This window comes from Schistocerca piceifrons, chromosome 3, assembly GCF_021461385.2.
Source record: "Schistocerca piceifrons isolate TAMUIC-IGC-003096 chromosome 3, iqSchPice1.1, whole genome shotgun sequence".
Classification (NCBI taxonomy): Eukaryota; Metazoa; Arthropoda; class Insecta; order Orthoptera; family Acrididae; genus Schistocerca; species Schistocerca piceifrons.
Genome location: NC_060140.1, coordinates 927,809,667 through 927,953,845, shown reverse-complemented (window position 1 = coordinate 927,953,845; position 144,179 = coordinate 927,809,667). Strand labels below are relative to the sequence as shown.

General features: G+C 43.0%; 1 protein-coding gene across 1 annotated transcript; it reads left to right on the top strand.

Moving 5' to 3' along the window:
* The first annotated feature begins 48,549 nt into the window (after nt 1-48,549).
* LOC124789234 (facilitated trehalose transporter Tret1-like) lies at nt 48,550-107,592 on the top strand. Its single transcript, XM_047256528.1, has 5 exons — nt 48,550-48,702; nt 64,099-64,368; nt 87,550-87,858; nt 101,424-101,532; nt 107,279-107,592. The coding sequence occupies exons 1-5, from the start codon at nt 48,550-48,552 to the stop codon at nt 107,590-107,592; spliced, it is 1,155 nt and encodes a 384-aa protein (XP_047112484.1).
* The last annotated feature ends 36,587 nt before the right edge of the window (nt 107,593-144,179 follow it).

The window sequence follows — 144,179 nt, the reverse complement described above, 5'->3', positions numbered from 1 at the left end:
AGTACCATAAAATGCTGAGCTCCAAACCTGTGTTCTCAGAAATTTCTTCCTTAAATTAAGGCCCATGTTTGATACCAGTAGACTGCTCTTGGCCTGGAACGCCCACTTTGTATGTGCTTATCCGCTTTTTATGTACTCCTTGCTCCGTCCGTTATGGATTACTTTGTTTCGAAGATAGCACAATTTCTTCAATTTGTCTACTTCGTGACAACCAATTTTGATGTTACGTTTCTCGCTATTCCGATTTCTTCTACTTCTCATTACTTTTCATTTTTTTCCCGGTTTTCTCTCAGTCCATCTTCTCTACTCATTAGTTGTACATTCCACTCAGTCGATCCTTAATTCTTCTTCACTTTCGCCGAGGGTACCAATGTCGTTAACCAATCTTTTCATTGATATTATTCCACTCTGAACTTTAATCTCACTGCCGCGCCGTCCGACGCTCCGCTCTCGGCGGTGTTTACTTCCGCGTCGCGGTGTTTGTGTCTATCGAGTCCAGTACTAACGTACTCCATGGCGCAATCGTACCGCCGTGCAACGATCAAAGTAACGAACATCCACGACCCAGAGCTTTCGAAGTCGAACAGTTCATACGAGAGGATCTACGTTCGAACTCCCAAGACGTAATCGGCATACATTTTACCATCACTGGAAGTGTTGTCTACATCAAGATGTGGACGGAGGAAACTTGCACTGACATAATTCACCGTCATGCCACCGGACTAAAATTTAAACACTCTGATGGACATATGGGTGCTGTGACAGTCGCCCATGCTGGATTCGGTCTGCGGAGATTGCGGGTGTTTGAACTCCCGTTCGAGGTGCCTCAGGATGTGGTCACTGCCGCTTTCCAACCATATGGCACCGTCTTGGGTCACGTAGCGGAGAAGTGGCAAACATTTACGACCTACCCCGTATTAAATGGCGTCCGGCAAATAAAAATTGAGCTGACGAAACATGTCCCATCGTACCTGCTGATTGGCGGTTTGAGGGCCATCGTCATGTACGATGGACAGCCACGAACGTGCGCAGGATGTGGCCAGGAGGGACATGTACGTTCCGAATGCTTGCACCGCCGTTTAATGCAGACGCCGTTACGTGAAGAGACTCAGGCTTCGACGGTCACGTCCTTACCCATCACCTACGCCAAGGTTTACAGGATCCCGTCGTGCCACTCCCGATAGCGCCAGCAGCATCGTCAGCGCCACCCGCCGCAGCCCAACGCGCCGACGATACAAGCACGGCGTCGCCTCCAGTGCTCGCTTCAGGACCGACCGGGTTGCAGACCGAAACCGATGTTCCTGTTGGAACCGTGGACGTCGCCCTCGGTGTCGTGCCGTCGTCTGCCTTTGTCCAGACAGGTTCGGCGTCAGATGACGGGCGACCACATTCTGATTCAGAAGGCCACATCGGAAAACAGCGGTCGCCTCGCAAACAAAGGAAACGACGACGAACGCCTTCCGATGACGCCCTTTCTCAGTCGGCCCCGCGAGTTGTCGACCTGATGTCTGACGGTGATCTCCCACATTGCGTCCAGTCACGCGATGCGGCAGCAACAGGCCCCCCTCCTGTGACGCCTCCTCTCCCAGCCTGGGACGTGTCCTCGCCGTTGTCAACGAATGATGACGGCGGTCCGCTTGCCACTCATGTTGCGGAATCCACAGCACCCGTTCCGGAAGTACGTGACCGTCACATGTCCACGTCGTCAGCTTCCTGGGCCGATGACGTTGAAGAAGAAGTGGAACAGACTGCCGGCGTGTCTGCACAGGTGTCCACCACGGCGACACTGGGGCTGGCGCCCCGCCAGTAATTATCACCACTGCAGCACCACCGGCGGGTCTCCACCTGTCGGCTACTTCTACCGCACGTTCTGCAAATACTGAGGATGGCCGTACACAGAAATATCGTATCGCCACGATGAATCTTGCCACCATTCGTGCCCCCCATAAATTGGCCATGTTCCGAGACACTATTTACTCTACGGATGTTAATATAGTACTCTTACAAGAGGTGTTTGTGGCTGACTTCCTAGTTCCCACCGGATACAACGCCCATGTTTCCCCCACATCCGACACCGGTGGCGGCGTCGCCATCCTGCTACGCGACGGACTCCCTGCAGAGGACATCTACCTCCCCACTGCGCGAGGTATGGCCCTCACACTGTTCGGCGTGCGTATTATTAATAACTACGCTCCGTCCGGCACTGGCCGCCGCCATGACCGACAAACTTTTTTTGCCGAAAGTGTCACACCCCTCTTCACAGGTTCGCAGGACGATTTGGTACTCGGTGGGGATTTTAACTCGACACAAGAGCCCACGGACCAACTCCGCGACATTCACCTTGTGCATCTCTCTCAGTGGTCATCGACCGTCTACGACTTGTTGGCACTTAGAAGTAGCTCCACGGAATTCAACCGGGCTATACATTCTACACCTCTCACTCGTCAAGCCGAAGCCGCATAGAACGCTTCTACGTTACCCGCTCCCTTGCTGATGGCACACGTCATGCGGAAGTCTGGCCCTTGGCCTTTTCAGACCATGATGCGTAACTCTGTGACGTCACTCTGGCCCGACAGCGAGTGTGGCATAGTCGTGGTCTGTGGAAACTCAATGTCGCTCACCTGACCTCCTCAGACTGTCGCCGTATGGTCGAAGAAGCGTGGGCACGCTGCCGCCATCGTCGAGAAGCCTATGACTCCACCTTATCATGGTGGCTCTTCTGTGCAAAGCCGACCCTCAGGAAGACTCTGATGAGTTATGGGAAGGAATTTAAGGCGTGGCAAACTAATACCCTGCACTTCTACTACACCATTCTACGTGACTGTACGACGATGCCTTTCTCGCCAGCCTGGCAGTCGGTGGTCCATCGCACGAAGGCGCAGATCTCCTTGATCATGCGGCGTCACTTGGAAGGAACTGTAGTCCGTTCTCGTGCTTCTAATTGTATCCCTCAAGAACGTCCATCGATGTACCACCTCCTTCAGGAACGACAACGACGACGACGAGCTCTTATCCAAGTCCTCACTGATGTGGAAGGGCGCAGGCACGACACCCAACAAAGGATCGGTCGTGCTCTCCATGCTCATTTTGCCGGGATATAGGCAGCCGTACCACATTCTGATCACAGAAGTCGCTCAGCTTACTACGAACACTCTTCCGGAGGATGCAGTGCATGACCTCCAAGACGACGTAACCACAGATGTTAGATGCTATCAAGGTGGGTTCCGATAACAGATCTTCTGGACCTGACGGTATACCCATCGAATTTTATAAAAGTTTTCTCTATTTGTTGGCTTCCACGTGGACGGCAATCGCACAAGAGCTGATGTCACCGATGACAGTGGTCCCGAGCGCCTTTCTAGAAGGAATTATTATCCCCGTACATAAACCGCGCGGGTTATCGAGGGTCCAGGACTATCGACCAGTTACTTTGCTCAACAGCGACATGAAAATATTCACACGGCTACCGGCGTCGCGACTCAAGAAGGTCGCACGTTACGTCACATCCTGCGACCAGACTTCCCTAGGAGGCGACAACAACATCCGTACCGCCCTTTGCCGTTACAGAGACATGATAGCTTCAGCGCATTACCAAAGTCTCCCTGGCACCTTGGCTTCACTGGACTTTAGCCAGGCTTTCGACCGTGTTGGCCACTTCTATTTACGGAAAGTTCTTCAGCATATGGGTTTTCCTGGTGGTACTGTCACAGTGGTTATACGCCTGTTGAGTAGTGCAACCTCTAAAATCATGTACAATGGTCGCCTCACACCACCCCTGGTCATCGCATGATCTGTACGACAAAGCTGCCCTCTTTCCACGATTTTGTATGCTTTCGCCTTGGAATCCCTGCTCCAGGGCATGCGCCAGCGTTTGGAAGGTATGGCTGTGCGCGGCCACCGTTTTTGTTGTACAGCCTACGCAGACGACAGTACTGTATCTGCGCAGTGAAGATGAAGTACGAGCAGCACTGACATGGGTGGCGACTTAGGGCGGAGCGTCGGGGAGCTGCCTCAACGTGTCAAAATCCAAGGTCCTGCTCATTGGTGAGGACTTGTCGGAGAGATGCGTTGCCCCCCTTAGTGTCGCCGTCAACATACGATGTCTTGAACTTGATTTCGCAGCAGATCTGCGCCGCCCAGCGACTATCAATGATAGACAATCAGAGCAAATCTCGCAGATCACCGGCTACGAGCTCTCGACGTTATCCAACGCGCGCAATACGTGAACACGTATCATGCTTCCCGCATACCACACGTGGCTCAAGTACTACCAGTCCCAAATCTCCTGGCCCGACGACTGTTGATGGCTTTCGGCTCCTTCGTCAGCTCGGGGATGTTATTCAAGGTGCAATATGAATCCTTTGCACTGCCACGAGATCGTGGCGGGGTGGGACTCATCCACGTGCCGACTCGTGTCAAGGCAATTTATATCAGCTCCCAACTAAAACTTTGGCATCGTTGCCCGCAGAGCCTTACTAGCCTCCTGCTTCACAACTTTGCGCCGGCCTCCTTATCCGTCCCAGTACTGGTATCGACCAATCCAACCCCCCTTTTATTATATCTAACGATTTTTCCTGGAGTTCAGTTATGTCTACCGGTCCTTACCACTTACACGTTTGTACCTCACGAAAACAGTCTCCGAATTGTTATAACAGTGCCGCCCGTCCAACCCCATCGAACGTAAGTATCCACAGCACGTGTGGCGACACATATGGAAGGCGATCCATGCGCGTTTTCCCGAATCACACGTTCACTCAGCATGATACATCACCGTGAATGGCAAACAAGTTAACCGAGATCGTCTACACCGCATCCATCTCGCCGATTCATCCCTCTGCACCCACTGTGTAGTGGATGACACGAATGTCCACCGGTTCCACTGTGGCACAGCGTTTGACGTCTGGACACTTGCGCGGCGAATTTTGGCGTTTCTTACTCGACAGACACCATCTCAGATCGACGTCCTCATGCTTTTGTACCCAGAAAAGACTTTCTACCCCTCCACCAAAACTCACTCTGTGAATTGGATCTGTGGCCACACGATCCGCTGTCTTTTTACTTCTGGCGACAAGTCTACGCTAGGATATTGGACTTATCTCAACGAACGACACTGCGTCCTGATGCGCAACCCACGCTATAAGCAATATTTTTCCAATTTCTTATGGAGCACCTTCGATGACCCACCTAGTAGCTGGAACGTCCAAGCTCTGAGAAGCTGAAAACTGTATTAACCGAACCGAACTGAATAGATCTGCTACCCAGAACCCATGCCTACGCAATGAGAAGACACGTTTGAACGAGCTGGCCTGCTGTAGGCAGAGACACTTCAGGAGCTCCTGTAAGAACTGATCTTTAACTACAAGTCGCACGACGACTTTATATATAAAACGGTTCCTTATTTATTCCTCCTAATTTGTTCTTAAAGGAAAAAGAAATTTGATTTTGGCTTTGAGAAACGTTTTTTGTTCCAAAAGATTGCTTCTTCGCCATCAAGACGAAGGAGACTAATTTTTGTTTACTGTAAGGAGAAACCAGTATAATTGGAGTATTTGTTTTCTTTTGCATACAGCTGAAGAAGCTCGCCTAAGAAGGCACAAAAAAAAGAAGGTGGCCGAGGGGTTTGAGATGCCATGTCACAGACTACGCGGCCCCTCCCGCCGGAGGTTCGAGTCTTCCCTCGGGCATGGGTCTGTGTGTTGTTCTTAGAATCAGTTAGTTAAAGTTAGTTTAAGTAGTGTGTAAGTCTAGGGACTGTTGACCTCAGTAGTTTGGTCCCTTAAGAATTCACACACATTTGAACATTTTTGAATCTCACTCTTGAATACTGCTTTTATTTCCGTCATTGCGTCATATATATATATATATATATATATATATATATATATATATATATATATATATATATGTGTGTGTGTGTGTGTGTGTATGTGTTGAACAGTAGCGGCGAGAGCTGCGTCCTTACATTACACCCTTTTTCATAGGAGCACTTCGTTCTTGGTCTTCCAGTCTTGTTGTTCCTTCTTGGTTCTTGTACATATTGTATATTTCCCGTCTTCCGCTGTAGCTTACTTCTATTCTTCTCAAAATTTGGAACATCGTGTCCCATTGTTATCGAACGCTTTTTCTAGCTTGACGAATCCTCTGAACGTGTCTTGATTTTTCTTCAGTCTTGCTTTCATTATCAAACGCAACTTCAGGTTTCTGTGATGCCTTTACCTTTCCTAAAGTCAAACTTATTTGATTCTTATTTTAACATTCATTTAACTTCTGTTCTCAACAGTTACTGCACTGCTCAAGTTCCCGCACCGGAATTGATTACGTTGCTTTAGACTTGAATTTTCTGCCCTAATACATGTTCCTGCTTACCTGTTCAATTTATACTTGACCGTCGCTCTTAGCTGTGTTTGTATTTATACTTAGCTCGCTTTTGACCATTGTAACTGTCAGAGTTGGCAGACAGGGTATAAAGGAACTACGTATACAAAATTTTAGGTTGTTTAGAGGAGATAAAACGGATCTTTTCTTATGTGGACAACATATCATAGGTGTATCGTTTCCCAGTTAGAAATCCATTACGGTATTGAGGCTAGTGATGTTCAGAGACAACGTCCGAGCTTCCGTGTGGTGAACATTGATTTACAGGTGTTGCTGGAAGTATCCTCTGTTCACATTAATACACAAGCCATATGTGTGCTTTCAGGAGCCGCAGTAACCGCGCCTTGGGATTGGAAAATTCTAAGGCGGGTCCTGTCTTCCATCGTCAATAGACAATTACTTTAACGTGTGGGATGGTACTGTTCACGACCATTTGGTTCGGCCGTATCATTTGTCTAACATGTTCGGTGGAGGAAATTATCTTACCTTTCTCCATGTAATATTATCGGAAATGCTGGAGAATGTCAGGGGAAGATTATGGTTCCAGTATGATGCAGCCCCACCACACTTTGCCGCTGACATCGGAGAACATTTACACTCTGGTTTTCCCGTTATTCTTGGATAGGGAGAGGTTGGCCAGTATCATGGACACCCTTTTTCTTCCGGCCTCTCTCCTACGGATTTGGCGGGGGGGGGGGGGGGGGGGCGATGAATCGCTTAGGGTACAAGACACCGTCCGACACTCCAGGATAGCTAGTTTCACGTTTGGCTGAAGTTGCAGCCACTGTTCGTGACTCACCTGGTTGGTCTGAGCGTGTGAGGGAAGTGCAACCCTCAACCACTTTAAGGCCTTCTAGCGGGGAGATGGTGCGCCTGTGATATGTGTGCACATAACGAAAGTGTTTATCTCCTCTAGTAACTCTACAAATTTGTATACGTAATTTTTTTACATCCTGTATAATTCATAGCTTTTACTGAATATCTTATTGTATTTTGTGTACCTTATTTTCTGAGTAAAGATTGAGGAACAGTCCGTCATTTCCCTCAAATAGCGTGGAAAAATGCCTAGAAATCACACTGAAGCTGGAAAATGTACTAGGCCAACACTTCACGTCTGGCTTACCTCCATATCTGGTAAGCTAGCACTTGCGGGTCTTGACATTTACTGTAACCGTTGGGATTATAATATCACCAACAGTGTAACTTCCCTGTGTAATGGTCTCGAGTTAAATAACATTCTGCGATTTCGAATAATCTCGAAGGAAATAGCTGTGCACGCTCGAAAAGGAAGAAAGTCGCGGCTGGAAGATGTCCTCTTTTCTTCAACCACGCGTCCGGCCCTGGTAGCTCAGTGGTCAGCGCGACGGAACGTTATGCCTACCGGCCCGGGTTCGATTCCCAGCTGGGTCGGAGATTTTCTCCGCTCAGCGACTGGGTGTTGTGTTGTAGCAATCATCATCATTTCATCCACATCGACATGCAAGTCGCCGCAGTCGCGTCTACTCGAAAGACTTGCACCAGGTGAACGGTCTACCAGACGGGATGCCCTAGCCGCACGGCATTTCCATTTCAACCATGCAGTCTCCATAAAAACTGCTGCGTCACTTTCGCGTAAGCCTTAAGTGTGTGGCATATTATCAACTGTCTTACAGCATAGAACAAACTCTTGCAGGAAAAACAGCCTCACAATGCACAAGTAGTCGCCATTATAACTGCTGCCCTATACTCTCCAAGAAACTGAGGACTCAGGCTTATACTCTTCGCAAAAGTTCCTACGTGCTATCAGAGAGTGCCTAGTTGGCTGTCAAGATAAGGCACATTAGGTAGCTGTGGGTTTTAATTTCAGCGTATTGTTTCCTCGACATAACTGATACGCGTTTCTGATCGGTGTGATAGCGTTGTTATGGAACAAATTAAAGTGTTTCTAAATGACCTTGTCTGCCTAACTGTGTTATTTCGTAATAAGCAGTTAGAAGACATGAAATTCAGATACTTGATACGTCATAGTCTAGTGGGGGTTTACTAAAAACAACGGAAATATGTTTTGTAGGTGAGCGCTAGTGGCTCTATAACAGTGTCTCACATTCACTATATTTTCAGGGGTCGTACGCTGTTACTAAGACGGAGTGATTTCTAATACGAAACAAGCGCAGTTACACCCAAACCATCTGGTATGACAATGTTATCATACGGTTAGCATTGTAGTCGCCACGGAATTATTGCTAAGTACCAACAAAACCTTCTTCAAAAACAAAAATAAGCTTCCGATATGCAATTGCATTAGGTAAAGCAGGTGTCAGACTTTGCGTTTTCGGTAGAATATCAGGGAAATGCAACCAGTCTACAAAGGAGATTGCTTACATGTCAGTCGTGCTACCCATCCCAGAATATTGCTCACGTGTGTGGGACCCATAGCAGATGGGACTAAAATGGGATATCGAACTTGCACAGAGACGAGAATCACGAATGGCGACAAAATTGTTTGTCCTGTCGGAGAGTGTCACGGAGATGCTGAAAGGACTGAACTGGCAGACTTTTGAAGATAACGCAAACTGTACCGAGTGAGCTTACTTTCAAAGTTTCAAGAATCGCATTTAAATTGTGAGTCTAGGAATATACTACTGTCCCTTACGTACCGCTCGCGCACAGATCTTGAGGACGAGATTAGAACAATTACAGCACGCAGAGGAATTTGAACAGTCGTTCTTCCCGCGCTCCATACATAAGTGGGGCGGGGAAAAGCCCTAATAACTGGTACACTGGGAAGTGCCCTCTGCCATGCACTTCACGGTGATTTGTGGATAGAGACAGAGTCTGTAGTTTCTTCAGAGAGTTTCAAATTGATGATGTCATGAAAAAAACACATTTCATATTCGTCATATCATTGGCATTGCATTGGTTCGATAGCATTGAGTATAATAACAGGATTTTGGGATTGATAGCATGGAAAAATAATGCCATGGTGATTAAGGAAAAAAAATTATGTCGTAAAACAAATTTCATAAGACCAGTACCGTCCTAGTGATGGCAGCCTATTTGTCTGTGAAAATATTTTTAATGGAAACGCTGCTCTATAAGGGAAAAATTCAGTTTGGTCCACTGCAGATTGACTCAAGGAAATAAATGATTTTATGAAATCATTTCACAATTAGTCAGCTGAATTTGCTTTTATGCGAAAACTATTTATTCAGTGACAGAATAACAGAAAATTTCGGGAGAGCTTACATGTTTCTGTCGTCATCGGCCATGTTCCGATAACACAGGGAAAGCAGCAGACTCGTGCACTGTCAGTGAGGTTCACTCAGTTTTTGTCATGGGGTATCTGAAGATTGCTGATGGCGTCCGAAATCGGCAATTTCTGTTGAAATACTGTGTGATTATGCCAGTTAACAAACGCTTTGAAAAAGTAATTTCCTCAATCACAGACTGATCCCACTGCTCCAGAAATGTCGTCCTTTCTATAGCTTTGACTGCAATTAACTTTCCCATCGTTGATCATGCTGAAACATCTGGAAGAAAATGAAAAGTCAGTAGTAGTGAACCCAAGACGATGCTCTGACCTCCTACATTCACTGATTCCTCAATATCACGGAATACACTCTAAGACAAAAACGACGCATCACGAAGGGGTTATCTGGCTCGGATGGAAATCAGTGAATATGACGTGCGTGATCAGACGAAAATGATTATTTCAGAAAAATTGGATAATTTAGTGAAGAGAAAAAGCTTCAAAAACTGAGAAAGTCAATAACGCGTTGGCCCACCTCTTGCCCTCATGCAAACAGTTATTTGGTTTGGCATTGACGGAATTGTTGGATGTCCTCATGAGGAATATCATGTCGGATTCTGTCCAGTTGACGAGTCAGATCTTCAAAATCCCGAGCTGGTTGGAGGGCTTTGCCCATGAAGCTCCAAACATTCTTAATTGTGGAGAGATCTGGTTATCTTGCCAACAAACGAGATGGCATCTGAGAGCATCACTGTTGGCTGTCGGACCGTTTGCCGGACGACACTCAGGTTTGTATTCCAGCACTGTCCAGGGCGTCTCCAGACACCTCTTCGGCTTGGAATCTCACTAAGCAGAACTGTCTTCAGTGAAGAGTCCCGATTAGAACGGAGCCCCGGTGACCTGCAAAGAGCTGTCTGGAGACCTCCCAGACAGCGGTGGGATATAAGCTTAAACGTCGCTCGCCGTACTGCCCGACACCCACATACAAGGGTATGGGGTGCCTTTTCTCTTCATAGCAGGATCCCTTTCATTGTCATCAGCGGCACCCTTGTAGTACAGTGGTACGTCGACGCTATTCTACGCTCCGTTTTACAGCCCTTAATGGCAAAGCATCCTGGGCCTACACTTCAGAGGATAATGGCCGCCCACACTCGGCGAGAGTTTCTACTGCTTGCCTTCGTGCCTGCCGAACTCTAAGCTGGCCTTCAGTGTTCCCGGACCTCTCCTCAGCTGAGTACGTTTGGAGCATTATGAGCAGTGCCCTCCAACGAGATGAGATTTTGACGATCTAAAGCGCAAACTGGAGAGAATTTGGCACGGTATCAGTCAGGTGTACACTCAACAAGTCTATCAATCAATGCCAAACCGATGACAGTTGAAACGCGTTGTTGATTTGCTCAATTTGTGAAGCTCTTCCTCTTGAATAAATCATCAAATTTTTTCTGAATTTGTAATCATTTGTGTGGTGTGCATACTGTAAGACCTTCGGTACACACACCATCAGATTATTTGACTTGTCGCTCTAACGAAGTAGGCGAGTGTCAGCAATATGTCTCGTGGTCTTATCGTGGCGTGTTTATCTTCTGCCATTAGGTCAGACGATAGAAATGCCACTTGCACGCTTAGAGTAGCAGATTGACGGTGACCAACTTTAAACAGAACTTGATTAATTTTCACACACATTTATTAAAATAATAACAAGCATAGATATTACGTAACTTGATTCTGGATGCTGTTTACAACTGACAACCCGAAGTTCCATTGGTCTTGGTACATTAATCTTATTCTCACATATCTCTGATACTTGAGAAAGTGTCTATACATTTCTCTTCATGGCTATGTACAGGAATATGGTAATCTTATTAGGCGCAGACTGAAACTTGACTACAGACTAATGCAGACTGGTACAGACTGGTGCAGACAAATGCAGACTGACTAATCGGAGGTCTGTACACTCGTTATAATACCTCGCGCATTCAGGTATCACTGCGCGAGTGTGATCCGCGAGGAGAAATGGTTCTACGTTAGTAGCAATCTCATTGGCTGCGTTACGTATTAATACGCGGATCGGCGGAAGCAGAATTTGGTCCGTCTCTAAGATAGCGCCATCTTGTAGTGCGGAGACGGACGAGCGCTGCGCCTGCGCTGTTGTGCTTAGCGGGGCGCGCTCTAGTGGGAAAGTTGTGTATGCGCTGACTACGCGGAACTATGTACACAACAATTTGTTTGTCTGTGCAGGTACATCGTATTTAACGGTCTCTGATCCATTCGGAAAATTTCTTTCGTGGTGCGTCGTGTTTTTTATCTTAGAGTCTATATATGTATTTTTTTCGGGAGAAGTGTACCGCGTGTATTGACACAATGTTCAGCTCCTCCGCTGTATTTTCGTCGTTTCTGACCACCACGAAGAGAAAAGCTGTGTTCGTTCACAAGACCGACAAGGCAGTAGTTATCGGCACCTTGATAGATGCCGTGTTCCTTGACTTCCGTGAGGCATGTTATGCAGTTCTGCGTTGCCGCCTTATGAACAAAATACGGGGTGTCCAAAAAGTCTGGAGTGCCGTGTAACTTTTAGCCCCGAGTGCCGTATGCCGCAGTGAATATACCGAAATGAAACTCACTGCAATATCGTTGTGCGTTTATTGTTTCGTTGAAAAATATGGGACCCACAATCCGACGTCTAGAAATTGCAATCCAGACTCCTATTTTCAAAGAATGAAGTGGTTCCTCATGAATACACAATGGATTTGCAGTCGCCACATACGAGAATTTTGCGAGCTCATGTACCCGCATAAATGAAACCACGCCTCATCAGTGAAAAACGTTTCATTAAGAATATCCCTTCCATTTTGTTGAACGAAATGTTTGAACCATTGACAATTATGCAGTCTCTTGCCATGATCAGTATTTTTCAGTTCTTGCACGACTGTCACTTTGTATGGGACTAGTTCTAATTTTTTCCTTAGAGCTGTGTGGGCCGTTCCCTCATGGACATTTTATCGGAAATATCGAGTAGTTTATCCTCAGACAAAACGCTAGGACGACCACTTCTCGGTGCATATGTCACTGAAGCCGTACTTCGAAATTTGTTAATCAATTGTCGCACAGTATCGCGATGTGGGAGTGTTGTCTCCGGAAAAACTGAATTAAATGTTTGACGAACTGAAACTGTGTACTTACCGCCAGTTTTCGACACTTTTTCGACTAAAAACACACATTCTGCAATGGTTAGCATTTTAACACTGACAAAAACGAAACAAACGAACAAAGGAAGATAACACACGTTCACGTCAACACGCAACGACACACACCAACGATACTACTGACTCTGGCTGAGATAACGAAACAGTGGAATGTTGGGGGAATCCACTTGAAGGGGAGTAACCCAGACAGGCGAACAATGATAAGGCACGCGCAGCTAACAATCATACGGCAGTGCGGAGAGACTTTTTGAACACCCCATACAAGCGCGCGCAATATAGACCAATCGTGTGATTGTAATGAAAGTTTCTAGCGAGTAGAATTCAACATGCGTTCTCAGTCGAGAGAAGTCTTCAAGTTTAAAAGTGACTTCCCTCGTACCCCAAGGGAGTGTTACAGTTCCATTAATTTTCAAAATATACACAAATGACACAGTAGAAAAGATCGGAAGTTCCACGAGGCATTTCAGTGATGATGCTGTTGTATACAGAGAGGTCGCAGCGCTAGAAAACTGTAGCGAAATGCAGGAAGACTGAAGAGGATCTACGAGTGGTGCAGAGTGGCAACTCTGCAACGTATTGTTTATAGATAGACTAAAGATGCTTTATTGTACGATTGCACGATTGCAGAACAATCACTGGAATCACCGCAATGTACAGAAACAGATGCCGATGTTGAATGTTGCGAAGCGTCCCCAGCCCGAAAATCAGAGATTCTGCACTGACGTTTCCACTGCCGTCCATGACATATCTTGGAGTATGCGTAAGGAGCGACTTAAAGTGGAACAACCACACAAAATAAATTACGGGTAAGGCAGATGCCAGACTGAGATTCATTGGGAGAATCCTCAGGAAACGTAGTCCATAAACAAAGGAGGTGGCTTACGAAATCCTTGTTCTCGTAACACGACATTAACAGACGAACACTTATCTCTGTACTACAAAATGGCCACTGTTAACAGTACCCTGCTGAGAATTCATATCATAATACCATTAACATGTAAGGATTGTAAATTTGAATGTATCCAGTGAAGTGGGAAATTTTGCAGAAATTCGTACAATTAACCGTACGGGAAATACTGTTAGTGGCACGTAGCAGACAAGCTCATGCCTTTTTTGAATACTTCAAATGTCCGAGCTTCCCTTAATTCTTCATGACATGTAACGTACGCTCTGGCATCTCCAGTTACTTTCAACTTAGCCACATGCAAAAGTGTTTCTGCACCCCAATTTCGCAATTTAGCGGCTGTGCTAAGGCTCTCAAAAAAAAAAAAAAAAAAAAAAAGCATAACATCCTCCACAGCTTTTCCCGAGAAAGGGGTGACCAAAGACGCAGCGTTAGTGTCAAGAATTACTGCATTAACAGGAACGGTCGTTCCTTGCCCTCTTCTTTAGACTGAGCAAGCTCTATCTCTAATTCCGACACTTGCTAAAGTAGCTGCTGAATAGCCACCTCGGCTGACACAGACTGCTCCATCACTACCAGCTATCGAATTAAGACTACAGTAAGCCCAGAAAGAAGAACAGGAAGGAAAGGCTACAGGTTCAGACAAACCACCAAACGAAAAATTGGCACATACTTGTCATGTTACAGGAGTTGCTGATCCATTGTTGCCCTTCTCAGGTGCCACATATCCTCGTCGATTACCAGTCACAATTTCCTCAAAATCCGGAGAGAAGACCACTACTGTCACCAATTGTAACAGGAGTGTGTGATGCACAGGTTGCCCGACTGACACCATTTGTAATAGGATGACCGGAGCGGGTGACATGATAGGGGTTGTAGGGTGTGGCTGGGTAGAAGAAGATGGCTGTTCTTAGCAATCTCCCTCTTTATTGTTGGTTCTTCCAATACATTTCCCGTTAGCTCAGCCCCACCGCTCGAGTCGTGGTGGAGAAGTGCTGATGCGCACAGCCTGGGGAACGTGACGCCGTGCTCGTTCAGCGGCTGTGCAGGCAGTAGGTTAGCAGTACGAGGGCCGGCCTAGCTCGCCTGCCTCCTGCAGACGCTGCGGCTCGTGACGATGCCGGGAGTCGCTGGTGCAGCACCGGGCAATGCCCTCCGCTGGCCGGTCCTCGCGGACAGCGTCATTGACGAAGACGCCGTGACAGCGACCGAACGCCCAATCGGTCGAACCGAATGCCGACGCCCAGTTCTGATGCCCTTAAATAGTGCAGACCACTTCTGAATCCGCCGGTTACGTGGCGGCGTGTTTATTAGAAGGTTCTCGATGAGTTGGCTAATGCGACCGCGCCACACGCGGCCCGCATTCTGCTAATGCTGCGTTCTGGCTGTTGACGGCTGCCACGCACGTACACACGTACCAACACTCGTTGCAAAACTGTCACCTGCATAGCCTGCCGAACAGCCTTCGTCTGCCGTCTGCCGTGAGGCTGGCGCATCGCACACTGAAAGATACTAAATCACAATTTCGCACCATATTTCCTAAAAATAACCCCTTGTCCTCTACAACTTGATTATTGCTGTTCAGTAGGGAATCTGTGCCAGATAGGATTGATAGAGAAAATAGAGAAGACCCAAAGAAGAGCAGCAGGTTTCGATATGGGATCATTTAGTAAGAATGAAAGCGTCACAGAGATGATCTGCCATCTCCAGTAGCGGACGCCCCAACACTGGCGTTCTGCGTCATGGTGTGGTTTACTGTTAAAATTCCGAGAGCGTACGTTCCTAAGAGAGTCAACAAATTCTTTCAGCTTGCCGAAAAGATGAAAATCGTATGGTGGAAGACCTGGACTTCAGGATAAGCATCACTCATGTGTGTGCGGCCTTGAGAAACTGTTTCACCAGTCCAACTGCGGCTGCACGCGACATTGCATTTGGTCTGTATACAGTCAGAATTTCACAGTGAATTTGTGTTGAATTTAGAATCGTACTGTCCTTCGAACTCCAGTTCTGGAGTACGTCTCCAGCTGTCACTCCCATTTACTCGCACACCTGATGCATCTGTTATACGTATCGCAACTATACCGTTCCTGCAGCAGAATCGCCACATGTACTCTCTTCTGACAATGGTCCATTCTTTTGGCACAATGATGTTAGCATGGGACAGCGTATGTAACTAACTTTCTAAAGTCTCTACGAACATATTACTGTTAGGTAGGACAAGTTTTCATTAATGGCGATGGTGTCCACATTCCTAGATAAACAATTACATTTTTATTGTTTATGTTCCGCAGTGGTTATATGAAAGTATCGAATGATGTATACAAATTCTTGGAGGTTAATTACATTCTAACCGAGTTAGTTGAACTATATCTTAATTATGGGCAGGCACGATGCAACAGTCGAGAAGCAAGTATCCTGCGTGTAGAATTATTTCCAGGGAAGAGGTTACAGACTCACATCACATTTCAAAAAAATCATGGGTATCTTCGTGAAACAGGGTACCTTAATGCAGAATGGCGGAAACTGGTAGACTTTGGAGTGTACGAACTGATCAGTTTGAGGAAGCTAAGTAACAGTGAATAGAGGACCCTGATCCGTACGAGAGGAACTAAAGGCAGTATTTCCAATGCCACTATGTGGAACGTCTTCCACGAGGCTGGCATGCATCCATTCAAGTGTCGGGTGGCACAAAACCTATAGACTAATTACTTTCTCCAGCGTGTAGAATTCTGTTAATGGTATTTACACCAAATTGTGAATACCCTTGACTTCCAAACTCGGTGTTGTCTACTGACGAGGCTGCCTTTACAAAGGAAGAACTACTGCACACAGCCACAATAGCCCTGTCGTTATTCTTCTTTTTTTCTGGGGGGGGGAGGGCGACGTCATTAGTCTTTTGACTGGTTTGATGCGGCCCGCCACGAAATTCTCTCCTGTGACAACCTTTTCATCTCAGGGTAGCACTTGCAACCTACGTCCTCAGTTATATCCTGGATGTGTTCCAATCTCTGTCTTCATCTACAGTTTTTACCATGTACAACTCTCTCTAGTACCACGGAGATTATTCGCTGATGTCTCAACACACGTCCTGTCGTTATATCCTTTCTTCTTGTCAGTGTTTTACACATAGTTTCTTTCTCGCCAATCCTGCGGAAAACCTCCTCATTCCTTACCTTATCAGTCCACCTAAGTTTCAACATTCTCCTGTAGCACCACATTAAAAAAGGATTCGATTCTTTTCTGTACCGGTTTTCTCACAGTCCATATTTCACTATCATAAAATGCTGTACTCCAAACATACATTCTCAGAAATTTCCACCTCAAATTAAGTCGTATGTTTGACATTATCAGACTTCTCTTCGCTTTTAGGCAGGAATGGCCCTTTCACCAATGTTTGTCTGCTTTTTATGTCCTCCTTGTTCCGTCCATCATGAATTATTTTGCTGCTGAGATAGCAGAATTCCTTAACTTCGTCTACTAAGTGACCCCAAGTCTGCTGTTAAGTTTCTCGCTGTTCTAATTTCTGCTACTTACCATTAATTTCGTCTTTCTGCGATTCGCTTTCGATCCATATTCTGTACTCTTTAAGCTGTTCATTCCATTCAACAGTTTCTGTAATTCATCATTTTCACTTAGGATAGCAATGTCATCAGCGGGACATATCATTGATATCTTTTCACACTGAATTTTAATTCCACTGTTGAAGCTTCCTTTTATTTCCGTCATTGCTCCTTTGATGTATAAATTGAACAGTAGCGGCAATAGACCACAACCCTGTCTTACACTCTTATCAATCCGATCACTTCGTTCTTGCTCTTCCAGCCTTACTATTCGCTACTGGTTCTTGTACGTGTTGTGTATTACTCGCTTTTCCCTGTAGCTTATCCCTGTTTTTCTCAGAATTTCTAACGTCTTGCAGCACTTGACATTGTCGAACTGTTTTTCCAGGTCGACAGATATTATGAAAGTGTCTTGATTTTTATTCCGTCTTTGCCGGCCAGGGTGACCGAGCAGTTCTAGGCGCTGCAGTCTGGAACCGCGCGACCGCTACAGTCGCAGGTTCGAATCCTGCTTCGGGCATGGATGTGTGTGATGTCCTTAGGTTAGTTAGGTTTAAGTAGTTCTAAGTTCTAGGGGACTGATGACCTCAGATGTTAAGTGCCATAGTGCTTAGAGCCATTTGAACCATTTCTTCCGTCTTTTTTCCATCGTCAACTGCAAGTTCAGAACATCTCTGGTGCCTTTATCTTTCCTAAAGCCAAACTGATCGTCATCTGATACTGAATTTTATTTTCCATTCTTCTGTCTACTAGTCTTATCAGCAACTTGGATGCAGGTGCTGTTAAGCCGATTGTGCGATAATTCTCGCACTTGTCGGCTCTTGTTATCTCAGGAATTGTGTGGATGATGTTTTTCCGAATGTTTGTTATTTCTCTCTATCTATATCTGCTTCATTACTCTGTTGTTGTTGTTGTTGTTGTGGTCATCAGTCCTGAGACTGGTTTGATGCAGCTCTCCATGCTACTCTATCCTGTGCAAGCTTCTTCATCTCCCAGTACCTACTGCAACTTACATCCTTCTGAATCTGCTTAGTGTATTCATCTCTTGGTCTCTCTCTACGATTTTTACCCTCCACGCTGCCCTCCAATGCTAAATTTGTGATCCCTTGATGCCTCAAAACATGTCCTACCAACCGATCCCTTCTTCTAGTCAAGTTGTGCCACAAACTTCTCTTCTCCCCAATCCTATTCAATACCTCCTCATTAGTTACGTGATCTACCCATCTTATCTTCAGCATTCTTCTGTAGCACTACATTTCGAAACCTTTTATTCTCTTCTTGTCCAAACTAGTTATCGTCCATGTTTCACTTCCATACATGGCTACACTCCATACAAATACTTTCAGAAATGACTTCCTGACACTTAAATCTATACTCGATGTTAACAAATTTCTCTTCTTCAGAAACGCTTTCCTTGCCATTGCCAGTCTACATTTTATATCCTCTCTACTTTGACCATCATCAGTTATTTTACTCCCTAAATAGCAAAACTCCTTTACTACTTTAAGTGTCTCATTTCCTAATCTAATTCCCTCAGCATCACCCGACTTAATTCGACTAAATTCCATTATCCTCGTTTTGCTTTTGTTGATGTTCATCTTATATCCTCCTTTCAAGAAACTGTACATTCCATTTAACTGCTCTCCCAAGTCCTTTGCTGTCTCTGACAGAATTACAATGTCATCGGCGAACCTCAAAGTTTTTACTTCTTCTCCATGAATTTTAATACCTACTCCGAATTTTTCTTTTGTTTCCTTTACTGCTTGCTCAATATACAGATTGAATAACATCAGGGAGAGGCTACAACCCTGTCTCACTCCTTTCCCAACCACTGCTTCCCTTTCATGCCCCTCGACTCTTATAACTGCCATCTGTTTTCTGTACAAATTGTAAATAGCCTTTCGCTCCCTGTATTTTACCCCTGCCACCTTCAGAATTTGAAAGAGAGTATTCCAGTTAACATTGTCAAAAGCTTTCTCTAAGTCTACAAATGCTAGAAACGTAGGTTTGCCTTTTCTTAATCTTTCTTCTAAGATAAGTCGTAAGGTCAGTATTGCCTCACGTGTTCCAACATTTCCACGGAATCCAAACTGATCTTCCACGAGGTCCGCTTCTACCAGTTTTTCCATTCGTCTGTAAAGAATTCTCGTTAGTATTTTGCAGCTGTGACTTATTAAACTGATAGTTCGGTAATTTTCACATCTGTCAACACCTGCTTTCTTTGGGAGTGCAATTATTATATTCTTCTTGAAGTCTGAGGGTATTTCGCCTGTCTCATACATCGTGCTCACCAGATGGTAGAGTTTTGTCATGACTGGCTCTCCCGAGGCCATCAGTAGTTCTAATGGAATGTTGTCTACTCCTGGGGCCTTGTTTCGACTCAGGTCTTTCAGTGCTCTGTCAAACTCTTCACGCAGTATCTTATCTCCCATTTCGTCTTCATCTACATCCTCTTCAATTTCCATAATATTGTCCTCAAGTACATCGCCCTTGTATAGACCCTCTATATTAGATTAGATTAGATTAGATTAGATTAGATTAATACTAGTTCCATGGATCATGAATACGATATTTCGTAATGATGTGGAACGAGTCGAATTTTCCAATACATGACATAATTAGGTTAATTTAACAACATACTTAAGTTAATATAACAACTTTATTTTTTTGTGTTTTTTTGATTTTCTTTATTTTTTATTTTTATTTTATTTTTTTTATTTTTTTTCAATATTTTTGTTTTTTTTCTTTTTTTCTTAATTTATATCTAAAAATTCCTCTATGGAGTAGGAGTTGTCATTCAGAAATTCTTTTAATTTCTTCTTAAATACTTGTTGGTTATCTGTCAGACTTTTGATACTATTTGGTAAGTGACCAAAGACTTTAGTGCCAGTATAATTCACCCCTTTCGGTGCCAAAGTTAGATTTAATCTTGAATAGTGAAGATCGTCCTTTCTCCTAGTATTGTAGTTATGCACACTGCTATTACTTTTGAATTGGGTTTGGTTGTTAATAACAAATTTCATAAGAGAGTATATATACTGAGAAGCTACTGTGAATATCCCTAGATCCTTAAATAAATGTCTGCAGGATGATCTTGGGTGGACTCCAGCTATTATTCTGATTACACGCTTTTGTGCAATAAATACTTTATTCCTCAGTGATGAATTACCCCAAAATATGATGCCATATGAAAGCAATGAGTGAAAATAGGCGTAGTAAGCTAATTTACTAAGATGTTTATCACCAAAATTTGCAATGACCCTTATTGCATAAGTAGCTGAACTCAAACGTTTCAGCAGATCATCAATGTGTTTCTTCCAATTTAATCTCTCATCAATGGACATACCTAAAAATTTGGAATATTCTACCTTAGCTATATGCTTCTGATTAAGGTCTATATTTATTAATGGCGTCATACCATTCACTGTACGGAACTGTATGTACTGTGTCTTATCAAAATTCAGTGAGAGTCCGTTTACAAGGAACCACTTAGTAATTTTCTGAAAGACAGTATTGACAATTTCATCAGTTAATTCTTGTTTCTCAGGTGTAATTAGTATACTTGTATCATCAGCAAAGAGAACTAACTTTGCCTCTTCATGAATATAGAATGGCAAGTCATTAATATATAATAAGACCATTCTCAACAGGCTGAGCATTTATCTGGTTAAACTTATCTTGGTCTATAAAGAAGTTATCTATCAGTGAGCTGTTATCCTTTACCACCCGAGTAGGAAAATCAATAACGGGTGTCAAATTGAAAGAACCGAGTAATACTTCAAGGTCATTTTTCCTATTACCCTCTTTCAGAGAATCTACATTGAAGTCCCCACAAATAATAATTTGCTTCCCCCTGTCTGACAGATAGCACAACAAGGAGTCCAAATTTTTCAGAAATAGATGAAAATTTCCTGATGGGGACCTATATACAGTTACAATTATAAATGTGCCTTTATTTAATTTAAGCTCACAGGCACATGCTTCTATATGTTTCTCTACACAAAACTTTTTTGTTTCTATACTTTTTGCACCTTTCTGCCTTCCCTTCTTTGCTTAGAACTGGGTTGCCATCTGAGCTCTTGATATTCATACAAGTGGTTCTCTTCTCTCCAAAGGTCACTTTAATTTTCCTGTAGGCAGTATTTATCTTACCCCTAGTGAGACAAGCCTCTACATCCTTACATTTGTTCTCTAGCCATCGCTGCTTAGCCATTTTGCACTTCCTGTCATTATCATTTTTGAGACGTTTGTATTCCTTTTTGCCTGCTTCATTTACTGCATTTTTATATTTTCTCCTTTCATCAATTAAATTAAATATTTCTTCTGTTACCCAAGGATTTCTATTAGCCCTCGTCTTTTTACCTACTTGATCGTCTGCTGCCCTCACTACTTCATCCCTCAGAGCTACCCATTCTTCTTCTACTGTATTTCTTTCCCCCATTCCTGTTAATTGTTCCCTTATGCTCTCCCTGAAACTCTCTACAACCTCTGGTTCTTTCAGTTTGTCCTGGTCCCATCTCCTTAAATTCCCACCTTTTTGCAGTTTCTTCAGCTTCAATCTGCAGTTCATAACCAATAGATTGTGGTCAGAATCCACATCTGCCCCTGGAAATGTCTTACAATTTAAAACCTGGTTCCTAAATCTCTGTCTTACCATTATATAATCTATCCGATACCTTTTAGTATCTCCAGGACTCTTCCATGTATACAACCTTCTTTTATGATTCTTGAACCAAGTGTTAGCTATGATTAAGTTATGCTCTGTGCAAAATTCTACAAGGCGGCTTCCTCTTTCATTCCTTCCCCCCAATCCATATTCACCTACTATGTTTCCATCTCTCCCTATTCCTACTGACGAATTCCAGTCACCCATGACTATTAAATTTTCGTCTCCCTTCACTACCTGAATAATTTCTTTTATCTCGTCATACATTTCATCTATTTCTTCATCATCTGCAGAGCTAGTTGGCATATAAACTTGTACTACTGTAGTAGGCATGGGTTTTGTGTCTATCTTGGCCACAATAATGCGTTCACTATGCTGTTTGTAGTGGCTAACCCGCGCTCCTGTTTTTTATTCATTATTAAACCTACTCCTGCATTACCCTTATTTGATTTTGTATTTATAACCCTGTAACCACCTGACCAAAAGTCTTGTTCCTCCTGCCACCGAACTTCACTAATTCCCAGTATATCTAACTTTAACCTATCCATTTCCCTTTTTAAATTTTCTAACCTACCTGCCCGATTAAGGGATCTGACATTCCACGCTCCGATCCGTAGAACGCCAGTTTTCTTTCTCCTGATAACGACGTCCTCTTGAGTAGTACCCGCCCGGAGATCCGAATGGGGGACTATTTTACCTCCGGAATATTTTACCCATATCATTGTACATGTTATATTTTTTAAGTGTTCTGCCAATACATCTCAGTATTAGGTTTGCTTTCTTCACTCAATAAAGCAACGAGTATGGCCAGCATTTGGTATAAAACTACTTTCAGAAACAGCCTACTGCCATCCACTCTTCCAACCACAACTTCTGGATAGAGGGATTTGTTGATAAGCTCTCTCCTCCAACGGTCCCATTCCAACATTATATACATCCAGTTGAAGACTGACGATCGTCATATCTTGCTTCATTCATTCTCTAAAGAACTACTAAACGGTGCTATTAAAACATTATGTGACGGGTTTCATGATATTGGTTCCATACATTATTCTACACTTGAGAATTTGCCCATGTAAGCGAGAGGTTTGCTATTGTTCATTTTTAGTCAATATTGCGTGAAACAACACCTATTGGGAACTTGGAAGACGTAGGTTATAATTCAAGTTCTGAAAAACAGAAAAGATCAAAATATCTGTTCCAACTATCGACCGATCGCGTTGTTGTCTTGTGTAGCAAAAGCGCTAGAATGAATGATTAAAATGAGACTGGAATTGTGACTCTAAAAGTGTAATTTAATACCTCGGAGTCAATAGCCATTTAGAAAAGGCAAAAGGATTATTGACAACCCGTGTTAGCTTGCTATGGACGTCATCTGAGCCTTTCATCCGAAAAAGACGGTCGTCGCCACTTTTCTTGACTTTAAGGGAGCTTACGATCTCGCGCAGATACCTATTCTCTGGAAAAAGCTGACGTATCTTGGTATTCCTTCCCGGATGATATGTGACATCTGCTGTCTGGTCACTCAAAGTACAATCTACATCAGATTTAAAGGAAACCTGCTCGGTGCGGTTCTTGTCTCTCTGGGTCTGCCCCAGGGTTCAATTTTACGCTCTGTACACTTATAATTTTGAGTGAATAATCACTCTCCCGACAAAACTTTTACAGTATGCTGACGATGTTAGTGTCTATGCAACTGCGGACTCATATATTCAGGCTAAAATGGAATTACTGACCGCTGTAGAACACAACGATGAATGGCTGTCTAACAATGGGCTGGATATCTTGGTTGAGAAATCGGTGATCGTACCTTTATATAAATCGAACACTGATCGCATTGTTGGTCACGCCGTTTGCGGAAAGTGTACTTTTCAGATAAATTCTCAGACTCGATTCCGCGGTATGATACGTAACCCTTGGTTCATTTGGGTGCCTCATATACGATCTATTGTTGATAAATGTGACGAAGAATAAATGTACTTCGCTCTCTCACTGGTGTATGGTGGGGACCGCATCAAAGTACTCTAATCACATTGTATCGACGGATTATTCGATCTAGACTGGAGTATGGTTGTATGCTGTCTGACAATGCGCCTTCAGAGTTGCCTCTCCAAAATAGTCTTCAGTTCAGAGCCATTCGTACCTGTCTTGGACCCATGCGTTACACGCCTCGAAAGGCCCTTTCTGTGGAGGCAGGAGAGACGTCCTTAAGCACTAGACGTCAAATGCTGTGTCAGATAAATTTTTCATTTAAGGAATGGCCTAAAGTACCGTCTGTAACCGTAGAGACTCCATTTACCAATTACGGAATGTCTCCAACAGAAGAACTAAAATTCCGGCCAGTTGCACAATCATTCACTCTTGGTGCCCTGACATACATTCAAAGCAATGTTCTTCACATTTGGATTTATTTGAATGATCTTGACATACTCAGCTGCCATATTCCGGTCTATTATTATAACATGATAAGCTCGCTGAGGGTGAACTGAAGCTCAGTGGTCTGGTTATATCTATAAATATACTGATGGATCTAAAATTCCACAAGGGAAATATACTGGATCTGCTTTTCTATGCCTTCAGATCCAAATGAATAGGGCCTACAAACTGCCTAGAAGTGATTTAGTTTTTACGACGGAGACTGTGATAATTGTAGAAGAAATAAAATTTGTATCTTCAACGTCCTTCTGAAAGATATTAATCGTGTCCAACTCCCAGAGTGTTCTTAAAAGTATTAAACGCCGAAGATGGAATAAAACTACCATCCGTTATATTTTGGATGTGGTACTGGAATATATTCGCTGTTAACAGAGAAGCAATCGTTCTGATCTGGGTGCAGTCCCATGCTGGCATCCGCTATAATGTGGAAATTTACATCTTTGAGAAGCAAGCTGTATCTGCAGGAAATGTTCTCGATGTGAATTTACCGTATACAGACTGCTTATGTGAAGTAAAGAGCCATGGAAAACAGCAATGGCAAGAGATGCGAAATATGTCCTAACACACGAAAGGTGAACATTATGCGCCAGTGCAACCTAAAATTATTTCAAGGCCGTGGTTTGCGAGAATGCAGTTGGGCCGGAATCAACATTTATGATTCTCCAGCATGTGACTATGATTTCGTATCAGAAGCTGACATTAGCCATGTCTTGTTTTCGCGTTCCAAATCTTACACTGAACGATCGAAATTTCTGAGGATTCTGATGAGTATGGGTTATATATATAAAGATGGTATTTGTTCTTTCGGACATGTCTGAAAGAACAGATACCATGTTCATACACTCCTGGAAATTGAAATAAGAACACCGTGAATTCATTGTCCCAGGAAGGGGAAACTTTATTGACACATTCCTGGGGTCAGATACATCACATGATCACACTGACAGAACCACAGGCACATAGACACAGGCAACAGAGCATGCACAATGTCGGCACTAGTACAGTGTATATCCACCTTTCGCAGCAATGCAGGCTGCTATTCTCCCATGGAGACGATCGTAGAGATGCTGGATGTAGTTCTGTGGAACGGCTTGCCATGCCATTTCCACCTGGCGCCTCAGTTGGACCAGCGTTCGTGCTGGACGTGCAGACCGCGTGAGACGACGCTTCATCCAGTCCCAAACATGCTCAATGGGGGACAGATCCGGAGATCTTGCTGGCCAGGGTAGTTGACTTACACCTTCTAGAGCACGTTGGGTGGCACGGGATACATGCGGACGTGCATTGTCCTGTTGGAACAGCAAGTTCCCTTGCCGGTCTAGGAATGGTAGAACGATGGGTTCGATGACGGTTTGGATGTACCGTGCACTATTCAGTGTCCCCTCGACGATCACCAGTGGTGTACGGCCAGTGTAGGAGATCGCTCCCCACACCATGATGCCGGGTGTTGGCCCTGTGTGCCTCGGTCGTATGCAGTCCTGATTGTGGCGCTCAGCTGCACGGCGCCAAACACGCATACGACCATCATTGGCACCAAGGAAGAAGCGACTCTCATCGCTGAAGACGACACGTCTCCATTCGTCCCTCCATTCACGCCTGTCGCGACACCACTGGAGGCGGGCTGCACGATGTTGGGGCGTGAGCGGAAGACGGCCTAACGGTGTGCGGGACCGTAGCCCAGCTTCATGGAGACGGTTGCGAATGGTCCTCGCCGATACCCCAGGAGCAACAGTGTCCCTAATTTGCTGGGAAGTGGCGGTGCGGTCCCCTACGGCACTGCGTAGGATCCTACGGTCTTGGCGTGCATCCGTGCGTCGCTGCGGTCCGGTCCCAGGTCGACGGGCACGTGCACCTTCCGTCGACCACTGGCGACAACATCGATGTACTGTGGAGACCTCACGCCCCACGTGTTGAGCAATTCGGCGGTACGTCCACCCGGCCCCCCGCATGCCCACTATACGCCCTCGCTCAAAGTCCGTCAACTGCACATACGGTTCACGTCCACGCTGTCGCGGCATGCTACCAGTGTTAAAGACTGCGATGGAGCTCCGTATGCCACGGAAAACTGGCTGACACTGACGGCGGCAGTGCACAAATGCTGCGCAGCTAGCGCCATTCGACGGCCAACACCGCGGTTCCTGGTGTGTCCGCTGTGCCGTGCGTGTGATCATTGCTTGTACAGCCCTCTCGCAGTGTCCGGAGCAAGTATGGTGGGTCTGACACACCGGTGTCAATGTGTTCTTTTTTCCATTTCCAGGAGTGTATATATATAGTTAAGGCTCAGCGGCCATTTGACCATCTTCTTCTGTGCCGATGCACAAACAGTCTCCTAACTCTTACGGGAATCGGCAAAAAGACGCGAGTAATGAGTATAATGGGCAGGGGCACTACGAATATAGTGCGGGACGATAAGTTGCGAATGTGGATCTCACGGGAGGCGTGCCAGAGATAAGTCCCTGCAGTCGCGCTATTCTCTGTGTCCTCGGTGGCTCAGATGGATTGCCGGCACGGTAGCTCAGCGTGTTCGGTTAGTGGATTAGCTACCCTCTGTAATAAAAAAAAAACTGAGTAAACGGATAAACGAACAACCTGTACGAGTGTCATCCGACGTCCACCCCGAACGAATTCAAGGAACAATATACAAGAAAATGAGAGAGAAAAAAAATGGAGAGAGCGTCTGCCATATAAGCAGGAGATCCCGGGTTCTAGTCCGGGCAGGGCACATATTATCGACTGTCCCCGTTGACGTATACTAACACCTGTATGCAGCTAAGCGTAGTGATTTCATTGTAATTTCCGAGTGTGGGTTACCTTTTCCCGCAATCAGCGTCTTCTCTTTTGGTTTCTAAAGCCATTTGCCTGCATAAAGTGACTGTCAGTTTTCTCAGGAGTATCGGGAAAAATCTCTATTTTCATTTATCTGTTATCAGTTATTAAATTTTAGAAGCAGTGTGAATTGCTTATATAAAAACACTAGTGGCCATTAAAATTGCTACACCAAGGAGAAATGCAATTGATAAACGAGTATTCATTGGACAAATATATTATACTAGAACTGACATGTAATTACATTTTCAAGCAATGTGGGTGCTTAGATCCTGAGAAATCAGTACCCAGAACAACCACCCCTGGCCGTAATAACGGCTTTGATACACTGGGCATTGAGTCAAACAGAGCTTGGATGGCGTGTACAGGTACAGCTGCCCATGCAACCTCAACACGATACCACAGTTCATCAAGAGTAGTGACTGGCGTATTGTGTCGAGCCACCACTGACCAGACGTTTTCAATTGGTGAGAGATCTGGAGAATGTGCTGGCCAGGGCAGCAGTCGAACATTTTCTGTATCTAGAAAGGCCCGTACAGGACCTGCAACATGCGGTCGTGCATTATCCTGCTGAAATGTAGGGCTTTGCAGGGATCGAATGAAGGGTAGAGTCCCGGTTCGTAACACATCTGAAATGTAACGTCCACTGTTCAAAGTGCCGTCAATGCGAACAAGAGGCGACCGAGACGTGTAACCAATGGCACCCCATACCATCACGCCGGGTGATACGCCAGTATGGCGATGACGAATACACGCTTCCAATGTGCGTTCACCGCGGTGTCACCAAATATGGGTGCGACCATTATAATGCTGTAATCAGAACCTGGATTCATCCGAAAAAATTACGTTTTGTCATTCGCGCACCCAGGTTCGTCGTTGAGTACACCATCGCAGGCGCTCCTGTCTGTGATGCAGCGTCAAGGGTAACCGCAGCCATGATCTCCGAGTTCATAGTCCATGCTGCTGCAAACGTCGTCGAACTGTTCGTGCAGATTATTGTTGTCTTGCAAACGTCCCCATCTGTTGACTCAGGGATCGAGACATGGCTGCACGTTCAATTACAGCCATGCGGATAAAATGTCTGTCATCTCGACTGCTTGTGATACGAGGCCGTTTGGATCCAGCACGGCGTTCCGTATTACCCTTCTAAACCCACAGATTCCATATTCTGCTAACAGTCATTGGATCTCGACCAATTCGAGCAGCAATGTCGCGATGCAATAAACCGCAATCGCGATAGGCTACAATACAACCTTTATAAAAGTCGGAAACTTGATGGTACGCATATCTCCTTACACGAGGCATCACAACAATGTTTCACCAGGCAACACCGGTCAACTGCTGTTTTTGTATGAGAAATCGGTTGGAAACTTTCCTCGTGTCAGCCACCGTCACCAACCTTGTGTGAATGCTCTGATAAGGTAATCATTTGCATATCACAGCATATTCTTCCTGTCGGTTAAATTTCGCGTCTGTAGCACGTCATCTTCGTGGTGTAGCAATTTTAATAGCCAGCAGTGTAGATAGATTAAATTTCTTTTAGTTTTATGAGCAAAACCAGTATAGTTTGAGAGCATTCCACGTGTTCAGATTATAAATTGTCGTGCACGAGGACATTACACTAATTTCAGATCATTCAATTATCAGTATCGAACGGCATCTATACAGTCATTTTTAAGTTCGACTGCAGCTTACAATTCACATTTATCTCTCTGACGCCCTGTCTCCGGCTATTTAGTGACATCCAGTGACATGAAAAAAACCTACAGCACTACTGATGATTACTGATGAGCAAACTGCAGAGATCGGAGCTCCATAGCGATACATCCGACAGATGTATTGACTAATCTCACATCTCCTTTACGTGTCTGCCCTGCATAAAATCTAAAAAACTTCCGCTGTCTTGCTGTGAAAACTACCAATCACTGCAGAAGGCCCTCGTTATTTCGAAACTTTCGTCATAGGAAAGAAAAAGTGAGAACTTTAAATTCTGAAGAAAAAACATGCAGTCTAACGAAACATGTGTGTTAACCGATGTCTTTCAGTGTGATGAACAAAATTTCGCGATTTGAGACGATCCCCGGCATTCAGATCAGAGTCTTTAAATAAACTGCCACGCACGTCGGTATTACAAACATTTCAGACACATGAAATGCCATTAGAGAATACACCCTTTCACACTATCTGTTCACATATCGGAGAAAACACCATCGTTTTACCTTCGACAAGAAGCAATAATTGAAGAAGACATTATTTGTAGACTATGGCAGACCCTGTTTTACGCCGGCCGGTGTAGCCGAGCGGTTCTAGGCGCTTCAGTTTGGAACCGCACGACCGCAACGGTCGCATGTTTGAGTCCTGCCCCGGGCATGGATGTGTGTAATGTCCTTAGGTTAGTTAGGTTTAAGTAGTTCTAAGTTCTAGGGGTCTGATGACCTCAGATGTTAAGTCCCATAGTGCACAGAGCCATTTGAACCATGTTTTACGAATGCAGTGGTATATCGATACGGTGTTTACAAAATGTAAAAACAAGCTGTCAGAGCATGTCTTGTAACAGAAGCTCCTAACATCACCCAGTACAAAATCCTATAAGATTTTGCCGATGCATCGGGAACCAATATCGCTTGCATGCTGGCACTGGATACGTTTGCTCCATTAATCGCCACTACAGACCTGGGTGTAAAGTTTCTGTCACCCGTACTTGAAGAAGAATGGAACATCATTCGCAATAGCAGTAGTTTCTTGTGTTGTAGTTTCGTAAGCAATTTAGTCATCGTAGAACAGGCTGTTTCATGCAATCTCCTCTCATGTTGGAAAAAACCCTATCACTTTTAGGTTCCCCAACAAGCTATAATTCAAGATGACGTTGTTTGTACACTGTGGCAGGTTCTATTTTAGCAGTGCAATGGTGTCCTGTGCTTGCGCTTATGAAACATAAAAAGACTGGTTGGAAGAATCGGCCGTTGCCATAGCTGAAGCAGACGTCCCAGCAACCCAGCAGCTCAAAGTCTGATCCCTCTCCAGGAGCATGTGGCATGCCAGTGGAACATGGAACAAAGCGAGACACCTGGTCACTCTACAGAACAAAGGAGAAAAAAGTGTTGTTTTTCCTAAAAGGTACACCTGTGAGCGCAGCATCGATTGTGGACGAAAGACGCCTCTGCTAGCGTTCGCTGTCCTGTGATAGAAAATGCATTGGAGCAATTGTATTTAACGTCAGCTTAGCTATTGTGAGCAACCGTCTATTAACAAAACACAAATGCGTCCGTTAGGACTGAACATAGTCCTACCAACGTCACTTTCCTAGCACATTTAGGAACACCAACCACAGTAACTTTCCAATTGAGCAGCATAACATTTCCGATTGTTATTTATAAGTGTATAGTGTCCGAAAAATTATGGTATGTCCATACTCAGAACAGCTGAGTATCTTTCCCACTGCCCAGTAGCAAAGCCTTCCCCCCACATCGTCGTAATCACATATTTGTCGAGGAATAAAGGATGTAATTACAATTAAAATACTCTTTATGTTATTCAAACAAATGAGTGTCGGTCCGGCACACAGTTTTAATCTGCCAGGAAGTTTCACATCAGCGCACAATCCGCTGCAGAGTGAAAATTTCATTCTGGAAATGAACTCCCAGCCCAATATTGCTGCAATAGATTGGCAAACAAAACAATAGAGTGAAACAACATTTAGCAACAATTTGGCTATTTCACATCGTCTCTTGTATGGCATAAAATACTCCCTGACATTTACTGTACCAGACCTAAAATGCATTTTACTTGACAAGTTCACTTAAGGTGTATTTAAGCACTGTCAATACACAATTTTCTCTATAGAAACCACAGTAAACCATAAAATGAATTAAGTTGTTTCTTTCTCCCTGGAGGTGAGAAATAAGCAGCTGCTCTAATTTTGTCACTGTCTGGCATGATTCTATGTTATGTGATTTTATGACCAAGGAAGCTTATTTCCCTTGCTGCAGATCTGCTCTCCTCTTAGTTCAAAGTCGTCTTTCCTTTTATCAGTGCTTCAACTACGTCTTGAAGCAATTCAAGATAAGCTATCCAGTTAACAATGGATACCAGAATGTCGTTTACAGATGTTGTTATTTTTTTATGCCAGATCTGCTGCTAACACAAAGTCAAGGGCTCTATGAACTCTGCAGTGGGGACGTTTGAGGCAAATGGTACCGCACCGTACTGGTAGCACTTGCCATTGTGTAAGAGGGCAGCTGAGACTACCTGATGAAAGCCTGACGCTAGGTCCATAGAGGATATAAGTATAGTATTTTGAAATGTATATAGCAGATCATCCCTTTTCTCTGGATGAGATTTTATTTAAGTACCAGAAATCAAATGCTAATGATACCCTTCACCTTTGTTTGTAACTACTGATCCCAAGGCATTCCATAGGTATCGTAATTGTTTATTCTACTGACTTACTGCTAGTTAAGCTAGAGTTCCATCAATCTATCCAACGAAATTTTGTATGTACTCTCTTGAATTGTATTAAACTCTCCGTGGTGCATTAACAAGAAACCTATCCGCTTTCCCGGCCGATTTAGTCCTTTTGTAAGTAGGCTGTTTATGTTTTTTTATTGGCAACGTTACGTAGCGCTCTGTATGAAAATCACTGGCTGTGCTGTGTGCAGTCTGTGGCTAGTTTGCATTGTTGTCTGCCATTGTAGCGTTGGGCAGTTGGCTGTTAACAGCGCATAGCGTTGAGCAGTTGGAGGTGAGCCGCCAGCAGTGGTGGATGTGGGGAGAGAAATGGCGGAGTTTTGAAATTTGTAAGACTGAATGTCATGACCTGCTATGTATATTATGATTTTTCAACACTATTAAGGTAAATACATTGTTTGTTCTCTATTAAAATCTTTCATTTGCTAACTATGCCTATCAGTAGTTAGTGCCTTCAGTAGTTTGAATCTTTTATTTAGCTGGCAGTAGCGGCGCTCGCTGTATTGCAGTAGTTCGAGTAACCAAGATTTTTGTGAGGTAAGTGATTTGTGAAACGTATAGGTTAATGTTAGTCAGGGCCATTCTTTTGTAGGGATTATTGAAAGTCAGATTGCGTTGCGCAAAAAATATTGTGTGTCACTAATTTTTCAAAGGGGGCGTTTCATACTTTGCTCTGAATACAGAAGTACACTAAGCCTCCTTTCACATCGCTACACCCATGCATCTTTTGCCTATGTTGTGACGTCCTTCAACTTCCTGGCTCACTGCCCCAGCTACACCTCTACGAGATAACGAAAATCAGGCAAACCACTCCCAGCGGCAATACGTCGCGCCCCCGACCACTGCTGTTATTAGATACGTAACATTTTACTGATGACCCAGTCACGTCTCACTTACGGCACTAACTCTGTGCGCAGTTGGCAGAACAGTAACGTCGAAGTCCTAATCTTAACTTCTGAGAAGAGGTCACACCCAAATTTATATACTAATGATTAAAATCACTAATAGCTTTTATGGAATTTGGTATCGAGTGAGACGGCGTAGTAATTAGCACACCGGACTCGCTTTCGGGAGGATGACGGTTCAAATCCCTGTCCCGCCATTCAGATATCAGTTTCCAGGATTTCCGTAAATCGCTCCAAACAAGTGCTAAAATGGTACGTTTGAAAAGAGTAGGGCCGACTGCCTTCTCCATCCTTTCGTAATTCAAAATTGTGCTGCGTCACTTATAACCTCGCTGTCGACGGCATATTGACTCTAGTCGTCCTTTCTTCCTTCCTAAGTTTGGTACTACAATTAATGCCGATAAAAAGGCTAATGAGAGTCAGTCAAGTTGACTACTGTTATAGGAACTTTAACTGTACACTTGGCTTCATCTTGAACATGCAGCTCTTGATACAAGGCTAACAGGCCGAACACTTGCCCTACCTGCTTTTGTCTTGTAGTCCACGCATATTGCAACGAGAAAGCATTAAAGCTTAGCGACTGGAATACTTTGGCTTCGGTGAAATAAAAGCCAGTAGTTCAACAAACCTATTCACAACACAAAATTCCCGTTAAATCAACAAAAACAAAACTGAACCATGGCGTTACATCGTTAATGGCAACTATTAAATGGTGTCGCAGCAAATCTGTGAAGTTATTGTCCTTTCCCTTACGAGGAAACTATGTGGCATTCAACTGGAGACAGCATACAGGTAGGACTCTTCCTTATACAGCGTAGACGTTATAAGCTGATGTCTCTCGTGTTTCTAATTGTAATGTCCCAACCAGACAGCTGAATTCTGGCTGACGATGTCAGCTGGCGATGGGGGTGCTGTGTCATATTGTCAGATGATGAGGTGTTTGTGGCAGCCCGCTGAAGATTCCTCCTCAGTACCAAATATCTCACGTCAAACTTTTACAGCCAACCTTTCACCTTCGACTCTTCCACACCTGTGTCGTTTGTAACGACTGTAGCGTCGCTTCCTACACTCTTACTCCCACCACAGAAAGCTCCCATTAGCTGATTTTTGGCCTCCTTGTTGCTTTAACACTGTTATCCATCTATGGTTAGTGACAACAATCTTCGATCAATATATACCATTCCACTGTTTCTAAGTATTAAATTTAATGTTATAACTACTCATGATTTAGTATAAAAGTCTATGGTTGAATTTCCCTCTCTGTCTATTCAGCAATGAGAGTCTTCTTGTTTGTTGCCAAGGATGCTCGCCTCTTCATGTCTTGGTTCATGACATACAAGCTACTAAGGGATCCATCTTTGGCTCCTTGACGCTATATCGCATAAAATTACTAAAATTCTCAAAAAATATCTTCTAGGCACTTATGTAAACGTTACAAACACTCCAACATCTTTCATGTTATGTATGTGGGGTAAGTAACTACTTTTGTCTCACAAAATTTTCCAACCAGACAATGCTCCTTTTCAAAGTTACTAAATTCCTCAATACTTATAATATTTAAACAATTACTTTACACCTTTTCTACATAAATTATTAAAACCAAGACGGCTGACCATTAACTAAACTCAGAAGAAGCAACTGGGTATTAATTAACCCAAAAGTGGAAATAAAATTGGGCATTAATTAATCACAGAAAAAACGACTGAGTGTTAATTAGACCTAAACATTGAAATTAATAAGGTACATTCATTAAATTCAGAAAAAAAACTATGGGACATGAATAAGATCAACAATTATTGACCACAAAAAGGTAAAAATATTCCTTTTCTTAATTTAGAGTGACCCATAATACAGGGTGATTCAAAAAGAATACCACAACTTTAAAAATGTGTATTTAATGAAAGAAACATAATATAACCTTCTGTTATACATCATTACAAAGAGTATTTAAAAAGGTTATTTTTCACTCAAAAAAAAGTTCAGAGATGTTCAATATGGCCCCCTCCAGACACACGAGCAATATCAACCCGATACTCCAACTCGTTCCACACTCTCTGTAGCATATCAGGCGTAACAGTTTGGATATCTGCTGTTATTTCTCGTTTCAAATCATCAATGGTGGCTGGGAGAGGTGGCCGAAACACCATATCCTTAACATACCCCCATAAGAAAAAATCACAGGGGGTAAGATCAGGGCTTCTTGGAGGCCAGTGATGAAGTGCTCTGTCACGGGCTGCCTGGCGGCCGATCCATCGCCTCGGGTGGTTGACGTTCAGGTAGTTACAGACGTTTAATACACCACCTATCAGGAGGTTTAACACCATACTTTGTTCGAAATGCACGCTGAACAACTGTCGTCGATTCACTTCTGCCGTACTCAATAACATAAAAAGCTTTCTGTTGAGCGGTCGCCATATTAGCATCAACTGACGCTGACGCCTAGTCAACAGCGCCTCAAGCGAACAAATGTACAACTAAATGAAACTTTATAGCTCCCTTAATTCGCCGACAGATAGTGCTTAGCTCTGCCTTTTGTCGTTGCAGAGTTTTAAATTCCTGAAGTTGTGGTAGTCTTTTTGAATCACCCTGTATAATTAATGTAAAACACTTTGGATTTCGCAATATTCGCAAATTAGTATTCTTACTCTCTATCACAGCACATACATGCTTCCACAGACATTGTCACTTCCTAGTCATTCACAGTGGAAAAATGTTGTTGTTGTGGTCTTCAGTCCTGAGACTCGTTTGATGCAGCTCTCCATGCTACTCTATCCTGTGCAAGCTTCTTCATCTCCCAGTACCTACTGCAACCTACATCCTTCTGAATCTGCTTAGTGTATTCATCTCTTGGTCTCCCTCTACGATTTTTACCCTCCATGCTGCCCTCCAATGCTAAATATGTGATACCTTGATCCTCAAAACATGTCCTACCAACCGATCCCTTCTTCTAGTCAAGTTGTGCCACAAACTTCTCTTCTCCCCACTCCTATTCAATACCTCCTCATTAGTTACGTGACCTTATCTTCAGCATTCTTCTGTAGCACCACATTTCGAAAGCTTCTATTCTCTTCTTGTCCAAAATAGTTATCATCCATGTTTCACTTCCATACATGGCTGCACTCCATACAAATACTTTCAGAAATAACTTCCCGACACTTAAGTCTATACTCGATGTTAACAAATTTCTCTTCTTCAGAAACGCTTTCCCTGCCATTGCCAGTCTACATTTTATATCCTCTCTACTTCGACCATCATCAGTTATTTTACTCCCTAAATAGCAAAACTCTCATTTGCTAATCTAATTCCCTCAGCATCACCCGACTTAATTTGACTACATTCCATTATCCTCGTTTTGCTTTTGTTGGTGTTCATCTTATATCCTCCTTTCAAGACACTGTCCATTCCGTTCAACTGCTCTCCCAAGTCCTTTGCTGTCTCTGACAGAATTACAATGTCATCGGCGAACCTCAAAGTTTTTACTTCTTCTCCATGAATTTTAATACCTACTCCGAATTTTTCTTTTGTTTCCTTCACTGCTTGCTCAATATACAGATTGAATAACATCGGGGAGAGGCTAAAACCCTGTCTCACTCCTTTCCCAGCCACTGCTTCCCTTTCATGCCCCTCGGCTCTTATAACTGCCATCTGGATTCTGTACAAATTGTAAATAGCCTTTCGCTCCCTGTATTTTACCCCTGCCACCTTCAGAATTTGAAAGAGAGTATTCCAGTTAACTTTGTCAAACGTTTTCTCTAAGCCTACTAATGCTAGAAACGTAGGTTTGCCTTTTCTTAATCTTTCTTCTAAGATAAGTCGTAAGGTTAGTATTGCCTCACGTGTTCCAACATTTCTACGGAATCCAAACTGATCTTCCCCGAGGTCCACTTCTACCAGTTTTTCCATTCATCTGTAAGGAATTCGCGTTAGTATTTTGCAGCTGTGACTTATTAAACTGATAGTTCGGTAATTTTCACATCTGTCAACACCTGCTTTCATTGGGATTGGAATTATTATATTCTTCTTGAAGTCTGAGGGTATTTCGCCTGTCTCATTTATCTTGCTCACCAGATGGTAGAGTTTTGTCATGACTGGCTCTCCCGAGGCCATCCATCAGTAGTTCTAATGGAATGTTGTCTACTCCTGGGGCCTTGTTTCGACTCAGGTCTTTCAGTGCTCTGTCAAACTCTTCACGCAGTATAATATCTCCCATTTCGTCTTCATCTACATCCTCTTCCATTTCCATAATATTGTCCTCAAGTACATCGCCCTTGTATAAACCCTCTATATACTCCTTCCACCTTTCTGCCTTCCCTTCTTTGCTTATAACTGGTTTGCCATCTGAGCTCTTGATATTCATACAAGTGGTTCTCTTCTCTCCAAAGGTCTCTTTAATTTTCCTGTAGGCAGTATCTATCTTACCCCTAGTGAGACAAGCCTCTACATCCTTACATTTGTCCTCTAGCCATCCCTGCTTAGCCATTTTGTACTTCCTGTCAATCTCATTTTTGAGACGTTTGTATTCCTTATGGGCTGCTTCATTTACTGCATTTTTATATTTTCTCCTTTCATCAATTAAATTCAATATTTCTTCTGTTACCCAAGGATTTCTATTAGCCCTCGTCGTTTTACCTACTTGATCGTCTGCTGCCTTCACTACTTCATCCCTCAGAGCTACCCATTCTTCTTCTACTGTATTTCTTTCACCCATTGCTGTTAATTGTTCCCTTATGCTCTCCCTGAAACTCTCTAGAACCTCTGGTGCTTTCAGTTTATCCAGGTCCCATCTCCTTAAATTCCCACCTTTTTGCAGTTTCTTCAGTTTCAATCTACAGTTCATAACCAATAGATTGTGGTCAGAATCCACATCTGCCCCTGGAAATGTCTTACAATTTAAAACCTGGTTCCTAAATCTCTGTCTTACCATTATATAATCTATCTGATACCTTTTAGTATCTCCAGGCTTCTTCCAGGTATACAACCTTCTTTTATGATTCTTGAACCAAGTGTTAGCTATGATTAAGTTATGCTCTGTGCAAAATTCTACAAGGCGACTTCCTCTTTCATTTCTTCCCCCCAATCCATATTCACCTACTATGTTTCCTTCTCTCCCTTTTCCTACTGACGAATTCCAGTCACCCATGACTATTAAATTTTCGTCTCCCTTCACTACCTGAATAATTTCTTTTATCTCGTCATACATTTCATCTATTTCTTCATCATCTGCAGAGCTAGTTGGCATGTAAACTTGTACTACTGTAGTAGGCATGGGCTTTGTGTCTATCTTGGCCACAATAATGCGTTCGCTATGATGTTTGTAGTAGCTAACCTGCACTCCTATTTTTTTATTCATTATTAAACCTACTCCTGCATTACCCCTACTTGATTTTGTATTTATAACCCTGTAATCACCTGACCAAAAGTCTTGTTCCTCCTGCCACCGAACTTCACTAATTCCCAGTATATCTAACTTTAACCTATCCATTTCCCTTTTTAAATTTTCTAACCTACCTGCCCGATTAAGGGATCTGACATTCCACTCTCCGATCCGTAGAACGCCAGTTTTCTTTCTCCTGATAACGACGTCCTCTTGAGTAGTCCCCGCCCGGAGATCTGAATGGGGGACTATTTGACCTCTGGAATATTTTACCCAAGAGGACGCCATCATCATTTAATCATACAGTAAAGCTGCATGTCCTCGGGAAAAATTATGGCTGTAGTTTCCTCTTGCTTTCAGCCGTTCGCAGTACCAGCACAGCAAGGCCGTTTTGGTTAATGTTACAAGGCCAGAACAGTCAATCATCCAGACTGTTGCCCCTGCAACTACTGAAAAGGCTGCTGCCCCTCTTCAGGAACCACACGTTTGTCTGTTCTCTCAACAGATACCCCTCTGTTGTGGTTGCACCTATGGTACGGCCATCTGTATCCTTGAGGCACGCAAGTCTCCCCACCAACCTCCTCACCAACCTCCCCACCAACAGCAAGGTGCATGGTTCATGGGGGGGAGTGGAAAAATAGCTTGCACAAATATTGAGCTATTTAACCGATACTTATTCCTTCATTAACCATAGTCTCCCATGCTGTTTTCTTTGATACTGGACCATCTACATTTATTTTTAGTCTCAGTTACAACTTACCCGAATCCTAACCATAAAATCAACAAACGTATGTATTATTCCTCTGGTCTTACCAAAGAATGTAATCTACTATTAAATATTAGTAATCTCTTGTAGACTGCAGTTAGGGACACTGGTTCAGAGTGGTGGTTTTTATACCTGAGTAATCAGTGGTCCGACTACCACAACAGCATTAAGGTTGTCATTCCTCATGGTTTGTTTGTACAGTATACTTTCTTGATTTGAAACTTTTCGTTATTTATGGGTTATGAAGTTTCTCTATTGAAGTTCACATTTTGCAAGCAATGCTGTGTTACTGTCTTTTCTTTTGTGTTCTGTTGTTTTGGGGATAGTACTAGCGGCAACATTCTGAATAATAATGTTTTCTAAGTCTGTAATTTTAAAAGTGTGTTGCCTAATCATAGTGTTTACAGTGCAAATGGAGATGCTTCAAAAATGTAAATGAGCTTTTCCATTTCCAGTACACTTAAGACAGAGAAACAAAAATACTTGTGGTGTTTACTTATTTTTAATATTTTAGTTGATGGTTGTGAGTATTATTAGCAGCTATGCCCTAGTCCTTAAACTTAATTGTAGAAATGGGAATAAATCTCACTGGATTATGCTTCTGGTATTCTGGACCTCAGTGGCTGTGTCATTTAGATGCAAGCTGCACCAGCACTCACTTCTGAGCCCCTTCAAGAAAAACATTGGCTTAGAAATGTATTCTTGCTGCTGGTAATATAATTGAAACTTCGTAACAACAGATAGATTTGGAAGCTGTGTGACCATCAAGTTACGTCCTGTCTGGCACAGAATTATTCTGTGAGATCAAGTTATCAGTTTATGGTTTTGAGTCAAGCTATGTCGTTCCACATGGAACGTACAACTAGTCTTGCTTTTACACTGTGATTTAGCTGTCACAGCCACCACTGGGGCAATGAGGGAGAGACAAATGCTGCAGGTCTTTGCTAGCTCTCAGTTAATGGGCACACATTGTAAAGTGGAGGTTACACTGATTCTCGGTTCCAGTCTCGTAGGAGGCTATCTTCTTACCTATTCGGTGACTGAGTCACAAGCAGTCAGATCAAAAATGAATAAGGAGATCTTAAGATTTCTCCATCATATTTTCTTGCTAGTGTCAGTATCCCATAGGTAAGGGCTAAATACGATACTTATGATACTGCATACTTAGTAGTGCCTTTTTCTCTTTACACTGACATGATATATGGTTTTTGTGATTATACAACTTTATTTATCAAATTTTTAGCACTGAATAATTTATTAACAATATCTCTTAATGCCTCTAATACAAATGCCACGTTTCCATAATACTTTAATATGGCAAAGGGCAGCATGTAAATACAGACCAAGCAAAATACCACACTAATTCGTGCTGATGTAGGCATGATGGTGCTACAGATGCTTCAAGTTTTATTAAAATAGACTTTCATTGCAAGCTAACTTGGTAAGCTGTAATTCATTAGTATTAATATAGTGCATGTTTTAATAGCGTTTTTCTACTGTTTTATTGAATACTACAGTAAACATAAAACATTTATCTTAAATAGTCTGACGATGCTCATGTAGTTTTTCGATTCCAGGACTATGAGTTAAATACGTCGTCAAGCCAGGTTTGAAGTGCCTTTTCGCGACGGTCCTTCTATAACAAGAGGGAAAGGTCAATATATGGGGATGTCTGATCAGAAGATTAAGTGTCTGAGGCGTGACTTCTCAAAAAAACTCCTGACTTGTTTGGTCTATGAAGTCAGCAGAGGTCATTGTCCTGTAATAGCAACACTTGATGCACTTTTGTTGGTCGTTTTTCTTACACTGCAGCCAGAAAGTGCCACAGTTGTTGACAACAAATACCATCTGCAGATGGACACACACCCAGGGAGAAGTTTACACTGCACAACACACTTTTTGGCCACCAAATTCAAAAAATTATCTGTTCACACTCAACTTTGCTAGAGCATATGCATTTTGTTAGGGTTCAGCCATTAATTTCTTCTTAAGTAGTTAACATAAAATCATCATCACTCATTACCAGTAAGAATACTACATCGGAGAGCTTAAGGAGTTCACTGATGCCATACAAGAAAAATGCAGTAATAGTCAGATATTTGATTTTTGTTGCTTTGAATTACAGCATGTAGTACTCCAATATCCGACTACTGAACCTTGCCTGTTGAATGCAAACTTTGAATGAAGGTAAATGGTCGCAGATGGCACTCTGGGGCACAGTGTGTATTGTAAGCCCACCCACACTGACTTACACCTAAGGCCAGTAGCCGCCATCACCCGGCACAGAAGAATGGAGTCTTGAAAACATTAGTTTCCAGGGCTCGGGCTCAGTCAGATATGGAAAGTCCGGCCACAGAGATAGAACATCTACAGCTGGTGTTCAGCAGAAATGGATACTCCTCCACAGACATCCAAAGGGCACTTCGTGCTACCAGCCAACCACAGGGTACAGAAGAGGAGCCAGAGGAGGTGAAGAAGGTGGCATACCTGCCATATGCTGGACCTCTTTCTGCAAAGATCAGCAGAATTCTCTCAAAATATGATATAAAGAGTATCTTCTGTCCACCCTCCAAAATTGGGACAATGCTAGGGAGTGTGAAGGACGACCTGGGGCTACGTAAGCCAGGCATTTACAACATCCCGTGCCAGTGTAGAAAATCATACATTGGCCAGACAACCAGGACAGTGGACGTCAGGTGCAAAGAACACCAGAGGCACACCAGACTCGGACAAGTAACCATACCTGCCATAATGGAGCAATGTCTGGAGCTCGGTCACTTAATGGACTACAACAACACCAAAATTGTGACACAGACTCCAAGATTTTGGTACAGTGTCATAAAGGAGGCCATCGAGATCAAGGTCACAGACAACCTAATAAACCGAGACAGCGGTTACCAGCTCAGCTCGGCTTGGAGTTCGGCTCTAGAGCTTATCAGGGCCCAACGAAGGGAACCAAGAAACTCCTCAAGAAGTAGTAACACCGGAGGAGCAGCGCCAGGGGGGGCGCGGACCGCGAACGCAACTCCCGACGCAGGACGGGCCTCTGGCAGCCGCCTTGACCGCAGATGGTGGACGAGCCGAGCGCGGACGACCGTCAGAGCACCAGGGAAGAGACAACACCTTACAAGCAGCGCCAGGCGGGTGCGGACCGCGAGCGGAGGGCCCAACGTGAGACGGGCCTCAGACAGCTGCCACTACTGCAGATGATGGACGAAGTGGGCGCGTACGTCCGTGGGAGCATCGAGGAAGTGCCAACACCTCAGGAGCAGCGCCAAGCGGGCGCCGATCGCTAACGGAACGCCCGACAAACGACGGGCCTCAGAGAGCTGCCATAGATGGAGACCAAGTCGGGCGCGGACGTCCGAGGGAGCACCAGGGAAGAGACAACACCTTACAAGCAGCGCCAGGCGGCGCGGACCGCGAACGTATCGCCCGACGCGAGACGGGCCTCAGACAGCTGCCACTACTGCAGATGATGGACGAGGTGGGCGCGTACGTCCGTGGGAGCACCAGGGAAGTACCAACACCTCAGGAGCAGCGCCAAGCGGGCGCGGACCAAGAATGGAACGCCAAACGCGGGTCCGGCCCCAGACAGCTGCCACGGCCACAGATGGTGGACGAGCCGGGCGCGGACGTCCGTGGGAGCACCAGGGCAGGGCCAAAACGTCAGGAGCAGCACCAGGCGGGTGCGAACTGGGAACGGAACGCACGATGCAGGACGGGCCTCAGACAGCTGCCACACATGGCGACCAAGTCGGGCGCGGACGTCCGAGGGAGCACTGGAGAAGAGATAACACATTACAGGCAGCGCCAGGCGGGCGCGGACGGCAGAGAGAGCAGCCAGCGCCCTCTGAGCGTAAATACTGGACAAGATCCTCCAATAGAGCGGTCTGAGCTGGCGAGGCGAGCGCATCGCTGCCATTGCGCGCTTCGCTTACTCGGCCGTTGAGAGCTCGTGAAGAGGTTTCTGTGCTGTGGGCGCTGCGGAGAGCAAATTGTCGTGCGTTGTTTTCACAACGCGTGCAGATTGTCGTGTTCCGCGCCTCGCAGCATGGGAAAGAAGGGTACGCAGAGGAAACCTGCCGCTACGAAGGGTCCTTCGGTTGTGCAACTCACTGAGTCTGCCGACCGTGCGAGGAACTCCCGAGAAGACGAGTCGCGGCCTGCTCCCCCTTTGTACGTCAAGTGCAAAGGCGGGTGGACAGCGCCGTTCGACACCATCACGAATTGCGCTCGTGCGTTCGAGCTGCAAACGTGGCCGACCACAGGGCGATCAAGGTCGCAGTGGCCGACCACGTCGCCGACGCGCCGCCGGCGCGTGATAAGGCACCTTCCGTAGGAGGGATGAAGATGACCAAGGCACTCCTCAGGGGGTTACCTTGGTGCTGTGATGAGGAAGCGGTCCGGGAAGGGCTGCTGCGAGCCGGGTTTGGTTGTGCAACCGCAAGGTTGCACAACGGGACCAACAGGAAGAGGGCGCCGCTCTATGCCGTGACCGTGCAAACGGTCGACGTCGGGAGTGACATCTTCGACTTGCGGAAGCTGCTGGGCTTCCCAGTTACGACGGAGGCTCTCCCGACCGCCATGGATCCTCAGCCCCAGTGCTTCAGGTGCCAGGGCGAGGGCCATGTTGCGAAGTACGGCCGCAACGCGGCGCGGTGCGTCAAGTGCTCAGGCGAGCACGACAGCCGCGCCTGCGACCGCGGCAGCAAGGCTCTGCCGACGTGTGTCCGGTGTGGAGGCCCGCACATCGCCAGTTGGCGCGGTTGTGCGGCTTTCTCTAGCCGTGCCGGGGGCGGCGAGGCGGTTGCGGCCGCACCGACGCAGCGGCAGAAGCGAAGACGACGTCGGAAACGGCGTAGGGCGCAGAACAGCCCGGCGCAGCTGAGGGACGGCGCAGTAGCAGATCCACCTACCAGGGGCAGGGACGACCGCTCGGAAACGGGCAGCCAGGACGCAGCTCGCTCTCCCGTGAAGAAGTGTGACCTCGAACTCGGCACCGCCGTGAAGGAGGCCACAGCAGCCCTCAAAGCCGTCATGGCGGCAGAGAGGGCTGCCTTCGCAGCCGCTGTGGCTGCAGAGAAGGAAGAGGCCTTGAGGCAACTGTGAGCAGTCTTCGCCCAAGGCCCCAGCGCAGTCGTACCTGCGAACCCTCCTGCGACCTCGCAGAAAGACGCTCGCGCGCCTGTCATAGCGGTTGCCCCAGCAGCACCGCAGGTGAAAGGTGCAAAGAAGAAAACCATCGCCCCAGCTGAACCGGTGGCAACGCCGACTGCTGCGGGAGCGGGCCCCGCAAGGGATCGAGAAGCCAAAAGGGCAGCCTTTATCGCACAAGCGCGAGCGAATGGTAATACTTCCTCCGACGCTGAACTGGCGCAGCTCTCCGAACAAGCGGAGCTCATGGAAGCTACATTACGGAAGGGCTGCGGCGTGCAGTAGAGGAGGATGCTGAACGGTAGCCGATCGCCGCCGTTCTGCACCAGCCTGATGAAGCTGCACCAAGTCACCGACGACAAGGCGCAGCAGAGGGCCTAACAGCAACGCATGCGTTGCCGCGCCGAACTCTTATGTTACAGGGAGGAAGCCACTGCGGCCGGCCCAGGAGACTACAAGCGAGCCCAGCTGCAGACCCGGACTGACCCAGCTAACGACCACGCAGCACATAGGCAACGATGCACGATACCTCGCGCTAACCTTCCCTCACCTTGCATGCTCTGTCGCAGCTAGCAAGCCGCTACTGCCCTTACTACCCGTCCTACTGTCGCAGAGGTTTTTTTCCCTTGGCGCTGGCCTTGGCACTTTTTTTCCTCTGCCCTTACAACCGCTACCCTTCAATCGTTTTCGACCACTTCTATCTCCTGATGGACCATGTTAATGAGTAATCTTACCCAGACGCATGGATAAAATCACAGCCTGCATCCTGTGACGCCTGATTCATGAACTAACATGTTTACGGAGGTGACAGTAGAACTTTTGGTTTGGTCACCACGTTGGTGCGGGCGTGGAGGGGCCCCATCCTTAATTAATTATTAATCCAATATGGCACTCTCAGGTAGTACCTGAAGAAGGCAACGAGTTGCGTGGTCGAAATATTGTGCCAGAGCGACACAAACATCTGGCAGTAGATCCGATTATTCCACATGTTCTGATCTCGATACATCAAATGGTTCAAATGGCTCTGAGCACTATGGGACTCAACTTCTGAGGTCATTAGTCCCCTAGAACTTAGAACTAGTTAAACCTAACTAACCTAAGGACATCACATACATCCATGCCCGAGGCAGGATTCGAACCTGCGACCGTGGCAGTCGCGCGGTTCCGGACTGAGCGCATAGAACCGCTAGACCACCTCGGCCAGCCTCGATACATCCACGAGGTCTTAGGCTAAATTGTTTCTAGAAGTTTTTGTTATTATTGTTGGGTTAGAAAACGAAGCAAATTATCACTGAGGTTCCATAAGACTAATACATTTAATGGAAAGCGAAAATGTGTTTTAAAAAATAAAGGAAGAAGTGGACTAGAAGTCACGTTTTGTGTTTAAATTGTGCGACATTCACCACTAGACCAATAGCAGGTACAGAACTGCAACTGCTCGAGTGGAAGACAACAATTCCTTCAGAAACTTCTGCATCCTACAGTGTTTCCAGACCACGCAGATGGCTGAACTTTGAATTCTCAGGGCAGATGGCTGAACTTTGAATTCTCAGGGGTGGTCCATTTTATTGGTGCCTTAAGTGGCAGCTGAATAGTGGCCAGGTTTAATGTTAAACTGTGTACATATGTTAAAACAATGCAAATAACAACATAAAATTTTAAATTAACTTAACAAGCATTATAAAATAAAACTAATACAATACAAGAGTGTTGAAGACTCAATTGACGAGGTGATACATGTGGAAGATGAGGCAGAAAGAGAGTAAAAGATAGAACTGACAACTGTAAAAGACAGTATATGAGGTAAATTATTTGTCAGTGGTATACGAATGTCCTTACTGTAAGAAAGATGTACATATAAAACCACAGATTATATATGGTACATAACAAGAACAATAAAAATAAACAAATACATGAAAAATGGAGAAATAGGATGGAACACAGTATGAGAAGCATTGGAAAAAAGTATTAAGTGAAGTTTTTGGAGGTTTAATCTTTAGCGTTTTTCTGTTTGTTCCCTTTATGTTTTTTATTGCTTAACCTTAGTATTTTAAATTTCTTTACTACTACAGTGTCGAGGAGGGATTTACTCTGTTCGTATCTCTCGCTCAATGTGTAAAATATTTTTCGATGTTGTTCATAGTACTGGACCCTCTTTGATGACGATAGTCAATTGAGACCCGGCGACAGCCCTGTAAGCCGAAAACTGCTGAACGAAATAAGTTTAATATCCTATAATTTGTGTTTTGTGGGCATTAGGCCGTGGTCCAAGGCATATTTCCGTTTTTCAATGCTAAAGACATCATCAGTTTTGGGATGTAAAATACACTCCTGGAAATGGAAAAAAGAACACATTGACACCGGTGTGTCAGACCCACCATACTTGCTCCGGACACTGCGAGAGGGCTGTACAAGCAATGATCACACGCACGGCACAGCGGACACACCAGGAACCGCGGTGTTGGCCGTCGAATGGCGCTAGCTGCGCGGCATTTGTGCACCGCCGCCGTCAGTGTCAGCCAGTTTGCCGTGGCATACGGAGCTCCATCGCAGTCTTTAACACTGGTAGCATGCCGCGACAGCGTGGACGTAAACCGTATGTGCAGTTGACGGACTTTGAGCGAGGGCGTATAGTGGGCATGCGGGAGGCCGGGTGGACGTACCGCCGAATTGCTCAACACGTGGGGCGTGAGGTCTCCACAGTACATCGATGTTGTCGCCAGTGGTCGGCGGAAGGTGCACGTGCCCGTCGACCTGGGACCGGACCGCAGCGACGCACGGATGCACGCCAAGACCGTAGGATCCTACGCAGTGCCGTAGGGGACCGCACCGCCACTTCCCAGCAAATTAGGGACACTGTTGCTCCTGGGGTATCGGCGAGGACCATTCGCAACCGTCTCCATGAAGCTGGGCTACGGTCCCGCACACCGTTAGGCCGTCTTCCGCTCACGCCCCAACATCGTGCAGCCCGCCTCCAGTGGTGTCGCGACAGGCGTGAATGGAGGGACGAATGGAGACGTGTCGTCTTCAGCGATGAGAGTCGCTTCTGCCTTGGTGCCAATGATGGTCGTATGCGTGTTTGGCGCCGTGCAGGTGAGCGCCACAATCAGGACTGCATACGACCGAGGCACACAGGGCCAACACCCGGCATCATGGTGTGGGGAGCGATCTCCTACACTGGCCGTACACCACTGGTGATCGTCGAGGGGACACTGAATAGTGCACGGTACATCCAAACCGTCATCGAACCCATCGTTCTACCATTCCTAGACCGGCAAGGGAACTTGCTGTTCCAACAGGACAATGCACGTCCGCATGTATCCCGTGCCACCCAACGTGCTCTAGAAGGTGTAAGTCAACTACCCTGGCCAGCAAGATCTCCGGATCTGTCCCCCATTGAGCGTCCAACTGAGGCGCCAGGTGGAAATGGCATGGCAAGCCGTTCCACAGGACTACATCCAGCATCTCTACGATCGTCTCCATGGGAGAATAGCAGCCTGCATTGCTGTGAAAGGTGGATATACACTGTACTAGTGCCGACATTGTGCATGCTCTGTTGCCTGTGTCTATGTGCCTGTGGTTCTGTCAGTGTGATCATGTGATGTATCTGACCCCAGGAATGTGTCAATAAAGTTTCCCCTTCCTGGGACAATGAATTCACGGTGTTCTTATTTCAATTTCCAGGAGTGTATTAGGGAGAGAAATATATCTTGGATCGTGGCCTCACGTCCATAAGACAAAAAATCATTCAGGACGCAAATACCAGCAGCGAAAATTAAAACTGTAGAACAACCACAATGCTGTCCTTTTCATTTGTAATTGTAGAGTTATTTTGCCGAGATCAGACGGAAGAAAACAGTTAATATAGACAAGAATTCTTCCTACTTAAGTACAATGACAAGCAATTCGTCTCCATGCTTAAGGTCTGTTGGTTGGTTGGTTGATTTTGGGGAGGGAACCAAACAGTGAGATCATCGGTCCCACAGAAGGAGGAGGAGGAGGAGATTAGTGTTTAACGTCCCGTCGACAACGAGGTCATTAGAGACGGAGCGCAAGCTCGGGTGAGGGAAGGATGGGGAAGGAAATCGGCGGTGCCCTTTCAAAGGAACCATCCCGGCATTTGCCTGAAGCGATTTAGGGAAATCACGGAAAACCTAAATCAGGATGGCCGGAGACGGGATTGAACCGTCGTCCTCCCACAGAATTAGGGAAGGATGGGGAAGGAAATCGGCCATGCCCTTTCAAAGGAACCATCCCAGCATTTGCGGTTAAGGGAAATCACGGAAAACCTAAATCAGCATGGCCGGCCGCGGGTTTGAACCGTCGTCTTTCCGAATGCGAGTCCAGTGTGCTACCCACTGCTCCATCTCTCTCGTTTTAAGGTCTGTAGTATATAGTTAGAGCAAGTCGACAGGGAGGCTTGGAGGAGAGATGCGACAGACGGCTGTGTAAGCTGCCTTAGGGATGACGGTGTTTCGCAGAGTTTTGATGGCTGCCGACAGGCGACCTGGCGATGCTGGCGGGCGGCATCGTAATGGCGTGGTCGTCGCCGGCGCTGCCCAAGATGAGCCTGAGCCCCTCGGAGGGGTCGTGGGCGGGGTCTCTGCCGTCGCTGGGCGCCGCCGTGGGCCCCTGGCTGGGCGGCTGGCTGTCCGACAAGCTGGGCCGCAAGGCCACCGTCATGCTGGGCGCCGCGCCCATCGTGCTCAGCTGGCTGGCGCTCATCTTCTGCGAGTACGAGCCCGTCTGGCTGTGCGTCGCGCGCTTCGTGTCCGGCCTCGGCGTCGGACTCGTCTACGGCGGCATGCCGACCTACGCGGGGGAGATCTCACAGGTACACGTCGCTCCTCTCCCGTTCTCGTGCTTGCACTCGGCTGCATCCGAGGTCTTCTAGAAACTGCAATATCACTATATGTTATGTCGTATGGACAAGGAACTGGCCTTACGCAGAAGGCTAGCATTAACATTGAAACTATCACCAGGTCTCCCTACTGGCTGAGGCAGAATTCCAGGAGGTTAACCAGACTCAATTCCGGGAGATTAACAAGACTCAATTCGCGACTCACATGCTACACTGTAGAATGGACACTGAGTTATCTCCAGTCACTCTTTAATACGTTCTCCTGAGGTTACGACTAATTAGCACTGTGCAGACAGCGATGAATTGGCGCTTACATATCTACGTATTCATCTACATATACAGGGTGAGTCACCTAACGTTACCGCTGCATATATTTCGTAAACCACATCAAATACTGACTAATCGATTCCACAGACCGAACGTGAGGAGAGGGGCTAGTGTAATTGGTTAATACAAACCATAAAAAAATGCACGGAAGTATATTTTTTAACACAAACCTACGTTTTTTTAAATGGAACCCCGTTAGTTTTGTTAGCACATCTGAACACATAAACAAATACGTAATCAGTGCCGTTTGTTGCATTGTAAATTGTTAATTACATCCGGAGATATTGTAACCTAAAGTTGACGCTTGAGTACCACTCCTCCGCTGTTCGATCGTGTCTATCGGAGAGCACCGAATTACGTAGGGATCCAAAGGGAACGGTGATGGACCTTCGGTGCAGAAGAGACTGGAACAGCACATTACGTCCACATGCTAACACCTTTTTATTGGTCTTTTTCACTGACGCACATGTACATTACCAGCCAATGACTTTATAAACGTGAATGAGTTCGTCCACAAGGTCCCTGTAGTTCTGGGCTCTTCTGCTTCCCAAGATGAGTGTTGTCTCTTTATGAAACAAAGCCATGCATACAGGTGATCAGAGGTTATTATGAACTCAAAGCGTACGTCCTCCAACAGCTGCCGTACGTGTGAACCATCGAATATCACTTTTGTCATTTGCTGTGTGCTCAGTTGTGGGAACTTCGTACACAAATTGTGAAATCCTGCTGCATCTATAGCTACGTCTACATGGTTACTCTGCAGTTCACACTTAAGTGCCTGGAAGAGGGTTCAGCGAACCATTTTCATACTACTTCTCTACCATTCCACTCTCGAATGGCGCGTGGGAAAAAGGAACACCTAAATCTTCCCGTTCGAGCTCTCATTTCTGTTATTTTATTATGATGATCATTTTTCCCTACGTGGGTGGGTGTCAAAAAAATATTTTCGTATTCGGCAGAGAAAGTTGGTTGAAATTTCGTAAATAGATCTCGCCGAAAAGAAAACCGCCTTTGTTTCAGTGACTGCCACCCCAACTCGTGTATCATATCAGTGACACTCTCACACCTATTGCGCGATAACACGAAACGAACTGCCCTTATTTGCACTTTTTCGATGTCCACCGTTTATCCTTACTGATAAGGATCCCACACCGCGCAGCAATATTCCAGCAGAGGACGGACAAGTGTAATGTAGGCTGTCTCTTTAGTGGATTTGTCGCATGTTCTGCATTCCTGTTCATTCCCTTAACAAATGCCGTCATGAGTCCAACATGTGCGACGGTGGGAGAACAATTTCGTTCGGAGTCACTAGTGTTTCTTCGGCAATATTTTCTGCCACAGGCACGAGAAATGCTCATGGAGGCCATTTCCTCTGTGTACGATACTTATTGTAACCACCCTTGCAAACCCAACAGCAGCGCCATGTATATGAGTTTTCCACATACCAACCATTCATATTTATTGTAATTAACACAGTTTACAACGTACACTGAACAGCTAGAACACTATGACCACCTACTTAATAGCTGGTATGTCCACCTGTAGCACAGATAACAGCGGCGACACGTCGTGGCGTGGAAGCAGTGAGACCTCGGTAGGTGGCTGGAGATAGTTGGCACCACAACTGTACACTCAAATCACATAATTCCTGTAAATTCCGGGATGAGGGGCTATGAGCTCTGACACCACGTTCAGTCACATCCCAGATACGTTCGATCAGGTTCAGATCTGGTGAGTTGAAAGACAGCGTATCAACTGGAACTCGCCACTGTGCTCCTGAAACCAATCCATCAAACTCCTGGCCTTGTGGTATGACACATTCTCATGTTGAAAAATGCCATTGGGAAACATGACTGTCATGAAGAGGTGTACATGGTCTGCAGCCAGTGCACAGTTCGACACCTATTGGCCATAGTGATGCATTGCATGAGCTCCATTGGGCCACAGATGCCCACGTGAATGTTTCCCAGAGCATAATAAGAAAGCACTCGCGTTATTTGTTCATGAGACCCAGAAAATATTAGATACAGGCTCCCAGGTAGATGCTATTTTTCTTGACTTCCGGAAGGCGTTCGATACAGTTCCGCACTGTCGCCTGATAAACAAAGTAAGAGCCTACGGAATATCAGACCAGCTGTGTGGCTGGATTGAAGAGTTTTTAGCAAACAGAACACAGCATGTTGTTATCAATGGAGAGACGTCTACAGACGTTAAAGGAACCTCTGGCGTGCCACAGGGGAGTGTTATGGGACCATTGCTTTTCACAATATATATAAATGACCTAGTAGATAGTGTCGGAAGTTCCATGCTGCTTTTCGTGGATGATGCTGTAGTATACAGAGAAGTTGCAGCATTAGAAAACTGTAGCGAAATGCAGGAAGATCTGCAGCGGATAGGCACTTGGTGCAGGGAGTGGCAACTGTCCCTTAACATAGACAAATGTAATGTATTGCGAATACATAGAAAGAAGGATGCTTTATTGTATGATTATATGATAGCGGAACAAACACTGGTAGCAGTTACTTCTGTAACATATCTGGGAGTATGCGTGCGGAAAGATTTGAAGTGGAATGATCATATAAAATTAATTGTTGGTAAGGCGGGTACCAGGTTGAGATTCATTGGGAGAGTGCTTAGAAAATGTAGTCCATCAACAAAGGAGGTGGCTTACAAAACACTCGTTCGACCTATACTTGAGTATTGCTCATCAGTGTGGGATCCGTACCAGATCGGTCTGACGGAGGAGATAGAGAAGATCCAAAGAAGAGCGGCGCGTTTCGTCACAGGGTTATTTGGTAACCGTGATAGCGTTACGGAGATGTTTAGCAAACCCAAGTGGCAGACTCTGCAAGAGAGGCGCTCTGCATCGCGGTGTAGCTTGCTCGCCAGGTTTCGAGAGGGTGCGTTTCTGGATGAGGTATCGAATATATTGCTTCCCCCTACTTATACCTCCCGAGGATATCACGAATGTAAAATTAGAGAGATTAGAGTGAGCACGCAGGCTTTCAGACAGTCGTTCTTCCCGCGAACCATACGCGACTGGAACAGGAAAGGGAGGTAATGACGGTGGCACGTAAAGTGCCCTCCGCCACACACCGTTGGGTGGCTTGCGGAGTATAAATGTAGATGTAGATGAAAGCACTCCGTCTTCAGGCCACAAGTGGCCCATCGGGACCATCCGACCGCCGTGTCATCCTCTGTTGAGGATGCGGATAGGAGGGGCGTGTGGTCAGCACACCGCTCTCCCGGTCGTTACGATGGTTTTCTTTGACCGGAGCCGCTACTATTCGGTCGAGTAGCTCCTCAGTTGGCATCACAAGGCCGAGTGAACCCCGAAAAATGGCAACAGCGCACCCATACAAGTGCCGGCCACGCCCGACAGCGCTTAACTTCGGTGATCTCACGGGAACCGGTGTGTCCACTGTGGCAAGGCCGTTGCCCCCAGAGCATAATGGAGCTGCCTAAAAGCTGGTCTGTGTCCCGCAGTACTGGTGGCAAGGCGCTTTTTCCCCTGGAAGATGATAGATTCAAGAAGCTGTTCCCCTGGAAGACGAATTCGCGCCCTCCCGTCGGCATGATGTCAACTTCCAGTGCCGATGGTGACATACCCATTACAGTCATAGTTTTCAATGTCATGGCATTAACACTGGCATATACATGGGTCGTCAGCTGCATAGGATTATTATTAGGAGTGTTGGGTGCACTGTGTGTTCAGACACACTTGTACTCCATCCAGCATTAAAGTCTGATGTTAATTCCACCACAGTTCGCTGCCTGTCCTGTTTTACCACTGCGCCCAGCCTACAACGTCCGACATCTGAAATGAGGGGTGGCTGCGCAACCCTAATACATCTGTATGTCCTTTCACCTTCGTTTCGCCATGTGCTGAATACACACATCACAGCGCTCCTCGACCGCCCGACAATTCGTGCAGTTCCCAAACTGCTTATGTTGAGCCTCCATGTCATCAGAATCTGCCTCCAGTCAAACTTTGACAGATTGTGCCCCTTCGCCATTCTACACACGGACAGCACACTCACTGATACTATATGCACCATGTGTATCTGAATAGCAGCCATTCCTCGCCAGGCGACGCTGCTATCGCCTGGATAGGTGAAATTAAATGAGCGTATGGCATAGTTGGCCGGGAGGCCCCTATTCGGGGAAGTTCGGCCGCCAAGTGCAAGCCTTATTTCATTCGACGCCACATTGGGCGACTTGCGCACCAGTGATGAGGATGAAATGACGATGAGGACAACACAACACCCACTCCCCGAGCGGAGAAGATCTCCAACCCGGCTGGGAATCGAACCCGGGCCCGCTTGCATTGGAGGCAAGCACGTTACCATCCAGCGAAGCAGGTGGACGCCTGGATAGGTTTATATTGATAATAGGTCGGTGGCAATAATGTTCTGCCTGATCAGTGTATTTCATCTTCGTATAACTTTCTTTGGTTGAGGCAGCATACAGAATCACATACTGTGTCAGTGAAGAGACGGCTGCAGTCGTGAAGGTAAGAGGTCGGATTTATGCTTTGTAAGATCTAAATCCCTAATCAGATCACTGAGTTCACACTCTGTGAGTTTACGGGGTTCTCCAAATGATGACATTGGGGTAAATTTGGGGTTAGTATCATTGGCAGATGACTGTACTTTTTCGGCTGTATGTGTTGGTTTGTAACCTCCCCCTCACTTATCGACCTTAATGACAGTGAAAAATTAAGCCGCGTGTACTTAATGGAAATTTGGGAAAAGCAATCGTCACCGAAGTTAATCTGTCGGTAAAGAGGGAGGAAACGGTTACATCTAAATGAAAGGAAAAATGCAAATGAAACTGGTGGAAATTAATTTTGAAAAGGGGTAAAGTTAATACAGAAAGTGAATGTGCGGCCGTTACGTCAACAATTAACTAGCGGTAATTAGATATTTGAGATTTGGGGGAAATTACGGTCGCCAGTCCTAAGGACAATTACTATAGTAACTGAAAAAGAAAGGTTATTACACATATAATTAGCACTAGAAGTGTGGCAACTGAAGGTTGACACGTGTAGTGTGAAAACTGAAAGTTTGTCAGAAGTAATAAATTTCGCTACCCTCTGACTTAATTTAGCAAAATAATTAATAAAACCGGAAAATTGAAAGTTAATTTAGTGACTGAGAGTAATAGTGAACTTTGTTTCTGAAGCATACCGAAATTCAGTAAAATACGGTTAGTCTTGGGCTACCTCAACGATCATTTCAAAAGCTACTTGAATCTACGCAATTTAGAAGCAAGAGATTTAACTTCGAACTTGAATTAAATGATTCTGAACAATTAACAACAGTAAAATTTAGTACGTACCAAGCTGAGCTGCAGTCACAGGTAAGCTAAAATATGCTAACGAAACTCGCACTCTTAATTTGTGCTCGTGTAATCTAAATATTGTAGCCAGCTATGAATACTTTAACTGAACTTTGAAATTAAAGCAGTGAAATCGAATTATATTATTTTAATGCTGGCGTTTGAATTTCAACGACACTCGGGTTCATTTCGGAAAAGGAAGGGACCCTGCTTGGCAATGCAATTGGGACAATGAGCAACAAAGGTTCATGCTAAGTTGCTGTAATTTTAATTTTAAAAGCTGAGGTCTGCCATACAGTTCTGAAACTTTACGTGCTTTTAGTCTTTCTTGTTGGGTGATTGAAGGTTTGAAGTCGTCGATCGAGGAGGTGGCGACAGTCATTCATTGTCGGCCGTCGCTGTTGCAGAAGCTGGATGTTGGCGCGCCTTCTTCTCGACACGGTCACCAGGCGAAACGAGCTCTTCATGTGCGCCAGCTAATGCTTCCCGTCCGTGACACCGTGTCAGAAACTATCATAGCAAGTCGAGCGCAATTACATGCTGCCAAACCCCGAAAGCGCGGCAACTCGCGGGAGCGTCACACAACACACCTGCTCCACTGCACTACTCCAGCCAGACTCTCTCTGCTCAGCCCGCGCTCCACGTGGCAGAGTTAACACTACCAAAGATCCTAAACACTTTGGTTCTCCACACGACCTATCGATGTAGTTTTCCCTAGGCCAGACCCACCGTATAAATACAAATAATATTCACAAAACAAACCAATTATACATCGACATAAATGCATATATATACAAATAGTAAAACAATTACAATATACAAAGACACAGAAATGTTATATCTTCAGGTAACAAAATAAGGAAAAAAATTTGCAGTGCAATAGATGGAAATAGGAGGATATGCATTTCCGGCGTTACAGGTTCAGCATTATCGCTATCACTGCTTGATGGTGGTACACGTGGGGAAACGGGAACTGGCAATCCTTCTCCATGAACACAGGACGAATGACAGATGGGATGCCAGTATATTGAATATTCCTCTTTTTCTAAGTGTTGACTCCTTTCCTTAAGGGAGGTAGGTACAAAAATAGCAATCTGATGCAAAATTTGTTGGTTCACGCCAAAAAGCATACATGGACATAGTAAACACAGTTCTTCAGTTTCAACACCTCACCTCTAACCGCCATGACACTCGTTCCCGTGACAAGTAAACTACCACACCACAAAAGCACAAAGCTATGACAAACGACAAATAAAATCGTTTCTGGTTTCTGCATTCGACAATACTCACGAGACTGGATGTTGCACACATGAATCATTGTGTAAAGTAGTGTTGCCAAATTGTTCTGGAAATGTCCACCACACTCATCTGCGGCAGAGTAACACTTTTCGCAATGATTTTGCATGTAGCTCTTATAATGTCCCATAAGTGTGACTGTGAAACGTACACATTATTTACTTGTAACCTCGAGCTAGGAGACAATTTTAAGCTTGATATGCGTGTTCAGTACACGTAAATCTATAAAATACGTTTAATTTCGTTTCTGTAAAAAATAAAAAGTGAAAATTTGTGGACCAGTATAATTCATTATGCAGGCGATTGCACGCCGTGGGAAGGAATGCTAGTTTTGAAGAACACAGCATCTGAGGTGCTTCCACAGCATGCTGACAGCGAAAACTAGGACTGGTAACAAATTATAATCGAGCTTGGACGGACTAATGAATTCCAGATAGACTACAGCGCTCGATAGCGTGAGGGGCCCCTGCAATCGCACAGTCTCAGTTTTTACAAGCAATGCAATCTGGCCAAAACACGTATCAAAGATACCTTGCTCTGTCCCGCCGAGTCGCCTTCTGAGAATGCCGGGCCAGGTAAAGTAATGACGGGTAAACATCTTGGCTTTCTGTCAGGGATTCTCTTCAGTTTGTAAAGCGATGAGCCGACTAATCTTTTCTAGCACTTACTTCGAGTGACTATCACTCATTACTCAATCAGCAATGATATTTGCATGTGTAATTTTTTAATTTTTCTGGCAGATTCAAGCAGTCACTGTGTGTCCACCATGGATTTGTCTTCCCATAATTGTGCGAAGGTCATGTCTGAAAGAGGCCATAAATCAGTATAAAAGATCTTCAAAACATTCTTTGTGGCATTTGGGTAAATTTACAAGACAACAGTTAGCTTTCAAAGTATGACAGCTATAGATATAGTCTGTTATATTACATTAATGCGAACATGGAAGAATCTGTTTGTCCATGGAGATTACTTTGGGAACAGAAAAGGGTTATAGTAAAGAGGCTGACCATCCTTAAATTAAAATTTTGCTTTCTGGCAAAGTTTACAAAGTTATTCAGTTTAAAGTCGTATCTGCATACTAACACTAACACTGTGCGGGAGCAGTAAGATGTAGAGGAAGGGAGGAGGTAACGTGTGGGGAGGAGGAAAACGTACAGTGGGAACGATAGAGGGGAAAGGAAGAACAGGAGAGATAAGGAGAAGCGACAGAGTTGAGAGGAATGGAAGGGAACGGTGAGGAAGGGAGAGGACAAGCGAGGTGGGGTGGAAAGGGAGGGGAGGGGAGACAGAAGAAGAGGAGAGGAGAGAAGAGAAGTAGTGGAAGCGGGAGGAGAGGGCTGAAGAAGGAGTGAGTGGAGTGTGTTGGCTGGGAAGGGAAGGTTGTAAGACTACCGCGTGCTATCAGATTAGTAATATATCGATAATGTTCCTCCTGTGAAAGAATTTTTATTTTTGTGATTGTGATTGTGCGCATTGGAAAGGTATTAGACTGTTTACCGACTCAGGAATGATTGCTGTTGAGAGGAAACAATAGAAAAAACAAATGGGAATCGAACTAAATTTCTATTAGTAATAAAGTAAACTGTAAGTACGTAAAAGGTAAAGGTCGCCATCCTAAATAGGCAAAGTTGTACCAAGTATTAACATGGTTCATAAAGAAAGTTACCTACTGTGATTGACTTTACTTGATACCGAACTTGTGTTTTCTGGTAAAGTGGAAGACAGTAGCACAATTTAGCAAGTAACACACCGGTGATTTGACTTCAACTACACAGGAGGAGTAATAATACGTTTAGGCATCAACTGGCTCTTAATAACACTTACTATCTGTGCATTACAATAGGGAGATAATGATATTTATAGGTAAATGCTGTAACCTCCGCACAATATTTTGAAAGACAATAATTAAATGTTAACGAGAATAGAACCTAGTATAACCTCCCAGCAAATAAAATAATTTATTGACAATGACAATTAAATGAGAAATAGCAATCTGAGCCATGTGTAAGCTACCCACAAAAAATGAAAGTCAATTCAATAAAAAAATGAAATCTCAGTGACAATGAAAACGCAATAGACCGAAATGTCGATCTTAGGCCCTGTTCACTAATTAAACTCAAATTCTTACCTCAGTAAAACTGCATCTGCTCTTATTTTTCCCCATAGCTTGGAGGAAATGCATCGCAAATATTCTTTGAATTTAAGTGAAATTTTTCTTTAAGGAAATGCATGGGAAATTTTCTTTCAATAAAATGTTTGTTTTGTTAAAATGCTTGGTTTGAAAACAAAATTATTATTGGGGCGATTCTTGAACAAATTAATTACACTTAAGATGCATTACATTATCAGATGAGCGCAATGCTGCTTCATTACCTTATTTAAAAAATATACCTCGTCCTGAATCTTGACCAGAGTCCCATGTCGACGCCCGCCAACTCCTCACACACAACTGCGACTGTCTCTCGCGCGCTACTAGCACTGACTCAGTGCCACAAGCAACTACCACTACTGACTCCCTACATGCAACTGAACTGTCGTGCGGTCAAGCGCAGACTAGCAACGATAAATAACTCTCTGGTCAGAGATTCTGTCATGGCTCGCCATCGCTGGTACTGAATACCCTGCATACATACGTGTTTCAATGCTTACTAATGGTGTAGCAGTACTAACTTGGACAAGAGGTTCTTTTGTCACTTTAACTAAAGGAAATTACTACTGTTGAAATATTTATGAAGTAATTGTATCTTTTGTACAGATCATTGTTTGCATTCTCAAGGAATATTCAGTAGTTAGCTTAAGTGGAACACCTGAAACCTTGATTCAGTATAGTTTGAATGTTTGTAGCCAATTGGTTATACTTGATTACTGTTGTTGTAATGCGACATTTAAAACTTAACTATCGGTGGAATCAGATCGAGGTTGAGCACTTTAGTCACAACACAATATAGAAAACACTGTTAACAACATAACACATGAAGTTGTACATGTTATTACTACAATAAAAAATCTTCGTATACTTTAATTTTCTCTTAGTAATTGTACTTTGATGAAACATTAAAAGTCCCTTTATGAAAACTTATGCTCACTAAATGATTATGTACTTTACAACTTCACAAATTTTATTAACTTTCGTCAAGGAAGATAATGGCTTTCCAGTTGAATAACATAGTATACTTGGATTTATCGTAGCACTTGGGATAGGACCCTCCACAGGAAAATGACTAGTGACAAAACACGGTGGTTCGAAACAAAGTTTACAGAACACTGAATTATTATTGAAAATGAAGCCATATAACTGTTCTATGCAATTATTGACATGAACCATGGACCTTGCCGCTGGTGGGGAGGCTTGAGTGCCTCAGTGATACAGATAGCTGTACCGTAGGTGCAACCACAACGGAGGGGTATCTGTTGAGAGGCCAGACAAACGTGTGGTTCCTGAAGAGGGGCAGCAGCCTTTTCAGTAGTTGCAGGGGCAACAGTCTGGATGATTGACTGATCTGGCCTTGTAACAATAACCAAAACGGCCTTGCTGTGCTGGTACTGCGAACGGCTGAAAGCAAGGGGAAACTACAGCCGTAATTTTTCCCGAGGGCATGCAGCTTTACTGTATGGTGAAATGATGATGGCGTCCTCTTAGGTAAAATATTCCGGAGGTAAAATAGTCCCCCATTCGGATCTCTGGGCGGGTACTACTCAAGAGGACGTCGTTATCAGGAGAAAGAAAACTGGCGTTGTACGGATCGGAGCGTGGAATGTCAGATCTCTTAATCGGGCCGGTAGGTTAGAAAATTTAAAATGGGATATGGATAGGTTAAAGTTAGATATAGTGGAACTTAGTGAAGTTCGGTGGCAGTAGGAACAAGACTTCTGGTCAGGTGAATACAGGGTTATAAATACAAAATCAAATAGCGGTAATGCAGGAGTAGGTTTAATAATGAATAGGAAAAGAGGAATGCGGGTAAGCTACTACAAACAGCATAGTGAACGCATTATTGTGACCAAGATAGATACGAAGCCCACGCCTACCACAGCAGTACAACTTTATATGCCAGCTAGCTCCGCAGATGACCAAGAAATTAATGAAATTTATGATGAAATAAAGGAAATTTTTCAGATAGTGAAGGGAGACGAAAATTTAATAGTCATGAGTGACTGGAGTTCGATAGTAGGAAAAGGGAGAAAAGGAAACGTAGTAGGTGAATATGGATTGGGGGTAAGAAATGAAAGAGGAAGCCCCCTGGTAGAATTTTGCACAGAGCATAACTTAATCATAGCTAACACTTGGTTCAAGAATCATAAAAGAAGGTTGTATACATGGAAGAAGCCTGGAGATACTGACAGGTTTCGGATTAATTATATAATGGTAAGACAGAGATTCAGGAACCAGGTTTGACGTTGTAAGACATTTCTACTGCAATCTATTGGTTATGAGCTGTAGATTAAAACTGAAGAAACTGCAAAAAGGTGGGAATTTGAGGAGATGGGACATGGATAAACTGAAAGAACCAGAGGTTGTAGAGAGATTCCGGGAGAGCATTAGGGAACGATTGACAAGAATCGGGGAAAAATACAGTAGAAGAAGAATTAAAGAGACCTTTGGAGAAAAGGGAACCATTTGTATGAATATCAACAGCACAGATGGAAACCCAATTCTAAGCAAAGAAGGGAAAGCAGAAAGGTGGAAGGAGTGTATAGAGGATCTATACAAAGGCGATGTTCTGCAGACAATATTATAGAAATGGAAGAGAATGTAGATGAAGACGAAATGGGAGATAAGATACTGCGCGAAGAGTTTGACAGAGCACTGAAAGACCTGAGTCAAAACAAGGCACCGGGAGTGGACAACATTCCATTGGAACTACTGACGGCCTTGGGAGAGCCAGGCATAACAAAACTTTACCATCTAGTGAGCAAGATATATGAGATAGGCGGAATACCATCAGACGTCAAGAAGAATATAATAATTCCAAGCCGGCCGAGCGGTTCTAGGCGCTACAGTCTGGAACCGCGCGACCGCTCCGGACGCAGGTTCGAATCCTGCCACGCGCATCGATGTGTGTGATGTCCTTAGATTAGTTAGGTTTAAGTAGTTTTAAGTTCTAGGGGGCTGATGACCTGAGAAGTTAAGTCCCATAGTGCTCAGAGCCAATTGAATAATTCCAATCCCAAAGAAAGCAGGTGTTGATAGATGTGAAAATTACTGAACTATCAATTTAATAAGCCACTGCTGCAAAATACTAACACAAATTCCTTACAGACGAATGGAAAGACTGGTAGAAGCGAGACCTCGGGGAAAATCAATTTGGATTCCGTAGAAATGTTGGAACACGTGAGGCAAAACTGACCCTACGACTTATCTTAGAAGAAAGATTAAGGAAAGGCAGACTTACTTTTCTAGCATTTGTAGACTTAGAGAAAGCTTTTGACAATTTTGACTGGAATACTCTGTTTAAAATTCTGAAGGTGGCAGGAGTAAAATACGGGGAGCGAAAGGCTATTTACAACTTGCACAGAAACCAGATGGCAGTTATTAGAGTCGAGGGGCATGAAAGGGAAGCAGTGGTTGGGAAGGGCGTGAGACAGAGTTGTAGCCTATCCCTGATGTTATTCAATCTGTATATTGAGCAAGTAGTAATGGAAACAAAAGAAAAATTTGGAGTTGGAATTAAAATCCATGGAGAAGAAATAAAAACTTTGAGGTTCGCCGATGACATTGTAATTCTGTCAGAGACAGCAAAGGACTTGGAAGAGCAGTTGAACGGAATGGACAGTGTCTTGAAAGGAGGCTATAAGATGAACATCAACAAAAGCAAAACGAGGATAATGGAATGTAGTGGAATTAAATCGGGTGATGCTGCGGGGATTAGATTAGGAAAGGAGACGCTTAAAGTAGTAAATGGGTATTGCTATTTGGGGAGCAAAATAACTGATGATGGTCGAAGTAGAGAGGATGTAAAATGTGGACTGGCAATGGCAAGGAAAGCATTTCTGAAGTAGAGAAATTTGTTAACATTGAGTATAGATTTAAGTGTCAGGAAGTCATTTCTGAAAGTATTTGTATGGAGCGTAGCCATGTATGGAAGTGAAACATGGACGATAAATAGTTTAGACAAGAAGAGAATAGAAGCTTTCGAAATGTGGTGCTACAGAAGAATGCTGAAGATTAGATGGGTAGATCACATAACTAATGAGGGGGTATTGAATAGAATTGGAGAGAAGAGAAATTTGTGGCACAACTTGACTAGAAGAAGGGATCGGTTGGTAGGGCATATTCTGAGGCATCAAGGGATCACCAATTTAGTATTGGAGGGCAGCGTGAAGGGTAAAAATCGCAGAGGGAGACCAAGAGATGAATACACTAAACAGATTCAGATGGATGTAGGTTGCAGTAGGTGCTGGGAGATGAAGAAGCTTGCACAGGATAGAGTAGCATGGAGAGCTGCATCAAACCAGTCTCTGGACTGAAGACCACAACAACAACAACATGCAATTACTCAGTTGATAATTCGAGATGAAGCTGGTGGTAGCGTCGATCTCCTGTGCTATACAAAAAACAAGGCGGAATATGTATCCGTGGCTGTTCCTGTGTAACAAGCTACGAAAATTCTCTTGGTAGCGTCGGATTTTCATAGTACACAGCTAACCGAAGTACGCCATGAAAAATAAGCCAAATTACTTTCGCATCTGAGTCTATATTATTTAATCTTGCAGTTCTTCTAGCGTCTTTCAGTGCACAAGATGCGCACCCTTGGCGTTCAAGCCACAGATTTACTTATGCCACAAAGGAGTTTCGCAGTTTGACCGCCAGATCCACTTTTTCTATTCCTGCCTAGCCACTTCCGTTGCAGAAGGACTTCCCACCGAGTTTTTCATGAATACAAACCTATTTTCCCTATCCGTAAAGCAAAATTACAATTAAAGTTTAACTTTTACATTCTTTTAAAACACATTACTTTTGACATTACATCCATAGAGTGATTACAATTACATAAATTATCGTAAATAGTGAATAAACATTTACCTGGATGTTACATCAAAGAGCATAGTTACACAGAAGTCCCTTTATGTAAAAATAGACAAAGAAGTTAGACAAGACGAATAAAGGTAATAACGTGACAGCTTTACAAGTTGCGGAGCAAGAGGAGGTTAGTGGGGGGGGGGGGGGGGGGTGCAAATTTATAATCTATAAATGTTCAAGCAATTTAATACATCAAACAAAAATACGAAGTTAAAAATTAAAGTTAACGAAGACACATAAGGAAATCTAGATTCTTCTTACCCAATACATAGGTACTGAGAATTTGTGATGAAGGTTGATCCATCAGGATGAAATCGTTGATCATCCTGTATTAATAAAGTATACAAATTCTGTTGTAAAGAACGGTAGAGTTGTTGAGTGTAGTATTATAAAGGATTATTGATTTTATTATTATTAAGACTGAGGTTAGACTGTTTGGGTACACAGGTTGTCCCAGGAGGAATGGTCAAAATTCGGGGCTGTGACAGGAAAGACCATTCGAAGTAAAAATTTCTAATAAACATGGGTTCTACAATGCATAACGTAAAAACTACGAGCACTTTTTCATTTGTAATACTGTGAAACAAATGTCTTCTACTGCTAACTCTGTGCTTTCGTAGTTTTGTAGGAGGTAGCATGGACAAAAAAAAATAGTCTAGTAGACTTGTGTCCAAAAATGCATATCTTACGAGATCAGCAGAAGATACTCATTCCTCAGTAGCGAGGATGAAGAAGTTCTCATAGTTCGTAAGATGGCCAGTTTAGAGGGTATGTTAACTGGTGATTTTTTTTTTGTTTTGGTCCACTCTGCCATCTGCAAGATATGGAAAGCAAAGGGCTTGCAACAGAAAAAAAAATTGCTTAATAGTACCAAAGACGAAGAAATGCTCTTAGCTCTTAAGGCCTGCTGTTCAGAACCGTGCTTATTAGACTTTTTTGCTTCCTGTCATATCCCCGATTACTGAACATTTCTCCTGGGACTCCCTTATTTTACTTGTTCAAAGACCTATTTTCATGTTGTTGTCTGCAGCAAGGAGTATCTGTTGTGTTTCACGCCGATGTCGTTTGTCGTTTACTATGTAACAATTTTCAGTGACATGGCTTGCTTCGATTTACCAAAAACTGTATGCAGTAAAGAAACCGTACATTCTTCGTAACTGCTTTTGTAGAAGGGGTGACGCACAGCTACCACATGCAAGTTTAAAAATGCACAGTTCGACATCAACACGGTTCTACATCACGTAGATGTTGAAGACCGTATTTGGAAACATTGTTGTGTGGGATTCGGTATTGTGATTAACCGTGATTTTTACTTTTTTAATTAGTTTCATTTCAAATGTGGATTCGAATGCTGTAGTGCTGTATTGCGTAATTTCCGTTGGCAGGCGGACGTCAGAGGCGCGCTCTCCTCGCTCATCCAGCTCTCGATGACGACCGGCTTCGTGATCGTCTCCTGCGTGGGCCCGTTCGTCTCGTACAAGACACTGGCGATCATTGGGCTGGCGTCGCCGCTGGTGGCCGTGGCGTGCTTCGCCTGGATGCCCGAGTCGCCCTACTACCTGCTGGCCGTGGGGAAGGACGCCGCCGCCGAGAAGGCGCTGCGATGGCTGCGGGACCCGGACCGCGACATCATGTGGGAACTGCGTCAGATGAAGGTCAGTCTATATTTGAGGGGGCAGCTCTGCAGAAAACTTCCAGTGAAGAGAACCGTAGACTGAGTGACCAAAAGGTATTGCAAGGCGCTGAATGTGATGTCGGTCGTCAGTTACTAAAGCCTTCGCATTTGTCTCCACAGAGACCTGGTAGAAATGGGTTTGTGATGACCCATAATCAAATGGACGACAACCTGACTCGCAGGGGACCGTCGACCTATCCCATACAGCTAATGACCATTCATCGAACATTTGTGATTTTCCTGTGCGGTGGTTCATCTACATGCAAGCGTGGTCTCTAAGTTAATGTAGGTCCCCCCTAGATACAATTGTCTCGGAAATTCGAAAAATGGAGTAATGTCAAATATACACTACTGGCCATTAAAATTGCTACACCACGAAGATGACGCGCTACAGACGCGAAATTTAACCGACAGGATGAAGATGCTGTAATATACAAATGATTAGCTTTTCAGAGCATTCACACAAGGATGGCGCCGCTGGCGACACCTACAACGTGCTGACATGAGGAAAGTTTCGAACCGATTTCTCATACACAAACAGCAGTTGACCGGCGTTGCCTGGTGAAACGTTGTTGTGATGCCGCGTGTAAGGAGGAGAAATGCGTACCATCACGTTTTCGACTGTCGGATTGTAGCCTACCGAGATTGCGCTTTATCGTATCGCTACATTGCTGCTCGCGTTCGTCGAGATCCAATGACTGTTAGCAGAATATGGAATCGGTGGGTTCAGGAGGGTAATACGGATCGCCGTGCTGAATCCCAACGGCCTCGTATCACTAGCAGTCGAGATGACAGGCATCTTATCCGCATGGCTGTAACGGATCGTGCAGGCACGTCTCGATCCCTGAGTCAACAGATGGGGGCGTTTGCAAGACAACAACCATCTGCACGAACAGGTCGACGACGTTTGCAGAAGCACGAACTATCAGCTCGGAGACCAAGGATGCGGTTACCCTTGACGCTGCATCACAGACAGGAGCGCCTGCGATGGTGTACTCAACGACGAACCTGGGTGCACGAATGGTGAAACGTCATTTTTTCGGATGAATCCAGGTTCTGTTTACAGCATCATGATGGTCGCATCCGTGTTTGGCGACATCGCGGTGAACGCACATTGGTAGCGTGTATTCGTCATCGCCATACTGGCGTATCAACCGGCGTGATGGTATGGGTTGCCATTGGTGACACGTATCGGTCACCTCTTGCTCGCATTGACGGCACTTTGATCAGTGGACGTTACATTTCAGATGTGTTACGACCAGTGGCTCTACCCTTCATTCCATCCCTGCGAAACCATACATTTCAGCAGGATAATGCACGACCGCATGGTGCAGGTCCTGTACAAGCCTTTCTGGATACAGAAAATGTTCGACTGCTGCCCTGGCCAGCACATTCTTGAGATCTCTCAAAACGTCTGGTTAATGGTGGCGGAGCAACTGGCTCGTCACAGTACGCCAGTCACTACTCTTGATGAACTGTGGTATCGTGTTGAAGCTGCATGGGCAGCTGTACGTGTACACGCCATCGAAGCTCTGTTTGACTCAATGCCCAGGCGTATCAAGGCCGTTATTACGGCCAGAGGTGGCTGTTCTGGGTACTGATTTCTCGGCCGGCCGAAGTGGCCGTGCGATTAAAGGCGCTGCAGTCTGGAACCGCAAGACCGCTACGGTCGCAGGTTCGAATCCTGCCTCGGGCATGGATGTTTGTGATGTCCTTAGCTTAGTTAGGTTTAACTAGTTCTAAGTTCTAGGGGACTAATGACCTCAGAAGTTGAGTCCCATAGTGCTCAGAGCCATTTGAACCATTTTTTAACTGATTTCTCAGGATCTATGCACCCAAATTGCGTGAAAATGTAATCACATGTCAGTTCTAGTATAATGTATTTGTCCAATGTATACCCGTTTATAATCTGCATTTCTTCTTGGTGTAGAAATTTTAATGGCCAGTAATATACTATAACCCAAGTGAGTACGTATGTCTGAATCAGATACGACCTCCAACAATCATTGACCTTGAAGCTTATCATGTGCACATCATGTAATCATTCTTGACATCATCATGTTAGCTAAAATACTAGGCAAACACAAAAACAAATAGTCATTCTGAATTAGTGGAAGACCGTAAATAATTACGCCTACTTTTGGTATTGGGTAGAATGCACCTTCAATTTAAATATGTCAACATCTACAAGTGCAACAACTATAAATATTTAAAGAATCTTGATATTTCAATGTGATGTTTTGTCATAGAACGTAGTGTCATCTCTAAAGGTTTTCAGTAATGTTTCGCCACCATTTTATGGGACCAAAAATAGCGCATCACTAGAAAACATAACAGATGCCTTATATTACATCTGAACCACACATAACAGAGGTTAAATACAAAACAAACAAGTGCAATATTTACCAATTGGAAGTATGGCTCTCTAAAATACTATTTCTTATACTCAACCACAAGATAACACTATATTCAAACAAACACCATTTTACGAAGGAATGAAGAAGGTGGTTGTATTATGATATATCACTTAAACAGCAATGTAAAAGGAGAATCTTTACTTCGTTTACACACAACATGACCAAAGATGAATGAAAAACAAAGATAATGACAAAGTCGATATTTCGAAAATTAAATTATTTATCAAAACACATGCACGTTGTACATAGGTGCAATTACAAAACTCGAAAAATTCTAACATTGCGGCAAAATATAAGACATACTTTGTAAGAACAATGTGCTTTAAAATGGAATATTTCTGCATCAGAATCATCTCAATAATTTATCAAAATGCACACAATCTTAATTAACACTGCCTAATTAAATTATAGGTTATTCGATGACCATAGCTCGGTCTTAGTACATCTAAAGGCATAAAAATTATCTGTAAAACGATGCTGTCTAGCTAACAGCCTGAAGTGCACCGTGAATTATCAAACCAACCAATGTTATTCGTATACCAAAAACTCATCTGATAATCAAGTCAGTCAAACGTTGAAATGACTCGACTAAAGGGTTTTGACGTTATCTTGCAGTTCAAACCGCTGTCATCTTCTGCTTTTACATAGAGGAGGACACTTCAGAGCGTGAATCACGTAAGACGTAACACCCCTTTCATTTCGTGAACGGTTACACATATCGAAATGTGGTTTTCGGCAAATGTTAGAATGTTTTTAGCTCAGGTACCAACGGAGACATACATTTTTAAATGAAACCGTATAATTTTCATCGCTGCGTTCGATAGCTTTTGAGAAGACGAGTAAGTGATGTATCGTTTGTTAATGTTCACGTTGAAACATTTCGTAAAAAAATTCGAGAAATATCCTAGAATGTGAGAGAATGGTGGCCATAATCGGCATTAACGGTGCAAAAAACACCTCCAAGCAAAGCTCCCGTGTTACCCTGTGTCCAAACTCAAAATGTCAACACATTTGCCTGTTTACTTGTCTGCACTGTACGCTGTTCATTACTGCTTCGATATTCGTTGCTTGCAGACAAAAACACCAATGAGGAGACGATGCATATGCTGCTTTTACATGGTGAATGTAAAAGAAATACCGAAAAAATAGTACAGCGGTGTGGGGCTACCTACCTGGATTGCCAGTGTCCGATGCTCCAGGCAATTGCTCGAGTTATTAAAACGCGGTGCGGATAGATTGCTTGAACTTCAAAAAGAGGACAAGAAAGAAGACTGCAACTGACAGAGAACACGAAGAAGCTGTTCTGGCTACGACACTAATGGATCCGCACAGTGGTACGAGACAGATTTCTAAGGAATGTGGAATCAGGCAGACGACTCTCATTCGCATCTTGCACCGACAGAATTTCCATCCCTATCATCTGCCACTACACTGGGCACTCGACAACGGTGATTTCGAACATCGTACAGAATTTTGTCGGTTCGCTCTTCAGCAGCTGAGAGACAGCGCTACGTTTTTCCAACGTTTGCTTTTTACAAACAACCCTAATGTAAATTTGCATAACATGCACTACTGGGCAGCCGAAAATCCACACTGGTTTCGTCAGCTGCAACATCAACGGCCGTGGAGCGTAAACGTATGGTGCAGCATCATAGGGGCCTTACACTGTCCCACGCTTTCTAAATGGGCATTCGTACTCACAATTTCTGACAAACCTTCTGTCTGTTCCTCCAGAAGAGGTACGGCTGGACATTCGAGAGTATATATGGCTGCACGCGACGATTGCCCAGCTCACTCGTCCCGTGTTGCAAAGAAAATACTGAATGACAACTTTCCTGGATGTTCGACAGGACGAAGTTCTGTTGCCAAATGGTCTGCGAGGTCTCCCGATGTGACTCCTCTTGATTTCTTTCTTTGGGGAGCACTCAAAGACGCAGTCTATGACGAAGACCCATCTACATCAGACTATTGTATTGTTCTGTGTGGTATGTTAACTGGGGACCTAGAAACGACGGAGAGGCTCCGTCCCCGCCGCAGCAGCAGCGGCCCACAGCGCCACGACGATTACCGCACTCCACTTCACCCTTCTGCCGCCCCACTCCGAACCACTCTTTCAGGGTTATTGTGCGGTTCGGCCTCCGGTGGACCCTCACAGGGAACGTCTCACACCAGACGAGTGTAACCCCTATGTTTGCCTGGTAGAGTAAAGCCGTCGGCACACGGACCGAGCATCCGAAAGTTGAGCGTTGAGCGTGCCGGGTTTCTGACGTCACAGCATGGAATATCACGCTCGCGAGTCTTTCCGAACGTGCAGAGCAATATCTGGCATGTCAGATATTCTGAGCGTGCGTCTGAGCGTTGACCAATGAGATGGCACAACGCCGCCTACGTCACAAGCACGCCGTCTCCCTTCAGTACAGATTTCTGAATCGCCATATTGGCATTCATTTGAAACCTATATGTATATATGCCGTTCCGAGCACCAGCAAATTGAGAAGCACTGTAAAACCCGTTGTTAACTGTGTGATTCTTTCCAATAAAATAATGAGAAACATCATATTCGTTGCAAAAGAATTATTGTAACTTGCGTATAATGAGAGTAGGCTATTTGAAGGCAGCTACACACTCAAGATCCACCCAAAACGCATTGTTCTTGGTACAATTTCTTATAATTAAATTTCAGTTAGCAACATATCTACGATTAAGGTTTTTAACAAGCGGTAAGATACTATGATTAGAAACGAAATGTGTCATGTTGATGTAGGGTAATGAAGAGTGTCCCTGTCCCATATGAGTTCTTTTGTAGGGGCGGTGGTTCGCGTCCTGACACAACCAATGTTTTTTTCCTAACATTCGCGTTTCTATTAGGTTCTGATGCTTTATTATTAGTTTAATATAAGTATAGACTATAATATTTGATGTAATGTAAATACAATTTCACCTTTTTTTTTGAGGGGTGACTTTCTTCGAGTGGCTTAATCTAAAGGACAGCTTGCGCTACTTGTATAAAGATATTTTGCTCCTTCTTCTTTTACGCTTCGTAATTCACATGTGGCAAAGATACTGCTACTGGGTAGGAACAGTGATCAAGTGAGACTGACCTTGGGGTTTTACTAAAATGTGGGAATGATGAAATTACGTTTATCTTATGCGGAGAAGTATTCCATATTTGTAACGCACTGTTTGTAATGGAACTTTCATTAGCCTGTGTCCTTATTGATTGGACATGGTACTTTCCTTTTCGTGGACGATGGAAGAAATGTGCGTTTTAATAGAGCTAACGTGGGAATTTTACGCTCGCCCGTTGAGTAAACAGTGTGATTTACGAACTAGAAACATCCCTCAACTGCCGCTGGAGTGCGTTGCGATTGCGTATACCACGTTGGCGCCCACGTACCGTATGCACGAGTCGCATCGTTCCTGAGCGTTCAGCAGCACGTTGAACTTGGCACGCTCAACGTTAATGTTCGACAGCACGGTCCGTGTGCCGACGGCTTTATGGTGGTGTACGCGTACGTGGAGAACTTGTTGGCGCAGCAATCGCCGACATAGTGTAGCTGAGGCGGAATTAGGGAAACCAGCCCACATTCGCCGAGGCAGATGGAAAACCGCCTAAAAACCATCCCCAGACTGGCTGGCTCACCGGACCTCAACACACGCCCGCCGGGCGGATTCGTGCCGGGGAACAGGCGCTCCTTCCCACTCAGGAAAACCGTGCGTTAGGCCCCACGGCTAACCGGGCGGCCTTACATCAGACTGTGTGTCGTCGAATCGATGGTGCATGCACTACTATATCATCGACTGTTATTACATCTGTTCCTCGTTCTTTCGAACGGCGATTGCAAACGTGCCTTGACTGATTTCGGTGGTTACCAAATCACTGTTACTAAATTGCTTATTTCACTTACGTATGTATGAAATTGCATTGCAGTCTCAAAAGGTCGACAGCGTGTATTGCACATAGCTGGTAACTCTGTCATTACGTGTTTACGTTCAACATGAAACGATATTTCGTTAAGAGGAATATTTATTTTGCGATTTACAAGTGATCACCAAAGTATTTTTAATAAAATCTATAGTTCAATGAATGTATCCCATTTGAAATAGTTTAAAGAAGAGCAGGTAGAGACAGTTGTCTGGCAGATTGTATTTTACCTCTAAGGAGCACGCAGCCACGTAGGAAGAGATAGGTCAAATCTTCCTTCTAACGTTTAGATATTTAGTAAAGCACTTGCTTTTTGCAGCGGATAAGACCTCTTTATTTTTAAAGAATGAGAAGTTCATTTCTCTGTTTCACCTCACCTCATGTAAATCTGGGAGGATACATAAATGTGAAATAGTTTTCCTAAGGCCTTTTTAATACTCTAGATTCTAGCTTATCTCATATTTCCATATACAACACTCGTAGGTGAACCTGCATCTCGGTCGTAAGTTGGTTCAAGGGGAAATAAAGCTTCATCCTCGTAGTGCAAGCCTACCTACCTCACGGTATACGACTACGCAGCCTGGTTCGAGACGCCTGCTCTCAAGTGTTTGCGCAGCAAATAATGTTTCTGGCCACTGCGCACTCACATTCTAAGACATTTCTCGAATTTTTTTAAGACAGGTTTCAACGTCAACATTAACAAACACTATGTCACAATAGTTGTCTTATCAAACGCTATCGAATGCAGTTATAAAATGTAAACTCTTCCATTTAAAAAAAATGCTCGTACTTGAGCATCTCAGTTGATTCCAGCGCTAAAAACATTAAAATATAAGTACCCCTCAACGCCCTAACTTTTGCCGAAAAAAGGGTTTCGATACGTGTAAAGAGCTGGGACTCACCGTATATTCCCCTCTCTGATTAATACACCACTGCAAATTTCCTCTATCTCTCTGTAATTCTTTTACTTTTGATTGTGTGAACCAGAACACATCATATGGAAAATACAGTATTCTAGAAAGGTAGTTGCACCAGGTTCAGAGCTGATAGCAATAAAACAGTAACTCAAGCAATGAAATACAAGAAAGGGTAGTAATTTTTGGACATTAAAGATGCATCACAACATTCACTGGAAAACCCACGCACTAAATTTAATGAGGCTTTCAGTTCAGCAGTATTTGCAGTACTGGTTATAGACACAGGTTTCTTAGAAAGAGAAGTAACCAATTTATTCCACACATTTCAATTCAATAATGAATTACAGAACCACTTTTCGGGAAACAAAGCATAAAGGATAATATATTTAGATTACAGAACCATCAACAAGAACCATATTATTTTGATATTAGTTCTGAATCATCCTGCAGACATCTTCAAGAAAATACAGTGGTTGGACAACTGTGTCAGAATACTTACGTTAATGTGCTACGCTATTGCCAATGTTGTTTATGTTGTGATCTTCAGTCCAGAGACGTGTATGATGCAGCTCTCTATGCTACTGTATCCTGTGCAAGGTTCTTCATCTGCCAGTACCTATTGCAACCTACATCCTTCTGAATCTGTTTAGTGTATTCATCTCTTTGTCTCCCTCTAAGATTTTTACCCTCCACGCTGCCCTCAAATACTAAACAGGTGATTCTTTGATGCCTCATAATACGTTCTACCAACCGATCCCTTCTTCTAGTCAAGTTGTGCCACAAATTTTTCTTCTCCCCAGTCCTGCTAAATACCTCCTCATTAATCATGTGATTTACCTATCTATACTTCAGCATTCATCTGTAGCACCACATTTCGAAAGCGTCTATTCTCGTCTTGTCCAAACTATTTATCGTCCACGTTTCACTTCCATACATGGCCACACTCCATACAAATACTTTCAGAAACGACTTCCTGACACTTAAATCAATACTCGATGTTAACAAATTTCTCATCTTCAGAAATGCTTTCCTTGCCATTGCCAGTCTACATTTTACATCCTCTCTACTTCGACCATCATCAGTTATTTTGCTCCCCAAATAACAATACTCATTTACTACTTTAAGCGTCTCCTTTCCTAATCTAATCCCCGCATCATCACCCGATTTAATTCCACTACATTCCATTATTCTCGTTTTGCTTTTGTTGATGTTCATCTTATATCCTCCTTTCAAGACTCTATCCATTCTGTTCAACTGCTCTTCCAAGTCCTTTGCTGTCTCTGACAGAATTACAATGTCATCGGCGAACCTCTAAGTTTTTATTTCTTCTACATGGGTTTCAGTTTCTACTCCGAATATTTCTTTTCTTTCCATTACTACTTGCTCAATATAAAGATTGAATAACATCGGGGAGAGGCTGCAACCCTGTCTCAAACCATCCCCAACCACTGCTTCCCTTTCATGCCCTCGAATCTTATAACAGCCATCTGGTTTCTGTACAAATTGTAAATAGCTTTTCGCTCCCTGTATTTTACCCCTGCCACCTTGAAAGAGAGTATTCCAGTCAACACCGTCAAAAGCTTTCTGTATGCCTAGAAATGCTAGAAACGTAGTTTTACCTTTCCTTAGTCTATCTTCTAAGATTGGTCGTTGGGTCAGTATTGCCTCACGTGTTCCAATATTTCTACGGAATCCAAACTGATCTTCCCCGGGGTGGGCTTCTACCAGTTTTTCCATTTATCTGTAAAGAATTCGTCTTAGTAGTTGGCAGCAGTGGCTTATTAAACTGATAGTTCGGTAAATTTCACATCTGTCAACACCTGCTTTCTTTGGGATCGGAATTATTATATTCTTCTTGAAGTCTGAGGGTATTTCGCCTGTCTCATTTATCTTGCTCACCAGATGGTAGAGTTTTGTCAGGACTGGCTCTCCCAAAGCCGTCGGTAGTTCCAATGGAATGTTGTCTACTCCCGGGGCCTTGTTTCAACTTAGATCTTTGAGTGCTCTGTCAAACTCTTCACGCAGTATCACATCTCCCATTTCATCTTCATTTACATCCTCTTCCATTTCCATAACATTGTCCTCAAGTACATTGCCTTTGTATAGGACCTGTATATACTCCTTCCACCTTCTATTTTCCCCCACTTTGTTTAGAACTGGGTTTCCATCTGAGCTCTTGATATTCATACAAAGGGTTCCCTTTTGTCCAAAGGTCTCTTTACTTTTCCTGTAGTCAGTATCTATATTACCCCTAGTGATATATGCCTCTACATCCTTACAGTTGTCCTCTAGCCATCCCTGCTTAGCCATTTGGCAGTTTCTGTCGATCTCACTTTTGAGACATTTGTATTCTTTTTTGCCTGCTTTATGCAGTGCATTTTTATATTTTTTACTTTCATCAATTAAATTCAATATATTTTCTGTTACCCAAGGATTTCTACTAGACTTCGTCTTTATACCTAATTGATCTCCTGCTGCTTTCACTATTTCATCTCTCAAAGCTACACATTCTTCTTCTACTGTATTTCTTTCCCCCGTTCTTTTCGATTGTTCCCTAATGGCCTCTCTGAAACTCTCTACAACCTCTGGTTCTTTCAGTTTATCCAGGTCCCATCTCCTCAAATTCCCAACTTTTTGCAGTTTCTTCAGTTTTAATCTACAGCTCATACCAAATAGATTACCCTGGAAATGTCTTGCAACTTAAAACCTGGTTCCTGAATCTCTGTCTTAAAATTTTATAATCTATTTGAAACTTGTCAGGATCTCCAGACTTCTTCCATGTATACAACCTTCTTTTATGATTCTTGAACCAAGGGTAAGCTATGATTAAGTTATGCTCCATGCAAAATTCTACCAGGTGGCTTCATCTTTCATTTCTTACCCCCAATCCATATTCACCTACTACGTTTCCTTTTCTCCCTTTTCCTATTATCGAATTCCAGTCACTCATGACCATTAAATTTTCGTCTCCCTTCACTATCTGAAAAATTTCCTTTATCTCATCATATATTTAATTAATTTCTTCGTAATCTGCGGAGCTAGCTGGCATATTAAGTTGTACTAATGTGGTAGGCGTGGGCTTCGTATCTATCTTGGTCACAATAATGCGTTCACTATGCTGTTTGTAGTAGCTTACCCGCATTCCTATTTTCCTGTTCATTATTAAACCTACTCCTGCATTACCCCTATTTGATTTTGTATTTATAACCCTGTATTCACCTGACCGGAAGTCTTGTTCCTACTGCCACCGAACTTCACTAAGTCCCACTATATCTAACTTTAACCTATCCATTTCCCTTTTTAAAGTTTCTAACCTACCTGCCCGATTAAGAGATCTGACATTCGACGCTCCAATGCGTAGAACGCCAGTTTTCTTTCTCATGCTAACGACGTCATCCTGTGTAGTTCCCGCGCAGAGATCCGAAGGGTGGACTATTTTACCTCCGGAATATTTTACCCAAGAGGACGCCATCATCATTTAACCATACAGTAAAGCTGCATGCCCTTGGGAAAATATACAGCTGTATTTTCCCCTTGCTTTCAGCTGTTCACAGTCCCAGCACAGCAAAGCCGTTTTGGTTAGTGTTACAAGGACAGATCAGTCAATCATCCAGACTGTTGCTTCTGCAACTACTGAAAAGGCTGCTGCCCTTCTTCAGGAACCACACGTTTGTCTGGCCTCTAAACAGCTACCCCTCCGTTGTGGTCGCACCTATGGTACGGCTATCTGTATTGCTGAGACACGCAAGCCTCCCCATCAATGGCAAGGTCCATGGTTCATTTTTGCTTGAGATGGATGAATTATTTTAACACAAGCTAGCTTTTAGCAAACCATCAAATTGATTGTTCTACAAGGAAACCAATATGTGTTATAATGTCTACCAAGGAAAACAGGTTCTTCAAGTTCAAGAATTACCATCAGCAAGAGTGATGATCCTTTGTGGTTTATGCTGATTTTGAATGTCACCTTGCTCCTGTGACACGCTGTGAAGGCGACCCACCCCCTCACATACAACCTTCACAGAAAAACATGTGCCATATGTGGCTGTGTACCAAGTTCAATGTTCATGTGATTCAAGTCTAAACCATCCAAAATTATATATCAGGGATGATCCTGCGATATGATTGCTCACTGAGATTGAGAAACGTTCATGGGAAGTTGATAAGCTTTTCAGCACCAAAATTCCTATAATAAAGTTTAAGGAGAATAATGATTTGTACAATGCGGCGGTTGGCTGTCATATCTGTGGGCAGCTGTTATAATGGAAAGCGGAAACTCCTTGTAGTAATCGTTGTCACACAACTGGGTTAGAATGGTTCTGCCCATAATATGCGCAACTTGAAGTATCAATTGCATGACACATACATGTCTTTTCCCATGATCTCAGTGAGTATAATGCTCACTTTATCATTGAGCATATGGCTAATTTCGGTGTTGAGAACGATCAGAAATGGGGTATTCCCGCAAGAGGATCTGTATTGTATGGGGCAAACTCAACAAAACGTCTACCCAACATTAGTGCATTCTTCAGTAATGTCATAGGCGATTACACATCAGATGCAGAATATTAACATGCTGTGAAATTTGGAGAAATATGCAAGACATTACAAGAACACTGACATGTGATTGTTTGCTGATGTATCTGAGAAATTCCAGAATGTGTGCATAACCATATATTCTCTGGATGCTGCCTTTTACTACATAGCGCCAGCGTTGTCTTGGGACACCATGCTCAAGAAAACAAAGTCAGCATCAAACTATTGACTCATTCTGACATGCTCCTTTTCTTTGAATGGTGCACCCGTGGGGAACTTTGCCAATGTGTCCATAGACATATCAAGGCAGATAACCCATCTATGGGTGAGAGGTTCAATGCATCTGATATTTTGAGCCACATTGTGTACTTAGATGTCAACAACGTATATGGGCACGCCATGCAGAAATTGATACTGATTGGCCAGTTTCGATCGCTGTCTGATGAGAAATCCTCGAATTTGTGAAACGACCCACAGTGGTGGTGGTGTGGAGGCCGATTCTGGTCTAACTCAGTCAGTATGGAATTGTTGGAGAAGAATACCTATTCGTCTCTTAGATATACTTAGGGGCATTTCAAAAAAGATGGAGAGTTCCAGCACAGGCAGCCATCTTATGAGCTCCAAAATGCATCTTCAACCCATCACATTGCATAACCCATCCACTGTCTATGCTTTCCAGTCCCCTTGTCGGGCCGGCCGGTGTCGCTGTGCGGTTCTAGGCGCTTCAGTCTGGAACCGCGTGACCGCTACTGTCGTGAGTTCGAATCCTGCCTCGGGCTTGTGTGTGCGTGATGTTCTCAGGCTAGTTAGGTTTAAGTAGTTCTAAGTTCTAGGGGACTGACGACCACAGATGTTAAGTCCCATAGTGCTCAGAGCCATTTTTGAACCCCTTGTCGGGAGACGCGGGTGCAGTCCTCAGCTGCATGCTTACATGTAGTACACTTATTAAAATACTTCGTGCTCGTTACCAGAATCTCCTCAATTGAACATGTTATAAGCGGCAAGTGTTTCGCCTTTTGCGTTTAGGAAGACCGATGGACTTTTCGTGAAAGATCGACAGTCCCAGCAGACGCATCTATCATCCTGAGTTACAAAATATAACTTCAACCGACGCTGATGCATGTATTCTTCTTCTTATGGTCATCCAATATCTGCAGTTTCCAAGCGTGATGCAGGGAGGTATGGACGCAGTCCTCAGCTGCATGATTATGGCTAATATAGCTGTTGAATTGCTCCTTGTCTGTCACCAACATTTCATCCACTGAACATATCACACAAATAATAAAGAAAAATGTGTGTGAAATCTTATGGGACGTAACTGCTAAGGTTATCAGTCCCTAAGCTTACACACTACTTAACCTAAATTATCCTAAGGACAAACACACACACCCATGCCCGAGGGAGGACTCGAACCTCTGCCGGGGCCAGCCGCACAATCCATGACGGAAGTGCCTTAGACCGCTTGGCTAATCCCACACGGCAATAAAGTAAAGACTTAACGTCCATCCTCTCTGGCAGCTGAGCACAGATGGAGACTTTTACCCACCCCATCTTTAACGACCTCGATGTCGATGGTATGTTAAACCCAATCTTACTTCCTTCCTTTCTTTTTTCCCACCGATTCACAAGTGGAGGAGAAGGAGTGGTGGGAGTGGAGAGGGGAGGTGGGAGAGGGGGGTGTCTGACAGTGGCCTCTGGTGGTGGTATTGTGAACCAGGAATCCAATTTGCAATTCCTAACAATTTTGAAATTCCTACCATTTTCGAATATCCTGGCATTGTTTACAATTCCCACCATTTTTCAATTTCCCTCTATTTTTGAATTTCATTAATTTTCATAACTAATGTAATTAAGTTACATGTCAATTTAATTAATTTGCATATCAATTTAACTGTCATGTTTCCACATATAATCCCATCGGGAGGGGGTGACTGCCTTTTTGGTTATACAAGATGTTGTTTAATAAGAATGCAGCCGGCCAGTGTGACCGAGTGGTTCTAGGCACTTCAGCCCGGAACCACGCTGCTGCTATGGTCGCAGGTTAGAATCCTACCTCGGGCATAGATGAGTGTGATGTCCTTAGGTTAGTTGGTTTAAGTAGTTCTAAGTCTAGGGGACTGATGACCTCAGATGTTAAGGCCCATAGTGCTTAGAGCCATTTGAACCATAACAATGCAGAGTGCACCAGGATGCAGTTTATTACTATACTCTTTATAATGGCTAACAAAAATCCTTTCGTACTATTTAGGCATTCTCTTGGAGTCTCACAGTATTTGATTGAAGCCTGTGCACGTTTTATTTTGAGTCTGAGCGCTAATACTAACAGAGTTATGTGTCTCGCATTGGACGCTTTTGTTACAGCTTGTGTGTTCGAGAAAATTTAGTGGCAAACTTGAGTTTAGCTTTTCACGTTTTTCTTTTATGGTCCTCTTGGGTGACATCATACCATATGCTACTTAATATTTGTATGTATAATGAAAAGGGTGTAAATAAAGGTAAGAATTATTCTGTCCAGTAAATTCTCAGTATGTACTGGGTTTATGCATTTCCTTCTTGGATATAATTTGTTCTGTGAAATTTCAGTTTTATGGGTGAAGGCAGTGTTTAGGATTTTAAGTTATTGTTTGAGTACATACATTTTTTCCTTTTGAAGATTTCGAGAAATTTGACCCCCAATTCAGAAGTGGATTATGAACTTTTGTAATATAAGTTGGTAAAATGATTTGATTCTAGTGTTATTTGAATTATGGGACTGGGTATTTCACTCACGAAAGATTTTGTACTACTGTTTTTGGAAATTACTAAATGACAACCAGTTAAGGTTTTTATGATTATTGTGTTAATTTTACTAACTTCTTTGGAGTTTCAATTAATATTGGGAATATTTTACAAAAGCTCGAAATTTAGCGCGGATTTCCATGCGAGATGCTTATACAGTTTCCACAACGAAACTTTTGTCTCGAAACTGGGCAGAAAATCCAAACAGATTCTGGTCATATGTAAAGTATGCTAGCGGCGAAACACAATCAATCCTTCTCTGCTCGATAGCAATGGAAATACTATGGATGAAAGTGGCGTTAAAGCAGAGTTACTAAACACAGCCTTCCGAAATTCCTTCACCAAGGAAGACGAAATAAATATTTCAGAATTTGAATCAAGAACAGTTGCAAGCATGAATAATTTAGAATTAGATATCTTCGGAGTAATGAAGCGACTTAAATCACTTAATAAAAGCAAGTATTACCATATAGAATCCTCTCAGAGTATGTTCATGCAATTGCTTCATACTTAACAATCATATACCACCGATCGCTCGACGAAAAATGCGTACCCAAAGAGTGGAAAGTTGCACAAGTCATAGAAATATTCAAGACAGACAGTAGGAGCAATTCGCTAAATTACAGGCCAACATCATTAAAGTCGACATGCAGGAGGATATTGGAACATATATTCTGCTCGAACATTATGAACTTCTTCGAAGAGAACTGACTGTTGCCACATTACTTGATGCGGATTTAGAAAACATCGCTCTTGTGCAAAACAAGTAGCTCTTTGCTCACATGAAGTTTTGAGTGGTATTGACGTGGGATTTCAAATCGATTCCGTCTTTCTAGATTTCCAGAAGGCTTTTGACACAATACCTCACAAGCGACCTGTAATCAAATTGCGTGCTTATGGGATATCATTTCAGATATACAACAACGTTCGTGATTTTCGTAGTAATTGACGGAAAGCCATCGAGTAAAACAGAAGTGATTTCTGGCATTCCCCAAAGTAGTGATATAGGCCCTCTGCTTTTCCTTATCTATATAAACGAGTTAGGAGACAATCTGAGCAGAAATCCGTTTGCCATACAACTCGACAGCTCAACATGCCCCCGATGTCCGGCTGGCGTGTGTTGCGTCCACATTATAACATTAAACTATACAAAATTCAGCTACTGCAAGCTCTTCGTGAAATTGACAAACAACAACATGTGGAGTTTGTAAGGGATCCGTGATTCCACAAACATAGATGCTAGTATCCGACACCCAGGTCGATAGCAGACAGGAGTCGATTGTCGAGCGCTTCAGGAGGCAGTGACACGAGTGTCGAGTGAGCTGTAATACTGGAGAGACGGGCAAGAATGGTGGTCGAGTGAGTTGTCAACGGTAAAATTCACCGGAGTATGACGAGGGAGCACGTCCCCCTGATCGTCGTGCGGTTGACCCTCACTAATACCGATTCGCGAGTGATATGAAACCAAAAGTGACAAGTGCCGAGTTAACGTGTTTCGCGTCAACCGCGTCGGCCAGAAACAATCATGGATTGCAGTTAGGATTGTTGTGAATGTTGACCATTATCATTGCGTGTGACGAAGTACTTAAAATCAGCAACTAATAAAAATATAGAACCGTAATTAAACATGTAAGGCGAAGGTAGCAACTGCCTCAGAATTTGTGTTAGTAGAAAATATATATCAGTTTGTACATTGCAACCTTTGTGGTCCTTAATAATAGACAAACTTTCAATCGTTCCACTACTCAGTCTCTGAACAGCCGCACTTGGTTGAAATAACCCCAAAACCACAGCAGAAAAACCGATGGCCTTTCATCCTTTAAGCACACGGTCATATAATTATAATAATTAACTGTCTGGCGGCTTTGGTAAATTACACAAAACCCAATGAAAGACAAAACGGGGGTGTTTCACCTTGGCTTCCGTGCCAAGGACAGTTGCAGTCTTCAGATCCAAACAATGGGTTATTAAGTACCATTTTTGGTTAAGTGGAAAGACATTGGCATTTATCGGATGATTTTAGTGCAAGAATAATCCGGTATTGTCGCTACTGTGACTAAAATTAGTTTGAACTAGGAACAGTGTAACATAACGTAGTTATGGGGAAATTAGAAACCGCAGGAACGAAGCGCATATATACAATGCAGGGCAAAAGTGACTGAGATACGGTAAACAATTTGTTTCTACGAGTTTAAGTGACAAGAGCAGTGTTAATAAACAATGTATTGAAGTATGGACACGAAATCCTGCGTGAATTACTGTAAAATTCATATTCTAAGAGAAGGTGCGTTTGTTCACAATCTCGAGTGAACCAGCCAAAATTCCGTTACGAATGTATGAAGAGCATGTTCTCAAGCGCCTTTGTATCTGAAATTATCTTTTGAATGGTGTAAATCGCTCAATTTGATGTGGACCCATAAACTGTTACCGCATTTGCAAGTGTTGAATGTGGCGTAATTGTTTGATGACGTCACCCAGACTGTGAGCGGCTAGCCATAGCATTTGAAGCAGTGAAGAAGGTCCACACGCCGCGACAACATTGAGTTTGATAGCGGAGATGTACCACACTGACCAGTGACTATAGCAGAGCCAAGTGGCTGAAATAGAAACAACGACGACGCGGAGTTCGACATCTAGTGGCAAACCCACGAAGTATACGACGCCTGCGCCACCTACCCGCTGATCAACGAAATACGTGACAGCAGCTCCATCCCGTCGCCAACCACTGAACTATGAGTCTGCGTCAGCGCCATTCGCCGCGGACTTCGTTCGGCACACGGCACTACACGCCACCTACAGCAACGCATCGCCTGACAGCCACCTTGATGGAGGAGCCTACGCCAACACTAGTAACGCGACTTCAAACGTCAAAACATCGCGACTTCGACGAGCGCCGAGGGGTGAGTGAGGACGATTTGCTGGCGCGAGACTAATTAGTATTGCACTATCTTCACAGCGCGGAAAGAACTTCAAAATCAATTTGACAATTGCAGAAATTATAAAAACAATACTTTTTTAACATTTCTTTGCGAATTTGCTCTGAAGCATGGTTTGCTAGTATGCGTGTGTTTTCATGCTGTACAGCACAGAATAGTGTATCATTTGCATTATTTATTGTAAACTACATGTTTAAGTTGTGTGTATGTTACTTCGAGATTTTATGTATAATTGCAGTCATTGATGTTTGATCTGGTTAGGTTTCTGTACTTTATGGTGTTCAATGGAGAGGTATATTTTGCCAGTCTGGGTTAACCTAATATAGTGAAGTATTATTTAAGTTTTAGCTAATTAGTGACTGTTTGGTTTACTAGGAGGTTATTTTTCATTTATTTATTTTTCTTGTCTGTGCATAGTGAATAGTTGAGAATGGATCATGCATTGAAAGAAAAGGTTGTGAAGGAGGTAGTTAGAAAAATGGAGATAGGGCAGGAGGACAAGGATGAGTCAGGAATTGGTAGTAGTGGAATGTCAATGGACAGCCCATTGGGTCATTCAACTGGTTACCTTGAAACACCCGTAAAACCAATTACAAAGCTTCTGAGTCTAGAGGATGGAGAATCATAGTCAAAAATTTCAAGATGCTCCAAGGAATCAACAAGAATATAAAAGAGATGTCCAAAGGAAATGATGAAATGAAGAAAGGATATGAAGAAATCAACAAGTGTATAGAAGATATGTCTAAGGGAAATGATGAAATCAAAAAAGGAAACGAAGAAATCAAAAAAGGAATTGAAGAAATCAAGAAAGAGAACAAAAAATCAAGAAAAGTATAGCAGAGATGTCCCAAGAAAACCAAGAAAGCTTAAGGAAAGGACTGCAGGAATTCCAGGAACAGATGGGAATAACTCATAAGGAGAGAGATGACGAATTGGAGGTGAAGGTAGATCAAATCTGGGGAGATATGAATGATATGAAGGCAGAGATAATTGGAAAAGCTGAGGGAGATGTTGAGGGTGTTAAAACTGAATTGGAAGAGAGAATGTAGAAAATTGAAACAACAACACCACCAGATTAAAGATGAGGTACAAATACAACAGCAGTGCCAAGTCAATATTGGTAAATTGGGAAATAGGCAAGTGAAATTGGAGGAGGCTGTGGAACATATAATCACAAATGAGATCAAACCACTGCAGGAGGGAGTCCAACAGTTAGAAACTAAAACCGAAGAGATTGATAGGAATATAAATAGTGCCACCTTAACAGTAGGGGAGGGCAAGGTCGTTACATTAGTGAACGCTGATAATAGGTATATCCAGATCCACATGGGGCAAAAATATGAACCCAAAGGGGCATTGCATCCAATGATATTACTAAGTGGTTACGAGGAGTTTTCCCAGCTTGCTTACAAGATGCAGATAAAATTCAGTTCGTAACAGACAGAATGGAAGGTGAAGCTTGCACCTGGGGAGTTAGGAAAAAGATTAAGAAAAAGAAGAAGTTACCAGCTACAGTCAATCTGAGGAAGAGTTTTTGAAGAAATACTGGTCCAAAAGTGACCAGTGTGCAACACTTGAAGATTACTGCATTGCAAGTCCCTTAATATCTGGAGAGGTACGTTGAGAGAATTTTCTGAGCATCTCTGGGAGTTGAATGAAACATTGCATCAGCCATTGAATGACGACATATTGATATCAGCAATTAAAAGGAGGTTAAGTCGTAGGATGCAAGAAAACTTATCTGGAAGCCTGATTAAAGATAAAGACACTTTAATGAATGTATTGGAGCAATCAGAAACTATTTGTGCACAGGAAAGCAACCAGATGTGTAATCAGAACCAAGGTGGAAATAATTACCATCAAAGTCAGTTTAATGGCCCACCGAATTACAGAGGTAGAGGTGGGGGTCAGGGACATAGGAACCATGGCGATGGTCGACAGTTTTACCACAATCATAGGAGAGATGATGATGACAGGAATTATGAGAGGGGAGAAGACAGACGAAGGGATCATGAGGTATGAATTGAAGAAATAAGAGACCCAGTAAACTAAGTAAGGTGGACCCAGCAACTCTTTTGCTGGTATACCAAGTGGCGACTGGTACACTCCCAGCTGGGTGAAACTTAATTTCTTATTTCAAGTTTCACTCCTCTACCATCTTTCTCTATCCCTAGATTAAGAAAGTTAGTGTATAGTAGCTAGAATAGGTAGTGGTTGTCCAAATAATTCAGTCAGAAACCATGTAACAAATTTATAGTTGACTTATAATAAGGACAAGTAGTTACTATTGATATAGAATGTGAGATGTCAAAGAATCAATAAGTAAAAAATCAGTTTAGTGTCAGTACATCACAAAATTAATAGTGCCAGAAGTAATAAAATGAGAACCAGATCCAAAAGCCAATGTTTATAAAATGTGATAGGAAACAAGAGTTTGTGTAATCTTATAGAGTTGTTTTAAGAGGCATGAAAAGGTCAAGCAATTGTGAGAGAATCGAAGTAATGTATCAGCTTGTAAATAGGAACGCATATGAAGAAACTAATACATGATGAGATACTTGTCGAATAAATGATGTGAAATACGATACGCAGAGAGGCCAAGGAGCCTGGAGTAGCATTTTTATGTAGCTATTGCAGAGAATATGGAGGGTTGATATATATATTTGCAGTTGAAGTTGCTGTTAAGTTGAAGGAGTTATGTGTAATGAGGTATATTGAACAAGAGATGTTTGAAGTACATCATTTAGCACACAAGCAACATCTGTTTGCAAGTTATCCATAGGTATACATGTTGATCTAATATATGCTGATAAAACAGAAAGTGTAACTCATGAGTAATTCATGTATCCAATTAGCAATCAGAGTCAATTATGGTTATACTTAGATCAAGCCTTAGAAGCATAATTCTGGCACTGTGTAATGAATAAATAATACCCGTACAGCAGATTTGGATTAATGTCAATATAATAGGAAATATTGTACCTCTCATCTGAGCATTAGTGATAACAATTCACATGTGGCAGTATATAAATGTTTGCCAAAACGAAATGACCAGTAATTTAAAAATTTTCAATGGGCGATCATATTAGTTATAGTGATGCAAATAGTTATGTAAGACATATTTAGTGGAATAATGGAGCTTTTAAGATTATTGAATCAGTCTGTAGAGGTATGAGGAATTGTAAAATAAGTGCATTAGTCAAGGTATAAATGGTATATTTTGTTCTCAATTTCAGTTTTACTTGTGTTAAAGACTCAAATGAATAGGATGTGAATTTCTTCCTTAACTTTCATGTGTGTTGGCCAAGTGAGTTATAAGTTAGAGTGATAGTAGTATGGACGGCAGGAACCCTGCTGAAAGGATGGCATACCAAAGGAGTAGCTGGCATTCAACTAGTTTTTTTTTCCTTGTCTTTGCTGGAGCAAGTTATAAAAGCTCAATCAGTAACAAATATATAGTTAACAGCCCATACAAACCTTTGAAAGCGAAGATTTTTGGTTATTGAATGTAAGATAAAGTTTGTAAAAATATTTACCATGCTATGTTAATTAAGATAGATTGATATTTTATGATGTTTCTGTAGAGGCAGTTTGCTACCGGAGTCAATAGGGTATAGTTTGTGATACTTTGTAACTTTCAGTATGTGAACCAGAATCTAATGTTCCTCATCTTTATTTATATGCTGTGTGCTAATTGTTTCCTATTATTGTTTTTCGCCTGCAGCTACAAAGAAGGTTTCTAGGGTGGGGATGTAAGGAATCCGTGATCCCACAAACATAGATGCTAGTATCCGACACCCAGGTCGATAGCAGACAGGAGTCGATTGTCGAGCGCTGCAGGAGGCAGTGAGACGAGTGTCGAGTGAGCAGTAGTACTGGAGAGACGGGCAAGAATGGCGGTCGAGTGAGTACTAAACGGTAAATTCACTGGAATATGACAAATGAGCGCGTCCCCCTGATCGTGGTGGGGTGGACCCTCATTGATACCGATTCGCGAGTGATATGAAACCAAAAGTGACAAGTGCCGAATTACGTGTTTCGCATCGGCCAGCAACAACCATGGGTTGCAGTGAGGATTGTTGTGAATGTTGCCCATGATCATTGCGTGTGACAAAGTACTTAAAATCAGCAACGATAAAAAGATAGAACCGTAACTAAACGTGTAAGGCGAAGGTAGCAACTGCCTCAGAATTTATGTGTTAGTAGAAAATACATATCAGTTTGTACATATCAGTGGTCCTTAATAATAGACAAACTTTCAATCATTCCACTACTCAGTCTCAGAACAGCCGAACTTGGTTGAAATACCGCCGAAACCACAGCAGAAAAACCGATGGCCTTTCATCCATTAAGCACACGGTCATATAATAATTAACTGTTTGGCGGCTTCGGTAAATTACACAAAACCCAATAAAAGACAAAACGGAGGTGTTTCAAGTTCTGTAATTTCGTTCTTGACAAGATGGAGGATGACAGTTTTCTTCCACACTTAGTGTTTAGTGATGAAGCAACAATCCATTTAAATGGAAATGGAAAGGTGAACTGCCATAATATGAGAATATGCCAGGTAGTTAAATGTGATTTGCAGAGTATCCATGTAAAACAACCACATGAAGTTGTACAATATGAGAGGGACTCTCCAGAATTTAATGAGTTTCGTGCAATTTCACAGTAAAAGGTGTGTGGTTTATTTTTCTTTGCTGAAAACACTGTTGTACGAAGCACATACCTCGATGTTCTTGAGAACTTTATTTTCCCACAGCTGGAGACTGATTCGAATGACTTCATTTGCCATCAGTATGGGGAACCGCCACACTGGCATCTGCGGGAATTTTTAAATCAAAGGATTACCGAATGATGTATCGGTCACGCTGGACCAAATCATTCAGTCTTACAATACTGATCTCCAAGGTCACCATACCTGACTGTATGTGATTATTTCTTGTGGGGGTGTCTAAAAAACTCTGTTTATGTGTCTTCGTTATCAACAACCATTAATGAACTGAGATAGTGCATAATAGTAGCTGTGGAAGCTGTAACTCAAGACATGCCTACATCAGTGTGGGCCCCATTCATCAAAAAACAAAATTCGTTATATAGACGTGCCAAATCGGATGATTCTTTTTCATAGACCCTGTATTTTGTTGACGTGGATCTACATAGGGAGAAATGAACATCAGAGCTCACACAGAAGGGTATAGATGTTCGTTTTTTCCTCACCCTGTTCGAGAGTGGAATAATAGAGAATTAGTGTGAAGGTGGTTCGATGAACCCTCGTCGAGGCACTTAAGTGTGATTTGCAGAGAACCCATGTAGATGTAGATGTAATCAGTGGAAGAGACGTTAAAAAATTGTCTACGAATGATTGAAATCCTGACTGAAATCCTGACAGTCATTGGCCACCACTACTCCACTGCCTGTGTTGTTGCAAATCCATTGTAACACCTCCATAAACTTTCGAAGGACTTACAGAATCCGATGCTGTATTGCATTCCAAAGGTGAACCGACAGACTATGAAGCAGATAGTCATTATGTTTTGCTCTTTGGTGTATGATTCTTTGTGTATTATTAACATTGATGGCTTATCGTTGTCATTCTGTTTGACCTCAGGGCTATTACTTTTAAAGTGACGAAATGCGGCTCCTTTGCAGAAAGCCGTTGAGGAGTCCAAGCTGATCGAGCTCTCCGTGCTGGACTTGTTCCGGTCGCGCCGCTGTCGCCGCGCGCTGGCCATCTCGCTGGGCGTGGTGTGCGCCGAGCAGATCCAGGGCATCAACGCGGTGCTCTTCTACACGCAGAGCATCTTCATCGCGGCAGGTGGTTCCGTCAGCGACATCGTAGCGCCCATGATCATCAACGGCACCATGTTCGTGGTGTCGTGCTTCGCTCCCTTCCTGGTAGACCGAATGGGTCGCAGGCGGTTGCTTCTCTTTTCTTCTACCGGCATGTGTCTGGCATTGGTGAGTGGCCTTACCGATCTACTGCACTCGCAGAATATTACCTCCTGTCCCTTTTACGGCCAGCAGTTATTCCTCTATCAGCCCATTGTCTCGTTTTAGCCAGACTTACCAAATAGTCGTTCGGTCGATTCCCGAGTGTTACTCTGGAAGCCATATGAGGCCGGATTAACCCCTTGCGTAAGTAGTTTTCGTGCACATTCCTCTTCCTCAGTGGATAATTTTCCCAGAGCTGACGGGCGCAAAAGTGCCAACTGCCCACTCACTCACTAAATTTTTGTTGTTGATTTTAACGTATAGGATAGATTAAAGAAGATACTGAAATTTTATTTTCACAGAATTACAGGTCGTTTTCTGTGTGAAATACTCTGTATACCCTTGTTGGTCTTCTCGTCGTAGTCCTTGGCAAAAATTCTAGAAAATACTTGGCTATAAGTCTAGTCATTTTTGGCGTTCGATGTATGTGTCCAATTCAAGACACCTTTTGCAGAGAGGATATGACCAATTGTTGCCCGAGACTTATTATGAATTCCAAACTGCTTTTTATGCCGCCATGTTTTCTGTGTAGAATGTATTCACCGAAGCATGCAATGTCGAATAAATACGGAAAATCTCTTGAAAATATTTTTAAGTCTATTTCTGGCAATTTGGTGGCTTTTCAACTGGAAATCGCTCTTATCCACGACTCCCATAGTTTCGTAATACATGACAACACTTGCACTTTTGCACGACGACATTCTTTCAGTTTACTTCTTGAAAAGTTTCGTCAAGGAATGTACTGACAGTCACAACGTCTCTCTTGTGCTCCAGTTTCATCACTATCTGCTTGTTCCCGTAGCCCGTTATGTATGTACCCTTCTTCCCAAGTTCATTTGCATGAAGTCCGGCGACTCCCTTCTGTTTCACTGCATTGTGCGGACAGCGGCGGTGTTCTCACTCGTTAGTGTGTCAACCAATTGTGGACTAGTGTACCGGTTGTCTAGGTAAATACAGAAGTGCTTCCAAAAGCAATTGCCGCGTTGGGTAGCCGTGCGGTCTAAGGCACCTAGCCATGGCTCATGCGGCTCCCCCCGTCGGAGGTTCGAGTCCTCCCTCGGGCATGGGTCTGTGTGTTGTCCTTAGCCTAAGTTAGTTTAAGTAGTGTGTAAGCCTAGGGACCGATCACTGCAGCAGTTTGGTCCCATAGGAACTTACCACAAATTTCAAAATTCACCACCAGAGCAAATCATGTACAAGATCCAAAGGCTATTTACTCTTTAGGATTTTGACTGTCACAGTAATGATATCATTACCAACATAAACAATGAAAACCATTATAACAGGCAATGAATACCGTATCTGGACTGACGAAAAGTACCATGTAGTAGACCAGGGCTTCACAACATACGTGCTCGCGGAGCAAGCTGTGAGCAGCAAGGCGCGAGCACGGAGCAGCGCGAGCACGCTACCCCCACTACCGGACCAGAGCGGAGAGTGGGGAGAGTCACGTGGGGCACACAACAGCTGCCGCCAGTCAATTTAAATCCGCGGCCACCTGCAGGGATATCACTCACGAATTATTACTGTGACAAATGAAACAAATAAAGGACAATGTACACGTGCCACATAATTTTATTAGCTTAGTGTATGCCTCTACATTCGTATTAATTTGTGAAGTGCTACACAATAAAAGGTGTCACTGAAGTGTGGGATTCTCTGTTATCTTGTACTTTTTGCCCTTTACAATTGCGTCTATATTCGGAGTAATAGTTCTTGTGCATCGTAGGCGCAGCGTGCAGTTTAAATTTCGATCAGACAATGCGTTTCTCAGGCGCGTCTTGTTACATTTCATTGCAGAGAACAGTTATTCACAAACATACGTGGAGCCGAACATTGATGTTATTGTAGCCGCCAGTTTGTGCAAATGAGGAAATCTATCCTGAGGGAAGTGTCTGTAAAATTCCAAAATGTTTTTCTTGTTCTGAAATTTGTCTCTGTATTCTCTGTCATACTGCAAGTCAATAATTTCTAGTTGCAGCTCAGGACGAATCTCTTCAATATTCGCTGAATATGGAGAGGATAACAGATCAGAATCACTGTCTAGTGCTGTCAGATCTTGAAAGCGTTGATCAAATTCTTCCTTAAGGGCAACTAAACTATGTGAATAACGTTCACAGTCTTTGTGAACATCTTGCATGAATGATAATTTAGGGAAACGAGCTAGATTTCCTGTTTCCAGCTGATTCAACCAAAGTGTCAATTTCATTTTAAAAGCTCGTATTCGATCTATGAAATGAGTAATTATCAGATCTTTACCTTGTAGTGAAATGTTCAAAGCATTCAGATGGCTAGTTAAATTTGCTAAGAACGCGAGATCACATTTCCATGAAGGCTCCTTCAATTCAGGAACACACATGTTATTTATTTCCATGAACATATTTATATCATCTAATAGGCAAAAATTCGATTTAATAATTCGCCACGACTAAGCCAGCGGACCTCGCTGTAATAAGGCAGGCTACCATACTGGCTTTCTACACCCTCAAGAAAGCTTTTAAATTGTCTGTGTTGTAGCCCATGCTTCCTTATATAATTGGTTGTACGAACAACAACACTCATCACATTTTTTAGAGTGATACTCTTTGCACATAAGTTTTCCTGGTGGATCACACAGTGAACGCCCCTTATTTCATTCGGCACGGTCAGTTTTTGCATATTCTCCTTCAAAAGCGCAACGAAACCTACTTTTTTCCCTGTCATCGCTGGTGCACCGTTTGTAGACACTGAAACGAAAGAATTCCACGACAATCCTATATTTTCAACACTTTCTTCAACACTATTTAAAATATCACCTCCAGCTGTAGTGTTCTTCACGGTTACTACATCGAGGAGCTCCTTCCTCACCTGAAGATCTCTATTAACACCTCTAATGAATATGGATAGCTGCGCTGTTCCAGTGGTATCAACACTTTCGTCCAGAGCTAGAGAATACGCCATAAAATCTTTATAGATATTTGCGAGCTGGCACTGGACGTCGTCTGCCATCTCCTATATGCAATGCATAATGGTCATGTCAGATAATGGCACAATCTGAAACTGTTCAACTTGAGATGGACACAAATGTTCCGCTGCAACTACCAAACATCTTTTATTAAATGGCAATCAGTGAAGGGGCGCAGGGATTTTGCTAAAAACAAAGCAATTTTGTAGCTCACTCTGAGAGCTGCCTCAGTTGATTTTTCTTCGTCATCCAGATCTTCTTCGGATAGCTTCCTTTTAAGTTTAATAACTTCCTGTGCACGATCTGGTCCATCACATTTTCCACTTCTGTAGTCTGTCGCGTGGTACGACATTTAATGTCGCTGCAAATTAAATTTCCTAAAAGAATTCAGCGTTTTGTGACATACTAAACATTTTGCAACACCATCTTTTTCTGTAAACAGATACAATTCCTCCCAATGGGGGTTGAACTGCGAAAGCATTGTTGGGGTTAAACAACGGCGATTTGACATGATTCTTAACCAGCGAAGTGACTGTTAGAGCTGATCGTAGTACTTTTAACGTTACCAGTCGGCGCGAACTCAATAGGCACGCTGCGGTCCTATTCATACGTGCGCGCGCATTTCCCCTCCCTCCCCTCCCTCCCTACTCCGCGACCTTGCAGCTGCTCGCGAGCACGTGCCTGAGCAGACGGGAGTACTCGCGCTCAAAACCGGCCAGTTGTTAAGCTCTGTAGTAGACGAAACATAATCAATGGCCTAATACTACCTGTGAGCCTGAAACTCGTCATTCCTGTCAGCTGCAGGCCACAGAACGCTAGAGACGGATGTGGAAAACACTGATAAGGAATATATCCGTAACTAATTGAGGACATTCGATTAAGAGCTGCGCGGAGATGAAGACACTGCAACAGGAGAGCAAGATGGAAGGTAAACGCATCCCCTCCCTGCCCAAACACACACACACAAACACACACACACACACACACACACACACACACACACACACAAAATGGGAGAAAGAGAAAAGAAAGATAAGCAGTGCATTGTATCAAGGTCTATTTCGTGAGATAAAGATTGTCTCAGTGTCGCTTGTCAAACTATGGATACAGTTGCTACAAGGTACTGTTCCTGAATCACGACGACATTTGCTTTAGGGTGTACATTTCCTTAGGAAACTTATTGCTTCCTCCCACATCAATCTATCTAAATGGCCAATACTACAAAATCAGAGAAATTCCAAATCATGCGAAGGCTTACGGACAGTTGCTCTTCCCACGTACCATTTATCAGTGGGACAGGGAGAGGGCATTAGGGTGGGGCTGGAGGTGGGGGGGGGGGGGGGGTTTCCGAGGCACACTGCACCACACACCTTAAGGTAACTTGGGAACTGTAGATGTGGTTGTAGATCTCGGTCTTTACAAAGGCAGGTAAGAAATTGTTTTCCACGTTCAAAAATACTGCCATTTTTGAAGTAGTTTTCTCTTTTCTAAACTTATTTTCAATGCGTAAATGACACGCCTCAACTGCGGTGCAGAAAGGGCAGTACATCTGTTTCCGAAAATCACAACATTTAAATTGGACTAAAATGTTTAGCAGCCAAAATTTGTTTCGATTTAGGTGTTCCAGAAAAGTTTCTTCTTATCACTCTTTTTACGCATTGTCAAAGAACTGCCGGAGACAAGGGCACAGTATATTGTTGTACTGCATGTGACTGCTGAAACACGACTGGTTTGGTTTAGCAATCATAGCCTCTTTTCGAGTATTTTCTTCATCCGTTTGATATAGAACACCTACATAATATTCGCCTGTCATGGATTTACACCTTTCCTACTAGCCAGTGGGAAAATCTTGCCATCCTTTCTGGTAAATGAAGGGAACTTACGCTTTTAGTTCACGACCACGAATTTTCTTCAATGCTTTGATTACTGTTTCATCTCTTGTGGTAAGTGGTGAAGACATGTCTCATCCCCAACTGCAAATCGGCACACAGAACACAACAGGATTCATTTCAAAACATTCCACCTATCGGTCAGAGCGTTTGAATTTGATCAGTATTCAACAAATGCGGCACACACGTTGCACGATGTTATCCCGTATTCAGTTCTTCATGTAGACTGTGCTGCGCTCTTGTTGTCTGATGCACTGATGGGTGCGAAAGCTGACTTTAGTAAGAGAGTGGAGGAGAGCCCTTAGCTGCATCTTAGTGAGGATTAAGGGAACCAACCAGTGTCGATCCAAATAGTAGTGTATAAACACCTGTTCAAGCGCAAGTTGCCTTGTGGTATCCTGACTTAATTCAGTAGTCAACCTAGAAAACCTGGCACCTATTTTTCATACGTTCACTAATGCTCGCAGGCAACACACAACACATCACTCCCCCCCACCCCAAATCCCATGATTTGTATTACCGCTGCTGCAAAACATTTTGCCACAAGGGCAATCCAGACGTCTAAAGAAGTCAAGTAGGTAGACCTGACAAACACAATATTGCAGTGCCTGTGTCGTTAAGAAGAACTATGCAATGTTCCTTCGGACTTGCATGCATGTTCGAAAGAACAGACAATGCGGCGACTACGGTCGTTATGAAATACATCAAGTGTACTCGCAGTTGTGAACAAGAAAAACTAACAGCTGTTTAAAGGAACGAAGACAATGAAAAATCTTTTCTGGACCAGGATTCGATCATTCATTTCCCGCTTTTCGCGAGCAGTCGCTTTAACCGCTTCGCCCATCCGTGCACCCGACAAGGCCAGAACCAAACTTCAATACGTCGTCGTTCCTGTGTCACTACCTGTTCCTTCGGACAAACGTGCACGTCTGGAAGAACACTGCATCGCTCTTCTTAACAACACAGAGACGCAATATTTTGTTTGCCCGCCGATACCAGGCAGCGACCTTCAATTAAGATGAAATTACAATTAAATCATTACAATTACCTGCTGACAGCCGTTGATATACATCAATGGGACAGTTTAAAATGTGTGCGCTGACCGGGACTCGAACCTGGGACCTCCTGCTTACATGGCAGACCCTATATCCATCTGAGCCACCGAAGGCGCATAAGGTAACGCGACTGCAGGAACTTATGACGCGCATGCTCCCTGTGAGACCCCCATTCTCAACTTATAGTCCACACACTACATTCTTAGTGCCCCGTAAGAGTTCAGGCAATTCGTGTGCATCTGCACTGAAGAAGGTCATCAGCCGGTTAGTCTTAACGATATGAAGATGGCATCTGTTCTTTCGCACATGTCTGAAAGAACAGATGCCATCTTTATATCTTCATATTCAATTAAGATGTCCTCTCCAGTACAGGAATTGCGTTATGTGTGTACGAGTACAGTTTGTGACGCATGAACGACGACATACGAATGTTTGGGTTTGCCCGGGAGTCGTGCACGGGGTTAACGCAACTGCTCACGTAAAGCGGGAAATCCGGCTTTGAGTCCCAGTCCGAGACAGATTTTCATTGTTGTCATCCCCTTACACAGCTGATGGTTGTTCGTATTCGCAACTGCGAATTCATTTCATGGCGTGACAGAACTGCAGTATTTTCGCTGCTAACGAACACGAGTTGCCGGACGATACCACACGTTATCAATGGCTTTAGTTATTTTGTTTGGCTCGTCTAGAGAAATGGTAAAGTACTGTGGCTAGGAGATTTCAGTGTATACCATAGCTGCCTACTTGTACTGTAGTGGACTGACCCGACAGCCAATCCACTAGGACGGGTAGCCGAATGGCACGCGTTAAGCTTACGCAGGATGGCGTGAGGTCTGGAACAATGACGGGAATTATAGTAGCCAAAAATAGTACATAGCTTCTGGAATACTTAACTTTAATTCATAATTGTAGAACATCGCTCTTGATGATACAGAAGTATAATAGCAATATAACAAAGGATAATGGCGCCTTGCTAGGTCGTAGCAAATGACGTAGCTGAAGGCTATGCTAACTATCGTCTCGGCAAATGAGAGCGTATATGTCAGAGTAGCATTGCTAGCAAAGTCGGCTGTACAACTGGGGATAGTGCCAGGACGTCTCTCTAGACCTGCCGTGTGGTGGCGCTCGGTCTGCAATTACTGACAGTGGCGACACGCGGGTCCGACGTATACTAATGGACCGCGGCCGATTTAAACGCTACCACCTAGCAAGTGTGGTGTCTGGCGGTGACACCACATTCCTCCCCCGCAAATCGGCGTACGGTGGTATTGTAAGGCTTCCGCCCGCCGTGGGGAGGACCCCATATTGACGTATGCGACGAGGAGGGGAACCTAACAACAGGCGAGGCTGTGCCACCCGCACCCGGCCATTCGGTCCGAAGGGAGCTAGGAAACGCCTGAAAACCTAGTCCAGGGTGCACGCCAACATGCGGTGTATGCGCCCGTAAAGAGACAGGAGGGGCCGTAGGGTCGACCTCCATCGCGTCGGGGTACCCGACGGGCGAAGACGACATCTGGTCCGGAGCGGGCAAGAGTTCCATGTCGGAGGACAGCTGGTCACGGGAAGCGATCGGCGGCGCGTGATCCAGGGAGGCGCTTGGCTGCAGCGAAGCGTCCACTGCGGGCGTCGCCGGCGGGAGAACAGGCGGTGGCGGCGGCGGCGCGTCGCCATGGGGCAAATTGGAAGGCAGCGTCGGTAACACCTGGGGATGAGGCGAGCCAGTAGATGGGTCCCCAGGGCGCTGACCGGACGGCACCGTCGCTGAAAGCAGACGGGGAGCGGCAGAACCCGTGCGACGACAGAGGCGCAACTGATTGAGATGCCGACGCACCTCACCAGAGGCCCCCAAAACCAGATACATAGCGCGGCCGAGGCAGCGAAGAATGCGCCATGCGAGCCAACGCCGTGAACCTCGATAGTTGCGATAGTATACAACGTCGCCTATAGCAAAGCAGGCGTCTGCCGCTGCACAGGAACCTGATGCGGCGGATGCAGCGAAGACATCAAGGTTCCATGAGTACGACCATGGAGCAACTCAGCCGGCGAGAGACCATCTCGGGGCTGAGAGCGATACGAAGACAAAAAGATCAATAACGCGTCCTCCCGAGAATGCGACTGTTTCAACTTCAACATCTGTGACTTGAAAGTCCGGACCAATCGTTCAGCGGCACCGTTTGACTGGGGCGAAAACGGCGTGGATGTCAGATGTTGAATACCATTGGCCTTGCAGAATGACTGAAATTCTGCGGACATGAATTGTGGGCCATTGTCGGAAACAATAGTCTGTGGAAGACCTTCAATGCTAAAGGTAGCGGATAACGCTTGGATGGTAGCAGACGACGTCGTGGAAGACATCCGGACAACAAAAGGAAAATTACTGAATGAATCTACCACTACCAACCATCGAGCATTCCAGAATGGACCAGCAAAATCGATGTGCAAGCGTTGCCGAGGGGAAGTGGCTTTCGGCAATGCAAAGAATTTCCGCGGTGGTGCGGATTGTTGTTCGGCACACGCCATGCAAGAAGAGATCATATTCGTAATCGCAGCATCGATTCCGAACCAAGTACAGTGCTGACGAGCAAGTTGTTTCGTTCGCACTATACCCCAGTGTCCTTGGTGGAGAAGCCGTAATACAGAGGACTGTAACGAACGTGGGACCACGACCCTGGACAGATCATTATCAGAACGCAACAGCAAAACACCACGTCGAACAAAAAGACTCCCCTTGTGAGCAAAAAATCGGCGAACCAACGGATCCTCGATCCGTGATTTCGACAAGAGCCATTGCGTAGCAACAAAACGCAGTACGGTAGCAAGGACAGGGTCAGCAGCTGTGGCTGTAGCTACACGACGAAAATCAATCGGAAACGATTCGACCACGTCATCGGTTTCCGAATAAATGAACATGCAAGCAAGTGCGGAAGAATCGAATGCTCTATCCACAGCAACAGGCAAACGGGACAACGCATCGGCGTTTCCGTGCTTAGCAGTGGACCGATACAAGATATCGTAGCGGTACTGCGAGAGGAAAATAGACCAGCGAATGAATTTCTGCGCTGTACGTGGAGGTACAAGCTTGTACGGATGAAATAGCGATGTCAAAGGTTTGTGGTCGGTGATGACGGTATAGTGACGACCATACAAGAAATCATGAAACTTCGTAACACCAAATACGAGAGCCAAAGCTTCTTTCTCAATCTGTGAATAATTTCTTTGCGCAGACGAGAGCAATTTGGACGCAAAGGCAATAGGGCGATCAAGCGATCCATCTTTGTGGGCAAGCACAGCTCCGATCCCGAAATCCGATGCATCTACCATCAACAGAAAGGGTTTCTGGGGATCGAATGGCGTAAGGCAAGTATTGGAAAGCAACGCCGATTTCAACTGGCGAAAGGCGCGTTCGCATTCCGTCGTCCAGACGAACGGAACACCTTTACAGCGTAAGCGATGAAGCGGAGCTGAAATGGAAGAGGCATGGGAAACATATCTATGGTAGTAATTAATTTTACCCAGCACACTCTGTAGCTGCTTCAAATTCTGCGGTGAAGGCAAGTCTTGTATGGCACGGAGGTGTTCTGGACTGGGATGTATGCCTTGGGCATTGATTACATGTCCCAAATATGGTAAGTCACGAGCAAAAAACACACATTTGTCCTTCCGCAAGCGAAGACCATTTTGTCGCAAGACCTGAAATAATGTTCTGAGATTGGATAAATGTTCTTCTTCTGTCTTTCCGGAGATCACAATATCGTCCAGATAGTTTGCTGCAGTAGGGACCGAGGCACAAACAGTTTGCAGATATTGCTGAAACAATGCAGGGGCGGATGCACACCCAAATGGCAGTCTCTTGAATCGGTACAAACCAAGATGCGTGTTAACCACCAAGACGCGCTGGGATTCGTCGTCCACTGGTATTTGCAAGTACGCATCTGCTAGGTCCAACTTCGAAAAATATTTACCCGGGCACAGTTTGTCAAAAAGATCTTCCGGGCGGGGTAAAGGATAAGTTGCAATCACTAGCTGTGGATTCACTGTTGCCTTGAAGTCCACACAAAGTCTCAATTTTCCGGAATGTTTTGGTAAAATTACTAAGGGTGATGCCCAGAGAGAAGCCTGCACACGTTCAATCACACCTTGTGATTCCAACTCGTGTAATATTCTTGCGACCTCATCACGCAATGCGTGGGGAACATTGCGCGCTCGGAAAAATTTCGGTTGCGCGTTTACTTTCAGTTCCAAATGTGCTTCATAGTTCTTAGCGCAACCTAGGCCCGGTGCAAAAATGTCTGCAAATTCTTCACATAGACGAGACACAGTCTGAAGGCACAGTCTGGTTCACTGATAGGACCTGATTGACGATAGACAAGTTAAACAACTGAAATAAATCTAAACCAAACAAGTTCACTGCAGCAGAAGAACGAAGGACGTAAAAAGACACAAGTTTTGTTTGTCCCTTGTATGTTGCAAGAAGGCTGCACTGTCCTAACACAGGGATCTTGTGACATGAGTATGTAGTTAACTTAACATTTGCGACACGCAAGGGAAGTGTGCCCAGTTGTTTGTACGTGTCTTTATTGATCAATGAAACTGCAGCTCCTGTATCGAGCTGGAATGGTATCACGTGGCCATGAATGTCCAAGTCTACAAAAGGTTTATTGTCCTGCTGACGACAAGAGCGACTGTCTCGTCCAACGTGAACAGACACTGGTACAGAATCACTTGCTAATTGACGTGATTTCCGGCGACGTCGACGCACACTTTTTGTGGGACGAACACAGTCACTGTTAGAGAGAGGGGCACTGGGCGGAGTGGAATGAACTACATGAATTTCCATGGGCGAAGGTTCACAAGCCTGAGTATTCTTGGTTCGATTCCGGCGCGAAGCAAAGGGCCAGGACTGGTTGTTAGTGTCCGGTCCAAGCTTCTTCTGGCAAACACTTTGAAGATGTCCTACTTTATTACAGAAAATGCAAATATTTTGGCGTGATGGGCAATTCTCACGCGAATGTCTAGTAGCACACCGCGGGCATGATTTTAGCACTGCATTTGCTTGCCGCCGCGGGACACGTGGTTGAGAGCTTGGCAGCAGCTGTGCGGACGAGCGCGAGGGCTGTTTACTGTTCCGTGCAGCGCGCCCGGCGGGCCGGTTAACGTGACACACGGCTGGCGAAGTTGCAAATGATTCCTGAGCAAAGTCAAGTGTGTCTTGTCGATCCAATATGTCTCTCACTTGTTGAAGGGAGGGATTGACTAGTTTCAAAATCTGTTCCCTTACACGAACATCAGAAACGTTCTGTGCAATTGCATCACGTACCATTGTATTGAATAAGAGAGTCCACATTCACACTCAAAAGCACAATCCCTAGTAAGGCCTTGCAAGGTTGCAACCCACTCCCGATTAGTTTGACCGGCCATATGTTTTGTACGAAAGAAAGTATACGTTTTTGCAACTACATTGACAGATTCCTTGAAATATGCATCTAATGCAGACAAAATTTCTTCGTAGGACAGAGTTGCTACGTCGTATCGGGGAAACAATTTCACTATCACACGGTACGTGTGCACGCCCACGGCGGAAAGAAGAAATGGCTGACGCTCGTTACCTTGAATCTTGTAGGCGGCGAGATGGAATCCAAATTGGCGTGACCACTCCGTCCAGCTTTCCAGTACCGCGTCAAATGGACGAAAAGGTGGTGCAACAGCATGTTGTGGCTGCGGTAGCGGTGGAGCGGCGGCTGCCACATCGTGTTGCATTGCACGATGACCCTGGACGAGCTGTCCAAGGGCATCCAATAAGGCCTGCGTCTGCTGATTCTGCAAGCGATAAAATTCGGACAGTACATCTGGAGATTGTGGCGAAGCCATGACACAAGTAAATTAGTTATATAGAAAGGAGACCGTTTGTATCCGAGTCGCCAGTTGTAGTGGACTGACCCGACAGCCAATCCACTAGGACGGGTAGCCGAATAGCACGCGTTAAGCTCACACAGGATGGCGTGAGGTCTGGAACAATGACGGGAATTATAGTAGCCAAAAATAGTACATAGCTTCTGGAATACTTAACTTTAATTCATAATTGTAGAACATCGCTCTTGATGATACAGAAGTATAATAGCAATATAACAAAGGATAATAGCGCCTTGCTAGGTCGTAGCAAATGACGTAGCTGAAGGCTATGCTAACTATCGTCTCGGCAAATGAGAGCGTATATGTCAGAGTAGCATTGCTAGCAAAGTCGGCTGTACAACTGGGGCGAGTGCCAGGACGTCTCTCTAGACCTGCCGTGTGGTGGCGCTCGGTCTGCAATTACTGACAGTGGCGACACGCGGGTCCGACGTATACTAATGGACCGCGGCCGATTTAAACGCTACCACCTAGCAAGTGTGGTGTCTGGCGGTGACACCACATGTACCTGCTAACAAACTAAAAGTTAATTACGGAACTTTATGTTTTCGAGGTGACAATTAAAATCTAATGACTAACCCTCGACGTGGTGTCGACGTCAAAGAATTGCTAAAACAAGATGAAAGGATCAGTGAATGCAGCAAAATTATTAGCTAAAAATTGCATTTTTTTGACCCACGCACCTACCGTCTTCCTTCATTAAACACCTTTTCAGTTCTTACTTCAGCCGAAGTAAGTGGCCAAGCGGTTCTAGGCGCTACAGTCTGCAACCGCGCGACCGCTACAGCCGCAGGTTCGAATCCTGCCTCGGGCATGGATGTGTGTGATGTCCTTAGGTTAGTTAGGTTTACGTAGTTCTAAGTTCTAGGGGACTGATGACCTCAGAAGTTAAGTCCCATAGTGCTCAGGGCCATCTGAACCACTGCACTCTTTGAACGTTCGACATTATTAGCAGTAGTGCATCGTTAATGGAACGTACACTCTCATGAAATAAAATATTAGTATACATTAAAAGTTAAGAAGCTTAACTGTAGTATGTTTTGCGCGTTGCCTACTTTACCAAAATTGTCTCTCATTGTCACTAAATGTCTACGAAACATTAGCGATGTTTGCTATTCGAGACACCCCGTATACTGTGAACAGGAAATACCACTAAATTGGTCACAAGTTCGTTTGCACTGTGCATCTTCTATGTGTGCGATTCCATTGTCGACTTATTTGGACAACTGTAAGGACTTACGAGTTGAGTATAGCCTCGAAATAGGTAGCTTAATTAAAGACAGCCAAAGAATAATTGTATAAATTGTACTGGGCAGAAAGTAGATCACATTCAGTAATAAATATCATTTTACAACCCTTTATCGTTAAAAATCCAATGTGTTTCCAAGTATCTCCTGTGCAGAAAAATCCTTAATTTGCGCGATTTGCTATTTCCTTAATTGGTCGCAGATGAAGGAATCGTAATGCAGAGAAAAGTAAAATCGAATATTCCTTCATTTATTGACCCATTGTTGCGCTTTTCGGTGTTAGCTATGTTCAGAATCCTGGTTCAGATAAAAACATGAGGCTTACGTAGCTACTTGGTTGACTTGCAACGAACATGATCATTAATAAATAATAATGAAGGAATACTGGAGTCTAGCTTCCTCTGCATTACAGCTCCTACATCTGTGACCATGCAAATCATTCACCATGGTTGCCTTTATGGCACAGATTTGTAAAATCCTTATGTTGCAGATTCCTTTGGGCGTATTCTTCGTTTTAAGCGACGCAAAGCAGGATGTGGAGAGCATCGGATGGATTCCCGTCACAGCCCTAATCTTCTACATTATGGTCTATTCGCCAGGTGAGCTTCTTAGTTGCTCATCAGCAATACCATCCTCATTCACTGGTATCAGCATTAACTTATACAGCGTGTACTATTCATCTTGACCACCAAAATAACATTTGTCTAGAAGCAAAGTAAAAAATGTTTCTATACTACAAATATTACTTAGTTATCAGATGGAAATAAACCAACAAGATCACCTTTCTTGTAACTTAATTACGAAAATATGACTAGCAGTGCGTCTTTTTTAAATAGCACCCCACATTTTTATTCGGTAATCCACTTCAGCTCCTCAACACCTGTTCAAAAATGTATCACCATGTGCACATACTGGAACTGAAAGCAAATAAATGGAAACAAAAGGAAATTGCGCACTACTCATTATGTCAACCGCGTCATCAGTCAAAGGGTTTTGTGAATCCACCGTACATCAACGAAGAGAGGGTAGAAATTCTAATCGTGAATGGAAAATGTAAGTTAGTAGAAAAATAATTATTGCGATTACTTCTCTTATTTACAATACAGGTGCATGTAGTACAGTACTGTAGTAATTTAAAAAAAAAACGTCGCTTACTTAAAGACAGTCCTTGATTAAAAACTGCATCATCATTATTTTTCGGTTATTGTTTTTGAATGTAGTCACAATGCTACTTAGGTTGGTTGATTTGGGGGTGAGGACCAAACAGCGAAGTCATTGGTCCCACCGGATCAACAAAGGATGGGGAAAGCAGTCGGCCGTGCTGTTTCGAAAGATCCATTCCGGAATTTGCCTCAAGCGATTTATGGAAAATCGCGGAAAAGCTAAATCAGGATGGCCAGATGCGGATTTGAAACGTCGTCCTCCCGAAGGCGAGTCCAGTGTGTTAACAACTGCGCCACTTCGCTAGGTGCTATTTAGGAATTCTGCAAAGGGCTATGTACTGAAAAGAAGGAGAGTCAGAGTCAGTTTTGCGTTAGGTTTTTAATAATGACATGTTTACGTGAATGATCAAAGAAAAAGGGCTAGTGGTTTGTTATATTTTCACTGTTGATACAATAAAATTGCTATATCAGGCATGAGGTTTTAATTTCTTCCTTCTTTATTACGACCTGTATTCGTAACACATTTTGCAAACAGTGTTCACGTATACCACTGAATGTACCTTTAAAATTATGTACAACACATAGTTCAGGAGATATGACGTCATAAACAGCGAGCTGTGTGGATACGAAACTGCAGGGCGCAATCCGCTAGATATGTAGGTCAAATGTGTACGCAAATATGTGTAGAATCTGTTAAATATTTGTGAAATATTTGCAACATTTGTGGGTAGAAACTCCTCTTAAACCCGTGGACCGATTTCAACTAAACAAGCCGATATTACTTGCTATGTGAAAAAAAAAACACTGGGGGAGTAAGAACCAGCACCTCCTATTGGGGTAGGGTGATAATGTAGAGAGAGAAGAGACTGGAAGGAAAGAGAAAGGGGAGAGAAGGAGATGGACAGAGGGGAAAAGAGGGGGTATGGTCAGAGTGATGAGGAGCAGGTGGACAGAGAGACGAAAGAGGAGCAGATAGACAGAGAGAGGAGGAGGAGGAAATGACAGTACAGAGGAAGATATGGGCAGGTAGATGGGAGAGAAGGAGATGACAAAGGAAAGAGGAGGAACGTGGACAGAGAGTGAGGAGGAGAAGATGGATAGAGAAAGAGGGGAGAAGACAGATAGAGGGTACAGGAGGATATAGACAAAGGGGAAAAGACCATATCGATAGAGGAGGGAGGAGCAGATGGACAGACAAAAGAAAGAGGAGGAGATGCTCAGAGAGAAGGAAATGGATGGAAAAAGAAAAGAGGAAGAGATGGACAGAGACATGAGTAGGAGGAGCTGGACAGTGAGAGGAGTAGGGGGAGAGGAACAAGAAGAGGGGGAGAAGATGATGGACAGAGATTTTGGGAGGAGGAGGTAAATTAAGATAGAGGGGATCAGGAGAAAGACGGGGTGAGGAGGAGGTAGAGGGAGAGAAGATTAACCCTAGAAGGGGGATAGGAGATGGACAAAAGGGGAACGAGCAGATGGACAGAAGGTAGAGAAGCAGATAGGCAGAGAGGAGGGGGAGAGAAACAGATTAAGAGAGGGAGGAGGAGATGGACAGTGGAAGGGAAGGGAGGAAATGGACTTATAGAAGACAGGAATAAATACATTCCCAGGCAATGCCAGTCACTCATCTAGTGTCCCTATAAAAGTATGTATGGAAACCAATACCTGTTCAGATATGGGTCAGTTTGTCCTTTCATTCCCATTGGTTTATTACATGGAAATAGACACTATAGGCCTTGCATTTCATTACCACGCATTCTGACACATCCTTCAGCCTTTCTTGGCAGGGAATCATGCTCTCTTTCGGAAACAACAGATTCCGTTCGAATTTCGTCACATGCTTTGGTCACAGACTCCTATAACGTCTGCATATTGTCGATTGGTTGGGCATACGCCAATGCCTTTATATGTCCCCACAGCCAGAAATCCCACGGGTTCAATTCCGGTGAATGGTGAGTGTATGGTACAGGACCTCATCGACCTACCCTGTAGTGCGAGAACCAAAGCCGTCTTTCTATAACGGTATCATTCTCCATTGGAAGTGATAATTTATTGAGCCGAAATCGGTGATACTCGACATCTGTTAACCTGTTTGGTAAAGTGTAAGGCCCCGTAAGTCTGTTACTAACAGTTCCTGCACATACACTGATACTGAAGCGACCCCGATGGCTCACCGCCATGATTGGTCGAGGATTTGCATCTGCCTACGGAGACGTATTATGGTAATTCGCTAGGTTATGTTTTGTGGGTCCTGTCTCACCTATAAATAAAATGGAGGCTGGTATTTGCATGTCTTCAGCGGTCCATATCTCAGCAGGTATTGGTTTCCGGACAAGTAATTGCAGGAACTTTCCTTCAGTGTCTGATCAATACTAGCTTCTGTAGGAATATGTGACACGTTATTTTAAGGACCCTTTGTCTAAAAGTGAGCCGGGATTCCACCAAAAACTTTCGAAGCGGGTAGTATGAGCAAGAACAAAAAAATCCAGTAAACGTGGGTTCTACAGTATGTACATTTAGGACTATGAAAGGTTTTTCATCTTCGCTACTGGGAAACACATCTCGTCTACTAAACAAGTGATGTCCTTAGGTTAGTTAGGTTTAAGTAATTCTAAGTTCTAGGGGACTGATGACCATAGATGTTAAGTCCCATAGTGGTCAGAGCCATTTGAACCATTTGAACTAAACAAGTGCTCATAGATCTTAAGAGACCCATTTTATAGCCCACATTCACTGGACATTTTTTTCCTTGTTTTGGTCCACACCCTTGCTTGCACCGGTATTTTGACTGATTTGACGCGGATCGCCACAAATCGCTCTCCTGCGCTAGCCTTTTCATGCAGTTTTCCCCCTCTACAGCTCCCTCTAGTACCATGCAGGACGTTCGGTGAGATGTCCTATCATCCCGTTTTCGTTCTCATATGTTCTTTTCTTCGCGAATTCTGGGTAGAACCTCCTCGTTTTTTATCGTATCAGGCCACTTAATTTTCAAAATTATTCTGTAACATCACAACCAAAACCGTTACAATTTGATTATACTCTAATTTCCCACTGTCCATGATTCACTACCATACAGTGCTGCGCACGAAACGTACATGCTCAGAATTTTTTTTTCCTATGGCCTATGTTTGATACCAGTAAATTCCTTTTCGTCAGGAATTCTCTCATTGGTGGTGCTAGACTGTTTTTATGGCCTTCTTGTTTCGTCCGTTATAGAATATTTTTCTTCCAAGTTCGTACAACTCATTAACTACGCCTACTCCGTGATCGCGTTTTGATATTAAGCTTCTTGCTAGTCTCATTTCTTCTGCTTCTTATTGTTTTTGTCTTTTTCTGGTTGGTCCGTACTACATCCACCCGAAATAAGGAAAGCAAAGACCTTGCAGCAGAAGAGACGTGTTACACAGTTCTGAAGATCAGAAAGTGCTCATAGCTCTTAGCGTAAGCATGTTAGATCCCATGTTTACTAGATATTTGTTCGTGCTTTGGTGCATACTGTCATCTATGAAAGTTTGTCGGTAGAGTTCTGGCCCGCCCTATTCAGGGTGTTACAAAAAGGTACGGCCAAACTTTCAGGAAACATTCCTCACACACAAATAAAGAAAAGATGTTATGTGGACATGTGTCCGGAAACGCTTAATTTCCAAGTTAGAGCTCATTTTAGTTCCGTCAGTATGTACTGTACATCTTCGATTCACCACCAGTTGGCCCAATTGAAGGAAGGTAATGTTGACTTCGGTGCTTGTGTTGACATGCGACTCATTGCTCTGCAGTACTAGCATCAAGCACATCAGTACGTAGCATCAACAGGTTAGTGTTCATCACGAACGTGGTTTTGCAGTCAGTGCAATGTTTACAAATGCGGAGTTGGCAGATGCCCATTTGATGTATGGATTAGCACGGGGCAATAGCCGTGGCGCGGTACGTTTGTATCGAGACAGATTTCCAGAACGAAGGTGTCCCGACAGAAAGACGTCGAAGCAATTGATCGGCGTCTTAGGGAGCACGGAACATTCCAGCCAATGACCCGCGACTGGGGAAGACCTAGAACGACGAGGACACCTGCAATGGACGAGGCAATTCTTCGTGCAGTTGACGATAACCCTAATGTCAGCGTCAGGCTGCTGTACAAGGTAACGTTGACCACGTCACTGTATGGAGAGTGCTACGGGAGAACCAGTTGTTTCCGGACCATGTACAGCGTGTGCAGGCACTATCAGCAGCTGATTCGCCTCCACGGGTACACTTCAGCGAATGGTTCATCCGACAATGTGTCAATCCTCATTTCAGTGCAAATGTTCTCTTTACGGATGAGGCTTCATTCCAACGTGATCAAATTGTAAATTTTCACAATCAACATGTGTGGGCTGACGAGAATCCGCACGCAATTGTGCAATCAGGTCATCAGCACAGATATTCTGTGAACGTTTGGGCAGGCATTGTTGGTGATGTCTTGATTGGGCTCCATGTTCTTCCACCTATGCTCAATGGAGCACGTTATCATGATTTCATACAGGAGACTCTACCTGTGCTGCTAGAACATGTGCCTTTAAAAGTACGACACAACATGTGGTTCATGCACGATGGAGCTCCTGCACATTTCAGTCAAAGTGTTCGTACGCTTCTCAACAACAGATTCGGTGATCGATAGATTGGTAGATTCCATGGCCTCCACGCTCTCCTGACCTCAACCCTCTTGACTTTCATTTATGGGGGCATTTGAAAGCTCTTGTCTACGCAACCCCGGTACCAAATGTAGAGACTCTTCGTGCTTGTATTGTGGACGGCTGTGATACAATACGCCATTCTCCAGTGCATCAGGGATTCCATGCGATGGAGGGTGGATGCATGTATCCTCGCTAACGGAGGACATTTTGAACATTTCCTGTAACAAAGTCTTTGAAGTCACTCTGGTACGTTCTGTTGCTGCATGTTTTCATTCCATGATTAATGTGATTTGAAGAGAAGTAATAAAATGAGCTCTAACATGGAAAGTAAGCGTTTCCGGACACATGTCCACATAACATATTTTGTTTCTTTGTGTGTGAGGAATGTTTCCTGAAAGTTTGGCCGTACCTTTTTGTAACACCCTGTATATGCAACTCGGATCCATTTATTTTAAGTTTGCTGTAGAAAAGAATCTGTATTGACACAATGTAGGTAGAGTTTGGTGTCTTTGTTTCAGGTTACGGCTCCCTATCATTCACGGTATCTGGCGAAGTCTTCCCACCCAACGTGAAGATCGTGGCGATGCCGATGGCCGCATGCGTGTCTTGGTTCATGTCCTTCATAGTCACCAGGTTCTACGAAGACATCGCCCTCGCAGTGGGAAACGGAGGTCCCTTCTTCGTGTTCGCGGGATGCGCACTACTCGTAATGATTTACGTCTACTTTGTGGTGCCGGAGACGAAGGGGAAGACCCTTGAGGAAATACAAGAGATGCTCGGCGAGGAGAAGGGCGCGCCCTTCGGACCTGTGCTGCCAGCGATCGGTAGTTAGAGAACTCTGCTGTGGGATATTCTGTGCCGGGAGCTGCTTCGTTATGTGGAAGTGTTAGTAGACAGTGGCTTCTTCTTGTATTAGTATGTCCAGAGTTTCCAATACTTCGATGGAGCACCTCAAGAAGAAGAAGCATGCAACGCTGTTACTAGGGAATTATTTCAGAAGTAAGAACACAGAAAATGCACCGTCTGTTTCATTATTAGACGTGGTCCATACGTGTAGTGGCTCAGAGGGAGATAGTTCAAAGTGTGAACAGTTGAAGTCGACATTTACGACGGAACGTGACGCTACGTAGCTGTCTAATTACATTCGCTTGGAACCGAGATGACTTCAATTGACTTTGAGAAAGATCCCCTCATCAGCGCCACGACCAGTTCCTTTCTCCCACACTCAGAGCTCCTTCTCCGAAGATGTCATCGGGATGCTAAGCTATAGCCATTGAACTCTGCAAAGATATTTTATGGCAGTGGAATGTCTTCCATGTATCGCTAGCAGTTAACTTCCAGTGTCAAAATGACACATTCTGTACTCCAGTATGGATAATTTAGAACAACTTTTTTGTCTTGTGCTACCAATGCAAGAGATACTTGTACTGGCCGAACCTTGCATGTAAAGAAGAAGAAACGTAGATAGCAATGACGAAAGACTACTACATTTTATACATCACCAACGATACTCTACAACATCCTTTTTACATTGTCATCAACGGTCCTGCACCAGCAGCGCAAAAGCTTTCAGTATCGCCCGTTAGTTTGATGCAAATAACGAGAAATTTAAATGGAAACGTTGACGTCTGGAATTCTGCGCTCTTGTTTCCGCCAAATAACAACTTCCTTATTGTTATTTCCTTTTTAAGATCACTGTTCACCCCTGATTCTCTTCATTTAGCTCCTATGACTTTCTTCTGATAATAGAGATCTACGTCATATGTACAATTAAGAAAACAGGTTATTAGGGTAAACAAAATATTTTCTTTTCGCGTTGAGATATTTTGATAATTCGGTCAAACTTTTTCCCAGGTACTAAAAGCGTTGGTACAAATATACGATTGTATGTCATCATAAACAGCACATGTCATGCCGGATATTATGGGAAGAAACGGACCTTTTTCAATGAATAAAAATAAAATTTCGAGAAAATATACGCTCAATTCGCAGTGGACATCCAGATACAGCAATTTTATTACAGCGTGTGTAGTAAACGGTTCCTTTTGTATTGTACTGTACTGCCTGTTCTCTTTGAGTACTGTTGTTCAAAATGCTATAGATCTAAAGCAATACGTTTTGCACTTCGTGAAGACAAATTGTGCTCCTACTCGATGTGAGTGTCTACATAATTATTTAACGTATGCAAAATCATCACGTAATGCATGCTCGTTTCTTCCTGCCACAATCAGTTTCTGATGTGTCAAACGGATAGAATTTTGTAAGTACGTTAAAACGTAAACAATGGTTAATTGTGTTCTTTTGTAATTCTATTTTATAAATGACCAGTATTAACACATACTATAAGATCTAAATATGTACAATGCGCCCCAGTGTGCTACAATTACCTTGTAAATGTAACTGTGTAAATACATGAGCTTAAATGTTTGTATGTATCACTCTAATTGAATAGCTGAAAATTACAGATGGCCATACGGCTTATCAATAGTGTGTTGCAGAAATTATTTCCACTTGAAAAATCGATAACGTATAACAGTAAATAAAAGCTGTCATATGAAGGGTGAATTTTCTTCTGGGTGGTTCTGGTGGAATACGAAGCACCCATCAAATATGACAGAAATGCAAAAAAAGAATGAGTTACTTTGATAGCTTTATTAATTGCGATATCAGTATTCTGTTGATGAAGCGATACGAGTTAGTGTCGAAAAATGCTTTGTTAGTGACAGTGACAGGTCGCTCCTTGACTAGGTAGCAATGTTAATACTATAGGTGGTGTGTTTCACATGTGAGCCTCACCCTTGAGACAACGCCAATTTTGTGATTTTTGTGAATGAGAGTGTCCAAAGATATGCCTGAAAAAGATTTTCTTTGTAGATAAACATTTAACTCGGTAAATTTCTGCTAAAGTACAAAATATACTGAAATTTCCAACAAAAGGGCATAAATTAATATAAAGTCCACCAAAATTTGCTCTAAAACTGGTTTAATGAACTCAAACAGACACTGAAAACATATTGCAAAAATGTAAAAAGCTTCAACCAACAATATTCATCAAATCTTGCATCGATTCATTCCTAGACATCATTCTTCTTCTTGCTTCCTATCCTCTAATGTATCCTTCTCGTTTCTCATGACCGTACACTTTGTCAGAAAACCCTGTCACTTCTTTCAAACACCTCTCTATCGACTCTCCATGGCATGGCGACTTCGGAATTTGCATTGGCCCTTGAACAAATTTTCTTATTTGTGCCCGTTTGAGTTTACAAGTAAGTGGATCTTCATAAAAATGTTTTCAGAGCAGTTTATCAGTTCCAAAAGTGAAATTGCACTTGGATTTACTGCAGGTATTTTCCAAGGCTGAGCAGATAGGTCTCCTGGTATATTATCGTCTTCATTCTTCATCTCAATTGTGTTCTGGCCTACTACTTTCCTTTCTTCTTACTCTTCCGAGCATAAAAGTGTCTGAAGCTCCATTTCACTAAATTCGAGCCACGATTAATCTAGGAATGTTGGCAAAAAAATATCTTTGGGGATTTTAGCAGCTTCTCACCCAGCAGGAATAGTAACCGCCAGCAACGTATTTTGCAAGCAGTTGTAATGTCTTCAAGTTGTTGCCTTTAAGGTCATGAACTGAAACCTATATGCGACAAATCTTATTGGCAGTTGTTTGCTACTAAGAGTGGATTACATGACCAATTTCTAATAATGTCAGATCAGTTGTAAGTGCACTTGCCCTTACAGTCTGAGTTATCCCGTAACCATAAGCCTGATCTGTAGAGAGATCTTTGACAACAGTGGCACCCAATGGAACCAAAGACACTGGAAAGGATACTTTGACAAATGAGGGTTTGATCTCAAGCTCTGTTGCACTATCAAGCATGTTGCCAACCTTACTACTCCACTTGTTGTTAAACAAAGCTCTCCCAGCCAACTGTTCGGGCACGCAGGTAAAAGGCAGCTCATTGGTTTGAAAAGCACAAATAAACCATATGAGTTTACGATTCAGCTTTGTATCAATCCAATGAATGACTCCTCCTTCACAACAAGTGCTGAAATTCGTTGAGTCACCACCAATAGCCAGTAAACTTATATCAACGGTGGTTTTCTTTTAAAAATCCAAAAGAGGGTTAACAATAATTTCAGCAGGTTTACTTTTCGTCAGTTCTTTCTCTGGAGTTAAATGTCAAACACAACTTCAGTACGGTTGACTGCAAATAATGTAATACTCTTCTTTCACAACTGATGACTTGAGTTGTCTGTTTGTAACAGAACTTAAATGGAATCTTGCCATACGTGAAAGAAGATACATTCAATCTTGCCTATCCTGCATCGAACATGAAATTATTCATCAAGTGATCTCATGACTGTTTCTTCAGCCCTTTTCACTTTATTCTGATCAACGACAAGTCTTCTGTCTCCTTCAGTAATTAATCCAGCATACAAATGTGCAGCTGTTGTAATGGCAGCTGTAGCACATAGACCGAAACCGTAGCTAATACTTTGCGCTGCGACACTGCACATTTAGAATGTCTTATACTAACTTGTACTTGACGTAGAAGGTACGTAGACTCATCATACAATATCTGCAAAGGATCTTCAGAGTCTTCATCTTTAACAGAAGTTGTCTCTTCATCTTCTTCGGAGAAAAGAATTTCATTAGATTCTAATGTTAACTCTTCCTTCCTTCTCCGTCTGTATTCAGAAATTCTTCTTAACTCATCTGCCAACCTCCTCTGCTTTTTAAACTGTATTCTTTGCTCAGACAGATCTGGTAATACAAATGGATTGTCCAGCAAATCCACCCTTCTCTCTTTAACCTTTATTAAACTCTAGTTCTTTGACAGAAATCTTCAGATTTTTTTAAAAAAAGAGCAGGAGATGTACACTTCATGTTTACAGTCAGCATCGCCTGGACATGGGCTCGCAAATTCTGAACATAGTTTAATCTCACACTTGCTATTGAGGATTTCAAAGAGCTTGTCTAACGTTGCTATGAAAGCCTCTTTCATTTACAGTTTTCCTAGAATGATAGTTATTTGCTCTCTCCCAAATTTCTTTTATCTTCTACAGAACTGTGACTCTCAAATTGAAAACTAGCACCACGAAACAGCAATTTGCTGCATTACACTGTTTAAGCACTTTTGGATTAATATCCTTTGCAAGACTGGTTGCTGCGTAATCTCCAGGATTGTTTTCACTCTGTTCCCTTAACGGAAGCCCAAGTCTTACAACATCACGCAGAGTTTGGCGTTCAGAAGGCAGCGTTTCTCAACAAGTTCCAAGAAGTACTCGTGTGAGTGGTAACTGCCAGTCTTGTCTTGCTTTCACTGGTCACGTTTCCGTAGTTTCAGATTTTACAAGCGGAAGAAAAAAAAATAAAGACAAGAAAATGTCTCTATTTGTATGATATTAATAAAAAGACGCTCTGTTGCGAATGATTACTGCTGGTTAGAAACTTTTACGAGTGGCATAAATAAGTTTACAGATTTTATAGCATATTCTTATCCTTGGAGCAGAAGTACAGGCGGAAATAATGATAAGAACGTTATCATTAACTGCCCAGCAGAACATTTAGTCCTGTCACGGGAAAAGCCAAATATAACATTATACTGCATTGCGTGTTATATTAACACACAGTGTACCACCAATTGTGGTATTGCGACGCAGTTAATATTACCCTCTGGGGGGATTTTTGTAAATTGACCGTGAATTACCTAATGGATTTGGCTTATCGAACATGAATATAGTGCTACAGAAGAAACCAGGAAGCTAAAGATTGAAATTAGGAAAATGTTTTAAGTAACCAAGTTTGCTTAAATGAAATAAAAAACGGCCGCCAGCATAATTAGGCAAAGTAATGTGAAACATTACTTTCATTTAATCTGTATAGAGTTATGATAAAGGAAAGCTACTATTACTTCTTCCCAAAAGAAGTGCAAATGAACTCTCCCATAATCAGACAATTGGTACAGGGATGCTAGCAATTATAAATAACATATGGAAGTTCTCACGGAAACCGTTAACGGCTTATTTCTTCTCCATAGTAATGACATTGTTATATATGAATTATGTGATAACCAAAAGTTATGGAAGTCAGTACTAAACCAGAAATGGCTATGGACTTAGTCTTATTTCAATAGTTACTTCCCAAATAGTATAAATATAATTAAAAGTCCCTTACAATAGGATTTTTACACTCATTAAGAAGTAATATAGTTTCTATTTTTAATGGATAAGAGCAATTGCAGTAACTGTATCTGCAATAAGCAAAATTGTTGGTGGGGGCTCTCAAGCTGTCCATTACCATACAGCAAACTAACGCACTTTTCTGAGACAATTTACAAGATGCCAATTTTGGTATTATTCTTTCACTAATTTCATTCATCTTGCATGGCTTTTAAAACAGTTAATGCTGGCAATTTTCTCTGTATAATTTTAAGTATGACTTCAAGTGCATGTACACTCGAACTAACTTCAAAACGACATGCTGTCTTATTACCATTAACATAAGCAGTAATTTTCACTAACAGAATTTAATGCAGTTAATATTTTAAAGTACAAACACTTTGAAATAAAGCAAATCATTCACAATGGAGGTTTTCATGAATGCTACACTAACTTCCTCCCTTAACTTCAATTGAAAGCACAGTATCTCTTGATATCTTTTTGCATTCATAATTATGCAAATAAACAAACATTTATTTTCAACTTCTTTTTAACGCACAGGATACTCGGATATCAATATTCGTGTGGAGTGGATCCTAAGAGGTATCATGAGAGGAACCAAATCAGGGATCGGACACAAGGTTCACGTAATTTGCCTGATTATTGCAAATTAAATAACACTTAAATGTACTGGTTCATACTTTGACAACATTCTGACCTCTTATAACTGCCAAAGTGATTGCGCAATATCGGTGGCGAGTACATAAAGGCTACTGGTCTCTCCTTTGGAGGTAATTGGCTCTATTATCTTCTTCCTGGCGATGACATTTCCAACATTAGAGCTTATTCCATTAATAGAGCACATTTTATATCCGTACACACATCCGAGGCCCTTCTATATTAATCCAGGTACTGGAAGCCTCACCCGGCACCTGCGCAGTTCACTCTATTGCTGCTTGGACCAAAACTGTCCAGTAGCCAGCTGCCGACTGTCTCCTATTCCACATTTTAGCGCATGCCAACAACATTTTGGCATGCGCCAACTCACTTCTGTTGCAAATGGGTAGTACCGTTGCTTTTAATTTCATACAATGCAAGTCCCTAGGTATGAACCAGCTTATACATAGTTGTAAACAAACATCTTTTAAAAAATCTTAATCTTCAAATCCGCCCCCCCCTCCCCCATGAACAATGGACCTTGCCGTTTATGGGGAGGCTTGCGTCCCTCAGCGATACAGCTAGCCGTACCGTAGGTGCAACCACAATGGATGGGTATCTGTTGAGAGGCCACACAAACGTGTGGTTCCTGAAGAGGGGCAAAAGCCTTTTCAGTAGTTGCAGGGGCAATAGTCTGGATGATTGATTGAACTGGCCTTGTAACGCTAACCAAAACGGTATTGATGTGGTGGTACTGCGAACAGCTGAAAGCAAGGGGAATCTACAGCCGTAACTTTTCCCGAGGGCATGCAGCTACACTATATGGTTAAATGATGATGGCGTCCTCTTGGGTAAAATATTTCAGAGATAAAATAGTCCCCCATTCGGACCTCTGGGTGGGGACTACTCAAGAGAACGTCGTTATCAGGAGAAAGAAAACTGGTGTTCTACGGATCGGAGTGTGGAATGTCAAATCCCTTCATCTGGCAGGCAGGTTAGAAAATTTAAAAAGGGAAATGGATAGGTTAAAGTAAGATATAGTAGGAATTAGTGCAGTTCGGTAGCAGGTGGAACAAGACTTTTGGTCAGGTGAATACAAGGTTATAAATACAAAATGAAATAGGAGTAATGTAGGAGTGGGTTTAATAATGAATAAAAGAATAGAAGTGTGGGTAAGCTACTACAAACAGCATAGTGAACGCATTATTGTGGACCTGATAGACATGAAGCTCACGCCTACTACAGTAGTACAAGTTTATATGCCAACTAGCTCTGCAGATGGCGAAGAAATTGATGACATGTATGATGCGATAAAAGAAATCATTCGTATACTGAAGGGAGACAAAAATTTAATAGTCCTGGGTGACAGATTCGATAGTAGGAAAAGGAAGAGAAGGAAACGTAGTAGGTGAATATGGATTGGGGGTAAGAAATGAAAGAGGAAGCCGCCTGGTAGAATTTTGCACAGAGCATAACTTAATCATAGCTAAAACTTGGTTCAAGAATCATGAAAGAAGGTTGTATACATGGAAGAAGCCTGGAGATGATAGAAGGTATCAGATATATTATATAATGGTAAGACAGAGATTTAGGAACCAGGTTTTACACTGAAAGACATTTTTTAGGGGCAGATGTGAACTCTGTCCACAATCTATTGGTTATGAACTGTAGACTAAAACTGAAGAAACTGCAAAAAGATGGGAATTTAAGTAGATGGGACTTGGATAAACTGACCAAACGAGAGGTTGTACAGAGTTTTAGGGAGAGCATCAGGGAACAATTGACAGGAATAGGGGAAAGAAATACAGTAGAAGAAGAATGGGTAGCTCTGAGGGATGAAGTAATGAAGGCAGCAGAGGATCAGGTAGGTAAAAAGACGAGGGCTAGTAGAAATCCTTGGGTAACAGAAGATATATTGAATGTAATTGATGGAAGGAGAATATATAAAAATGCAGTAAATGAAGTAGGCAAAAAGGAATACAAACGTCTCAAAAAATGACTTACCTCACAAGGGGTGAGATAGATACTGCCTACAAGAAAATTAAAGAGACCTTTGGAGAAAAGAGAACCACTTGTGTGAATATCAAGCAGATGGAAACCCAGTTCTAAGCAAAGAAGGAAAAGCTGAAAGGTGGAAGGAGTATATAGAGGGTCTATAGAAGGGCGATGTACTTGAGGACAATATTATGGAAATGGAAGAGGATGTGGATGAAGATGAAATGGGAGATATGATACTGCGTGAAGAGTTTGACAGAGCACTGAAAGTCCTGAGTCGAAACAAGGCCCCGGATGTAGACAACATTCCATTAGAACTAGTGACAGCCTTGGGATAGCCATCCCTGACAAAATTCGACCATCTGGTGAGCATGATGTATGAGACAGGCGAAATACCCTCAGACTTCAAGAAGAATATAATAATACCAATCCCAAAGAAAGCAGGTGTTGACAGATGTGAAAATTACCGAACTATCAGTTTAATAAGCCATGGCTGCAAAATACTAACACGAATTCTTTACAGACGAATGGAAAAAGTGGTAGAAGCCGACCTCGGGGAAGATCAGTTTGAATTCTGTAGAAACATTGGAACACGTGAGGCAATACTGACCCTACGACTTATCTTAGAAAATAGATTAAGTAAAGACAAACCTACGTTTCTAGCATTTGTGGACTTAGAGAAAGCTTTTGGCAATGCTGACTGGAATACTCTCTATCAAAATCTTAAGATGGCAGGGGTAAAATACAGGGAGCGAAAGGCTATTTACAATTTGTACAGAAACCACATGGCAGTTATAAGAGTCGAGGGGCATGAAAGGGAAGCAGCGATTGGGAAGGGAGTGAGACAGGGTTGTAGCCTGTCCCCGATGTTATTCAATCTGTATATTGAGAGAACAGTAAAGGAAACAAAAGAAAAATTCGGGGTAAGTATTAAAATCCATGGAGAAGAAATAAATACTTTGAGGTTTGCCGATGACATTGTAAATCTGTCAGAGACAGCAAAGGACTTGAGAGAACAGTTGAACGGTATGGACAGTGTCTTGAAAGGAGGACTTAAGATGAACATCAACAAAAGCAAAACGAGGATAATGGAATGTAGTCGAATTAAATCAGGTGATGCTGAGGGAAATAGGTTAGGAAATGAGACACGTTTGTAAGGCATGGGTATTTCCAGACATTTTCCAGTGAGGACGAGCACAATGTCCACCCTATTGTATTTATTAGATCATTTGACGGTGTTTTTCCACGTAGTTGGTTAGAAGTCGATAAAATCAGATACGTCACCAATCTCATGAGAGGACGAGCAGCTAAGTGGGGTGCCGCTATGAAACGGCGGTGCCTTACGTTTGAACAGTTCGAACAAGCCTTCTTGGACGAATTCGGGTCCGAGAATGAGCAACAGAGTCTAAGGAGAGAAGTGTGCAACCCCGAGACCTATGACCCTAAAAAAGAGACATTAAGACAATACTTTGAGAGATACCTAGACAAGACTCTCTAATGGTCAAAACCAGTTGACTTGCCAGCGATAATTGACACTTTAAAGAGCCACTTACCCTTTCCATACCGAGACAGATTAATAGGCGTACCGGAGAATGATGTTAAGACTTTCTTAAACTTCTTAGATCAAATGGACGTAGTTTACAGAGGCGATTCATGCCATTCAAATTTTACTCATATTAGTAACCAAAATCAGCACCCAAAGGAACCGTAGTGACGGTGGTTGGTGGAACCATCCGTCCGCGCCGCGACACAATACGACGCCTGCGCGCGAAACATATTCAAATGGAAACGTGTATGACGGTAGGAACAACCGCAGAAATTCGTGGAATAATAATAACAATAATTATCACCCATATTAAAATGGTAACTACAAGCAAAATGAAAATCACAGACAGTACAACAACAACCACAATAGGAGACGTGAGAATAACCGGTACAACCTGGGCTACTTTGACAGAAACATGCCATATAACATACATAATTACCACCGAAACAGCATCAGTCCCAACAATCACTGACAGGATATATGGAACACACAAAATTCGCACATGACAAATCATAACCCTCCACGGAATCCGCCGCCGTTTCCCAGTACAGTTATGCACTCCCCGCCACGAAGTAGCAATAATAATTGCTGTGCGCCATCAGCTGATACGTGGGCGACAACCGGCCGGAATGTAAACATAGTGGAGCTGGTCAATGAACCCAGCCAAACACAGCAGACGACGGAAAACAGTCGACGACCGAGCTAAGCGCTCGTGCTTCGGTCGTGAGGTGTTGTAAGTGCGCAACGGCTGAGACGGTTTGTTTACTCAGGTACGAGAACAAAATGACAGGAGAACAGTAATTAACCGACGAGAAAAACATTAAATCAGACAGCTGTGTTGAAGAATTCATACAAGCTACGGCATGGGTTAAGTTTAACGATTATGATGTACAACCCGCATTCTTCTTCTTCTTCTGCTTTTACGGCCTCATTGGACCACTTCAGTCAATCATTTCTGGTCCTCTTCTTTGGTATTTTCCCCTTCCGAGTGGCCCAGTATCTCTTCATTCGTTCCGATGCTTTTCGTCGTTCCTTATCTGTAAATACCCTTTTCATTGTATGTCGTTTGTCAATTTTTGGTTTAAATCTTATTTCTGTGTCCCTCAACTTCTTTAAATTTGGCGTTTTGTTCTGCAAATCATCCAGAGTTATTTCCAGTTCTTCCATATCCTCTCTTATTTCCTTAAGCCATCCTCCTTGTTGTTTCAAATTCCAGAGTTTCTCAATAATTTTCCTTGATAATCTGGTTTCTGGTGTCCTCAGAATGTGACCACAAAAAGAGATCCTTTTCTTTCGTATAGTATCAGTGATGGGCTCCAGTTCTCTGTATACCACTTCATTTGGAACTATCCGCCATTGCCCAGCTTTTTGATATTTCTTATTTATGCATGTTCTAGCAATTCTTCTCTCTACTTTCAAAATTTTGTCAATTTTGTTTTTCTGGGTGACTTTAAAAAGAGTTTCACTTCTGTATGTAACCTCTGGTTGAACCACCGTCTTGTAATGTTTTAATTTTGTTTTAATTGATAGACATTTTTTATTGTACGTAGACCATGTTAGTTTTTGAGCTTTTATCATTTTATTAGTTCTTGCTCGCCATGCAGGTTTCTCGGCCAATTTATGTGTTATAATTTCACCCAGGTATTTAAATTGTTCCACTATTTTGATTTCCCTATTGTTCACTGTGATGTGATCTATTACAAGTGGATCCGTTACCATTATTTCAGTCTTTTCAAATGATATCTGGAGTCCTAATTTTTGTGCTATATTTTGTAAGCTTGTTATTTGTTTCGTGGCTTCCTGAATATTATTAGCTAGTAATGCTAGGTCATCAGCAAATCCCAAGCAATTTAGGTTTATTTTATCTTTCTTAGTTCCAATTTTAATATTCATAGGATTTTCCTTGTACCATTCCCTCATTACATATTCAAGAGCACAATTGAATAGCAATGGTGATAAACAATCTCCCTGTCTCAATCCTGTTTTAATCGTAAATGGTTCAGATATTTCTCCTCTAAATTTTACTTTGGATTTGGTGTTTGTTAAGGTTAACTGTATCATTTTTATTAATTTAGGATGAAGTCCAAAATTCCTTAATATTTTCATCATTGAAGATCTATGGATGCAATCATACGCCTTTTTGAAATCTACAAAGATTATGACTAGTTGTTTTTGCCTTCTTTTGTAGACATCCATAACTAACTTCAAGGTGATTATCTGTTCTGGGCAGCTTCTCCAGGATCTAAATCCTCCTTGATATTCTCCCAGTTCCAGTTCTAGTTGATCTTCACAGCGGTTGTATAGTATTCTTGACATGATCTTATATGTGCAGTCCAAAAGGGAAATTCCTCTATAGTTGTCTGGATTTGATTTTTCTCCTTTCTTATGTAATTTCTTATGTAATAATTCTATAATGAACTGAAACAAATTATAAACATACCTACTTTATCCGTACAGAATTGCCACGTGGTTACTGCCACAGGTACTAAATCTAAGAACATACGCATGCAAGCCCTATTTAACTTCACGTTTTCCAATACACAGTTCAAGTGTAATTTTCTGATTGTAAACAAGCTTATTGTACACTGAATCCTAGGGATGGATTTCTTGAATGAACACAAAGCAATCATAGATTTAAGTGATGGCATATGTCAATTATCTGTAGGAGAACAACTAATCAATGTTGAACTTAACAAGACGATTGAACCACGACAAAAACATTACGAGGTAAGTCAGTTTCAATTGGTATATCCTACCATAGTTAGTGTATGTAATTTAACACTTGAAGATTCAGACTATCAGGAAATTGAGCAGGATTTATTTTATCAGAAATGTGTCGAATCTGACTATTTAACGAAACAACAGCAAGAAGAATTGTACAAATTATTATGTGATTATGCACAGGTTTTCAGTGAGAGGCCTGGTGTAATCAGAGGTCATAGCTACAAAATGGATGTTAAGGCACACAAGACTTATTGAAGGGCACATTATAATATTCCATAGGCGAAGAAACCTGCAGTTTTACGTGAAATCGAGCGTATGTTGACCTGGGGTGTCATAGAAAAATCACATTCCCCTTATTGCAGTCCTATCCTGGTGGTAGGCAAGCAAGATGGCAATGTCAGATTGGTGCTAGACGCACGTGAAATCAACAAAATTATTGTACCTGTTAACACAAGACCCGTCAACTTCGACGAACAGTTTCTAAAATTTTATAATATACAATACCTAACTACACTCCTGGAAATTGAAATAAGAACACCATGAATTCATTGTCCCTGGAAGGGGAAACTTTATTGACACATTCCTGGGGTCAGATACATCACATGATCACACTGACAGAACCACAGGCACATAGACACAGGCAACAGAGCATGCACAATGTCGGCACTAGTACAGTGTATATCCACCTTTCGCAGCAATGCAGGCTGCTATTCTCCCATGGAGACGATCGTAGAGATGCTGGATGTAGTCCTGTGGAACGGCTTGCCATGCCATTTCCACCTGGCGCCTCAGTTGGACCAGCGTTCGTGCTGGACGTGCAGACCGCGTGAGACGACGCTTCATCCAGTCCCAAACATGCTCAATGGGGGACAGATCCGGAGATCTTGCTGGCCAGGGTAGTTGACTTACACCTTCTAGAGCACGTTGGGTGGCACGGGATACATGCGGACGTGCATTGTCCTGTTGGAACAGCAAGTTCCCTTGCCGGTCTAGGAATGGTAGAACGATGGGTTCGATGACGGTTTGGATGTACCGTGCACTATTCAGTGTCCCCTCGACGATCACCAGTGGTGTACGGCCAGTGTAGGAGATCGCTCCCCACACCACGATGCCGGGTGTTGGCCCTGTGTGCCTCGGTCGTATGCAGTCCTGATTGTGGCGCTCACCTGCACGGCGCCAAACACGCATATGACCATCATTGGCACCAAGGCAGAAGCGACTCTCATCGCTGAAGACGACACGTCTCCATTCGTCCCTCCATTCACGCCTGTCGCGACACCACTGGAGGCGGGCTGCACGATGTTGGGGCGTGAGCGGAAGACGGCCTAACGGTGTGCGGGACCGTAGCCCAGCTTCATGGAGACGGTTGCGAATGGTCCTCGCCGATACCCCAGGAGCAACAGTGTCCCTAATTTGCTGGGAAGTGTCGGTGCGGTCCCCTACGGCACTGCGTAGGATCCTACGGTCTTGGCGTGCATCCGTGCGTCGCTGCGGTCCGGTCCCAGGTCGACGGGCACGTGCACCTTCCGCCGACCACTGGCGACAACATCGATGTACTGTGGAGACCTCACGCCCCACGTGTTGAGCAATTCGGCGGTACGTCCACCCGGCCTCCCGCATGCCCACTATACGCCCTCGCTCAAAGTCCGTCAACTGCACATACGGTTCACGTCCACGCTGTCGCGGCATGCTACCAGTGTTAAAGACTGCGATGGAGCTCCGTATGCCACGGCAAACTGGCTGACACTGACGGCGGCGGTGCACAAATGCTGCGCAGCTAGCGCCATTCGACGGCCAACACCGCGGTTCCTGGTGTGTCCGCTGTGCCGTGCGTGTGATCATTGCTTGTACAGCCCTCTCGCAGTGTCCGGAGCAAGTATGGTGGGTCTGACACACCGGTGTCAATGTGTTCTTTTTTCCATTTCCAGGAGTGTAATATTGGCCTCCGCTTATCGTACTGGCAGGTGTCCCTTCACAAGGACAGTCGTTAATACACTGCTTTCTTTTGTGAAGGACTCAGTTATCAGTTTTGTGTGTTGTCTTTTGGTTTGCGCGTAAGCGCGGACTTGTTCACCGAGGCGCTTGACGCCGTTCTCGGCCCGTGTTTGTTTTCACGCGTCACGGTGTACGTCGATGACATTGTCGTTGCAACAAATACGTGGGAGGAACATATTGATCTGTTACAGCAAATTTTATTTAAATTTTCACAAGCTGGAGTCACAGTAAATCTTTCGAAGTCCAAAGTAGGAAAGCGTGAAATCAAGTTTTTAGGCCATATTGTCTCGCCGGAAGGCATTCGTTCCGATTCTAAGAAGATTGATGCTATTCGTAATTTCCCTCCTCCACAAAACCGCAAACGGTTGAAAGCGTTCTTAGGATTATCTTCTTTCTTTCGGAAGTTTGTTTCACAACAGCTTCTGAACAGATCTCACCTGCTAACTCTACTGAAAAAGAACGCAATTTGGAGAGGGACAGAGTTTTGCCAAGCTGATTTTCAGGCTATTAAAGAAGCATTGGTGAACGCACCCCTCCTCTGCCACCCTGACATGACGTCAGACTTTTGTCTAGCCACGGATTCGTCATCACACGGCCTTGAAGCTTTTCTATTTCAAATTCAATACGAATCAAGACAATCTGTCATCAAACCAATCAGTTTTGCGAGCCGCACGCTAACTGAATGCGAGAGGTCGTACTCGGTGACGGAGAGGGAGGCCCTTGCCATTATTTGGGCATTCCGTAAGTTTCGCTACTTTCTTTGGGGTAAACATACTCGCATCTACACAGACCACCAAGCCCTTTCTTTCTCGCAGTCATGCAAATTGCTTCATTCACGACTCACCCGGCGGTGCCTTTCACTCCAAGAGTACAGCTTCGAAATTATTTACATTAAAGGTGAATCAAACGTAGCAGCCGATACCCTGTCCCGTTTGCCGCAAGGCATACAGGATTTTTCGGAACTTTCCGCGCAAACATCAGACTTTAACATCTTACTATGTATATGGTACGTACGCCCCATACTACCGCAATATGTGCAAGAACTTTGCTTCACTTCGGGACAGCGACCCCAGGTGGTCAAACATCAAAAAGAAATTATGTACAGATCCTTCTTCACACTTGCAAAAATATTACACAATACACAAAAATGTACTTTTTCATAGGCATACCCCAGACTCGCACCATTGGTGTGTTTGTCTACCAGACGCACATGTTGACGATTTTATTCTGTTAACACACAAAACTTGGGGACATTACAGAGTCACCAAATGCACTGATAAAATAGTACAGTATTGTTATTTTCCCAATTTGCGTCGGAGAGTGTTGCAAATTGTTCGTAAATGCATCATCTGCCAAAAAGCAAAATTTTCCAACCGATCATCTTTGAATGAATTACATCGTATTGTACCAACCCGACCTTTGAAATTAGTATCATTTGATATCGCAGGACCTTATCCCAGAGCTCGTGTATGTGTGAAATACATCGTTGCTGTACTTGATGTCGTCTCAAAATACTTAAAATTGTATGCTATCCGCACTGTCAACGCATCTGCTATTGCTAGACATTTGACTAACAGCTACTTTGCAAGGTTTGGCAAACCCCACAGCACTATCACGGATAACACACCCTATTTTACGGGAAGAAAATGGAAATCTTTTGTTGCCACACATGACATCAAACATATTCCTACATCAGCATTTCACCCGGAAGGGAACCCAGTAGAAAGGATTTTTAGAGAGTTTGGTCAATTCATGAGAATACATTCACCTCGAATTTTTAGCACCCTTTGAGCAGATAGTAAACAATTTGCCTCATGCCTCAACAGGATACCCACCACAGGAATTATTATTAAACAAACCTGACCAGAACAAGTGTGCTATGCCCATTCCAAAGCTAACCGCATCCACGACAGATACACCTTTGGAAGAGAAAGTAAGACAGGCATACACTACGTAGCGCAATAAAGACAAGATCAGGAAAGAGAAGTATGACAAACATGTTACAAATACACAAACCTATCAGGTTGATGACCTTGTTCTTTTGTGTTCACATCCCAAGTCTACAAAATTAAACAACTGAACAGAAAATGGCAGCTATTATATTCAGGTCCTTTCAGAATAACAAGCATTCCTCACCCAGGTTGTTACTCCCTAGAATACCTGTTATCTCACAAGCCGAGGGGCTGCATCCCCACAGACATTTGAAACCCTTTGTGCACTAAAACAACATAATATAATGACAATTAATTTGAACATGAGCAAGTCGCTGTGAAAACGAGATCGTAAATATTTGTACTGAATACACGAACATTAAGTTATACAGCCTAAGAACACAAACGTTAATTTATGGAAATTATATACTGCAGTTACACTTATACACATAATTATGAAGAGAATGTAAACCCAGGTAAGTACACTTACTGAATGAGAAAAAATATTCATTTAGGAACGAGGTTTATGCAGGTTACATTTGTTGTTAATTGTAAATTATAAGGTGAATCAACAACTAGTTAGTTATTTCAAGGCACTCTAATGACAGGAGATAATTGCTATTGAGATCAGTAATGACATAGGTATGTAGCAGAATGAATGAGGATATAAGAATGAGTTAATATTTAGGTTAATATAAGAGGGTAAGTTACTGTGAAGTAGTTGATGGAGTCAAGAGATTATTTGAGGAAGATATTAACGGAGTTTTATATAAATGGAAGTTCCAGATGGCTTCACGTATATGATATATTAATGTTTGATGAGGAATATGTTTAGTGTATAAGGATATAAATAGGCATATATATATATATATATATATATATATATGAGTGAGAAAGTTTTGGTAATATTGTGCTACATAGAGAAGTGAGTAAACAGCCTACATATTTAAGATTACATAAGAATTTCAGTTTGAAAGAAAACATTGGTGATGAGTTAGAACATGTGAGTACAAGGCGCATAATGTGTATCTATTTTCAGTGCCCTTGAAAATGAACGAATGCAAGAAAAGCAGAGTGAACATAATGACGATTACAGCTGTTGAAAGAAGTGTAATAAGAATGTAACTTGGAGACACATTAGCTTTAATTTATTTCAGAAGTGTAACTTAGTAACCTTTCGTTAAGTTTTGTTAAGCCACTGTGTGGAAGAAAACACTTAGAGTGCGTGTTCAGACAGGAGAATGATATTTTAAGGAACTTAAGTTGAAATATAGTTTTTACACAGCCCACATGTGAATACATTTGTATAAAAAAATTTTTTTACGCAAGTGAAATTTAATGCCATGTTAACTTTTATTATTTTTACACACGACAGATAACACTGAGGAAGCAAAAGATAGGAGAGTTATTAAGGCCGTTTTGCGACTCGTACAACACCCTCACTTAAGCGAACAGATGACAAAATTACACCTACTTTGAAGACAACATTTGACTTTTCAGGTAATGCAAGGTAAGTGCAAAGGAGCAGTGACCACCCGTGCAACCAACGTCGAGCAACGGACGCCGAGAAAGAGATATTTTGCAGTCAATTATAATACTATGTTCTTTATTTACGTTTTATGGAAGGAAATTATATATATACACACATACATGTTTAACATTCACTAAAGTAGAAGGAAGTTCATGGTTGAACTTGTGAGAGGAAATTTGGTACGTTATTGTATAATACAAATTATGAGTGAGACAGTCTCTGTGAAATACATTTTCCTTTTGTGTAGACGGTATCCACAAGAAGTGGAGATATCGAGGAAGTACTGAGCAGATATGTGATTTACTCATGCAAGGATTTGTTAAGGTATAATATGCTTAGTCATATGAACAGTCAGAACACAAACTGAGAATCTGTCATAATGTTACACTACACAGACTTGACGTAAGGACACTTACATTTACTCATGATTTGGTAAATTATAGGTACCTCCTTTCACACACCCCTTGAAAGTGATGCAAATGTTATAATGTATTATGTACTCTTTTTATGTAGTAGCTGTAGGATTAGGTAGTTTATAGGTAGTGAACAGTTTCTTCCATTCTGTCTTTCTTTCTTTCTCCATTATCCTACCACCCCCTGCAGCTGGGTATTGTTCGTTTATGGAATGTAAGAGTGTGTTGTGTGACAGTAAATTTTCAGGTATGAATAAAAAGACATGAAGAAAATTAAGTATTTTGAAAAGGCATTGCAAGCCTGGTCAACCACTAGCCAGATATGGAATCAAAAGAAAGAAATGAATTATAAATGAAGGAAAGCCCGTGCTTTAAATATTAAGTCTGATATCTCTTGGCACGCCCAAACCTGAATAAAGAAACTCAAAATGACCATAAACCCCAATAAAAGAAAGCCAATGGGACTTAGTATGATTTTTAGTGTAAATATTTCACATGCATATTCTTGCAGATTTATATGTATTTGTACATGTGTTAAAACTTTGCATATTGTTAACATATTTTAAAATGTGATCACGAAGAGTAAGCTTTCACAATTAACGATATAAACATGTTGGAACACAGTGAACTTTGTTAAAATGTAAATATGGCAAAAAGTGTTGCAAACTGTGTTAAACTGTGAACGTTATAAACGACAAAATTTCTGTTATTAGTGAAACTTATGGTGCATAAACCAGATAACTGTTTGTAAACCGATACAAAGTGCAATTTACTTCGACGATAACGAGGATTTTCACACTGCAAATGAACGTTTGTTGGCGAGTGTAAACAACATGATGAAACACCTACCTTTTGCGAACTTCGTCGCCGTTGTTCCTGGCCGGCCTTCAGATGCTTTGGAGACAACAAACTCAGCACCTGTCGTAGGCAATGTGGAGCCTAAAACTACATCGACCACATATGCCTCGACAACAATAGTCATGAAAACGCACAAGGAACTGGAGCGTTGTGTCGTAACAGAAGACATGGACATTGCTTCAGATCACGCACACGCTCAATCTTATGGTGTCACCGGACTTAACATGCCATTTATGCTGGAATAATAACTTGTAATGAACACTATGAGAAAGTGAATACTGTGCGAAACTGTCATAACACAGCGATTTTGAAACTGCCACACGCGAAATTCAGTGATGCTATTGGGCATCCGCAAAGACTACGTGCTGCCAGAGATGCATTGGGAAACCAACGCTGGAAGCCCACAACATTAACTGCGCTGGCGAGCAGCTTGCTCAAACTAACTCTATGTAAATATGTGTATATTAATTTTGTAAAAAGGATCAAAACAGTAACAATTGTATTTAGTATATAGGTTTAGAAAGTAAGTATTGACAAAGATTATCCCCTACGAATGCACGTGGCCCTTCCTATGAAAATATGTATATATTGACATTTAGGTATATCTATTATATTTTTGCTAGCCTGCCACGCTAAACGTTTTAGCGTGACAGTCGAGGGGGCGATGTAGCGGGACTTTGAATTTCGCCGCGCTACACTCGTTCCCTCAGGTATAAATTATACCGTCGCAGCTGTACGAGCGATCGACGGCAGAGAAAATATATAAGATAATGGAGGTACTAAAATTGTAACTCTTTCTGTTTTACTACCCACTTTTGTCTTTGACAGCGGAAGCTTAACTTACTTATTAGCTAGTCGTGGTCCGATTAAGACGAAAAAACTCATTGATGTGCAGACGTATTGTGGAAGTTGGTATGAAATTCTAAGGATGGAAGTAGCAACGTAAAATAAATTGCATTCAATACCAAGATGGTTTTGATTTGTATAAATTAGTGATTCCTGGACGATTGCAAAATTTCGGAGCAGCTACGACTTTTCGCGCAGAAATGAAACAGGAAATGTTTGGAGAACAAGACCTGGACGCCGCACGAGAGAAGACATGTTAACATGGTAAAGAATGAACTCTTATCTACGCCATTTCCCCCTGTTAATCACATTTTGTTATTCTCTGTTCTCTTTCAAATAATTTTTGTAGTGAAAATTGGTTTGACTTTTGCTCAGAAACGCCACAAGGACCATCCCAACAATAGATTTTCCGAATCACGAAGTCCGATAACTTTTCTGTAATACGAAGACCGACTTGAATTTCATTCTTTCCCTTTTTCACGGTCATTAACGATTTTAAAAACCCCTTTTTATTCACGATTTCTTCCCACATTTTGAACCTTTTCTTTTCTTCTCCTTTTCTTTTTTATTAACCACTAAACCCTCTGAGTCTCGTAGACGAATAGCGCGAGCTGGGTTTCACACGATCGTCTTTCTCAAAACCCATGCTGATTCCTACAGAGTAGATTTCTAGTCTCCAGAAAAGTCATTATACTTGAACATAATACGTTTTCCAAAATTCTACAACTGATAGACGTTAGAGATATAGGTCTATAGTTCTGCACATCGGTTCGACGTCTCTTCTTGAAAACGGGGATCACCTGTGCCCTTTTCCAATCCTTTGGAACGCTACGCTCTTCTAGAGACCTACGGTACACCGCTGCAAGAAGGGGGACAAGTTCCTTCGCGTACTCTGTGTAAAATCGAACTGGTATCCATCAGGTCCAGCGGCCTTTCCTCTTTTGAGCGATTTTAATTGTTTCTCTATCCCTGTGTCGTCTATTTCAATATCTACCATTTTGTTACCTACCGCTTTGACATAAGACCAGAATTTCTTAGGATTTTCTGCCAAGTCAGTACAAAGAACTTTACTTTCGAATTCATTGAACGCCTCTCGCATAGCCCTCCTCACACTACATTTCGCTTCGCGTAATTTTTGTTTGTCTGCAAGGCTTTGGCTATGTTTATGTTTGCTGTGAAATTCCCTTTGCTTTCGCAGCAGTTTTCTAACTCGGTTGTTGTACCACGGTGGCTCTTTTCCATCTCTTACGATCTTGCTTGACACATGCTCATCTAACACATATTGTACGATGGTTTTGAACGTTGTCCACTGATCCTCAACACTATCTCTACTTGAGACAAAACTTTTGTGTTGAGCCATCAGGTACTCTGAAATCTGCTTTTTGTCACTTTTGCTAAACAGAAAAACCTTCCTACCTTTTTTAATATTTCTATTTACGGCTGAAATCATCGATGCAGTAACCGCTTTATGATCGCTTATTCCCTGTTCTGCGTTAACTGTTTCAAATAGTTCGGGTCTGTTTGTCACCAGAAGGTCTAATAAGTTATCGCCACGAGTCGGTTCTCTGTTTAACTGCTCAAGGTAGTTTTCAGATAAAGCACTTAAAAAAATTTCACTGGATTCTTTGTCCCTGCCACCCGTTATGAACGTTGAAGTCTCCCAGTCTATATCCGGCAAATTAAAATCTCCACCCAGAACTATAACATGGTGGGGAAATCTCCCCGAAATATTTTCCAAATTATAATCCAGGTGCTCAGCCACAACAGCTGCTGAGCCAGGGGACCTATAGAGACACCCAATTACCATATCTGAGCCTGCTTTAACCGTGACCTTCACCTAAATTATTTCACATTTCGGATCTCCGTCAATTTCCATCGATATTATTGAACTTCTTATCGCTATAAACACGCCTCGCCCTTCACTGTCAAGCCTGTCTCTGCGGTATACATTCCAATCTGAGTTTAGAATTTCATTACTGTTTATATCTGGTTTCAGCCAACTTTCTGTCCCTAGTACAGTGTGGGCATTGTGACCGTTTATTAATGAGAGCAGTTCTGGGATCTTTCTATAGACGCTCCTGCAGTTTACTATTAGCAGATTAATATTGTTATTCCCTGTTGCATTTAGCGTACTCCTACCTCGCCGCGTCTTCCTTTGACATTTAATTGGATTCATTTTCTTTACTTCAAATTTTGCACTTCATGCAGTTTGAAGTTTTATTTCACGACACGGTTCGCACGCGCAACAGAGGGCCAACTAACAGATTTGCTCAGCAGCTGAGTACCTTACATGTTTCATGAGGAGAAAGTTTTCGGAATCTATGTATCCCGTCTTCCCTCATAGAGACAATATTTTACAGGGAGCCTACAACCTGACGGCCTGGTTCTAGAGCCCTCGGCACACGGACCGTGCGTTCGAACATTGAGCGTTGAGGGTGCAGAGTATCTGACGTCATAGCGTCGAAAAAGCACTTTGAGGAGTCTTTCCGAACCTGCAGAGCAATATGTCAAATGTCAGATAATTTGAACGTGCGTTTGAACGTAGAACAGTGAGATGGAAGAGCACCACCCAGGTCACATGAACAAGTGGCTCTGAGCACTATGGGACTTAACTTATGAGGTCATCAGTCCCCTAGAATTAGAACTACTTAAACCTAACTAACCTAACGACATCACACACACCCATGCCAGAGGCATGATTGTAGCGCCAGACTGTAGTGCCAGACTGTAGCACCAGACTGTAGCGCCTAGAACCGCTCGGCCACTTCGGCCGGCCCCATATGTATGTATCCCGTTTCTAAGCACCAGCCAAAACGAGGATCTCCCAAAAACCCGTTGTTAATTGTATGATTTGTTGGAATACATTGACAGGGAACTTCATATTGGTGTTTAAAGAATCATTATAACTTATGCACTATGAACCTTGGAGATAACATCGGACGTTCACTGAGGCTTTTTACGGATGATGCTGTAGTATATCGCGAGGTTGTAACAATGGAAAATTGTACTGAAATGCAGGAGGATCTGCAAGGAATTGACGCATGGTGCAGGGAATGTCAATCGAATCTCAATGTAGACAAGTGTAAGGTGCTGCGAATACATAGATAGAAAGATCCTTTATCATTTAGCTACAATTAGCAGGTCAGCAACTGGAAGCAGTTAATTCCATACATAATCTGTGAGTAGGCATTAGGAGTGATTTAAAACGGAACGTCCATATAAAATTAATCGTCGGTAAAGCAGATGCCAGACTGATATAAATTGGAAGAAACCTAAGAAAATGCAGGCTAAACACAAATAAAGTAAGTTACAGTACACTTGTTCGCCCACTGCTGGAATATTGCTCACCAGTGTGGGATCCGTACCAGATGGGGTGATGGAAGAGATAGAGAAGATCCAACGGAGAGCAGCGCGCTTCGTTACAGGATCATTTACTAGTCGCGAAAGCGTTACTGAGTTAGTCCAGTGGAAGGCTCTGCAAGAGAGACGCTTAGTAGCTCGGTACGGGCTTTTGTTGACGTTTTGACAAGATACCTTCACCGAGGAGTCAAGCAGTATATTGCTCCCTCCTACGTATATCTCGCGAAGAGACCATGAGGATAAAATCAGAGAGATTAGACCCACACAGAGGCATACTGACAATCTTTCTTTCCACGAACAATACGAGACTGGAATAGAAGGGAGAACCGATAGACGTACTCAAGGTTCCCTCCGCCACACACCGTCAGGTGGCTTGCGGAGTATGGATGTAGATGTAGAAATAATGACATTTCAAGGAAATGACACTGAGGATCCATCACAAACGCATTGTTCTTGTTATAATTTGTTACAGCTAAATGATAGTTAATAACGTAGCCACAATTAAAGCTTTCAGGAAATGTTGGATTCAAAGTATGATCTCAAATCTTTCACTGTCGGCGTAGCACAGTGAGTACAATCGCAGAAGTATAAGGTAGCAGGCTATGTGTCCCTTGTTTGTGTCTCAGTGGATCCAAAAACTGTTTTCAGTAACCTTCGTGTTATCTACCCGGTTCTCCTACTTTCCTATTAGTTGAAGAAAGTATATTCTATAACACTCGTTGTTAAGTAAATATAAATGCGCTCTTTCTGAGCAGTGAGTTTGTTCGATCGAATAATCTACAAGACGGCTTGCACGACTTACAGTAATTTTGCTCTCTCTTGTTTTAAAGTGAACAGGAACAGTGATTAAGTAGAAATGACCTTAAAGTTTTACTGAAAAGTGATAGTGACGAAATTACGTTTATCTAATGAGGACAACTACTGTAAATTTGTATCGCACTATTGCTAACGGCACTTTTATAAGCTGATGTCCTTATTGGCTGGAGGCGGTACTTTCCTTTTTGCCTTACAACATGTTCGTGGATATTGAAGTTTTTATTTATGTGAATTACACACCGGACAACATAGGTAATGTGGTGTCACCGCCAGACACCACACTTGCTAGGTGGTAGCCTTTAAATCGGCTGCGGTCCATTAGTATACGCCGGACCCGCGTGTCGCCACTGTCAGTGATAGCAGAGCGAGCGCCACCACACGGCAGGTCTAGAGAGACATACTGGCACTCGCCCCAGTTGTACAGCCGACGTTGCTAGCCATGGTTCACTGACAATCACGCTCTCATTTGCCGAGACGATAGTTAGCATAGCCTTCAGCTAAGTCATTTGCTACGACCTAGCAAGGCGCCATCACCAAGTATATTGAAATGTAGATTTTATCTGTACAAGAGCGATGTTATACAATTATGGATTAAAGTTAAGTATGCCAGAAGCTACGTACTTTTCTTTATAGCATTCATTACGTATCCTGTTTCAGACCTCACGACAGCCTGCGTGAGTTTAGGCGCGTGCCTTTCGGCTTGTGTCTAGGCTGTCTTGTCTAGACACAACAAGTAACATATGGACAGGGGAGGAAATTTGCATTTTAATTGAGCCAACGTTGGAATTTTATGTCCGTCCATTTCATGACAGTGTGATTTGCGAGCCAGATACAGCCGACAACTGCCGCTGGAGCGCGGTGCGATCGCGCATACCGCTTTGAGACACACGTACCGAGGCACAGTTACACCGTTTCTGAGCGTTCAGCGGCAAGTTGAATTCAGCGCGCTCAACCTTGGCCTTCGAAAGCACGGTCCGCGTGCCGACAGCTTTAGAAGCCGCCTGTTCTCCCTGGGGATTTCCACAGAATGGCCGCCAGCGGTCTGTGCCCCCTCCTTCCTTGAGGCCCTACCCAAGATCGTCAGATTCATACAGTACAACAGATGCAGGCCATGCAGTAAACTGTAGAGGTAGAGGGAAATTAAGACATGTGTTATCGGCTAGGTTACTGCAATCACCGATATTACCCATGTTGTTAGCACCAGATATACATCAGTCGGCGGAAATATGACACGGATTTCGATAAACTGAATCGAAAGCAATGATATCTGAGATGTATTAGTCCACCACTTGACCGATGCGTTTCAATCTATGTACATACTGTAACTCTTGGCAGATAAAGTCTTTTGCACATTTTTGTCTTTGTACATCGTCGTCTTAGTATATCTCCATGTGGCCGAAATATTTAGGTGTGTATGTGGTGCTCTACACTGTGTCTTCAAAGGTCAAGAAAGTATTAAATCTTGCCTGCCATTCAGCGAAACAGCCGTCTGATGAATAATGGTAGCGGCACTATTTGTTCAAAATACCTAGTATTGCTAACACTGGCCTGTTGCTGTTCTTACTTTACCGTGCGAGTAGCCTGTATTTTTACAGAGACAGAGTCTCATAGTGTCAATTTTCGGCAAAATGGAGTTTTCAGATTATAATGAAGGGCGGAAGTTTGCTATGGGACACAATATGAATGAACATCTTTTGGTACGTCTGGCTATCTAATAGCACAAAAGGATAGAAAGCTGTTCTTCATACTGGTGAACAATGTTATTACACACATCAAAAAAAGTTTTGCATCACTTCGGTTCCCAGAACTCCTGAAGTTACACGTTGACTGTGGATATTGTATTACAGACGCAGTCCCTTTAACTGTACAGAGATGTCCCTAAACCCGCCCAAAGATGTAAAAAACCATGCATGAGCAGTGCCTATTAGATGGAGGGGGTCCGAGAGCCGATCAGTTCCAGTCATTCCACGAGGAAGGAAGTACATGGCTCGTGTTGTCTGTATTTATACCATGCCTAGACGGTCAATATCGCGGTTTGATTGTGTCCGCATTGTTACTTTGTACCAGGAAGGGCTCTCAACAAGGGAAGTGTCCAGGCGTCTCGGAATGAACCAAAGCAATGCAAAGTTCGGACATGGAGGAGATACAGAGAGACAGGAACTGTCGATGACAGGCCTCGTTCAGGCGCCCAACGGCTACTACTGCAGTGGATGACCGCTACGTACGGATTATGGCTCGGAGGAACCCTGACAGCAACGCCAGCATGTTGAATAACGCTTTTCGTGCAGCCACAGGACGTCGTGTTACGACTCAAACTGTGCACAACAGGCTGCATGATGCACAACTTCACTCCTGACGTCCATCTTTGTAACCATGACACTATGAAGCGCGGTGCAGATGGGCCCAACAACATGCCGAATGGACCGCTCAGGATTGGTATCACGTTCTCTTCGCCGATGAGCGTTGCATATGCCTTCAACCAGTCATTCGTCGGAGACATGTTTGGAGGCACCCCGGTCAAGCTGAACTCCTTCGACACACTGTCCAGCGAGTGCAGAAAGATGGAGGTTCCCTAAAGTTGAAACGTCCCCTTAGAAAAATTATACATGACTGTCCTACTGACACACAATATTTTTAGCGCAACGCAATCTGACTTTCAGAAATCCCTACAAAAGTATGGCCCTGACTAACATTAACCTATACCTTTCACAAATCACTTACCGCACCAAAAATCTTCGTTACTCGAACTACTGCAATACAGCGAGCCCCACTACTGCCAGCTAAATAAAAGATTCAAACTACTGAAGGCACTAACTACTGATAGGCATAGTTAGCAAATGAAAGATTTTAATAGAGAACAAACAATGTATTTACCTTAATAATCGTAATATATATGGCAGTTCATGCCATCCAGTCCTACAAATTTCAAATCTCCGCCTTTTCTCTTCCCACATCCACCACTGCTGACGGCTCACCACCAACTGTGCAACGCTACGCGCTGTTAACATCCAGCTGCCGCTGCCCAACACTACAATGGCAGACAACAATGCAAACTAGCCACAGACTGCACACAGCACAGCCAGTGATTTTCATACAGAGCGCTACGTAACGTTGCCAATAAGAAAACATAAACAGCCTACTTACATAGCCCCCATGCTCCCCACAAAAAATTTTACAAATTGTTTTGGGCAGTAAGAAAGATATCAAATGCACACACTTATTAATACAATGTTGGTCAAAAGCTAAAATTTTTTCACAGTCCATAAAGACAGTCCTGATCATTCATCACAGTAAAACTGCCTTTTCTTTTCTCAAAGTATGAGCAGTAAAAGACAATGCACACGGAAGTAGTGGATTTCCATGCAGTCTTGAAGAAGTAGTGTTGTCCTTCCAATGGAAAGACAGTGCTGACTCTTGACATGCAGACAGGTAATGGGCCACAACAGAGCAAACCCACAGCAGAGTTAGTCGAAGTTTTGAAGAATATTGGTAGGTAGGTCAACACAGAGCAGACGCACTGTAGTCCTGGTAGAGATTACGGTATTGGTGGGCCACCAGAGGTGCAGACCCACTGCAGTCCTTGTAGAAATAATGGCACTGGTGGGTCATCAAAGATGCAGACCCACTGTAGTCCTTGTAGAGATGGCCAGCAGCCATCTGTTGTGACTGTGCAGTTGCACAATCACCATTGAAGAGTCTTGCGGATAATATAGCAAGTCCATAACCACTACTTGTGCACTCACAAAGTTTTTGGAATTGTCCTTAGAACCAGCAATGCTGTTGTCCAGTCCCTTGCTGAATTATTAACACACGTGCAAACACTAACAGTCCCTACTTCTCACATATTGTCCATATACTATGACCAACAGAAGCATATGCAATGAAATGTAACTTACAAGTTACTTAATTTTATGAACTGGTGTCAATTATAATTTTATAATATAGGAATACAACAACAAAGGTACAAAATACATCATTAAAGAAAATAACAATACAGATAATATTTGCAGTAATGCAGGCTTTACAAAAGAATCAAAATAACATATACATCAGTGTTACAGGAATTATGACACGAGTACATACATAAAAGATCAGAATATCTTTTGAAACATCAACTTCACACATGAGCATTAAAACAAAACAGAATAAATAATGTCTAAACATCTTTACAAAGTAAATAACATATTATCAGAAAAATTCTACAACATAACTCTCATCAGATAAACACATAAAGACAGGAAGAACACAAGTACACAAGGGTACACATACATATAGCGGAATGATACAAAAGGAAAGGACAGGGTTTGTTTTACTGCAGTATTTTGCAAACAAAACTTTCTTTACTTCTTGGAGATCTCCCTTCATTCATCATTATTCCCAAAAAGTCCAATCTATACCTCCTTTCTGTATTCTATTCATATTTCTTTCAAAATGATTATTTCTCATTGTACAATACTCATTTTTGCCCAAATCTTTTTCATATAACTTCTCAATGCATTCTTTCCCTATTCTCCATAGTCAGTTCCTTATATAGTCTACCCCCTCTTAAGCTAACTTAAATCTACTGAGCTCAGATATATATACTAAGGGACGAGGCAATGCAGCAGCACAAAACAATTAACACAAACAGCAATGACAAAAAAAATGGAAAATTGCAAAGCAAGCTACAGTAAATCTAAATTACCAAGCAATGCAATATTACAACTAATATGAGCCAATGTGCAGCAACAAGAAAAATAAATCAGTAGTAAAACTAGCTTAACAGAGTAATACAAAGTGAAATTTAGTAGCACTATGCCTGGCAAACAGCAGCAGCAAATGAAATAACTTATACCTAAACATGACAAAGCTCAAGCAGAAAAAATATTACACTAAAAATGGCCATGTCTAATACCTATGTCACATCTTAATACTAGAATGATGCATCACGATAAGTTACTGTAGCAGACAAGTTACCAAATCGTTTAAAAAATTATTTATGCAGTTCCTATGAAGGGAAATGTCTATTTGTGCTCTCTTTTCTAAGAAAGTACATCATAAAGTGATTATTAACTGGATATGTAGGCATAAAATATCTATATTAGTACATCTATGAAATTTTATTTCAAACAATGCTGCAGTGCAGCTAGAAACTAGATATTAAACAAAATGAGCAATCTCTCAACTAGAAAGACAATAGATGTAAAATGTTTCCCATCACTTCATTAGGCATTTTAGTAAATATCATAAATTAATAGCTCCACAGTGTAATCATATATTTTCAAGTTTGAGCGTGTTGTATTTAGGATGCTTTCTACAAAGAAATGTCAATAGCGAGGATAATGGCTTCCTTTTTTTCTCCACCTGAGCCTCTGAAAGGCACACACTAATGGCTTTTTTTTCCAGGTGTCTGTCGCACAGCTGGGTGCCCATGACGCATTACGTGAAGGGGGTCACTTAACTTTCTTACCGAATTTTTTACAACACCAGTTTGCACTACAGTGGCAGTCTCATATACAAAATTTCACGGGTTGAGAATTTGCGTTGCAAATGTGTAGAAACAAAATCTTATGAATATAACAGTGTCCAAAAAATTTTCGCTGGCATTGTGATACATTCACGCATTTACACACATTTCATAACTCTTTAAAGTTCGATTCTTGGTTTCCAACATACCTCTTCACAACTCAGAGTCCCTAACCACTATTCATTATTCCTTACCTTATTACACATATACATATTCATAGACATTCTTCAATATTTCATCATAATAAATGCGTAGCATAATCAAATTCCTCATATAGCATCATCTCATTGATCATAAACATACCTCAACAGCATAATACACATCGTCATCATAATAATAACATTATAACAGATCAATCACATCTCAAAATCGTCGTTGCTTTCTGAATATTTTAAAACCTACAAAAAATTCTCTGCTCATTTCAAAAGTGTCATCTACCTCAAACGTACTTTAAAAATCATGATCCCATACCAAATACATCATTCAAAGCTCTCATAGTATCAGAATGGTTCCGAAAAAATATGAACAGTTCACAAAGTACAGACAAAATACAATTTCGTAAGGGTGAAGTTATCCAACTGTGTAATTGTGTAAACATGTGTCACTGACATAGTAAAAAATGTTTGTGTCTCTCAGTTAAATGATCAGATAGCTGTGTATTTTATGTGTTAGAGAAATATGGTACCGATGTGTAAAGTTGTGTAAGCAAATACCATATTAGCTAGGGCTCCTTGTGCTTGCCAAACACATGATACACAAAGTAAGCGTGTACCCCCCTGAGGATTAATGTAATTATACCCTCAGGTGTTACAGATTACAGCAATTGAATGAAATGTATCACGCAAAACCTTTGTAGCATTGTACTTCAAATATCTTAAAAAATAAATGTTTTAAGTACAAAATTAATCACTCAAATACGTGTACTGTAGCGGTAAACTGTGCATCTTGTTGTAAGATAATCTCTGTGGAAGTGTTGTAGGTATCGTCCTCCGAAAGCTAAGTTCTGCAGAAGTCAATGTACTTACCTCATGATACACAAAAGTGAAATGCTTTGCGTATAGATATCTTAGTTATTACGCTTATTGCCGTGATGCGGAAAGTACTGTGCTGTAACGTATTGTTGTACTACGGAAAAGGCTGTCTCCTTGTAGGTATAGCACAAAAGTTACTACTAAAACATATTTTACTTTACAGAAGAATTCAGAAAAACTGTGCAGATATAAAACAGATACACCGCAAAAGCAACATTGTAAATTGTCACTCATTAGTAGCGTCGTGATAAAATCGTGTAGCTGTCACATAAACTAACCACTGTGTCATCTGGTATTTCACAGAAAGTACTTTAAATCCAGAATGTATTTTCAAGTAAACCAAAATGTTGCATCAAAATCTCATTAGCAGTACTGGTAAATGTTCTAAGTATGTGAGCCTTATAGTCGTTACGTAATCGTGCAACTAACAAGCAAGAATGTACAAATAACAACATTGTGTCGTCTGTTCACTATAACAATGCATTCATAATTTCTGTTGAAATAAGTTCTCTTGGTTCTTGACTGGATATTTAACTTCAAACATTGTTGCATATTAACAGATTCTAAGTCTGACAAAGCCTACTAGCAATGTAAAGTGAAAAGATATATGGCAAAGACAAAGTTAAAATGCAGATTATCTTTCAATAAACGGTTTTACATGTGAAATGTGGTGTAACCCTTTGCTCTTCCTAGTACGCAGAGTTTCAACTTTAACGCAATTATCATGTGGTATACGTCGGTAAAGGATACTGGAATTTTTCTCAAGGTTAGCGTCTATGTTATTTTTCCCTGAGCCAACGGGCGCACGTGGCTGCCTGCGGTGCGAGTCATTGTCTGTTTCTTTGTTGGCGCGCGTCGTTACTGGGATTAGGAGACCTAACTTCTACAAATTCTCCTTGCCCAGGGGGCCCAGCCATGTTTAAATCCTGCCCGTTCTGATGAAATTCAGGTCTGTCGTTATGTCAGTAGTTGACATAGTTTCTTGTTTGTCAGTCATGTGGTGGAGAATTTCTCCTGGAATCGTAACTGCGTGGTGGACCGTTGCGTCTGAAGTTCTTCTGTCTCCCTTGATAATAATTATTTTGGTTCCCATATTGTCTGTTTCTATGGTTGTCTCTGACACATTCATTACTATGGAAACGCGATCTTTCTCTGTAACTATTATTCTGCCAACGGTTGTCATACGGGTGGTGTCTGTTTTGGTCACGATTTGTGTTGTGAGAATAGCCTTGTCGTGTCCAGTTATTATTTCTTTCGTCACGGAATTGTGACGGATGTGACCTGTAGTGATTGTTTTCCTGTTTTCGCATCCTGCGACTGTCTGTGTCAATTTCTAATTCTTGTAACAGTCCCTGAAAAGCTTCAATGTCATCTTTGCAACGCCCTGCCAAAATAATATTTCTTAAATGTTCAGGCAATTTCATTAAGCAAATGCGGATGAGTTCTGAATGGCTCTATGGGTTTGAAAGATATTGATTCTTATTCAACATGTCTTCAAAATATTTGACAAGACTGGAAAATTCAGATTGTTCAAAGTGTTTCATCATCATGATGCTATGTTTTACTCGGTCTTGTGTAGCTTGAGACCAATATGCTGAGAGGAAGGCATGATAAAAATCTCCTTCACTGTGACAATCGTGAATGACCGATTGCATTCTTACAGCTGGTTCATTCTCCAAGTAGCCACACATAAATTCTAACCTGTGCTCCAATGACCAGTTGGGAGGAAAACAATGAGAGAATTGATGGAGCCACGCTTGTGGATGAATGTCGTTGCCAGAATTCTTAAATGCTTTAAATTTACGTGTAGTAACGAACAGCTTATAGTCAAAATCATCATGTCGGCGAGTCGCATATCGGTCATTGTTACGTCGTGTCGGCGGTTCCATCTCAAAATTCGGTGCACCTTGCCAATTTCTTTCATAATTTCCGAAATGCCCTGTGTTATTATTTTGTGGCTTTTCCGTATTTCTAAGTTCCTCTTCCCGTGTTGGAGCGCGAGTGTCCTCTGAAATATGAAATTTTTGTATTACTTGTGCCAACTGATCTTGTACTTCCCGGATTTCTCTTTTGTATTGCGTATTAATTTGATTCTGATTTTGTTTGAATTTCTTAATTTGTTCGTATTCTTCTGTGTCAGTGATGGCTACAGGTCTTGTGTCATTCAGATCATCATCTACATTTGCAGATAAGTTAGTGAACTGATCCGAAAGTTCGGCTACTTTCTCCGATAGTGTACTTATTTCCTCAGTGTGTTTTTCTGAACCAAGTTTCAGAGTGTCCATTTGTGTTGAAATCGTATCTACTGTGTCCTTTAAGTTTTCTTGAGTTTTTGCAAGTTGCGTAACCGAATCGGTAGATGCAACTGAGTCAATTTTAGCTTGCAAGGTGTCGTGATTTTCATGAACAATAGTTTGCAGTTCTTTTATGGCTGCTTCGTGATTCTGTAATGCATTTTCATGACGCGAAAAAATAGGTTGGAAATGCTCACAAATTTGTGTTTTTACGTCATTACAGACTTTTTGACATTTTGATTCGATGTTATGTAACTCAGTAGTTAAATCTTCACGTGTTTGTTCAAGTGTGGTGTCTAACTTTTGAAGATTTTGTTCCATTGTGTCTAACTTTTTAAGATTTTGTTCCACTGTGTCTAACTTTTTAAGATTTTGTTCCACTGTGTCTAACTTTTGAAGCTTTTGTTCCATTGTGTCTAACTGTTGCTGTGTTCGTCTCTGGTGTTGTTCCATTGTGTCTAACCTTTGAAGCCTTTGTCCCATTTGTTGCATTAACTGTAATAACAGTGCACTGGTGTCTGAAACATGTTCCTCAGTACTTTTTGGCAGTGAATTTGCACCGGCAACATTCACATTTTGACAAGCAGAAAATGTGTCTTGATTTATTTGAGAAAACGGTGAGGACCCAAAACCTGAATCTACAGTATTTGCGAAATTGTGTCCTGTCATTTCGGATTCCTGAGGCGAGCTGTTGCCGACCGATCGATCGATAATGCTTCCCTGTTCACTACCTGTTTCACTTTCTACACCATTATCTGCCGCCCGCTCCATTTCCCTATGCACAATTACCAAGTTACTACTTTGAACATTAGTTAATTCATTACTCTGCGGCGCTAACACACTGCTTTCGTCTTCACTGTCATTTCTCAGTTTACTTTGAAGCCTAGTATTACGTTTTTCACACGCCATTATTGTCACAATATTTCACACGATAACACAGAAAAGCACAATTTGAAGAGCAAAATAACAAAACACATTAACATAGCATTGAAAATAATATCTAGTTAATTGCAAGCGCAGCTGCGAAATACTTGGTGCAAATCTACATGCATGCCACAACTGTGTACAACAATGAAAAACTACAACTACAAAGGAAATTCTCTCTATAATTATGCGCTAACAATAAACAAAAGCTACACTAATTACACAAACTACAAGAAAAAATCAGAAGAATCCAGGTTCGAATCCTGGCAGGGTCGCCATATGAAATGTCCCCTTAGAAAAATTATATACGAGACTGTGCTTATCCTGACACACAATATTTTTAGCGCAATGCAATCTGACTTTCAATAATCCCTACAAAAGAATGGCCCTGACTATCATTAACCTATACCTTTCACAAATCACTTACCTCACCAAAAATCTTCGTTACTCGAACTACTGCAATACAGCGAGCGCCACTACTGCCAGCTAAATAAAAGATTCAAACTACTGAAGGCACTAACTACTGATAGGCATAGTTAGCAAATGAAAGATTTTAATAGAGAACAAACAATGTATTTACCTTAATAATCGTAATATATATAGCAGTTCATGCCATCCAGTCTTACAAATTTCAAATCTTCGCCATTTCTCTCCCCACATCCACCACTGCTGGCGGCTCACCTCCAACTGTGCAACGCTACGCGCTGTTCACATCCAGCTGCCGCTGCCCAACACTACAATGGCAGACAACAATGCAAACTAGCCACAGACTGCACACAGCACAGCCAGTGATTTTCATACAGAGCGCTATGTAACGTTGCCAATAAGAAAACATAAACAGCCTACTTACAAAGTTTTGGGGTGGCATTATGTGGGGCCGACGTTCGCCGCTGGTGGTCATGGAAGGCGCCGTAACGGCTGTACGATACGTGAATGCCATCCTCCTACCGATAGTACAACCATATCGGCAGCATATAGGCGAGGCATTCGTCTTCATGGTGAATGACTTACTTCAGGATAACGACATCACTCGACTAGGGTGGCCAGCATGTTCTCCAGACATGAACCGTATGAACACGCCTGGGTTGGATTGAATAGGGCTGTTTATGAACGACGTGACCCACCAACCGCTTTGAGGGATCTACGCCTAATCGCAGTTGAGGAGTGGGACAATCTGGACCGACAGTGCCTTGATGAACTTGTGGATAGTATGCCACGACGAATACCGGCAAACATCAGTGCAAGATGGTGTTACTGGGTACTAGAGATACCGGTATGTACGGCAATCTGGACCACCACCTCTGAAGGTTTCGCTGTATAATGGTACAATATGCAATTTGTTGTTTTCATTAGCAATAAAAATGGCGGAAATGATGTTTATGTTGATCTCTATTCCAATATTCTGTACAGCTTCCGGAACTCTAGGAACCGAGGTGATGCAAAACTGTTTTTGATGTGTGTAGTTGCCGATTGTTACTGAAGGGAAAGGGGGTATCGTCTGTAAAAAGAGACAGTAATCTAGAGCAGCAGGAACAAGACTTCTGGTCAGGTGCATACAGGATTATAAATACAAAATCAAATAGGGGTAATGCAGGAGTCGGTTTAATAATGAATAAAATAATAGGAGTGCAGGTAAGCTACTACAAACAGCATAGTGAACGCATTATTGTGGCCAAGATAGACACGAAGCCCATGCCTACTACAGTAGTACAAGTTTATATGCCAACTAGCTCTGCAGATAACGAAGTAATTGAAGAAATGTATGATGAAATAAAAGAAATTATTCAGATAGTGAAGGGAGACGAAAATTTAATAGTCATGGGTGACTGGAATTCGGTAGTAGGAAAAGGGAGAGAAGGAAACGTAGTAGGTGAATATGGATTGGGGCTAAGAAATGAAACAGGAAGCCGCCTGGTAGAATTTTGCACAGAGCACAACTTAATCATAGCTAACACTTGGTTCAAGAATCATAAAAGAAGGTTGTATACATGGAAGAAGCCTGGAGATACTGACAGGTTTCAGATAGATTACATAATGGTAAGACAGAGATTTAGGAACCAGGTTCTAAATTGTAAGACATTTCCAGGAGCAGATGTGGACTCCGATCACAATCTATTGGTTATGAACTGTAGATTAAAACTTAAGACACTGCAAAAAGGCGGGAATTTAAGGACATGGGACCTGGATAAACTGAAAGAACCAGAGGTTGTACAGAGTTTCAGGGAGAGCATAAGGGAACAATTGACAGGAATGGGGGAAAGAAATACAGTAGAAGAAGAATGGGTAGCTTTGAGAGATGAAGTAGTGAAGGCAGCAGAGGACACAGTAGGTAAAAAGTCGAGGGCTAGTAGAAATCTTTGTGTAACAGAAGAAATACTGAATTTAATTAATGAAAGGAGAAAATATAAAAATGCTGTAAATGAAGCAGGCAAAAAGGAATACAAACGTCCCAAAAACAAGATCGACAGGAAGTGCAAAATGGGTAAGCAGGGATGGCTAGAGGACAAATTTAAGGATGTAGAGGGTTATCTCATTAGGGGTAAGATAGCATTAAACTGGTAGCATTATTTGGGACTGGTAATACATTTTTTTTTGTGCTAGTAATGCATTGCGTTGAGATCAATAATTAATTACTGGGGCATAACAATATTTGCTTTTGAGTTATTGCTGCAAATGAAGATGTGTAACGTCATTCGTCATGAGTTAGCTGTAGCAAGGTTATGAAACAAATAGAGTATATGTGATCACATTCATGAATGACACACACAAATGGGTAAGAAAAAATGCAAGTACTAGAACAGGTTTAACGGTTAACTGCTTATAGCAT

Coding starts and splice junctions, on each gene's coding strand:
- LOC124789234 (XM_047256528.1), top strand. CDS start 48,550: ATGCTGGGCGCCGCGCCCATCGTGCTCAGCTGGCTGGCGCTCATCTTC. Junction 87,859..101,423: donor CCGGCATGTGTCTGGCATTG/GTGAGTGGCCTT, acceptor CTTATGTTGCAG/ATTCCTTTGGGCGTATTCTT. Junction 101,533..107,278: donor CATTATGGTCTATTCGCCAG/GTGAGCTTCTTA, acceptor TCTTTGTTTCAG/GTTACGGCTCCCTATCATTC.